This window comes from Ascaphus truei, chromosome 3, assembly GCF_040206685.1.
Source record: "Ascaphus truei isolate aAscTru1 chromosome 3, aAscTru1.hap1, whole genome shotgun sequence".
In the NCBI taxonomy this organism is placed as follows: domain Eukaryota; kingdom Metazoa; phylum Chordata; class Amphibia; order Anura; family Ascaphidae; genus Ascaphus; species Ascaphus truei.
Window position 1 is genome coordinate 389,436,934 of NC_134485.1, and position 144,179 is coordinate 389,581,112.

General features: G+C 43.7%; 1 protein-coding gene across 1 annotated transcript; it reads left to right on the top strand.

Moving 5' to 3' along the window:
• The first annotated feature begins 24,630 nt into the window (after positions 1-24,630).
• Positions 24,631-87,445, top strand: ANGPTL5 (angiopoietin like 5). Its single transcript, XM_075593207.1, has 9 exons — positions 24,631-25,264; positions 29,857-29,987; positions 47,441-47,603; positions 72,282-72,385; positions 77,950-78,043; positions 81,249-81,349; positions 82,372-82,492; positions 84,319-84,504; positions 87,019-87,445. Exons 1-9 carry the CDS (start codon positions 24,631-24,633, stop codon positions 87,336-87,338), a joined length of 1,854 nt encoding a protein of 617 aa, XP_075449322.1. The 3' UTR covers positions 87,339-87,445.
• Positions 87,446-144,179: the final 56,734 nt, after the last annotated feature.

Genomic DNA, 144,179 nt, shown 5'->3' on the forward strand with positions numbered 1-144,179 from the left:
CTGCAAACCCCCCGCCATGCCCCCTCCCATTGCAATTTCTCCCTCTCTCCCAAGACCGCAGATCGCGGTGTAGCGCTGTGCTACATTGCTGACTGAGACCGCAGCCTAAGGAGCAGAGTAGTAAAAGGGAAAAGCTGGAAGAGCACTACTGTAAGTATCAAAAAAGTAGTAGAGAGGAAGGTGCATATCCCATAAAAAATTATTTATTGGTCATGGAAAAAAGGGCAAAGGAGAGCCCCACCAACGTTTCACGCTTCAAAGAGCGCTTTCTCAAGGTAGATTCTGGTGTCCACGATTGTTTGTATCTCGTACTCTTGTTGACCCTGTACGAGTCGAGGGGCCAGTGGTGCAGAAGAAGAATCCGGATAATGACAACTCTGGAAGGCGGGTTTTAACAGGGAGACATAGAAAACGGATGGAATCGTCATGGAGGATGGAAGTTGTAGGCGAAATGCCACTGGGTTAATTCTCCCCAAAATTGGATAAGGACCCAAGTATCTTTGTGCCAGCTTGAGTGTAGGTACTTTTAGTCGTATGTTCTTCAAGGACAACCATACCTTGTCTCCTGGCTTAAATTCCGGAATCTCGCGACGGTGACGGTCGGCTTGAAATTTTTGTCTGGAAGTAGCATTCTTTAGATTCTCCTGGATCATTTTCCAAGAATTCTGTAAGATTAGAATCCGTTAATCTGATGCTGTTACACTGAAAGTGGAGAAGAGATAGGGAGTCATGATGGGTGGAAACCAAAATTGATAAAGAAAGGTGAATCTTGAGTAGATTCATTTCGTAAGGAGTTGAGAGCAAATTCTGCCCAGGGAAGAAGATCTGCCCAATCATCTTGTGTGTCAGAGACAAAACAGTGTAAGTACTGCTCTAAGGTTTGATTGGTTCTCTCCGTCTTGCCATTGGTTTGAGGGTGGTATCCGGAAGAAAAGTGCAGAGAAATGCCTAGCCTTTGGGAGAACGAGCACCGGAACTTGGAAACAAACTGAGACCCCCGATCGGAGACAATGGTTAGTGGAATTCCATGAAGGCGAAAGACCTCCTTGACAAAAATATCTGCTAGAGTAGAGGAATTTTGTAGGCCTTTAATAGGAACAAAATGTGTCTGCTTAGAAAAACGATCAATGGTCACGAGAATGGTATTCATACCTCTGGACACCGGCAATTCAACAATAAAGTCCATAGACAAGTGGTTCCAGGGGCAATCAGGAATAGGAAGAAAGTGTAGGAAGTAAGTAAGGCATGCTTTAACAAATTCCTTAACGTCCGAATCGATCTTGGGCCACCAGAAGGTTCGTTTGATAAGATCGAATGTTCTCTTGGTGCCTGTGTCCGGCGGACTTGGCAGAATGACCCCACTCCAGAATCTTTTTGTGGTAACGTGGTGCAGCGAAGAGACGACCATCAGGAACCTCCACCCCTCCAGAATATTGGTCTGATCCGTGAGAATGTTATCTAAAACGTCAAAGGTGTTAGCTGATAGAATATACTTGGATGGAAGAATGGTCTCCAAATTGGCATTGGGTTTGTCCTCTATTATGAACTGGTGAGAGAGGGTGTCAGCTTTCAGATTTTTTGATCCAGGTATGATGGAAATTATATAATTAAATTGGGGGGGGGAAAGCGACCAGTGGGTCTGGCGAGCCCCTAGACGCTGGGCGGTTTCAATGTATATAGACAGTATAGAAACTATATGTATAGAAGGTTCTTATGATCCGTTAGGATGGTGATTGGACTCTCCGTACCCTCTAACAAGTGTCTCCACTCTTCAAGAGCGAGTTTGATGGCTAATAGCTCTCGGTTACCAACGTCATAATTCTGCTGGGCCGCAGAAAATTTCTTGGAAAAAAACGTGCAGGGATGGAATCTAGCTTGAGGAGACTTTCTCTGAGACAAAATAGCTCCGGCCCCTACGTCAGAAGCGTCCACTTCTAGGGTAAACGGTAGGCTGGTGTTCGGGTGAATCAAAATGGGTGCTGAAACGAAGGCTTCCTTTAAGAGTTTGAAGGCCTGAGTGGCTGCGGATGGCCATGAAGTAGCATCTGCCCCCTTTTTTGTCAGGGCAATGATGGGGGCTACTGTGGAGGAAAAGTTCAGAATAAACCTACGGTAGTAGTTAGCAATGCCCAGAAATCTTTGAATGGCTTTGAGAGAAGTGGGAAGTGGCCAATCCAAGACTGCTTTAAGTTTGGTGGGATCCATAGTGAAACCAAAATCAGAAATGATGTATCCTAAAAATGCTGTGGAGGTTTGGTGAAATTGGCATTTTTCCAACTTGGCGTAGAGATGATTCTTGCTGAGGCGTACTAGTACCTGCTTGATATGGTTGATGTGTTCCGGAAGAGATTTAGAAAAAATCAGGATATCGTTGAGGTATACAATAAAGAAGTAATTTTGAAAATCTCGTTTACAAAATCTTGAAAAACCACTGGGGCATTGCAGAGGCCAAATGGCATGGCCATCTCGTGTGTTGAATACCGTTTTCCACTCGTCACCCTGACGAATCCTTACCAAGTTATAGACGTCCCGCAGGTTCAGTTTAGTGAAGATGGAAGATCCTTGTAAGCGATCAAAAGTTCAGAGATCAAGGGCAGTGGATATCGATTTTTGAGAATAATCTTATTCAGACCTCTGTAGTTGATGCATGGACGAAGGGTACCATCTTTCTTTTTGATGAAGAAAAATCCTGCTCCGGCTGGAGAAGAGGATTAGTGTATAAACCCTTTCTTTAAATTTTCTTGTATGTAATCTGTCATGGCTTTGGTCTCAGGGAGTGAAAGGGGGTAAGATCTTCCTCTGGGAAGGACAGAACCAGGCAATAAGTCTATTGGACAGTCCAAAGATCGATGGGGAGGTAGCACCTCAGATTTAGCTTTGTCAAAGACATCCCGGAGGTCCGCGTAGTCCTCAGGTAATGTGTACTGATCCTCTCCAGGTATCTTTAAACTGCAAATTTGTCGAACTGGAATGGCACAAGTAGTGGTACACTGGGTGTTCCAAGTGATGGGCTTCTTATTGATCCAGTCGATGTGAGGATTATGGCGTTGGAGCTATGGATGACCCAAAATAACCTCTACAGAAGGCGTGTGGATGACATCTAGGGAAATCTCCTCCATATGAGTGTCATCAACCAGGTGAGAAAGTTCGATGGTCTGAAGGACGATGAAAGCTGGTTGAAGTGGTCACCCGTCGATAGCCTCTTATCCCACGGGGTTTCTTTTCTTAATAAGAGGGATGCTGTTTCTCTTGGCGAATTCTTGATCAATGAAATTGCCTCCAGACCCGGAGTCGATGAAGGCTAAAGCTGAGATATTAGACTTCACGGTCTTAAGAGAAATGGGGATTAAGATCCTACTCTACAATGTCTCTTGAGTAATAGGAGAGATAGAAAGTGTTCCCAACAAGACTCCCCTGGATCTCATTGGGAGTTGGCATTTCCCGGCTTGAGAGGACAGCGAAGAGCTTGGTGACCTTGGTTGCCACAGTAGAGACAGAGACGGCGTTGCTTCTCTGCAGGGGATAATTTATTGCCTCCTAACTGCATGGGTCAAGGGGCATCGGAGGGGTGAGGTTCCGGAGAAGAAAAGTGGAAGGCGTGAGGTCTGGTGGGTAGCTGGCGATGGCGTGAATGTTCAGATCTCCTCTCTTGTAGGCACTGATCCACCCGAACGCAAAGTGCAATAAGCTCCTCCAATTCAGTCGGGCGGTCCTGAGCTGCAAGTTCATCCATGAGTGGTTCCGAGAGTCCTTGCCAAAAGACAGACGATAGAGCCTCATTGTTCCAACCTGTCTCCGATGCAATGGTGCGAAATTCGAAAGCGTACCTGGCCACTGGGCGCTTCCCTTGAGTAATGTGAAATAGGCAGTTACTCTAGGTCCAGGGGTGTCAAAGACGCGCCGGAACTCAAATTGTCCGATGTCCCATGTGAGATCCATCCTCTGCTCCAGATGGAGAAGGCCCAGGCCAGGGCGTCGCCTGTGAGTAAAGAAACAATGTACACTACTTTGGATCTTGGGGAAGAGAAACGAGAGGGTGTCATCTCAAATTGAATGAAACACTGATTTAGGAAGCCTCGACATTCAAGGGGATCTCCGCTATAGCGGCTGGGTGCAGGGAGTCGAGGTTTCAAAGACAAGGGGTTTACCAGTGGTGTAGTGGGGTATAGGAAAAAAAATATTATAGTGCCTAAATAGTGCTCTATATATATATTACAATGGTGATAAGTAACCAATATAATTTAAAAGTAGATGCAGCTACAACCCTTTTGTAGATTGTTTCTCTCAATCCAGAAAATGTAACCGATGTCCAGGATATTGGGGAGCGCAGTGGTAAGTGTACATGAGAGAGTTTAACACAGACCAATAGTGCAGATATGTTTGTCAATTTGGTAATCTTCAGTAGGTTCTTTCAATAGACCCAAAGAAATTTGTACTTACAAATTTCTTCTTAAAGATGTATACGTAAAGGTATCTTTGCATTTCCCCAGCAGCATACTGTATATACACAGGGAATGTGTACATGCATAGGAACCTTTTTACAAGGATAAAACAGAAAAACTGGACATAGCGTAGACTGTATAAAATGTTATCTTTAAAATATCAAAAGTAGAAATACACTCACATTTTGTAAGTCATAAACAAGCATTTAGAATCATATGATTCGCACCAACAGCTTCCAGTTTCCACGGTCTGTGTGGTGTAGGTTTGCCGTCTTCACATACCCGGATCAGATTCTCATATGGGGCTGGAAGTCAGGAGGTAGATAGACAGATTCCTCTGTGTGATTTCCCTTCCTGCGTCACAGCCCCCTTGCGTCACGGAGTCCTGATGAAACCTAGTATAGGTGAAATGCGTTGAGTGCAATTAAAGATTAGGTAGCAGAAGGACACATTTGGGGTCACCAGTCTGCCTCCCACTTTAGTGAAACAGAAAAAACAGTACAAGTGCGCAACTATAATGAATAGACAATGTGAAGAATAAATTCAGTGAAATATACACTAAATACCCAAGTGAGTAAAGATAACTGTGTTACCAATAAGGAGCGTCTGCTGCTGAAATAAGGGTGGTCCAACACCCTGAATCTAGACAAAACAAAACACAAAACAGCGCACAGCGCTCATAGTGAAGTAAGAATGAACAATTTATAATTTTAAAAATAATTCAAGGTTCTGCGTACATCAGAAAAGGTATAACAAGCATTTCACTGTGACTATGACAGTTGTTACCACTCAGGCATCAGGACACATGGGGAGGCTGCAGCGGATCACCCGATCTCAGGAATCTGTAGTCAGGTGGCGCCGTGCTCTCATCTGCTGCACTTTGTAAGCAGAGGGACCCTGATGAGTTTATGTCGGTGCAGAAAACAGAGGACACTTCTGGATCTCGCTGGAACAGATTCTCTGCCTTCCTGCTTCAGCAGACCCATCCGCTTGGAGGAAGATAAGTACTTTTTTTTGTTTTTTGAAATCCCAGTTGGGATCCTGAAGATTTTGTTGCTGCAAAAGTTTCTGCAGGGTTTTTTTGTGCCACTTTCTCCCTGAGAAGAATTCCCTTTTACAAAAAAAAAAAAAAACCCTCCCTTCAGTACCTGTTTTTGCCATTTTCAGACTTTCATTACCTGGACAAGAATTGTCTCTGCATTGTGGGTGGGCCACTGCAGATTTTCAGACTCACATTTCTATTTAAGACACATTTCCTCTTTACTGGTTTCTTGGGAAGTGTGATTTCCCCATGTCTGAAATTATGGCTCCAACTCAAAAAACAGTCTTGAGCAGTAAATGTGAACACAGTACCACTGATTCTTCAGAACTTCTCAAAGCAAGGAAGAAGAGGAAAAAGAAGGGAGGTATTACTGTGGAAGTTGAAATGAAGGATGAACCTTTAACCCCAGAGTCTGCATTTGATGAAAGAGATATGCTGCAGTTTAAGGCAACTCACAGACTTATCCCAAGAATAGTGGAAGAAAAGAACGATGTTTTTAATCCAGGAAAAGATGCCCTAACTCAGACGCTTCAATCTGCACGAAAAGAGATTGATTGTCTTCATGGACGTTTAGATAAAGCGCAAGAAGCCAAGGCTGCACTACAGAGCTGTCTATCCTCAGCAATTGCTAAGTGGGTTCTCCAGGAAAAAGAAAAGCACCAGTTGGAGAGTGACCTGGATGCCATGTCAGGTGAGCTGGAGAGGGCATATGCTGATGCTACTGAGGATCAGCGCCTCGCTTCTAAAAGTAACGAATTCCTGGAAATCTCTATGAAGGAAATTGACAGGCTTAATACAGAGCTTAAAGTCTCCCAGGAGGAGATTTGCTACTTCAAAAAAGAGATGGAAGTCGTTCGGGAGGAGAGATGCTACTTGAAAACAGAGATACGTTCTATGAGAGACGCCTCCGAATAGTTAAATAGTAGGTTTGAAACTATAAACCAAATGAGTAAGAACTTCTCTGTCCAAGCCAGTGAAGGAGATAAAAGACTCCATGAATCAGAAGAGGAGAAGAGACTATTGATTGAAGAAAAGTCAAGGATGCAATTAGCACTGGAAAAAGCAGAGGGTGACTGGGAAAAAGAAAAATATCAGTTGGAGAATGACAGGGTGATCTTGTCAAGTAAGCTGGAGAAGGCCTACGCTGATTCTACCCAGTACCAGACTTTCATGGTTCAAGTTGACGCAGCACTGGAAGCATCTCAGAAAGAGGTTCACAGGCTTACTACAGAGCTGGAAGTCTTTAAGGAGAAGAGTTGCCACTTCAATACAGAACTATGTTCATTGAGAGAAATCTTCGAAGGGTTAAATATCAGTTTTGAAACTGTAACCCAAGAGTACAAGAATCTCTATGTCCAAGTCAGTGAAGGAGATAAGAAACTCCATGAATTAGGAGAGGAGAAGAAACAGTTGGCCCGGGAAAAAATAGACGTGCAGACAGCACTGCAGGATGCAGAGAGAGTGCTGCAAGAAGAACGTGTCTCCCTGTAGCAGCGCACACAAGCAGAAAATATGCTGCAGAGTCAGCTGCAAGAACTGCATACACATCTGCAGGACACGAAAGAGAAATGGGTGAATGCTGAGGAAAAGCAGCGAGTTCTGCAGGAAGAAAGTTTCCAGACTGCCTACAAGGTAAAAATGCTGCATGAGTATCTGAGTACCCAGTGTGTCCCCAAAGAGCAGCATGAGGAGCTGAAGGCCACACTGAGCATAACCAGAGCCTCTCTGGAGGAGGAGCTTAGAGCCCAGGTAACCCTGTATGAGAGGGAGCACACGGCGGTCCAGACACTGAAGCAAGACTTAGAGGAGCAGAGACACTGCTCCATCCCTAACAGCCAGTACACCCAAGAGAAAGACCTGGAAAAGACAAGCTGCTGAGATCATAGCAAAGGAATTTGCAGAGCTCCAAGACGTGATGAGGGATGCATGGAAGCGAGTTCAAAATGATCTCAGTGAAGAGATGAAAGTCCTGAGAAGAGAATTGCAGTATGCACTTAACCAGGGATTTCTCACTGTGGAGTGGAAATTGCAACAATACCTAAAAAAGGAAGAGCTAAAGCTGACAGCTGAACACACATCACAGCATCTCACAGCACTGCTGATCACTGAGCTCAAGACACAGGTTGCCAAAAAAGAGAGGGAGGAGGTGTCCGTCCGTCAAGTGGTTGGCCTGACACTGCGCTATCAGGTCAAGATGGCTGAGGCCTGCAAAGTGTTGAATCACACAGCCCATGAGAAGGCCCGGCTGCAGCTGGAGCTGGACAAGGTCTGGGAGGAGTATCGGCAGCTACAGGTCAGAAATAAAGAAAACGAAATACATTTAAGCCTTGTTCTAAATCAGCTGGGAGATATGGAGTCGTGACTCAACTCCAAAGAAGCTGAACTGACAACTGCTTTGAGTGGGAAAAGAAGTGCAGAAGGACAGCTTCAAGAGCCGAAAACTCAAATAGCTGGTCTTTCATTCGGTGATGCCACGAAACAGCAGTCGCAAGAGGAGACCATGGAGAGCGAACTCTGTGTCCCCATTGACTCATGTGGAAAGGCTGCACCCGTCCTTGATGCCCACGTTCCTGATGTCTCTGCCCCTGCTTTTGGGTTGAGCGCACCCATTCGGAGGTTCCCTGCAGCACCCAATGTACCTGTGGAGTACCCTCTGCCCGCTGACAAACCACCAGAGGTGGGTCACCTTGAGTCCACTTTTCATCAAGGCCTCCGGGAAGAGCCTGGAGGATCGTCCGGAGAACGCTCTTGGGAGGGGGGAGTAATGTCATATTCTCTAGCCTGCTGTACCTATGCTTGGCCACCGGGACTGCTGCCACTCTCAATGTCTTGTTCTAGCCTGCAGTACCTATACTTGTCCACCGGGATTGCTGCTGCTAAACTAAGAAACATTCCAGACTCTGATACCTGACACCTCTGCACCTGTGCTCCACCTCCCAGCCTGCCTATATAAACCTCCCATTCCTGTTCCTCCCTTGCCTCTGTTTCAAGTCAGACTCCTATGCACATGCCTCTGATCCTGATCTGTTCCTGTACCTGTATTTGAGTCTGTTCGCAGTAAGGCCCTTGCTGGTAATCTGGCTTGTCCCTGTTTGTTCCTGTTCTCAGTCCCTGCTCCCAGAACTGTCCCTGCTCGCCTGTCCTGTTCCAGTCTCCTCGTTGCTGACCTCTGCTTGTTACCTGACTTCGCTACCTGCCGCCTGCCTCGGACCCCTGCTTGTTACCTGACTTCGCTATCTGCCACCTGCCTCTGATCTCTGCTTGTGACCCCTAATACGCTCCTGCTGTTCGGGCCACCGAGATCCTACCCGCCACAGGAGTCTCCCGTGACACCGGGTCGATACACAGGCAAACAATAGCAGGACAAGATAGGAAGTCTGAAACACAGGAGAGGTAAGCACAGGGAACAAGAATCTATACTCAGCCAAAATGCCAGTGGCACAGCTGAGCACATATAGGCAGGACTGTCCAATCCCATGGAGGGGTGGAGCAGAGGAGTGGCCTCAGTGGAGGCTGTGATAGGATAGGAGCAGGAGGCAGGTGAAGGTGGTGGAGCTGATTCTGTTGCCACGGAGCTCGGGTGCGTCGCACACGCATCACGTGCATACGCCATGCACAGATGATTGATGGGCGGCGCTATCCGGAGCCAAAGGATACCCCTACGGCGTCTGGAGATGTCGGAACTGCGCGCATGCGTGCCATGCGAGTCGCGGGTGCCGTTCTGACAAGAGAAGCCCTGCGTGTGGACCGTGCAGGAGCGCCCATGAGACTGCGCGCCTCTGGGATCCTCACAGCACTATAACGTAAGTAGCTGTAAGGAATCCGGTCCTGGGTTTGGATTGGATCACTCTTACAGGGCTATAGAGTTCCAGGCAAACCCATCCTTGCACTGAGCAGTCAAAACCACCTGCTCCTGCAATTACATGGCAGTTTGACACCGCCTTCTATGCAGCCCTGCCGCTATTGTCGTCCAATGGTACTTGGTGCCTGCCCTTCCCCCAGGAAGTGGCTGAACATAGACTTTCTTTCAAAGTAACTGTGCTTGCCATAAGCACCTCTGTTTTGCTTGATCTAGCCATCTTGTGCTATTGTCACTTTTTCCTGAATGCATCCTAAGGCCTTTCCTGTACTGTAGCCCAGGTGCTACTATTCCTGTTCCTGGCAGACTTCGCCTTCTCCGCGCTGAAGCGACTACACTGAAGTCCTCAGTGTTTCTGTGGCCTGTCTGCAGTCCTTGTTTTCCCATGGCCTTCTCTCATCCTGTTCCTGTTCCCCCTTCCAGTAGCCTTATCGTGCTACAGCATCTATGCTGAAGCATCTTTGCTGAAGTTTTTCCTGTTGCCGAATCCTGCCTGTGACCTCGACCTTCGCTCCTGTGCCGCCTGGCTTGCCAATGGATTACCCTGCCGTCTCCAACCCTGACCCGGCTACGCACGACTATGGTCTACGCAATCAAGAACAGGCTTCGTGGTCTAAGGTCGGTGTACATCTATCCCCACCTCAGCCCCGTGGTCCGGTCCCGGTTTGTGGTGCGCATAAATGTTACAGTAGCATGCAAATCTCCCTTAGGGGAGCGGGGGGAAGGTGTTACCTGTACAATGGAATAATTCTACAGAATTAATTAGTTAAAATTTGGTAAAACTAGGTAAGTCCAAGTGGATAGTGTGTGTGGGGTCTGCAGATTGATAGGATGGTTCTTCACCATAAAAATTCAATGTTTCATCTGTAAAAAAAAAAAAGCGCGAAAACACCTCCACAAGGCACAGTATTATTTTATTTTATCATAAAAAAGTTTTAAACGGTTACACTCACTGGACATTGTTTTTGCCATGTGGAGGTGTTGTTGCACTTTTTTTTTACACACACATATATATATATATATATATATATATATATATATATATACTGAACAAGTGACTGATGACATAAAACGCGTCGGGAGGAGTAGTCAGAGTGTGGCGTAAGGATTCCCCATCGGTTTGTACGGGGAAGCAGGGTATACGCCATACGTGATGTCAGAAGAGCAACCCCTGGAGCCTCGTCTGCCGGTTAGGATGCAGGCAACACTCATGAGCTCTACGCTCCAAAATATAAGTGTTAAGGCGCTTTTTACTTGATCTATTGGAAGTGCAATACTTACAATACCTTACCTGTCTTTTATCTTCTGATTAAAACGTTAACATGCTATGGGTGTTTTGCGCTTTCTTTTCTGCTATCTTTTGTATGTAGAGAGGAGGGGAACCCCTCAATGAGAGCAGCATACACCCATAGCCGGGCTGCATAAGAAGATTTGATACATTGTATAGTAGGTACACCACAAAAAGCTAAGAAAATAATAAGTGCACGAGACATAAAAATAAATATAGAAATACTTTACCCAAAACTAGGATCAATGAAGAGGACTCAGCACTGCATGATCATGATCAAAAAATAACTTTATTGGGACAACAAAAATATGCAATTTTTTGGTCCAATGTGGGACCTTCTTCAGGGTTCTGAGTCTTCTTCATTGATCCTGCTGTTGGGTGAAGTATGTATGTATGTATGTATGTATATATGTATGTATGTATGTATGTATGTATGTATGTATGTATGTATGTATGTATATATATATATATATATATATATATATTATGTGACAAACGGCTTACTCCGGGGCTCCGCCGTCTGTCCGGGACTGTTAGAACACGGTCTTTTAGGGTAGGTTAAATGATGAGACGTCACGTACTGTTCCTTTAAACAGGCTATGCCTGGTTTATTCAGTCCCAGGCACTGAGACTGCCACAGTTTAAACAGAAAACAAAGCCAAACAAAAAGCTGCTCGTCTGAGCGATAACTTAAACTTAGATGTCCCTGACTCAGAGTTGGAAGTGGCTTGTCCACTTCCACCAACAAAATAAGTACCTTTGCAGTCTTTAGACAAACTAACAGAATGAATGAAGCGATTTGGGAAAGAGGCTTTCTCACCCCTCTGCAGTTCAGCAGCCTTCCAGGCTCTTGGGCGGGGCCCAGAGGAAACAGGAAACAGGTCTTATATACCTGAACTCTAATCAGCATGACAGGTGACAGAAAACAGGCAGCAGACAAACTGTGGAATGGAGTGCCTGTACCACGAGGCTGCCCTGTTCAGCTTAGACAGGACAGAAACTGTTCAGTATCCTGGGAGCCCTGTATATGGAGTTTATTACCAACCCCTGGTTTCTGTCACATATCCTCCCCCCCAGCTCAGACCTCGAGGGGTGAGCGACCATGGATATTAGGGAATGCATCCTTGACAACCCGTCGGCATTGCCATGTTTGTGCCCCGACCTGTGTTCCACAGAAAATTTAAAGGGCTGTAGGCTTAGAAACCACCTGGTCACCCTAGCGTTCTTCTCCCTATTTTGACACATCCAGGTAAGGGGTGCATGATCTGTGACCAATCGGAACTTTCTCCCCAACAGATAATACTTGAGTGTCTCTACAGCCCACTTTATTGCGAGACACTCTTTCTCGACTATGGAGTAATTTTTCTCCTGGGGATTTAGTTTCCTACTTAAATAAAGGATGGGGTGCTCCTCCCCTTGAGACTCCTGGGAGAGTACCGCCCCCAGCCCTACCTCAGATGCGTCGGTTTGGACTACGAACTCTTTGGAGAAGTCAGGTGTGACCAACACTGGTTGGGCACAGAGAGCTTCTTTCAGGCTTCTAAAGGCCTGTTCGGCTTCGGGGGACCACTTTACCATTAGCGGTCCTCTTGCTTTTGTGAGGTCGGTTAGTGGGGTTGCCTTAGTTGCAAAATTGGGAATAAACCTCCTATAGTAGCCAATTAACCCCAAAAAGGTCCTTACTTGTTTTTTTGTGACTGGCCTTGGCCAATTTTGTATCGCCTCTACTTTGAGTGTTTGTGGTTTGAGTAACCCTCTACCAATAGAATACCCCAGATACTTGGCCTCCTCCAGACCAATAGTGCATTTAGCGGGGTTAGCAGTTAGTCCAGCAGACCGAACTGCGTCGAGCACAGCTTGGACCTTTGGAAGGTGGGACTGCCAATCTTCACTATGGATTACCACATCATCCAGGTAGGCGGCAGCGTACCGAACATGTGATTTTAAAATTTTATCCATCATTCTTTGGAATGTGGCGGGAGCTCCATGTAAGCCAAAAGGCAGCACCTTATATTGAAAGAGGCCGTCTGGGGTTGAGAAGGCTGTTTTTTCTTTTGCCCTTTCTGTGAGGGGAACCTGCCAGTACCCTTTTGTTAGGTCTAGGGTTGTGAGATATCGGGCTTTGCCCAGTCTCTCTACAAGTTCATCCACCCTGGGCATAGGATAAGTATCAAATTTTGACACCGCGTTTAGTTTCCGGTAGTCATTACAAAACCTTGTTGTACCGTCTGGCTTTGGGACTAAAACTATAGGGCTGTTCCACCCACTTTGGGATTCCTCAATTACGCCTAGTTTTAGCATTTTTTTAACATCTAAACTTATAGCCTCTCTCTTGGCCTCTGGGATTCGGTACGGTTTAAGGTTAACTCGGACCCCCGGTTCAGAGACTATGTCATGTTTAATTACGTTAGTTTTACCTGGCTGTGTAGAGAAGATTTCTTTGTTCCTTCTCACTAAACTCTGGACCTCTCGTTTCTGATGCACGGACAGTGTTTCAGCTATGCTAACCTCTGGGTCAGTTTCTTGATTCTCTGACGGACCTGGGGGTACTAGGGTTAACAAGACCTCTCTATCTTTCCAGGGCTTGAGTAGGTTTATATGGTAAATTTGCTCAGGTTTCCTCCTACCTGGCTGCCTTACCCTATAATTTACTTCTCCCACTCTTTCCAAGACCTCATATGGCCCATGCCATTTAGCAAGGAATTTACTCTCCACGGTGGGAACCAGAACTAGTACCCTATCACCTGGAAAAAAAATTCTGACCCTAGCACCCTTATTATACGTATTCCTTTGTGCTTCTTGAGCTTTCTCCATGTGTTCCCTCACTATGGGTAGGACTGCAGCAATGCGGTCCTGCATTTGGGCAACATGCTCTATTACACTTCTGTAAGGGGTAACCTCGTGTTCCCAAGTTTCTTTGGCTATATCCAGTAAGCCCCTTGGATGTCGGCCATACAATAGTTCAAACGGGGAGAAGCCTGTGGATGACTGGGGAACTTCCCTAATGGCAAATAACAGGTATGGTAACAAACAGTCCCAGTTTTTCCCATCCTTATCGACCGCCCGGCGTAACATGCTCTTTAAGGTTTTATTGAACCTTTCCACTAAACCATCTGTTTGTGGATGATAGACTGAGGTTCTGAGATGCTTGATTTTTAGGAGTTTACATAGCTCTTTTGTTACTTGGGACATAAATGGTGTTCCCTGGTCAGATAAGATCTCTTTAGGAATTCCGACCCGGGAAAACAGAAGTACTAACTCTTTTGCTATGTTTTTAGCAGAGGTGCTACGTAGGGGAACTGCCTCCGGATATCGGGTAGCATAATCTAATATTACCAATATATGCTGATGTCCCCTAGCAGACTTTATTAGGGGTCCTACTAGATCCATAGCAATCCGGTCAAATGGTACCTCTATTATGGGAAGGGGTACCAATGGGCTGCGGTATGCTTTGAACGGGGCGGTGATCTGACATTCTGGGCATGAGGAACAATAGTTTGTAATTTCTGCCAGAACCCCAGGCCAATAAAAGCTTCGGAGAACCTTTTCTTTTGTCTTTTCCACCCCTAGGTGTCCCCCCAATGGATGACTATGTGCGAGGTGTAATACTACGTTACGGAATGTCCGTGGTACCAACAATTGTTTAGTTGTAACTGATTTTCTTTTATCAACCCGATATACTAGGTCATTCTCTACCTCGAAGTAGGGGTAAGCAAGTGACCTATCTGGTTGGCCATGAGTACTATTCTGGTCCCGTATATTTCCCCTTGCTACCGCTAATGTGGGGTCCTCCCACTGGGCCTTCTTAAAACTCCCAGGACTGACCTCTAGGTCAGCGAGGGTCTTATCCTGTACTGGGGTGGTAAGTGCCTGATCAACATCTTGATTTGGGGTATTCCCTACCAAAGTAGTGATGGGGAAGGGAATTTCACAGCACTCCTCCTTTTCCCCTTTCTTATTTGGGCCCTCGTCAACCTCCATTTCTGAAAAAGGGAAAGGATTTGTTTCTTCTAACACTTCGTTATGGTCTGCTATTGAACTCTGGGCGCTATTCTGAGCTGGGGACCACATTTTTAGAAAATGGGGAAAGTCGGTCCCTATTAACACATCATGTGCCAGTTTGGGTACAACACCCACCTTGAAATCTAAAGAACCAAATTCTGTTTAAAAAAAAACATCAACAGTGGAATATTCATGATTATCCCCATGTATACAACAAATTGCCACTCTTTGTGAACTGTTTACCTGTTTCTTCTTAATGGGCAATAGGTATTCGGACACTAGTGTGACCATACTCCCAGAGTCAAGAAGTGCCCGAACCCTCTTACCATTAACCTTTACAAATGCCCACAGATGGTTATTCAAGGGGTCCTCTGGGCTAGGGCCCATACATTGGGACAACAGCGAATAAGGTTCCACGCTGTTGCATTGCATGGGCTCATCATTTAGTGGGCAGATTTTTGCTGTGTGGCCCCTCTCATGACAATTTACACATTTAGGTACATAGTCTGTGTCCCACTTAGAGCCTTTTCCCGGCTCCCCATGTTGGCTATTGCCCTTAGTGTGCGAACCACTGTTGCTGGTGCTGCGTGAAGGTGGTCGCCGCTCTTCAGCTCCCCTTAACCCCGGTACCCTTTTACCGTCTCTGGAAGAGTCCTGGAACCTCGGGTAGTGGGGTTGCTCCACGACTGTGGGTTGCGGGTGCTCTCCTGCTGCATTGTACCTTTCTACGAGGGCCACAAGCTCATCCGCATTGTGGGGGTCACTCCGACTGACCCAATGGCGTAAGGCAGAGGGAAGTTTCCTCAAGAACTGGTCCATGACCAACCGTTCCACGATGTGGCTTGCTGAGTTGATCTCGGGTTGTAGCCACTTCCGGGCGAGGTGGATGAGGTCATACATCTGGCTTCGGGTGGCTTTATCCATCGTGAAGGACCATGCGTGAAACCTTTGGGCGCGAACAGCCGTGGTTACGCCGAGGCGGGCGAGGATCTCGAACTTCAATTTTGCATAGACGTTAGCTTCGGCTGGCTCTAGATCAAAGTAAGCCTTCTGGGGTTCGCCGCTTAGGAAGGGTGCGATTAGACCAGCCCACTCAGCTTCTGGCCATCCCTCTCTCTGTGCCGTGCGTTCAAACGTGAGAAGATAGGCTTCCACATCATCCGAGGGTCCCATCTTCTGAAGGTAGTGGCTTGCCCTGGTCATTTTCGGAACTGGGGCTGCCGCTGCCAGTGGAAGGTTACTGATAGTCTCCCTCAGGATCTCGAGTTCCTGCTGTAAGCCCTGAGCGAACCGCTGTTGCTCCTCTTTCAGCAAGCGGTTTGTCTCTTGCTGGTTTGCATTCGCCTGTTGCAGGGCTTCATTCGCGTCTCTCTGGACAGCGACATTGCGTACCAGCGCACTCACCACGTCTTCCATCTTGTTTGGAGAGAGAGAAAAAAAACCTTTTTTTTTTTTTTTTTTTAAGTTCTTTAACCCCCAGACCTTTTAGTGTTCTGCCCGCATTCTCCACCATATGTGACAAACGGCTTACTCCGGGGCTCCGCCGTCTGTCCGGGACTGTTAGAACACGGTCTTTTAGGGTAGGTTAAATGATGAGACGTCACGTACTATTCCTTTAAACAGGCTATGCCTGGTTTATTCAGTCCCAGGCACTGAGACTGCCACAGTTTAAACAGAAAACAAAGCCAAACAAAAAGCTGCTCGTCTGAGCGATAACTTAAACTTAGATGTCCCTGACTCAGAGTTGGAAGTGGCTTGTCCACTTCCACCAACAAAATAAGTACCTTTGCAGTCTTTAGACAAACTAACAGAATGAATGAAGCGATTTGGGAAAGAGGCTTTCTCACCCCTCTGCAGTTCAGCAGCCTTCCAGGCTCTTGGGCGGGGCCCAGAGGAAACAGGAAACAGGTCTTATATACCTGAACTCTAATCAGCATGACAGGTGACAGAAAACAGGCAGCAGACAAACTGTGGAATGGAGTGCCTGTACCACGAGGCTGCCCTGTTCAGCTTAGACAGGACAGAAACTGTTCAGTATCCTGGGAGCCCTGTATATGGAGTTTATTACCAACCCCTGGTTTCTGTCACAATATATATATATATATATATATATATATATATATATATATATATATATATATATGCACACGTGCACATGCACATGCACCAACAGGCCCACAGACAGCTGACTCAGGACTGAAGTCTAGACTTGGACTATGTGGTTGTATGTGCGAAGGAGAAGGGGAGGTTCTTTAGCCCGTGTAAAGCAGGGATAAGGGTGGTTGGGGTGGGTGTTCTATTAAGTGGTTGTGGGGGAACCCACCACAAGCACACCAGTCCGCTTAAGCCCAGCAGAGTAAGGAGCCCAGGTTGTCACGGAATTGGCACTCACTTGTCACCACTCTCCCCCCGGTTGACAGCCGTGCGCTACAAGTCTACATACACATAGTTTTATTAGTTGTGTCATTATACTACCCAAGTCCAAATTCGTGAATCCACATATTTACACTTTAGTTATAAACTATCTTAGGTATATTTATCGATACTACTGCTGAGTAATGCATTTTAGATCTTAAGCTTATATCTTTCAATGGTATTAATATGATGTGATTTGCATCGGCACCCTTAATTTCAACCATTAAACAATAATATGATATGAACATACTTACGGTATATGATGGTCAATGTTGCTGTTATGCAGGAGTTTTTGAAATACAAACCAGTAAGGTGTGAACAGACATTCTGCATGAAGTGTTAAGTTGGAGGCAGTTTTTAAGCTTAATAAACATTGTGATTGAATGAGTTTTGTGGTTTAATGAGTAATGCAGTATTAGTGGCCATTTAGGAAGTCTTTTTTTATGGAATGAAGATTGGGACTTTCCATATATTTCACTCTTTCCCAACATATCAACAACCAATGTCCCATCAACATTTACTCTGACAAGCACTAAAATCTCTGATTCGGACATATCGTCGTGGCCATCCCGCTGCGACTAAGTCTGTTGGCGTTTGGACACCGACGGATCCTTTCCCACAGCCGCTCCACCGTGGACACTCAGACACTGGCAGCGTCTCTAGGGTAAGTTAATTTAAGGGGGTTTAGTGGCTAGGGTAGGGGGTTACGGATAGGGGTAGGGGTTTTAGGGTAAAGTGTTAAGTGTTTAGGATAGGGGCTTAGGGTAAGGGGTTTTAGGTTAAAGACTTTGGGTAAAGGGTTTTAGGGTAAGGGGTAATGCTTTTAGGGTAGAGGGTAGCATCAGTATTACGGGTTAAGATTAAGGGCTTTTGGGGTCACGGTGGACACAACTTTTCAACATATTTATATTTCTGGGTACTCGATTGAACACAACAAGGAGCAAAATAAATTGTGATTTATTTCCTGGGTTGATAAACACACGACATCTGCAGAATACACTTAAAACAACACTTACTTGGATAAGGGAACGAAATAGATTGTCCTTTGCATGCAAGCGCAAGAAATGCAGTCTTGGTTTAAAGGTCCCGTGGCCAGATTGCAACTTGCCGATCTAATAACTCAGCCACCTCAAATAATTTCGTAGAGATTCGTTAGAATTAGTTCGGGAGTCACCAGGGCTAACGCATTCCGAAGTTTGGGGTAAATCCTTAGTTGCGTTGTTATTAACCCCTTGCCTTCTGGAACGGCTGCCGCTGTGCTTGAACAAAGTCTTGAGTAAAGCGTAGTCACATCATGGATCATAGGAATCACACCGGGGATAGCTCGGTAGGCACAGTTATAGACAATTACTGGGTATCTCTAACATGTGCACCCAATCCAATGTGAGAATATTTAACCCACCAATAGCAGTGTTGACCACAGTTTGCAAAACCGGGCAAAAAGGCTTTCCGGTTCGCAAAGTGCATGTGTTGGCTTGACACCCCGGCCACTTAGCATACGTGGGATACACTCTCTTGCTGGCACCTCTTAGTCTGAGGTTTGACCCAATGGTGTCAATGGTCCGGGATCTGCCACTTCTCAGGAGTCCGACCATGTATATATTATAGTGCTCTGGGGTCTTTCATCCCTGTCACTTCTATAGACTGAGGGTCGACGGTTCAGCGGTATCCCTTTGAAGTGCCAGGGAGGGAATACCCTCAGCTCATTCACCCCTAACACAGTTACATGCCAGAGGATTTTTCCTGGGCTTATAGAAAAAACAGTTCCTGCCTGTACATTTTAAAATCACAATTTATCCCACTTTATTCAAACTTCATGTTCTTGGTCTACCATCACTGTCATTTTTATATGTATCTTCGTGTATCATTTATTTACACTTGCACACCAAAAATCAGGGTGCTGGGTGCCTCCGTTCTCTTGCTAGCCCCTTTAATTGAAATGCCGGCTTATGGGAACCAAGTTCACTGAATTCTCACGTCAATTGACACAGTTCCCACGTCAATTGACGTTCCGGCTTTCAAGTTAAGGCACGGATACATTCTATCAGTAAAAACCTCTTCAGATTTAACCACAAGCCACTTATTCAATTGACTTGTGGTTACAGGTGAAACCGATAGAAAAAATGGATACCCATCCTTTACACAGGCTGCTAACCGCAGCCATGCTTCTTCAATCAGTGCTTACTGTGGTACTCACTACAGTATCTTGTGTCTCCACAGAATATTGCAGGCAATGCATTTATGTTCATTACAGGAGGCCGGGAATAGCCTGCAAATGGGGGTTAAAAAGGCCTGGACAGGGCAAGTACAGTGGTGTTGTGCAGAGACTGTTAACCCCTTCATTCCCAACACAAGGTAGGATTAATCAGCCGGGTCTAACCTTTATTTTAGGCCTGATTAACCCCTTCCTCGTCACAGGATATGGTTAGGCACTTACCTTGGTGGTTAAGCGGACGCAGAGAGATGTTCCTGTGTCAAGGTAAGTGGTGGCACAACGCCAGCAGAAATTTGGTTGTGGCAAAACGATCACGACCAAATGTCCTAGACCGCTAAATATTTCCTTCAGCTGGAAGAGTATTATCAAAAGGTTTCATCTTTCAAGTCGGGTATCTAACATGATCCAATTTGCCATAGGCAATGTTCTCTTTAAACAGCTGCCTATCACTTTGGAGCACAGTAAGTGGTCACAAATGAATACCCTGATATGGCCTGTGTAGAAAAAATAATGTTTGCACAGCTTAGTGAATAAGGATTGCTATGCAAGATTATTGTTTCGGGAACATTTTTTTATTTTTTAAAATTATGAACAAATTAATGTGAGGGAATTCCAGATCCATAGCGAACAATTAATTAACGTTAGTCAGCTTGACATGTTTTATGCACAAATATATACTGTTATGGCCACACATAATAGATCACAGATGCACACATTTACATTTCTTCCGGAAACAGTGAGCAAAAAAAAAAACCACGTTCACTTAAAGCAGAATCAAATCAAAGTAGCTAGATCTGAAGTCAATGGGGCAACACATGTGAAATAAAGTGGGCACATCTGACTTTAATTGGCTTTTTGGAACTTAGAATGATCATAACTACACCCCTGCCTCTAAAATATTAATGAGAATATTAATCATGTAAATAATAGAGCTGATGTGTGCATATATGTGTGTGTGTGTGTGTGTGTGTGTGTGTGTGTGTGTGTGTGTGTGTGTGTGTGTGTGTGTGTGTGTGTGTGTGTGTGTATATATATATATATATATATATATATATATATATATATATATATATATATATATATATATATTATGAATATCAATATTGTGTGTTTTAAAAAAATAAAATTTTAATTGTCCTACTGTATATCTGGGAATAAAATCCAGACCCAAAATCTCATGGAAAAGGAAAAATTCCTGCCACGACCATTGCTTCCCGTGTGTAATATTAAATAGTTTGCCTGTTTTACCTGGCAATTACAAACCAATCAGCAATAGATGCATAATATAAGGCCAGCATAAAAAAATTACAAATGCTTTTTTAATTTTGATACTGTACATTGGATATGACTATTACATAGATAAGGCCAATGTAAAACATAAATATCAGTGGAAGGTACTTCGCACGAAATAAAGAAAAAGATTCCACAATAGAAAAATGATTTATACAACCCAAAGAGAGATGGGGCTAAATTACAAAAATACGTCCCAATACGTCTTTATAATGCTTCCAGATTAAACCAGGGTTGCAATATCTCAGAGGGTATAAATGAGAAAAAACACAACATGGTGCAATACAGTCTTCTATAGAATATAGGTGGGATCTGCAGTTTAGCTAATACTCTCACACGTGTAGTAAGTGTGCAGGCAATGGGTATACTGTATGTCCCAGGACATACGTGAAAACGAGAGGTAACTCTCAATGTATTACTTCCAGGTAAAACATTTTACAAATAAATAAATACTGTATAGGGTATGCTTCTGTGATGTTCAATTGTTCTCAGGAGTTTGTTGCTTTCTGTCTTATCTTCTATTTAAGCCTCACAATAACAAGAGAGGAGACATGGTGCTGCAACAAAGTTAACAATGCTGGGTAAAAAAGAGAAAACTCAGACATCTGTGGATAATACACATTGGAAATAACAGATTGCAGAGGATCCAAATGCAGCTCCGTTGACGGATAGTTGTTCTGCGTCCCTCTTAGCCTCAGCTGTTTCGGCGATACCTCTGTCGGGTTGGTGCAGACCTTGATGAGTTGGGAGTGAAGTCGTCTCTGTTTGTTTCCTCCAGGATACCTGCTCTCCTGCTTTAATACCCTTATGACTTTCACTGCAGCTTCCTCAGGTGCTCAATTCGTCATCAGCTATCAGTTCTAATTTAAATACCAACACATACATTATGTGGTGAGGGTAGTTAAAGGGACACACTGCGCTTATACTTCCCCAGTGTTGCAGATAACAATGCTAGATATATGGCACAGAATACTAAAAAGACAAAAATATTCATACATCTACCATTCAAATATACGCACCCCTCTCCCCCTCAATGTGGTTACCAGGTTACTGTGAGGAGTAAATAGTGGGGTAGTGCGGGCTGGGCCCCACCCTGTGTTACCATGGGGATAATGATGTCAGAAGGGATAAATAAGATAGGGGGAAACGTCTGGTAGGAAGTTTCCCAGTGGACAAGATGAGAGGAGTCTCATGGACAGTAGATAGGGACGTTCATAAAGTACTAGCATAGACCAGACCCCCCTACTTTATTATGTTGTAGATAGAGACCTTGCCCCTTTAAGTTAGGATCCCAAAAAGTAGGCTAATGGTGTTCAACATATCGAACAGATAGGAAAATGGCATGCCACAGAGGGCCTCAGGAAGACAGCTCCCGGATGTTGGCAGATCGTCTCTAACTGTGGATCCGCATTCATGTCCCTTGCAGTTTTTATAGAAGTGGCCATTTCTAGACAGGTCAAAGGTACTGTGGTCCCTTGTAAAGGACCCACAAGGATTCCCGTATGGAGATGTGTAACCGGGGTAATACCGATGATGGTCCCGAAGCAACAAAGGAGGCCGGGTACTACACAAGTAAAGCAACTATTGTAAGAATACACACCTCCATTTGATGTGTTAAGAGTGGGCACTAATTAAACCATCATATTTATCTACGTCTGTTATAAAAACAGTACAACATTGTCATGTGAGTGTGAGCGGTCCCCATACCTGGAGACACAAATAAAATATTTTTGTACTACAAAAGTTCCTGGTGGCCATTATTTTCCTTGCTGCCTCATCGCCCAGCCATCTGAATACAGCACCCTGAGTCAAGGTAACCCATGCTGAGTAGACATACATAGTACACGATGTAATGTCCCTTAAAGCCGGGCAGGGAGGGTTATATTTGGAGCCCAACCTGGGGCAGGGCAAGCAAGAGAAAGAAAGAGGAAGAATGTTTGTGTTTTACTCCTTTTGGACCTTTTAGGACAAAGAGTTTGTTTTGTTATAATGTTGTACGCTTTCAATCGGGTAAGAAGGAAATGCTGCTCGAATATGAATTTTATTTTTTGTGTGGCCTATGTGCGTGCAAAGATTTCCTGATATTCTAAAATATATATAAATTGCATCAATCCCAGATAGAGCAAAGTACATCCAAAATGGCGACGGTCCACGGCCACAGGTGCTAGCCTATGTAAAGCCAAAATGGCGTTCCCGAGAAAGAAATGATTGTACATGGACTGTTGTTCAAAATTAACTGCATTTAGGGCCAAGAGCCCTAGTACAGTACAGCAATATCGTGGTGAACACAACTCCTCGCTAGTAGAATTTTTTTGCTAAAGTTAAAAAGGGACAACGTTTCCCCACTTCTTTGCCTCTTTCGTGACAGAATATAACAAGGTCCACTTAAAAATTAAAGATCAGCATGTTTAATAACAAACAAAAATTGAATAATGTGACAGCAAGATGCTCACAAATTGATAAATCTCATTATGGTAAATGTAAAGAATGTCCTCCCAAATTTCACAGTCCTGGGCTGCCACTCTTTCACTTCCTGCTTTGGTCTCCACCAATGGACAGCTTCCAGCATCCACAACGACGGTCACTTCCTTGAGCTCATCTTTAAAAAAAAACGTTCCATATCTGATTTCTCAATCTCTCCTTTCCTGCTCTCCGACCATAACCTCATCTAATTTTTTCTCTCAAACACTCCTTACTCTCAACCTCCAGCCTCTCCTTGCTATACTCGCAAACTGCGCTCCATTTACCTGATCGGTTACTACCATTCCCCACTGACCCAAACAGCCTTGTCACAACTTACAACACTGCCCTTGCCTCCTCTGTGGAGTAGTATGTTCCTCCTGCATGCCAACACTCAAGCCACAACCCCGGTTAAACCATGGCACGCTTTCTGTGCTCTTGATTTCGTTCTGCTGAACGTATCTGGAGGAAGTCACACTCTCTGGCTGATTTCCTTCACTATGCTCTTTTTCCTGACAAACAGAGTTACTTCACCTCTTTTATAAACAGATATACATTCAACCCACTCCACCTCTTATCTGTCTTTGACACCTTTCTTTGACTTTGTAACAGGGACTTATCCCTGTTGAAGAAACTCTCTCTAAAATCCAGCAGGGGTCTGGTTAAGTGCAGCAGGCAATTAGAAAAAAACAAAAGAACAGGTAGCGCTAACCAATTTACAACAAGTATAATGATATAATATAACACCTTAAGTGTGGAAAATATCCACATATAAGGGGCTGCCTACGATACAACAAACTGACCCCCTGGTCAGGACATACACATGGAATGGGAATATGTATCTAGAGGCGCCTGGGTGAATAATAATTGAATAAAAAGGATATAAGGACCAAGCCTGTTGGACGATCAGGAAATGGCTCCTCTGGGTGTGCTTAAGAGAAAAAAAGCAAAGCACATAGCATAATAATATAATAATGGTATGCACACCTTCAAGGAGACGCCCAGGAGCAGTTAGCAGCTACCATCATAGAGAGGGAATACTCTCAAATATATCCACCGCTTGCCCTTATCATCCATCTTGTGAGTGGGCATTACATCTGATTCCACCGGTGCTGCAGTGTGCTTTTAACATTTTTATTGTCCATATTCATTTTATATGTCTCTATATGTTATATGAATTGTATTATTAATTGTTTTTATCTTAATTTTTCACCTATCTGATCTCTAAGCTGATCCATATCTGTTATATGTTGTTTGTCTTCAGTGTTGTTTGTCCCCTTACTATACAGTATTATGATATGTGCTGTGCTTTTTTTCTTTTAAGCACACCCAGAGGAGCCATTTCCTGATCGTCCAACAGGCTTGGTCCTTATATCCTTTTTATTCAATTATTATTCACCCAGGCGCCTCTAGATACATATTCCCATTCCATGTGTATGTCCTGACCAGGGGGTCAGTTTGTTGTATCGTAGGCAGCCCCATATATGTGGATATTTTCCACACTTAAGGTGTTATATTATATCATTATACTTGTTGTAAATTGGTTAGCGCTACCTGTTCTTTTGTTTTTTTCTATGTGATTTCCCCCTTTCAGGTTAGCAGCTCCCAAGGTTAATTATGTCCCAATTGTTTGCCCAAAGAGTCAGCAGAAACATAGATATTAATAGTATATTCTCAGATGAAGAAATCCCTATTGTGGTTGATAATGTTTCAAATGACATGCAAGAAATGGCTGACAAATTAGAAAAATTACTTGTGAATGAAAACAAGCAATTGTGGGATGCAATTACAATCGAGAAGTATATAGAACAAAAACGAATTCCTCTGGGTCTTAGGCTGTTTAAAAAGCCAACAACCGACTTCCAGAGTGAAACATTTATTCTCGAATGGAATCGCATACTCGACAATTGTTCATTTGAATTAATGCGTTTACTAATATCTAAGCGCAAAATTTGCCTTCAAACATTGGACAAAGAAATTAATGATATGAAGGGATATTTTGATAAATATAAAGACAATAGTGAACTACCTATGTTGGAAACCAGAATTAAAAACAGAATGGATAAATTGCAAAAAGATACTATTATTTCCAAACAAACAAAATTCCAAAGGGATAAAATTGATTATGTAACTGGATGTTACAGGAATTGGAAAAAACCTAAACATGAAATTGAAAAATACAAATCTAATAAAGTGAAGTATTCAAAGGATTATTCTCATAAAATACCATCTAATTACAGAAAAAAATATTGTAAGTACCAAAGAAATATCTTCAGATCCAGTGCAGTTTATATCCCCCAGGATGCCCAAAAGATCATATATACCATCTAATATGAAATTGGGTAGTAATACTACCAAATCCAAGACTTCTGCCCCCTCCCCCCCCCGTTCCTCTTACTCCATTAGTGAACTTACCAGAGAATGATATTGACAATATATTTGATCAATATCATCATCACAATAAGTATCAACCTCTTATTGATTTAGACAGGGAACAACACCTCCCCAGTCACAGCCGTGAAGAAGAGAAAGCCACATTCTCTTTTTTAGACTGGAGACAATCCAAGGATCCCAAACATGCGAGGGAAGCAATAAGGGACCTATTAGGAAAAGAGAACTCCATAAAGGACAACAGAAAAAGAAAAAACACTTTAGAGGAACGAGAGGAGGGAGAAAAATTGGGCAAGGTACAAAAACATTAAATAATAAATCTGTACATAATAACATCTTTAATATTAGTCAATAACCTATTTCTGTCAAAGAAAGCAAATTATTATCTAAAGGATTATCCTTTGCACCAGTCACAGGACCTGACAGTTTCAAATTATACATAGACGTTCAACGCTATGTACGTAAACTATGTCTTAAGAAATATTTTCTTAGAGATGCTTTATCCAAAATTGATTCTAACACTAATTTACCTATCACAACTACCACTCCTACTAATACTATATTTAAGAATCCGTCCACCTTCTTCCCTAAATTTGTAAGTGGCCCTTTCATAGATACATTTGCACAAATGGTAACTGATGATCTAGAGACCCAGAGCCGCAATTTTAAAATCAAAGCAGATAATTTAAGTATTGATGAAAAACTCACATTACGTGCACTTGAAGAAAATGACACCATCATTATAAAACCGGCTGACAAGGGGGGGGGGGGAGGTTGGTAATCATGGATAAATTCTATTATATCCAGGAGTCACTCAGAATCTTGGGAGATAGGTCCACTTACCAACTCCTCCCCTCTGACCCTACTAAACAGTACCAACAACAACTCTTTAATTATTTAACACTAGGTATAGATCAACATATCATTACCAAACAGGAATTTGATTTTCTTTACAATACGTATCCCAAATTGCCTCTTTTTTATATAATACCCAAAATACATAAAAATATACAATTTCCCCCCGGTCGCCCTATCATTTCTGGCATTCAGTCCTTAACATCTCACTTATCCCAGTATATTGACAGACAGTTACAACAGTATGTTATTCAATTACCTTCATATTTAAGGGACACTACCCACATACTGCAGACCCTACAGGACATTCAATGGCAACCTCATTATTATTTTGTAACAGCAGATGTTAAATCTTTATATACAATCATAAATCATGAACAAGGATGCAAAGCTATTTTGAATACATTAAACAATGATCCGTCTATTTCTATGGAACACAAAGATTTTGTCATTTTAGGTATTACATTTATACTTTCTCATAATTTTTTTTATTTTAATAAATCATATTATTTACAGGTGTGTGGCATCGCCATGGGCACCAAATTTGCACCTAGCTATGCTAATTTATTTATGGGCAGCTGGGAACAACAACATATATGGTCCGGCTGTCCATATGGTGCAAGTTTGGTGCTCTGGCGGCGCTACATCGACGACATTATTTTTATTTGGTCTGGCACATTATTACAGTTACAAGAATTTAAAATATATATGAATAATAATAACAATAATCTTAAATTTACATTTGTCACTAGCCCCACTCAAATAGAATACCTAGATTTGGAAATATCATTTATAAATAATTGTATTCATACTAGTACATATTTCAAACCTGTACAATCCAATAATTATCTTCATGCACAAAGTCACCATAACCCTTCATGGGTTAAAAAATATACCTAAGGGCCAATTCATTAGATTAAAAAGAAATAGCTCACATATAGACACATTTAACATTCAAGCAGAGGATCTTAAAAACAAATTCATAGAAAGGAAGTATTCCCCACAAGATTTAGACAATGTAATCACTGAAGTTGCAGCGATGGACAGAACCAATCTTTTGAAATATAAAAAGAAAAACACCAACAGAACAGCCAATTTGGCTTTCATAACCCAGTTTAATCAAATGGCACCTAATATACGTAAGATCTTCAAAAAATACTGGCCGATATTACAAAAAGATAAGGAATTAGAAGGCATATTACCAGAACATCCACAAATTATATTCACCAAAGCCCCTAATATAGGACAAAAATTGGCACCAAGCTGTCCATCGCTGCAACCTATTCATCGGAAGATTACCCCTTGTGGGGGATACTTCATCTGTAATAGATGTACTGCTTGCAAATACAGCACAAAAAAATCAGAATTTACATCAAACAACACCTCAAAAAATTATAAAATAAAACAACATATTACGTGTAATAGTTATTTTGTTATTTATTTGCTTGAGTGTCCATGTGGTCTGCAGTATGTGGGTATGACTACCAGATCAGTTAAAAGACGTCTATACGAACACATATATTTAATATAAAAACTGGTTTGGTCACACATAGTGTGTCGAATCATTTTCTTCAAGTGCACGGTCAGAACCCTAAAGGTTTAAAATGTATTGCAATAGAGAGTATCACTCCACATTGGAGAGGAGGAAATGTTGTGAGCCTACTGGGGAGGAGAGAATCCTATTGGATTTACGAATTGCGCACTCTATCCCCACTAGGCCTAAACGTGGACTTTGATCTGAAGGCTTTCTTGGTTGGCTAAACCTGCACTGTTTCCAAATGTAATACTTACATTGTATCTATCTTTGCAATTTGACCATATGTCTGTTTGGGAGCATACTGTTATTGAATATTTGGTATATTTGGCAATCCTTTGGTATATATATAAACTCATGCATAATACAGTTTATATTTATCTTTTGCAAATATTTTTGTTACGTTATGGTTGTTTGTTGTTTGTTCACAACATTTAATCACATTCACTTTATTAATATAATTAAATTCACATATTTTACTTTATATCATCACATAAAGTTTTTTAGTATTTATTTTACAATAGTGTATACATTATAGTAAGTATATAGTTTATCCATGTAATTTTATGATTGTATGCACAATACACTTGTTTAACATTATTGTATATACACACACCAGTAGTTTATATCACATTCCTTGTGGTCATATATATAAGGCCATATATCAATCACTCTTTCACTTTAAAGGTTTTTGTTTATTAGTTTTTTGTATGTCTTGTTTGTAAATCAGCTGAGCTATCAGACCCCAGCAGCACGACTAACATTGGCATGGACTATTTAATGCGCATGTGCTTTAACTCACAGCATGATCACGATCTGTCCAGTCTGCCTATATGCGCATGTGCATAAGTCTGCAGGTGAAAATTATTTAATTAATTATGGACACTCTATTTAAAGGACCTTCATGGACTTTATTATTATATACCACTGAGGAAGAAAGCGGTTAGCTTTTGAAACGCGTAGGGTGGCGAATTAAGCACTACTGCATCATTCTGGTTGGTGATTTCCCCTCCACGACAACAAGACGAATCAGTGCTTGCTGACAGTCAACTAGCTGGCCGTTCGCGACGGTGTGTTGAATCTGCTGCTGCCGATCTGGAACAGCTGTACGTTTTCTCCAGTGTGCTGAGTGAGACCATCTACCCACACGCCGGCTGGCGTGCACACCTTCACGGAGACGCCCAGGAGCAGTTAGCAGCTACCATCATAGAGAGGGGATACTCTCAAATATATCCACTGCTTGCCCTTATCATCCATCTGGTGAGTGGGCATTACATCTGATTCCACCGGTGCTGCAGTGTGCTTTTAACATTTTTGTTGTCCATATTCATTTTATATGTCTCTATATGTTATATGAATTGTATTATTAAATGTTTTTATCTTAATTTTTCACCTATCTGATCTCTCAGCTGATCCATATCTGTTATATGTTGTTTGTCTTAAGTGTTGTTTGTCCCCTTACTATACAGTATTATGCTATGTACTGTGCTTTTTTTCTTTTAAGCACACCCAGAGGAGCCATTTCCTGATCGTCCAACAGGCTTGGTCCTTATATCCTTTTATTCAATTATTATTCACCCAGGCAGCAGGCAATTAACCAGACTCCACCAGGCCAATTAAGTCTGAAAAGAAAAGCCTCCTGTTTCCAGGAGAGAGAAACAGGAGAGAGATTTCCCTCAGTACACAAGGTTGCTGACAAGAGGAAAGAGGTCATGAGCAGAAAGGCTCTGCTGAGATCAAGACATCCAGAGACCTATATTCCTGGACACAGGGGACCCAGGAACCTACCCGAGACTGACATGAAGGGCCATCTGCTTTAAGGTATCTCTTGAGACTTTGGGGAATAGGTTGGTAATGGGATTATCCCTCCAGCCCTGCTGCAAGGGACTGGGGAGGTAAGTTAGCCCTTACAAGGGATAGGTGTTTGTTGTTTTTGTATATTTGTGTTCGCTATGCTATTTAAAGGAACAGGCAATAATGCCTTATTTTAATTTCACCTTAGAAACGGTCTCTTTTGCATACCTTTGCACACCATGCTCCACTCCTTCCATTACGCTCCCAAGACTTTGCTGATTATTTCAAGTCTAAGGTAGAAGATATCTGCAAAGAAATACCCTTTGTACCTTCCACACCTCTCCTTCCTAATTCTCCTCCATCTGCCTTTGACTCCTTCTCTCCAGTTACAGAGCAAGAAGTATCTTTCTTGCAGTTCTAGTCAACCTCCTCCACATGCAGCCTCAGCCCCTTTCCTTCCCATTTCCTGATACCTCTCGCTTCCACCATGGTCTCCATTTTTACTAACATGTTTAACTAATTTCTTTGTTTTTGTACTTTTCTATCTCTTTTTAAACAAGCTATTGTTCAACCTGTTTTTAAAAACACCTGAGACCCTACCTCTTTTTACAACTATTTCCCTGTCTCCCTCTTGCCTTTTGATTTTCAACTTCTGAAACAAATTTCTGCTTCACATATACTTCACTTTCTCAACTCCTATAATATACTTCACCCTCCCTAATCAGGCTTCCGCACACCATACGCAACAGAACCTGCACTTACCAACTAATGACCTCCATATCGCCAAATCTCAAGGAAACTATTCTATTCTGTTTCTTCTTGATATCTCCTCAGTTTTTGATACTGTTGACCACCGACTTTTCCTATACATTTTTCACTCTGTTGGCATCCGTGGCACTGCTCTCTCTTGGATTTCCTCCTACCTCCCTCACCATTTCTTAAGTGTCTATTATGCAAACTCCTCCTTGACTTCTATGGGACTCTCTGTGGGTGTACCTCACGACTTTTTGGCCCCTTACTCTTCTCTCTGTATACACACTTACTACATTGACGCCTTTGGATTTATCCATCATCTCTATGCTGATGATGGACAACTATATTTATCTACACCTTACCTTACACCTGCAACCCAGTCAAAAATGATGCCTATCAGTTTTGGCCTTGATGGCCCTTTGTCTCCTCAAGCTTAACATTGCCAAGACCCTCCCAAACCAGGTTCCATTGTCGCCTTCACCATTATATTTAATAACACTACTATCCATCCAGTTTGGCAAGCATGCTGCCTAGGAGTTATATTCAACAACTCCCTTTCCTTCTCTCCACATATAAACAGTGTTATTAAATCTTGGAGTATCTTCATTCACAACATTGCTAGGAAGTGCCCCTTCCTATGCTCCCCTACTACTAAAACACCAATGCATGCCCTTGTTTTCTCCCATATTGATTACTGTAGCATTCTTTTGTCTGACCTCCCTTCCTCCTACCATTCTTTTTTACAATCCACTCAAAATGTTGCTGCCCTAATCATCTCCTTCTTTTCTAGGCATGTATCTGCTTTCAACCTCCTGAACATCTCTGGGCTGGCTTCCTATTAATTTCCATCTAAACTACAAAAGTCTCCTCCTTTCTTTTAAGGCTGTACACCCCTTTGCCATTCCTTATATCCCAACTCTGATCCTTTGTTACATCCCTACAGAAGGAGTACTCACTGAGTGAAAACACTGACTCTGTAAGCGACACTGGGTTTGAATCAGGGAGAACCTGATTCAATTCTCGGTGTCAGCTCCTTATGACATTGGCAACTAACTTTATCTCCCTGTGCCTCAGGCATCCAAAACATATATTGTAAGCTCATCTGGGCAGGGACTGTGTCTGTAAAAATGTTCTATGTGCTGCGCACTGTGCTCCACGTGCTCTTTACTGAAATTATTAAGCACGTTGAGTCCCATTGAGAGAAAAGCACTATATAAAATAAAGTTATTATTGTTACTTGTCTCTTATGCTCAACGCAAGGTTGTCTCATCTTTGCACCTTTTACTTCCCTAGCCCTCTCTCATCTTAAACCTTTTGCCACTAATCTCTCCCAACCTCTGGAACGCTCATCCACTTAATATTTGTCAGGCATCTTCACTTTCCACAGTCAAAGCTCAACTGAAAATGCACCTCTTAAAAGAAGAATCTCATTCAACTTTACTAACAAACTCCAGATGCACTTTACCTCCCCTGACTGCACTTGTAATAATGCACTTTTACTCCTACTATGTCTATAGCCCTCCCGACACAAAATTATCGAGAGATTTAAAAATAAACATCCGTTTTCAACTTTCGCTCTACCCATGATGCAGTCGAAACTATAGTGAGGATCAAGTCAAGCTATCAGTTTCCATAGTGCAAAATCCAGTGTATAATATGTAGCCCTTTTTCTGATGCTCCAAAAGAGAATACTGGTCACTGTACACAACCTGTGGCTCCAGGAGATCTGGGCCTCCGCTAGCTGGGAGCCTGGGGTAACACTTATACACTTAATTAGCGCAGCGCCTTCACTTACCCAGGATCCCCGTGATGTGAGATTGCCCTGGGCAAGAAATACAATAACACACATATGAATGCAACCAGTTTTACTGTAATAATGCACGGTAACCTTATCACTCTATAATGCAACGTAGCAATAACACATATCAATACACACACAGCATATCCTAACACATAACCTTAGCAGCAATGCCTAACACCCTAATAACTGGTACCGTCCTTATAACGGTAGTGGCTCAGCCACGCTCCTATTGAGTACCGTCTCTGTCCCGCTACCGCGTGCTCCACACCGTGTCCGTGTACGGTAATGTATTGGTATAGGCTCAGTTCTTTAGCCACTCGCTTAGTGTCCCTAAATCGTTACGCCTAAGGCGGGATCAGCGCCTGTTGACCGGTGTTGGTGCACTTGATGTAATAATACCTTCCAGTCACGGCGGTGACCGGTAACAACTTCACAAAGGGTCTGTCGATCCGACACGTGGCCTCCAGATGTCACGGTGTCCAGCCGTCTGGTCCCAGATGAATGCAACCGCCGCAACTCTGTGCTTTGTCCCTAACTGGTACTCAGTAAGGGTGATGCTCGCTACCACTATAGGGCATCCCTGCAGCACAGCAACTTACGGTGACTTCAGGGATTCTCCTAGGGGCCTGCAGGGAAGACCTGTCCTATGCAGGCTTGTCCCTGACCCCCTGCACCACACTACCTGTCCCTTCACCTCCCGGATCCCCTCTAATAGCTTCTCCCTAATACCTGCAGCAACCCACTGCACTCACACTGTACCTGCAGCAACCGCACTGCACTCACACGGTACCTGCAGCAACCGCACTGCACTCACACGGTACCTGCAGCTACACTGCACACACACTGTGCCTTCTTGTCAGCACTCACAGCACTGACAGCCGTGACACTGACAAGACTGCACACCACACGCACCTAAGGGCAGGGTCCCTACCTTAGGGGCCATCCCTCAGTACCTACCCACTACCCTAATAGGGATTGGGGCCTGCCTGGGACCTGGGGATACCTTACCTGGTGTAGGAGCCACATGCTCCCTACACCCTGCCTTCCCCTTCCTGCTCCCAGCTCCAACTGCCGTTGCCCTAAGTCCGTGAAAAGTATAAATCCCTGCTCTAGGGATTCCTGGCCTCTCATTGGCCACTTGGGGTCACCTGGGGTGCTTGGCCCTAAGCCTCATGGGAGTTGTAGTCCCGCAGAGGCCTCTATAGCATTGGGGCCGGGTGCGCGCTTCTCCTGCGCATGCGCGACTCCCTAATGGCCACCGCAACTCCTGAGTCCTATCTGTGCATGCGCGATCACTGCTCATGCGTGCGCAGCGGTAATGGCGCCCCCCGCTAGCCGGGTGCGCCGCCGTGACTCGGAGCGCTCCCTGCTCCGGCCCCCACCTTCTCGGCGTGCCGGGGGACCGTCGCTGCCTCCGGCGGTACCCGCGACCGCTCGGCACGCTACAAGGGGGGTCTCTGGGGCTGAAAAGAGACCGGGGTTACAAATAGTTCATACTAAAAATGATGCAATACAAATTCATGACTTTACAATAGCTGAAACATATCCCCACACCGTGCTACTATAGATTAAATTACATTCTTAGATGACATTATTATGAAGTTTAATCTTTTGGATTTAAAAACACAGAGCAAAGGATGTGAGACAGTTCTGAGCTTTTAGAAATTGCATTTTTTTTTAATTAGATCCAGGAATAAAGAGCTTATGTGCTGACTCAGGGCATGTTGTACAGCTTCCAACAAGCATTAACTGTAGGATCTGTGGTCCGTTGTACATTCAACAGAAATCTGAAAGTCGTTGAAGTGTTTGCATTTCTCCAAATTAAAGATGATCAACTTTTGTGTAGCTGTACTGATCTTTTGCCACATAATTTTTCATAGAGGGGAGAATATTATGACTGATACCTATAACTTCTACCCTGCAAAGGTAAGGTTCCTTTTTTCTGTACTCTTTCACAGATGGTCATTTAACATACTGTAAATCAATTTACATACACAGGATGCATATATTTTTTTTACATAGAGATTGTTTCAAAAGAAATTATTATTCTGTTTGAATAAAAATGTTGTTGCTTATGTTTGTGAAATTCAAATTTTGACGTCTAACAAATTGCATGTTGCACAATATTTTAGGATTTTTATTGGTTGAAAATAAACTCTATGGACGTTGCATTGGATTTTTAATTTGAGCATCATGAAAGATATATGCATATTATAATTAGCCCATGTAAATTCATTCCTTAGTAGGGACCAAGCTCCATGAATATTGATGTACTGTATATTAGTATGATAAGTGACATACTCTATATCAGCCACAGAGGCTGATCTGGCTGTTTTTGGCTGACATTTCACATTGATTTCACATGAACTACAAAGAGTTCTACAAACTAAGATTAAAGATAGGTGAGTGAAGATATTTGAAGTTTAAGAGTTACTCTATTTTTGTTGTCCCAAAATGGCCTGATAGGCTGCTTTGGCTCAGATAGAATAAGACCCTAAATGGGAACATGCAATGCAAAGAGATCTAGAAGTAAGACTGAACATAGATGAATTAGGACGTTTGCAGTTTAACAGTTACCCTATTTTCACCGACTTGCCATTATTTAGACTGACCAGTAATTCCATTAACTCAGTGACTGGAACATTCGTTGTTAGCCAACAGACAAAACTTGGAAACAGGACACGAGTACCTTTAAATAATAATAATAAAGAATAATATTAGCAACTTTGTTGTACATTTTTCTTCTATTAGCAACTTGCACCAAAAAGGAATAAAAAAAAAAAAAAAACACCTACTGTACAAGGTCAGTAAAAGACTTTGCCATTAGTGAAGCTGGTTAAACACTTGCAAACCCCCCAAAATAAACTTTATAACCATGTTCTTGGGAATTGTTTCATGCTTCATATTTCTATTGTTTTCTGTTCAGCATGTTACTGTATCACTGTAATATTATTTCAACATTTAATTTTTTCCAGTTTTCCTTATTAAATAAAAAAGTAGATCGGCATACCGTAATGGTATATTTCATTATATTCTAAAATCTAAAATAATTTTCCCCTTTATGAAAATATATGAGTTTCTGCACAGTAGTAATACATTGCATGAGCTTCTTTCTTCCTATTTTTCTGGATAGTATAATAGCTACTATAAATACCAAACATTGCTCCCTGCCAGACCCTAGACGAGATGAAAACTGCAAATTAATTCTGTGTGGTCAAATATTTCGAAGAGTTCAGGTATACTGTATGCTATTAAATACAAACACATGATACATTAGGAAGGTAATCATAATATGTTATATTTTGTTAATATATATTCTGATAAATCTCTTATTTTGTTTGCAATAAAATGTACTGTATACCCCAGACTCCATGAGCAGATTAGGTAAACTGACACATCTGGTTTCAGTTCAAGTAAGGCCAATGTTGTAAATTTGTATGCTTTTTTTTCTTGGATCCAAATTCTTGGGTGAGGCGTTAGGTGTTTCCAGGTATTAGAACTGCCAATGTTTAGTTAACTACCAACCGGAAGTTGTAATTTCCTAGACTAGTCATGATTTTTGGTATGCAACAGAATCTTTCCAGAAAAGAGAGACTAGTGTTGTCACTTTGTGTTCACAGCATGTGGATTTTGATGGAAAGCTGGAAAAGTAAGCTGTACTGAATATGCCTTTAGATGGGACAAAATGGCATTATATATGATAGAGCTATATGTGTCCATAATATTCATTGCCAATGTAGTAGCACATCTTTTTCCAGATCTATGGTATACCTACAAGAGTTTAGAGCCATATTTACTCATTAGTTCTATCTCATAAGACAGCTTACAACCCATTCATGTGAGCTATATAGTGAATGAGTGTCCTCCTGCGTACAGTTAGAAAGTGTCTTATCTAATAGAACTGTGTAGTAAATATGTACCCAAAGGGTTAAACTAAATGACCCCTTTTCAAGAGAATATATAAGTATTTTACTGTGTATTTCTGTCATGTTGGATGTAGTATTGGGATTCTCTGTCGTCTGTTGTATAGACATGCCACGCTCAATAGCACTCCTTTTTGACACTTATGTAGATATATATATTTTGTGGGGGCTCAGGGGTTCCCAAAAAGAATTTGCTGGGGTTTTGTGTTTTGTTAACCTATTCTCAGCTGTTTCAGCTGTTGGAGGTTAGTGGCTCCTCCTTCCCAGGTTTTAAGCCCACCCCTCCCCACTTCCCAAGTTAGTGGGTCCTTTCATTCTACTGGATATAGAACCAATGTGGTCTTTCTCCCTCCTAATAGAGGTAAATGAGAATTTTAATCGTAATAGAGGTATATTAGTATTTTATCTGGTAGCGTTAGGACTTGCGAACGGGTGTCTGCCTTGTCGTGGCGCGCAAGGTTACAACGCTTTGACCAAAGGGTTAAACTAAATTACCCTTTTTCAAGAGAATATATAAGTATTTTACTATGTATTTCTGTCATGTTGGATGTAGCATTGGGCTTCTCTCGTCTGTTGTATACATATGCCACGCTCAATAGCACTCCTTTTTGACACTTATAAACATATATATATATTGTGAGGGCTCAGGGGTTCCCAAAAAGAGCTTGCTGGGGTTTTGTGTTTTGTTAACATATCCTTAGCCCATATTAGCATAACGTAGGTCAAAGGATTTGTTGATGTCTGTAGACGGAGGTTCACAGAGGTACACAATTTGGAGACGTTTATAATGTGAAATTATAATAAGGCTTTATTGTGCCTTTTCCTTTTCATCAGGAAATCCATCCAAACACAGGTGGGGGGGAACAAAGCTTCTATTCACTTGGGAGTATTCCTAGTGAAACACTATGCAATAATTCACATCTCCCTTAGTCAAGCATTTCTCGCAGCCCAAAACATATAGCATGAAATAAGCAGATATAAGCAGTCTCTTAAGATTAAAAGACTTATCTGTTTCTTGGAGGGAAAATCTTCTCACTTCCTGGTTCAGCTTCAGGTGTAGTAGTTTTCCCTGTGTCTTGAAATCAGCTCTGCTGTGCAGAGCTCAAGACCGGTCAGCTCCAGAGATCTGGGTTTCTTTTGGTCAGTCTCTCCTGGGACTCAAGAACCTCTGCTCTGTCTCTCCAAAGGTCAACTCTCAGTCAGAGCTAAGGAGGAGTCACTTCCTGTCTGACCAGACAGGTTTTTGTAAACAATCTAATCAGGCAGGTGGTGTTTAGTAATTAACTACCACACTGCTAGATTAAAGGCACATTACTGAACAGGGATAAGTCCCCTGTTACATACCTCCCCTGTTTGTGGGAAGCTCGGGCTTACCACGGCCAAAGCCCATCCTTCCACTCTCATTCTAGATATCTCTGTGACTTGAATGAGAGTGGATGGAGGAAGAGAACCCTCTGTCCCGCTGGGATTGGAGCCCTTTCTCCAGTTTATTTTTGTCTCCTCCCGAAGATGCTTGAGATCAGCACTCCTCAGTCGCTCGAGGAGGACTTTTTCCACGTAAAGTCTTTTTATCGTGTGCGCGGTCTTGAGATTTCTGTTGCATCGGGCACTCCTCTTTTTGTAGACAAAGTGTATGGCAACAGTTGTAGAGCAGTTAGGACTAGCCCTTAGAGTTTTCTGCTCTTGAAGTGGTCTTTCTGCAGCTTCTCCACACCATGGAGTCACCAGTTCAGCTTCTTCAGCTAAGGATTCTTCTGGCTTTGATTCTGCACTCCTACCTCTGTTTGTTGCCTGTTGGGCAGCTGTAGGTTTGGCTAGTGCTTTCTTTGGTGGCTCAAACTTTGTACTTTTGTTATGAAGTTGCGTGGAGTCCCCAACTCTCACTGTACCCTTGTTCTTACGGGCATTAGTTACTGTGGGATACTGGTGCTTGGGCAGAGCCAATACCTTTTTCCGTATTGGAGGAATCTGTATCAGAGTCTCCTTCATATTCTGGAGCTCTGTAATTTTTGTCGTCAAGGTTGCCGCTGCGTCTGTTTTCTCCTTGGTGTACTGACTCAAGGGAATGGAACAGTCTCTCTGCTTCAGTTTCTGAGCCTTCTCACGCTCCCTCTCATACAGAGTCACCTGGTATCGAAGCTCCGCTTCCAACGATGCTCTGAAGACATGCAGCTTGGCCTTTAGCTCCTCATACTGCTCTGTGGGGACGTACTGGGTATTCAGACGTTCCTGCAGTGCTTGTACCTCTTTAGCAGCCTGCAGTTTTTCTTCCTGTAGCGTTTGCTGCTTCTCCTCAGCATACTGGAGGAGTGTACGCAGACCTTGCAGTTGGTTCTGCAGTCGGTGCTCTGCGTCAAATTTTTCCTTGACTTCTTCTGTTAACTTAAAATTTTCTTCTTTCAGTTTTAAGTTTTCTCTTTTTAATCTTGAATTTTCTCCTTTTTCAGTCTCTGTACTCTTCAGGGCCTCTTTGCAGTCCTCCTTCCATTTACGCACATCTGCTTTGAGAATGACAATCTCCTGGCGTGAGACTTCCTTCTCTAGGTTGAGGGTCTGAAGCTCCTTCTGAGAGACTTTGAGATCTGTATTAAGATTGACAATAGTTTCTTTAGAAATGTCCAGCTCCTCAGTGAGACTGTGTAGTTCCTTTCTGGAGACTTCCAGTTCTGTGCAGCAGCTGTTGGTCTCATGATGTGAGGCATCCAGTGCTCTGCGGAGTGTCTGAACCTCTTTCTGAGATACGTCCACCTCTATCCGGACACTGTTGACCTCCTTTTGTGAGGCATTCAGCTCTATGCGTAGAGTGTGAACTTCTTGCTGGAAGACTATCATCTGCTTCAGTGCCTCCTCATACTTCCGCTTTAGCGTAGCCACCATTTTATCAGATTGGCTCTGCTTTACATCCATGGCGGAAATAGTAGCGTTTGCAGTATCTAGCTCAGTCTTGAGATCGTCCAATTCTGTCCTGGCTAAAGAGTAAATTGTGAGCACATCTTTTTGTAGCCTCACGTTATTTTTCTGTAGCTCAGCATTATTTTTTCTCTCTCTTCCTAATTCTTCACAGAGCAGATCACAGTCATGCCTGGCAATTTTCAAGGCGTTTTCAGGGCTGGTCAAGGGATCGTCACTCACTGGTTCCGGCTCCGCTTCCCTGGGATGACTGGTTGAGGGTTCCTCACTGTTGGCACCGGACAGACACTTCTTTGGGGTACACGACTTCTGCCTTGGGCCCTCTGGATATTCGGTTAACCGTGGGACGAATTCTCCATTTTCTCTAGGCTGCAGGGCAACTCGGTCCCCCTTTTCCTCCACAGGATCTGCGGATGTGTCTGTTCCTTCCACGGTAAGTGAAGAACTGCTTTTCTTTTTCTTTTTCCGCCTTTTTGATTTGGATGACACCGTCCCTTCAGGGATATTGGGGTCTCCATCTTCATTTGAAATTTTAACAGCTTCATAATATATACGCCAGGCTTTTCTTGCAGTTGCTTTAGCTGACAGAAATATTGGGTGATCTGCTGCTCCCGCTCTGTCTCCTGTTGATCATATTCGTCATCAAAGGGAGCGGTCTTTTCTGTTCGTGCTGAGTTCAGGCACCCCCACCATTCTTGGGGTGTTTTGTGGGTGTGACTCGGTTCGGGTTCCCCGTAAGAGATATCTTCCTCTTTATTGGACTGGAAGGGCCATTCTTCCGTGGGGTAGGGTTCATTACAGGAACACTGCATCTTGTCCTCCATTTTTAGGCTATCAGGTGTAATTTTCTTCCTGACCTCAGGAGGCGCTATTGCAGCTGTTGCCACTGTATTTGCTAGAACCCCCAATTGTGGTAGTCCTACAGATGGGCATATTTTGCTTGTAGAGGTCGTAGCTCTCACAGGCATCTCTGTAGACTTTTCTTTCTTGGGTACATTTTACAATATCAGCAGTACTGTGCATGCATTTTCTCTCATCAGGTATACAAGTTGTGCAGTTGCTAGGTAAAAAAAGTCTATTTGCTTTACACCATTTTCTTGCAGGGTGCAATCTCCCCGCTTCAGCAACAGAATTTGGTTTTCTGCCTGAGTTCAGTAATTTTCAGTCTCATCTTTGGGTATTATGGCATTCACACTTCACACTTTGGGTGTCTGTTTTTGGCAGACTTTTCTACTTGTGTGAAAAAACATTCTTTGCATTGGACTACTTCTTTCATTCCCGGCGGGGTGACTCAACATTCAGCAATTAGTTTTGAAAAACCTTTTACACAGTTCAGAAATCACTTTTTCCCCTATAGGGCAATTTTACACTCAGCATTTCTTTGCTAAAAATTCCCCTGCTTCAGCACAGTCTTGTATCAATTTTCACACTTTTCTGCATATACTCCATTCACAGCTGGTAGCCCTATGCGGTGTGGCAACCTTTATTTGCAAAATCAGTACCACTCGTGGGTCACCATCTGTATTCACTGCTTCAGCGAAACTTTTGAAAACAACAAACACCTACAGTATCCCTTTTTAAGGGCTGACTCACTTCTTGAACCCTGACTATGGCTGGAAGGCAAAACCCCTATTTCAATGACCATATTACACTTTGTAATAGGCAAATTAAGGTTTAGCTACTTCAGCAATCTCTTCCGGGTTTTTGTAAGTTTCAGTGCAGTGTGGTTTCAGTGGTGTGTATCCCTTTAATTCCGATCTCTGCTGCATGAGGTTTTTTTTTTTTTCTCAGACTGTTTGTAGGCAAAAAGCATTAAAAAAAATTTCACATAAAAATCTCCGGTCCTTTTTAACTACAAAGACACCTCTTGTCCCACCTTGGACACCATATGTAGACGGACGTTTACAGAGGTACACAATTTGGAGACGTTTATAATGTGAAATTATAATAAGGCTTTATTGTGCCTTTTCCTTTTCATCAGGAAATCCATCCAAACACAGGGGGGGAACAAAGCTTCTATTGACTTGGGAGTATTTCTAGTGAAACACTATGCAATAATTCACATCTCCCTTAGTCAAGCATTTCTCGCAGCCCAAAACATATAGCATGAAATAAGCAGATATAAACAGTCTCTTAAGAATAAAAGTCTTATCTGTTTCTTGGAGGGAAAATCTTCTCACTTCCTGGTTCAGCTTCAGGTGTAGTAGTTTTCCCTGTGTCTTGAAATCAGCTCTGCTGTGCAGAGCTCAAGACCGGTCAGCTCAAGAGATCTGGGTTTCTTTTGGTCAGTCTCTCCTGGGACTCAAGAACCTCTGCTCTGTCTCTCCAAAGGTCAGCTCTCAGTCAGAGCTAAGGAGGAGTCACTTCCTGTCTGAACAGATAGGTTTTTGTAAACAATCTAATCAGGCAGGTGGTGTTCAGTAAGTAACTACCACACTGCTAGATTAAAGGCACATTACTGAACAGGGATAAGTCCCCTGTTACAATGTCCTTTGTCAAAACTGAAGAAATGTTCTTCAAATTTAAGCTTCATGTAGTTTGGGTCGGTCATAAGAATTGATAAATACAGTGCCCAAGTTACTCAAAAACAGTTGTTTCCCATGCGCCAATTAAAGGATTCATGTCTAAAGGGAGGTGAGGGCTTTCCAGTGAGATGGACATTTATTCATTCTTTCTCCATCCCATTAAGTGCCAGGATGCACAAGGTACGCCCCAGAAGTTCAGCTCAAAACTGCATAAGTTAGACTTGTGGTTTACAAAAGTGAGCTCATATACCAGCCTGTAGGAAGACATGCACAGAGGTATGCAATAGAGTCTTTTGTAAGGTGAAATTAAATAAGGCTTTTATTGCGCCTGTTTCTTTAACATAAGAAAATCATCCAAACATATGCAAAAAAGGGGAAAACAAAGTTTCTGTTCCACTTGGGAGTATTTCTAGTGAAACCTATGCAGTCCACAACTCCCTTTAGATAAGCATGTCTCCCAGCCCCAAACATATATCTTGATGTGTGCATATATACCATATAAAGGAAAGTCTTATCTGTTTCTTGTAGTTGGAGGGAAAGTCTTCTCTGTTCCTGGGTTGCTGCCTTTTTCCTCAGGCTATGTCAGCATTCAGGTTTAGAGGTTCTTTCCCCTGTGTCTTGCAGACAGCGTGCTATTTCTTCTGGCAGGCTCAAGACATCTGTCCCTATGGTCAGTCCCACAACTTGTGAGACTCAGGAACAATCTACCTTCCTGTCTCAAAGGGAGTTTTTTCTAAAGAACCTAATCAGCCAGGTGGTGTTTGTTAATTGACTACCAGCAGTTAACCACCCTGCTGGTTTAGAGGCACATTTCCTGAACAGGGATAACTCCTCTGTTACATACCTCCCCTGTTTGTGGGAAGCTTGGCTTGCCACGGCCAAGCCCATACTTCCACTCTCATTCTAGATATCTCTGTGACTTGAATGAGAGTGGATGGAGGAAGAGAACCCTCAGTCCCACTGGGATTGGAGCCCTTTCTCCAGTTTATTTGTGTCTCCTCCCGAAGGTGCTTGAGATCAGCACTCCTCAGTCGCTCTAGGAGGACTTTTTCCAAGTATAGTCTTTTTGCTGCGTGCGCGGTCATGAGATTTCCCTTGCATCGGGTGTTCGTCTTATTGTAGGCAGACTGTATGGCAACAGTTGAAGAGCGTTTAAAAACAGCCTTTTGAGTTTTCTGCTCTTGAAGCCGTCTCTATGCACTTTTTCCACTCAATGGAGTTGCTAGTTCAGCTTCTTTGGGATTAAGTTGCAATTCCACATCATCAGCTAAGGATTCTTCTGGTTTTGATTCAGCACGTGTACCTTTTTTTGTTGCCTGTTGGGTGGCTGAAGGTTTTGCTAGTGCTTGTTTAGGTGGTTCAAATTTTGCAACCTTGTTTTTCAGACGAGCGGTATTCCCAGCTCTCACTGTACCCTTGTCTTCATGGGTTTTTGTGGCTGTGGGATACTGACGCTTGGTCAGGGTCAATACTTGTCCTTGTAGAACTGTAATCTCATCCGCGAGAGATCCCTGTTTTTTGAGTGCGTCTTGCAAGTCTCTTCTCAGGGAATTTATCTGTACACTTTGCTTTCTCTGAGCTTGCTTCCATGTTTTCATTGTATTGTGAAGCACTGTGAATTTCTTTGCTCGGGCCACAGTTACTTGTCTCAGTTTCTGGACCTTCTTGTGCTCCCTTTTGTGCCGAGTCACCTGGCTTCTAAGCTTGGCCTTTAGTGATGCTTTGGTGATGCTCAGGGTAGCCTTCAGTTTCTCATGCTGCTTTGCTGGGACATACTGGGTAATCAGACGTTCCTGCAGCACTTGTACTTCTTTAGCAGCCTGCAGATTGTCTTCCTGCAGAGTTTGCTGCTTTTCCTCGGCCTTCTGGAGGTGCGTAGGCAAACCTTGCAGTTGGTTCTGCAGTCAGTGCTCTGCTTCAAACTTCTCACCTTCCAAAAGTCTATTTATTTCTTTAAGCTTGTGCAGCTTTTCATTCTTTTCCTTGACGTAGTCTGTCAAATGAGAATTTTCTTCTTTCAGTTTTAAGTTTTCTCTTTTTAATCTTACATTTTCTCCTTTCTCAGTCTCTGTACTATTCAGGGCCTCCTTGCAGTCCTCCTTCCATTTACGCACATCTGCTTTGAGAATGACAGTCTCCTGGCGTGAGACTTCCTTCTCTAGGTTGAGGGTCTGAAGCTCCTTCTGAGAGACTTTGAGATCTTTATTAAGATTGACAATAGTTTCTTTAAAAATGTCCAGCTCCTCAGTGAGACTGTGTAGTTCCTTTCTGGAGACTTCCAGTTCTGTGCGGCAGCTGTTGGTCTCATGATGTGAGGCATCCAGTGCTCTGCGGAGTGTATGAACCTCTTTCTGAGATACGTCCACCTCTGTCCGGACACTGTTTACTTCCTGTTGTGAGGCATTCAGCTCTACGCGAAGAGTGTGAACCTCTTGCTGAAAGACTGTCATCTGCTTCAGTGCCTCCTCATATTTCCGCTTCAGCTTAGCCATCATTTTATCAGATTGGCTCTGCTTTTCATCCATGGCGGAAATAGTAGCGTTTGCAGTATCTAGCACAGTCTTGAGATCGTCCAATTCTGTCCTGGCCAAAGAGTAAATTGTGAGCACATCTTTCTGTAGCTTCACATTATTTTTCTGCAGCTCTGTGTAACCATCTTTCTTTTGTTTCAATTGTTCATGGAGCATATCACAGTCATGCCTGGCATTTTTCAGGGCATCTTCAGGGCTGGTCAAGGGATCGACACTCACTGGTTCCGGCTCCGCTTCCCTGGGATGGTTGGTTGAGGGTTCCTCACTGTTGGCACCAGACAGACACTTCTTTGGGGTACACGACTTCTGCCTTGGGCCCTCTGGATATTCGATTATCCGCGGGACGAATTCTCCATTTTCTTTAGGCTGCAGGGCAACTCGGTCCCCCTTTTTCTCCACAGGATCTGCGGATGTGTCTGTTCCTTCCACGGTAAGTGAAGAACCGCTTTTCTTTTTCCTTTTCCGCCTTTTGTTTTGGATGACACCGTCCCATCAGGAATACTGGCTTCTCTTTCTTTATTTGATACTTCAGCGGCTTCATTGTATATGCCAGGCTTTTCTTGCAGTTGCGTTAGCTGACAGAAATATTTGGTGATCCGCTGCTCCCGCTCTTTCTCCTGCCGATCATATTCGTCATCATGGTGAGCGGTCTTTTCGGTTCGTGCTGAGTTCAGGCACCCCCACCATTGTTGGGGTGTTTTGTGGGTGTGACTCAGTTCGGGTTCCCCGTAAGAGATGTCTTCCTCTTTATTGGACTGGAAGGGCCACTCTTCTGTGGGGTAGGGTTCATTAGGGCTGTAATAGCTGATGGAAATATTCGGTGATCCACTGCTCCCGCTCTGTCTCCTGCTGATCATATTCGTCATCAAAGGGAGCGGTCTTTTCTGTTCGTGCCGAGTTCAGGCACCCCCACCATTCTTGGGGTGTTTTGTGGGTGTAACTCGGTTCGGGTTCCCCGTAAGAGATATCTTCCTCTTTATTGGACTGGAAGGGCCACTCTTCCGTGGGGTAGGGTTCATTACAGGAACACTGCATCTTGTCCTCCATTTTTAGGCTATCAGGTGTAATTTTCTTCCTGACCTCAGGAGGCGCTATTGCAGCTGTTGCCACTGTATTTGCTAGAACCCCCAATTGTGGTAGTCCTACAGGTGGGCATATTTTGCTTGTAGAAGTCGTAGCTCTCACAGGCATCTCTGTAGACTTTTTCTTTTTCTTGGGTAAGTTTTACAATATCAGCAGTACTGTGCACGCATTCTCTCTCGTTAGGTATACTGGATGTGCAGTTGCTAGGTAAAAACGTCTATTTGCTTTACACCATTTACTTGCTAGGTGTAATCCCTCCACTTCAGCAAAAATGTGGTTTTCTGCTTGAGTTCAGTAATTTTCAGTCTCAACTTTGGGTATTATGGCATTCCCTCTTCACACTTTGGGTGCCTGTTTTACTCCCAAGATACATAGACAGACTTTTACTTGCAGAAAAAAAATATATTCTTTGCAGTGGAATATTTCTTTCATTCCCGGCAGGGCGACTCAACACTCAGCAATTGGCTTTGGGATACCTTTTACACAGCTCAGCAATTCCTTTTTTCCCGGTTGGGCAATTTTACCCTCAGCACTTGTTTACTGAAAATTCCCCTGCTTCAGCACAGTCTTGCATCAATTTTCACACTTTTCTGCATATACTCCATTCACAGCTGGTAGTCCTATGCGGTGTGGCAGCCTTTACTTGCAGATCAGTACCACTCGTGGGTCACCATCTGTATTCACTGCTTCAGCGAAACATTTGAAAACAACAAATGCCTATCCCTTTTAAGGGCTAACTTACTTCTTGAACCCTGACTACGGCTGGAAGGCAAAACCCCTATTTCAATGACCATATTACACTTTATTGTGATAGGCAAGTAAGGTTTACCTGCTTCAGCACAGTCTCTCTCTCTCCTCTTGGAATTGGGGAAAATAGTCCATCTCTGGTTTTGTGGGTTTCAGTGCAGTGTAGATTTCCTGCCTGGGGTGTGTATCCCTTTAACTCTGGTCTCTGCTGCATGAGATCTTTGTTGCTCAGGCTGTTTGTAGGCAAAAAGCACAAAAAAAAATTCACAGGCAATCTCTGGGGCACCTTTTAACTTCAAGGGCCACCTCAGTCCCAATTCTGACACCATATGTACGAGGATGTGCACAGAGGTATGCAATAGAGACTTTTGTAAGGTGAAATTAAATAAGGCTTTTATTGCGCTTGTTTCTTTAACATAAGAAAATCATCCAAACATATGCAAAAAAGGGGTAAAACAAAGCTTCTGTTCCACAACAGCCCCAAACATATATCTTGATATATGCATATACACTGGCGACACACTTTATTCGAGCTCGGCTAGTCCCACGAATTCGGGTATACCCGGGTGTATTGAGGTTTGTGACTGTTTTCTGCCCGAGTGCATTGAGGTATTTTCCAGGCAGGGATTGAAGCATTTTATTCCTGCTGGCTGCAATACTGCACAGTATATATATATATATACTGCATTACAATTCATGAATTTATGCCATCTGGTAGACACGCGAAGCATTGCAGCCTATTAAATCCTAATCATTATCATTTAACAGATCAGCCGCCCGTCAGCCAGGCATGAACCCAGGCTGGGAAGGCAAACGCAACGGGGCTTGTCAGAGGTGAGGAGCGGCGCATTCCAGGTATCTGCCAGGTACATACTGGGTATTTGCTCGAATAAAGTGTGTCGCAGCAGTATACCAAAAGTCTTATAAAGGAAAGTCTTATCTGTTTCTTGTAGTTGGAGGGAAAGTCTTCTCTGTTCCTGGGTTGCTGCCTTTTTCCTCAGGCTATGTCAGCATTCAGGTTTAGAGGTTCTTTCCCCTGTGTCTTGCAGACAGCGTGCTATTTCTTCTGGCAGGCTCAAGACATCTGTCCCTATGGTCAGTCCCACAACTTGTGAGACTCAGGAACAATCTCCCTTCCTGTCTCAAAGGGAGTTTTTTCTAAAGAACCTAATCAGCCAGGTGGTGTTGGTTAATTGACTACCAGCAGTTAACCACCACATTGCTGGATTAGAGGCCCATTTCCTGAACAGGGATAACTCCCCTGTTACACAGCCCAACAGTTCATCCTGCATGAGTGTCATTATATTCTAGAGTCTCTTCTCCTAGACCTCATTAGGTCAGAACCAAGACAAACATGACAGAAATTAAGCAAACACAATTACTCTATTTTTGGAGGGCTTTCATTATAAACCTGAACCAGCGACAGGGCTATGTGCATGCAATTGCAGTGTTTATACATCTATCATATTTGTCATATCTGTAGAAGCAACCTTTGTTACATTTAAAGAAAGTACATGCTATGCCAGTCACTGTAACAACTCTATAATCATCTAATCAATGGGTTTATTATTATTTTTTAGGGCAATTCAACTCTCAGGGCAATTTCTGTCAATACTGTTAAAGAATCATTCATAAATGTTTCTTCTTCAACAAAAAAGAAAAAGAAATCTACCAATGATAAATGTTCTCAGTCGTGCACGGAAACGAACCCCAGTTTGCAAGAAAAAAAATATTACATGTGCAGTAAGTACAATTTTCTACAAAGAAACATTTATAACTCGTGCTAAGTGCTATGATGGGCAAAACCGTTTGTTTGGGGAACAATTTACCAACTCAGATTCCATGGTGGCGACTACTAAGATGGATGGGCCCTGAACTTTCATATGAAAGAGTAGATACGGATTACTATATTTAATTGTTTCCAAACCAATCTCTAAATCTATTGCAAGCTTTAAAGCAGCAGTCCAAGCTGACGTTTTTTTAATTTGATTTATTTTTTCCTTTAATATGTGCATCAATACAATCTGCACAATGATAAGTAATTAGCTAAGTTGCCGATCGGCGATGATTCGGCTCCGGGGTTCACTAAATGGCTGTCAGTGCAGCAGAAGAGGAACAAAGATGCAAAGTTCTGTTGGGAAGATCATGTGACCAGACACAAGATACAATTGGTGCACTGCTAAACAGAGGGCAGGGATCAAAAATGGGTGTGCTAGAGCACACTTTTACCCGTGCGCACCCCTGCCTGCTCTCCTCTGCGGCTCTCTCCCCCCCTCCCCACGGCCCCGGTGTCAAATGACGCGTGGAGTAATGTGACGCCACTTTGCCGCGTCGCTGTAAGGTATGTGTGTTATAGAGGCCTTGTGCGGTCCCCCGGCCTTTAATTTAAATGCCTTGGGGGAGAGCGGGGGACCTCTATAACTGCCATGTCCCCCATCCCAGAAAATCTTGCGCCCACCAGTTGGCTCACCCCTGTGCTAGAGCCTGCTTCAGAAGAGGAAGGGGATGTGACTTTGTAAATGGTTGAGATAGAAAAAAAATGCTTGCTTCATTATAATACATTACAAATGTAATTGAGAGTTGTCTCATAAAAAAGAATTGATTTATTAAAAAAAAAACACATGTAGGATATTGCTTGGTCTGCAGCTTTAAGGATTGTGCTGACTCTTCCTCTCCCAGGACGCTTGCTTGTTTCATATTCACTGTTTAATGTATTTCCCTCCCAGCAGCGGCATAAGTTCGCTGTAAGAGGCCTCCGGGCAACGAAGCTGTGTCATGACATTGCGGCATCACGTATCGGTTTGTCACGGCAACACGTCACCATGTGATGTCGTGTCGCCACGACGATGCAGCATCACATGACACAGCAATGTTGGTGGAGGGCTGCTCTGTTACAGAACCCCGCTTTCTTCCCCGGCAATCAGTTTCATTGCTGTGGAGGAGAGAACGGGGCCTCTGTGACCGTTTGGGGGTTTCACCACAGGATAAGGAAATGTGTTTTGTCTTTTTTTGCCCCTTGAACAGTATCACAAATAAATGACAATTCATCGCACCTGAGCCAGACAGGGAATATAAATAACTGTGTCTTCCTATTATACATGGGATATGTCATTTGTCCTATTTTGTTTCCACTAGTCATAAAAAATAGAAAACAAGATTCTAGCAACATATTTCCTAATGTCCGATTGTGGACATTATTATTATTATTATTATTATTGTAACGGGTATTCCCCCCCCAATCGCAGATCTGATGTGGGTGCAAGGAACATACGGTGTTACCATAGGTGTGGTGCATTACCTGTTGGCTCGCAGGAGGGCTGAGCTTCCGCCACGGGGAACCTGGGGCAATTATACTAGGGGTAACCACTTACTCAAGTCAGCGCCTCCACCTGCGATGGCTCCCACCAGAGGGGGAGTGGTTCCTCGCAGGACAATACAATAATCACATACACGGGAATATATATATTAACGAGTGACTTTACTAACAAGCAATATAACATATCACGCAATACCTTTATATAACCTGTGTCCCTCTCTAGAGGAGACACCTACGGCGTCGCGCAGGACGCTTCCCCAACACCAGGTGATCCCACCCAGTGTCCCGAGAATCCCACCCAATGTCCCGCACTCTTGGAGAGAACGTGGGTGACTGCGCAGTCACAGTTACACTAAGGGGCCCGTTGGTGCACTTATGACTGTATGGTACCTGCCGAGCACTCCGGTACTCGGATCAGCAACTGGCTTCGCAAAGGGTCAGACGTGTGATGAATCCGTCTGATCCTCCAACCGAACTCCTTTGTACGCAGACCGCCAGGGCGGTCTCCCTCTGGAATAGTCTCTGCGGACCCCAACGTGGGTCCGAACCGCTTTACAGGAACCGCAGCGTCCGCTGAGTCCCTAACTAACACTTGGTACTAACGTGACAGGAACCCTAACCTAGGGCCTGTCCCTGTGGTACCGCAACCTAAAGTGGCTTTGGGGAAAACTCCTAGAGGCCTACCGGGGTTAATAACCTGCCCCACTCCCCTAACTCTTCCCAGCCTTGACTGTACTTACTAAGACCTAACGAGTCCCAGCGCCGACAGCATCAAGCTGTAGCTCACTGGATGCTGCAGCCAACATGCTGCGCAACAAGGTGCCTGCCTGTCAGACCTCACAGCACTAACAGCCGTGACTCTGACAAGGCAGCACTCTACATTAAGGGCAGCGTCCCTATCTTGGGCCTCCCTAAGCACTTACCCACTAAACTAGTGGGGAGTTGGGGCCTACCTGGGGTGTAGGTACCTATATGGGGCAGGAGCTGCACTCGCTCCCCGCACCCTTCCTTCCCTCACAGCTCCCTGACTCCAACTCTCTGTAACCTTTCTTTCCCAGCTCCCACTAATGTAAGTGGCAGGGTCCCTAACCTGAGGGCTGTCCCTGGCAACACTCACCTTACTGGGGAGCTGAGCTATCTCGGGCCCTGGGGGCGCTGGCCTAGTACAGGGAGTCCCTGACTCCTGTACCCTACCTCCTTCCCTGGGCTGTTCCGGTCTCTGTCTATCCCTAACTAACCCTAACGTGACAGGAACCCTAACCTAGGGCCTGTCCCTGATGAACCGCAACCTGGGGTGGCTTGGGGAAATCTCCTAGGGCCTGCGGAGTAATAACCTGCCCCACTCCCCTAGCTACCCAAGTCCCTAATCCTCCCTAACATCTAGCTACTCGCTACTCCTAACAGCCTGCAGCAGACACACAGCTCTCACCGTCAGCCTGCAGACATTCACACACGCTGCACACACTGCGCCCAGCACATGCAGCAACAACACACAGCAACCAATCCTACATACACCATACACTGGAGAGGGAGAGTCTATCTGGGGCCTAAGGGGTTAAGCGCCTGCCTACTCCCCTAACGAGGCCCAGTCCTGACTCCCACTAACAACTGACTAACCTGAGTGACAGGGTCCCTTACTCTAGGGCATCCCTGGCAACACTCACTATATGGGATAACTAGAGCTATCTTGGGCCAAGGGGGTGCTGGCTAGTACAGGGGATCCCTCTCTCCCGTACCCTACCTACTTCCCTTGTCTGCCTCCTTGCTCTGCTTCTTCCTGACTGCCTAACGTGCTGCAACTGACAAAAACCCTGTCTGCACACAACATTGTTGCAACTTTGCAGCATGAGAATCTGTCAGCTCTATTGGCTTCAATGCTGCCTGTGACAAGGGTGAAAGTGCAGTCCCCAGAGGCTGCTGGGAATTGTAGTCCTTGGCAAAGCTCTTTTCTATGGGGACCGCGTGCGCGATCTTTACTGCGCATGGGCGAAGCTCGCGCCAAAACCAAGAAGGCGGTGCCCGCCGGGAGAAGTCGCCGTCCCCTTCCCCCACTGCCACAGGGGTAAGGCAGGGGGCAAAGGAAAATCAGGGGAACCGGGGGTGACCCCCTTACACTCTCCCCCTGGTGAAAATCCAACGCCCTCGCTTGGGGAACGACATACCTTGACATAAGTTTACACACTGAAAAATGGCATGGCATAATTGGTACACTTTCACACAATGAAAAATTACAGGGCATATCACACCAATTAATACCCGAGACTGGCTGAGACCATGTGTGGGGTGCCCCGAACTGAACATGTGGGGGTACCTCACTTTTGCACCCGTGAGCCTCCCCCAGCAAAATCTCCTGTTGAGCACGCTCTGGGGAAACAGTCACTGGCTCTTCGCTACTTCCTCCCCCTGGTGGAAGGGGTAGCACAACGTCTTTTAAGCAGGCCTTTACCCGGTCATCCGCGGCTTGGATGCGGTAGACCAGGAGGCCAGGACCTTTCCCGTGGTCCACTACCTGAGGAATGGGGCGCTCCTTTTTGGGCTTAAAGGAGGCCAGTCTCCCTGGATCTCTCTCCACACAGTCTTTGACCCCATATTTTTGTGAGGCTTCCACTGAGAAGCTAGCACGGGACAATGTCTCGGTTTCACCTGGCAGGGGGGAAAGAGTAGACACCTTACCCCTGCGGTGATTCACGGTGGCCAACAGGTCCTCGGGGACGCTGTCAGTTCCCACCTTGGCGGTATTGGGACCTGTCCCCAATTCTTCTGGGACAGTCCACTCACTGACTCGAACATCGGGAGCGTTGGATCCCAGTCCTGGGACCACTTGCGTCGGAGCACACGGGCTCACACTCCGCTCAGGAACCGTAGCTTTGGAGTTCTTCACGGCCACCTCCATCGGAGTCGGTGGGGAACAAGGGGTTTCCTTACCACTCTGCTGGCTGACGATGGGCTTCCCTTCTTCCGGAAGGATCGACGGTAGACACTGGTCCACTCTCTTCTCTGGACAGCTACCTTCCAATGAGGACACCTCCACCAGGACACGATGCAGAGGGGAGCCTTTCGCCCGGGCGACCAGACTTAAGGAGCCATCGTGCTCCGCGGTCACCTGGAGGCTCACCCCCAACACCCCTGGGGCAGTCGACTCACCCTTGTCGTCTGTAGGTACTGGTCCCAAGCCTAGGACCGATGGTACCTCTGTAGTAGGTCGGACTGACCATTGTAGGGCACACGGGCCCACAGCAGGGTCCGCAACATCGGGACACACTTCCTCTAGGACACACGGGCCCACAGCAGGCTCTGCATTCGCCGAGATAGTGTGTTCATTGGTGTCACTAAAGTGGTCCGCCGGCAGGCGCATCACCACAAGTGACGGGTCGCTGGATTCACTAGAAGAAGGTGGGGGTATATACACCTTACCCTGTGATTCCTCTGTCTCACTGCTGGGGTGGTTTGCCGGTTGGCGCATCGCCACCGATGGGAATTCAACCTTGTCCGCTGGCAACATCACGATCGGATCCTCCACCAACGTGTTGCTCGGCTCCAGGATGGGCTGATCCGGGTTCTGTGGTTCCTGCTCAGGAACCAGGTCTAGAAGGTTCACTTGGGCACACTGGCCCTCCGAAATGTCTATGAGAAGGGTAGATGGGTTAGTTATACTGACCGGCTCTTCAGGCTGGGGCACAATAGGTTTTAAGAACCAGGCACCGCAATCTTCACATTGAGGCTCCCACGCCAATGCCGCTCTAGAACAGTCACATGTGGGGCTAAAATACTGTATGCTCAGTTCTCCATCCACGGTGCCGGTCTTGAAATCCAGCGGTAGCTGAAATAGGTCGGCTCCTTGGACATAAGCTTTTTGCAGGCATGTGCACATTAATGTAAGGGCTTTCACTCCTGGCGCGTGCCAGGCCACATACACATTGGGGTGTACTCCCTTACAGTCTGTTTCATCACCCTTATCAGGAAACCAAGAGTCTATTTCATTTATGTCGGCCACAGTGCCCTCTTCCTCGGACTGTCCTGTAACCGCCAACGGCACGGGTTGCAGAGTCGGTATCCTGCAGCAGCCACATATGCGTCCCCAGGCCAATTTACAAAAGGAGCAGTCACCGTTGTTACAGAAACATTCCCGGCACCCATCCTCGTTTGCGTTTTCCAGCCGCCCTCTTATTAGGCACGTCAAAACAGCAAAGTTCATACTACCCGACGGACTCAACGATTCTATCATACACGGACACAACAAAAAGGATACGGCCCCGGCCTTCGTCGGCCAGAGTCCATATGACGGCGAGCAATTTTCTTTGCCCCCAGTACTTTCTTTGATGGAGACAGCAGTTACGGGTGAAGGCTCACAGTGCTTGCTCCCCCTGGTGGAATCTGAAGGAGGGGCAGCACACTCTTTCATTGAGTGACTCTGGCTCGGCACAGAGTTATTCAGTTGGCGGGGGCGGGGCTTAGGATTTCCCGCCAAGCTCGGACAGTCTGCAACATTTTCCCGCGCGAGCGGGAAATCAGCACGTGACTTCTTCATGGCGAACAAAAATAGCACAATTTAGAAAAAATGAAAACAGGGCACCCCAGGTCTATCTCAGCAGCGCCTCCAAATGTAACGGGTATTGCCCCCCCAATCGCAGATCTGATGTGGGTGCAAGGAACATACGGTGTTACCATAGGTGTGGTGCATTACCTGTTGGCTCGCAGGAGGGCTGAGCTTCCGCCACGGGGAACCTGGGGCAATTATACTAGGGGTAACCACTTACTCAATTCAGCGCCTCCACCTGCAATGGCTCCCACCAGAGGGGGAGTGGTTCCTCGCAGGACAATACAATAATCACATACACGGGAATATATATATTAACGAGTGACTTTACTAACAAGCAATATAACATATCACGCAATACCTTTATATAACCTGTGTCCCTCTCTAGAGGAGACACCTACGGCGTCGCGCAGGACGCTTCCCCAACACCAGGTGATCCCACCCAGTGTCCCGAGAATCCCACCCAATGTCCCGCACTCTTGGAGAGAACGTGGGTGACTGCGCAGTCACAGTTACACTAAGGGGCCCGTTGGTGCACTTATGACTGTATGGTACCTGCCGAGCACTCCGGTACTCGGATCAGCAACTGGCTTCGCAAAGGGTCAGACGTGTGATGAATCCGTCTGATCCTCCAACCGAACTCCTTTGTACGCAGACCGCCAGGGCGGTCTCCCTCTGGAATAGTCTCTGCGGACCCCAACGTGGGTCCGAACCGCTTTACAGGAACCGCAGCGTCCGCTGAGTCCCTAACTAACACTTGGTACTAACGTGACAGGAACCCTAACCTAGGGCCTGTCCCTGTGGTACCGCAACCTAAAGTGGCTTTGGGGAAAACTCCTAGAGGCCTACCGGGGTTAATAACCTGCCCCACTCCCCTAACTCTTCCCAGCCTTGACTGTACTTACTAAGACCTAACGAGTCCCAGCGCCGACAGCAGCAAGCTGTAGCTCACTGGATGCTGCAGCCAACATGCTGCGCAACAAGGTGCCTGCCTGTCAGACCTCACAGCACTAACAGCCGTGACTCTGACAAGGCAGCACTCTACATTAAGGGCAGCGTCCCTATCTTGGGCCTCCCTAAGCACTTACCCACTAAACTAGTGGGGAGTTGGGGCCTACCTGGGGTGTAGGTACCTATATGGGGCAGGAGCTGCACTCGCTCCCCGCACCCTTCCTTCCCTCACAGCTCCCTGACTCCAACTCTCTGTAACCTTTCTTTCCCAGCTCCCACTAATGTAAGTGGCAGGGTCCCTAACCTGAGGGCTGTCCCTGGCAACACTCACCTTACTGGGGAGCTGAGCTATCTCGGGCCCTGGGGGTGCTGGCCTAGTACAGGGAGTCCCTGACTCCTGTACCCTACCTCCTTCCCTGGGCTGCTCCGGTCCCTGTCTATCCCTAACTAACCCTAACGTGACAGGAACCCTAACCTAGGGCCTGTCCCTGATGAACCGCAACCTGGGGTGGCTTGGGGAAATCTCCTAGGGCCTGCGGAGTAATAACCTGCCCCACTCCCCTAGCTACCCAAGTCCCTAATCCTCCCCAACATCTAGCTACTCGCTACTCCTAACAGCCTGCAGCAGACACATAGCTCTCACCGTCAGCCTGCAGACATTCACACACGCTGCACACACTGCGCCCAGCACATGCAGCAACAACACACAGCAACCAATCCTACATACACCATACACTGGAGAGGGAGAGTCTATCTGGGGCCTAAGGGGTTAAGCGCCTGCCTACTCCCCTAACGAGGCCCAGTCCTGACTCCCACTAACAACTGACTAACCTGAGTGACAGGGTCCCTTACTCTAGGGCATCCCTGGCAACACTCACTATATGGGATAACTAGAGCTATCTTGGGCCAAGGGGGTGCTGGCTAGTACAGGGGATCCCTCTCTCCCGTACCCTACCTCCTTCCCTTGTCTGCCTCCTTGCTCTGCTTCTTCCTGACTGCCTAACGTGCTGCAACTGACAAAAACCCTGTCTGCACACAACATTGTTGCAACTTTGCAGCATGAGAATCTGCCAGCTCTATTGGCTTCAATGCTGCCTGTGACAAGGGTGAAAGTGCAGTCCCCAGAGGCTGCTGGGAATTGTAGTCCTTGGCAAAGCTCTTTTCTATGGGGACCACGTGCGCGATCTTTACTGCGCATGGGCGAAGCTCGCGCCAAAACCAAGAGGGCGGTGCCCGCCGGGAGAAGTCGCCGTCCCCTTCCCCCACTGCCACAGGGGTAAGGCAGGGGGCAAAGGAAAATCAGGGGAACCGGGGGTGACCCCCTTACATTATTATTATTATTATTATTATTATTATCTAAAGTCAGAAGCACAACTAAGTATTTCTTTTTTGTTTGGTTGCCAGTGACTTGGCCAAATAATTAGAGCCAGCTCTTACATTAATCTTGCCTCAGTTACTAGCTTTAAATATTTGGATAAGCAGTTTTACTTCCTTCTAACATTTGATTTTGATATTGTCAAACCGACATTCAAAATCTATTCCACACTGGATATACTTTATAGAAATAAATCCTGCCTAAGCCATTTGATCAGAAAGTGCATTGCACAGCAGATGCTAATACCAATTATTGACTATGAGCACATAGTTTATGGTGCAGAAGCCCAAACTGACCTCAGCAAACGACATTCTTTACAACTCAGTATTTCACTTTTTGAAGTGAAACTTCCTTAGTGGCACCTCATTCGAACTGGGGCAAAAATGGATTGTGGAGACAGAAATGAAACGGATGTGACGTCAGTGCTGGCAGTTGAGGCCGGGCTGTGTTCTGGCTCAGCCCGGCCCGAACACTGACATCACACCCGCTCAACAAATCAGATGCGGCGGCGGCGGCGGCGATAGCCGCCGGCGCCGCTCCTAACGGCCGCTGCTCCCCCCACATGGCTGACGCTCCTAACGGCCGCCATTCCCCCCGCACATCCGCTGCCAAGCCGCATATGCTCAGTAATCATGGGGACTGGAGGAAAGCCACGCATGCACAGAAGCGGTTGGCAGCGGCGCCGTTCCCCGCCCGCTGCCACGGCTGTTGACATGTGTTGCCGTTCCCCGTCTGCTGCCCGGGACAGCAGAGACCGCCCGACCGGGACAGCCCCCCCCACCCTTTCCTAACCCGAATGGGACCTCCCTCCCAGCCCACACATGGGCCCGCCTAACTTCCACTACCGCTGCCATGCCGCGCATGCGCAGAAGCGGCTGGCAGCGGCGCCATTCATCCCTCCAGTGACGCGGGCGTTTGCGGGCCCCCCCAGGAAGCGGTGGTACAAAAACCCGGGCGCAACCCGCGCGGACCCCCCCCCCCCCCCCCGGACCCCCCACACACTGACGGACCCCCCCGGACCCCCCACACACTGACGGACCCCCCCACACACTGACTGACCCCCCCACACACTGACTGACCCCCCCCGGACCCCCCCACACACTGACAGACCCCCCCAGACCCCCACACACACTGACTGACCCCCCCAGACCCCCACACACACTGACTGACCCCCCCAGACCCCCACACACACTGACTGACCCCCCCAGACCCCCACACATACTGACTGACCACCCCAGACCCCCACACACACTGACTGACCCCCCAGAGACCCACACACACTGACTGACCCCCCCCAGACCCCCACACACACTGACTGACCCCCCCCAGACACCCACACACACTGACTGACCCCCCCAGACCCCCAAACACACTGACTGACCACCCCAGACCCCCACACACACTGACTGACCCCCCAGAGACCCACACACACTGACTGAACCCCCCAGACCCCCACACACACTGACTGACCCCCCCAGACCCCTACACACACTGACTGACCCCCCCAGGCCCCCACACACACTGACTGACCCCCCCAGACCCCCACACACACTGACTGACCACCCCAGACCCCCACACACACTGACTGACCCCCCAGAGACCCACACACACTGACTGAACCCCCCAGACCCCCACACACACTGACTGAACCCCTCAGACCCCCACACACACTGACTGAACCCCCCAGACCCCCACACACACTGACAGACCCCCACACACACTGCCTGACTCCCCCAGACCTCCACACACACTGCCTGACCCCCCAGACCCCCACACACACTGCCTGACCCCCCCAGACCCCCACACACACTGCCTGACCCCCCCAGACCCCCACACACACTGACTGACCCCCCCAGACCCCCACACACTGACCCCCCCAGACCCCCACACACACTCACAGTCACACGAACACTCAGTCACACACACTCAGTCACACGCACACTCAGTCACACTCACAGTCAGACGCACACTCAGTCACACTCACAGTCAGACGCACACGCACAGTCACACGCACACGCATAGTCACACGCACAGTCAAACGCACACGCTCAGTCACACGCACACGCTCAGTCACACGCACACTCTCAGTCACACGCACACTCAGTCACATGCACACTCTCAGTCACACGCACACTCTCAGTCACACGCACACTCTCAGTCACACGCACACTCTCAATCACACGCACACTCTCAGTCACACGCACACTCTCAGTCACACGCACACTCTCAGTCACACGCACACTCTCAGTCACAAGCACACTATCAGTCACACGCACACTATCAGTCACACGCACACTATCAGTCACCCGCACACTCTCAGTCACACGCACACTCTCAGTCACACGCACACTCTCAGTCACACGCACACTCTCAGTCACACGCACACTCTCAGTCACACACACACTCTCAGTCACACGCACACTGTCACACGCGGAATTCACACTTAGTGCAAATAGCTAATACAGGGGATGTGTGCCGAGCACGCGCATTCTAAGTCAAATTTATTTGCGTTTTGTCATTGAGATTGTATTTTGATTTTTAATTAAAACATCACCAACACCAACACAAATACAATTTCTGTGACAAAAGTCAAAGAAGTTTCACTTACTATGCGCGTGCACAGCACACACAGCTTTTTTTCTTATTATATAACATCAACACCCACCATTGTCATTGTGACAGTAGGGGGTAGCCGTCTGCATAATAAAGGTTAAGCCCGACTAGTTACCCATGAAAACCGTTGGTCCCTGGCAGCTAAGTAGTAACATATGCCAGAGGTCATGTAATGTAACCTGTAAAAGTCAAAGTATGCCCTGCTTTTCCACTTTACCTGTTCCCCTTGCCCCAGAAACATAAAACTTCAGGAGAATAGATGTCCCAAAAGGTCCAAAAAATGGAGCACAGCAGTAACAAAGAGTGGGGCCACAAATCAGAAAAATAGGTTAAAAAATAATATTTAGTGACAAATGAGGGGTGCAGGGTAACTCTGATGCGTTTCCGAACTCGTTCCCGAAATGCGTCAGAGTTACCCTGCACCCCTCATTTGTCACTAAATAAATTATTTTATAACCTATTTTTCTGGTTTGTGGCCGCACTCTTTGTTACTGCTGTGCTCTGTTTTTTGGACCTTTTGGGACATCTATTCTACTAACTTTGCTGGCGTGAGGCACGCATCACCCAGGGACAAGCTGCTGTATTGTGAGTACTCACCTGTTCACTCCATACTGTCATGTTATTTGTGCAGGTTTTTATTGGGAGGGTAGGCATGACCATTATGGTATATATATAGGTCTGTCACCACCCCATAGACATCAATGCATAGCTTTACTGACTGGAGTTCAGATACACAGGTTTCAAGTGAGTCTCACATAGCTTTTATTATAGCTGATCCCTAATGGGTGATCTACAAGTGAACATTTATACACTGATGTTATGGTCTAATTGAGCCCTGATTCTGGGACTGGTTCCCTCAAACCCCACGTAAAACTTCAGGAGTGTAAGTTTTAGGTGGGATATTTGGGTGAAAATGCAGTTAGTGTGTTTGCAGGAGTTCAGGGGACAAAGTTACCGGTAGTCCCCTAATTCTACCCGGCGTGCAGGCATGATTTGCAGGTACGGGGGTGAGTTACACCGGGGCTACCCAGTGTCTCCTAGACTGCTGGTTTTAGAGCCCGCATATCCCAGACCCATTTCCCTCGCAGGTATAGGGTTCTCCAAAGTCTATACTTGTCACGGTTGTGCTCGCCACAAACCAGGACCGGACCGCGGAGCTGAGGTGGGGTTGTATAATCACCGACCTGAGACCACGTAGTCGGATCCAGATTGCGCAGTTCGTTGTCGTTCATAGTAGGGTCGGGACTGGACAGAGCAGCGTAGTCAGTGGATGAGCCAGGGTCAGGATAGGAGACATTAGGGTAAACGTTATCCAAGTGGAATTTCGGTAACAGGAAGTCAACTAGGTCCCGCTTCAGCGTAATAGCTGCAGGGCGGGAGCGGGTTCTGCGTGAGCGGCGACCATGGCCCATGGAACCGGTTTCAGGAAGGTGTAGGCAGACCGGAGTGGGCACACCACCAGGCAGCACTGGTAAACCAATACTTCAGCGCAGGAGTCCAGAACGAGTCTGTGCAAGGAGAGAGAGTTACAGACCTCAACACTAGTAGACCGGCCTCTGCTAAGGGAAGGGCAGCAGGCCTCAGGAAACAGGAAGCTGAAGTAAATGCTGGAGATCCTCCGCTTCAGCACAGGAACCAGAACACGGCCTCTGCAATGGAGAGAGAGCAGCAGGCCCCAGGAACCAGGAACTAGGAACACGAACTAGAAACAAGGAACATGAACATGGACATGGAAACAGCAACAAGGTGGCCAAACAGGTGGCTGTGGCAAACACAGTGAACCTCCAAGAAGGATTATGCTCGGCAGAGAAGGATTGTGGAAATGCAGTACTTAAAGGCCAGCGGGCCAATCCCCGGAGGAGGGTGTGAGGGCACTGCTCCAATGAGTGAGTACAAGGCTAGGTTGCAGTGATAGCCCACACAGCTGCTGTTGATTGCAGGGGGAGTGTTCCAGGACTACACAGGTCTGTAAGGCAAGGTAAGCAGTAAACTGAGGTGTGGATTCCTTACAATACTTTATTAAAGTATCTTTAATACTGAAGGTATAGGTATCTATGCAGCCAGCCCGGGCACATACATAGGTGCCGGGATGTCTACATAGAGTCCGTAGTTCAAAGGAGAGGATGTCCAGAGGTGAGAAGACCGTTTGGTGGGCAAGGAAGGATGATTTGCCAGGTCCGGAGACCAAAGGGCACCCAGTGAGGACACCTTTTGAGTCTGCCAGACCTGGTGGAGCCTACCTAGCGGGTGGTAATGACTTAGCTGGGGGAAGTTACAGCTCGTAGGCGCATTTCCCATTGGCTAATTAATATTTTCCGCCCACCCGGCTTTTAGAGCAGGCTTAGCATGCCTCCTCCTCTGACTTCAGCCAAGAGACGAACCCCTTTTTCTATTGGCTGGTGGGAAGGAATTCCCACGCTCTGATTGGTCACTCCTCCTACTTCAATGCTGAAGATACAAAAGCGGAGGGTATGTAAGGAGTTGGCAGAGTCAGAGAATCAGACAATCTTGTGGCTTGAGTCGATGAAGCGCGGGCAGGCTTTTCAAAGTTACTCTGTTATGAATAACAGAGCAACCGGCTTAGTTTCTGAAGCTAAGAAAGTCTGCCCTGCAGAGACAGTCAGATGCGAGGTCCAAGTTCTCATTTTAGAACGTAGCGGTCGCAGCTAGGGTTTTTAGCCGAAAAGAGGACCAGGAAGCCGGAAGGGAATTCCCGATCAGGGTAAGCCTTCCGAAGCAGGCACCCTGCACCTATTTGTGCCTAACTTTCAACCCCAGATCCACAGTAAGTATTTGGTATATTGTCTGTGTTTTTTGTATATTCATTGTCTGTACATGAGTTTACCAGAATAAACCTCATTTTATTCCACTACCTTGTTTTGCCTAGTGAATTATCCTGGTTAAAAGGTGTTAAAAGTCATGGGGGCCGATTCACTAAGCTACGTTAAGTAGCGCTAAAATGGGTTCTATCGCTCGGCCGCAAAAGGCTGAAGCCATATGTGCTATTCAATAAGGCTGTTTGGCACGTTTACGGCCAGCCTTGGCCAAAAGGGCCATAGCGCACGATCACCTTTCCCCCCCCCCTGTTATCGTGCTAAAAGTTATTTAGCACGATAACTATTATAAACATAGCAGCCTGTAAGAACTGCATAGAGACGCTGCGTCTCAATGCACGGTTCTTACAGGCGATCGTGCTGGCCAGATACGATTTTTAATAGTAGTATACATGAGCAGGGGGTCTTCTAAGCTGAAACGCATTGGTTTCAGGTCCGAGAACCCCCTACTTCAGGAGATATAGGCCCCATTATGGGGTGCCGGTATCCCTTGCAGAATTAACATGTCCCGGTCACGTGACCCGGGAGCTTTAAAGTGCTTCAAAAACCATTTTTAACATGGTTCCCTATAGGCTTTTTGAAGCAAAAAGTGGCACTGTGTGCTCATTTGCATGTCATTTCCCAGAATCCCTTCCTGCAGTGGAAGTGCTGTGTGCTGGGTGATAATGGTGAAAGGCTAGGTTGCAGACCTGCCTAAGACATGCAAATGAGCATACAGTTGTATTTACATTTATATATATATATATATATATATATATATATATATATATATATATATTAGAATATATATATTCTAATATATATATATATATATTAGAATATATATACTGTATATGCCTGATTAACCAATATACAAATAAATACAGAACATGGCCAAATACAAATCTCTCCAAAAATCAAACAACACCAAGCTCAATCAATATCTAATAAATCAAAATACAAACACTCAATTTGACAATGTGTACATGATACAAATAATCTTTGCATCATATATACTATGTCAAACAATGCTCCAAATCAAAGACACTAATCCAAACAAAATACCAATACAATCATTAAAGAAAAACAAAGCATCAACACAATTAATTTACCATCAATTAATCCAATCACCAATCAATTACAATACAAATCAATTACACACTTCCAATCCAACAAACAAACCATTGTGAACAATAATCTATGTCAAAGTAACCATCAAATAAAATCCATCTTCCAAAAATAAGCCACTAAAATAATCTATAGCAACCAGCCTTTAACTAAACATTTGCAAAAATTAAATGTACATTAGCAACACATTTTTACACAATGTAGCAAATTAAAATAAAAAAAAAACATCCAAACAAGGCAAGCCAACATGTTTTTATTATACCTGTATGTATATTGACTGTTGTCAAGGTCCCTTGGCCAAGGTTCTTTGGCAAAGGATGCAGGGTGGATGCACAGCTCCAGGTTAGCTGGTTGCACCACAATGTCTTTGCGTAAAAGTTTCTTGCACTGTTTTCTTTTAGCCTTGTGAGAGAACAGTCTTTTTGTCTCTGTAGTTTTCTCTACAGAGTGCATCACCTCGTGGGTGTGCCAGTCGTGGTAGTTTGTCAACCTATCAGCTGGAGTTTGGCAGAAGGAGATGGCCTTTGGCTCCTTGCAGAAGCGGATCAACTGCAGAAGCGGATCAACGCCCCTGGAAGACTGGTTGTCAAGTCTGATCCAGTGAGTAGTGCCCTGTTGGGAGAGGCTTCTTGGTGCTGCGCATTAGAGCTGAACGTTACCCAGATCTGGCTGGGTTTCTGACGCTGGTGAACACCAGATGATGGGAGGTGCCAGCATTTTTTACCTTCGTTCAGTGAAGGCGCTGGCTCTGCGTGTCCGCTAAGGAATCTCTTCCGCGTGAAGACCACAATTTGATTCTTGGTCTCCGGCTCCCTTTGTGGGTGGCGGCGGAGCGAAGTGAGCCTAGAGATGGCAAGTTCTCTATTGTACGGGAGGCGTCTTCTTGGTGAACGGAATGGTAGCGGGTTCACTCAACTGCCCGGTCCGTCTTTGACGAGCTCCTTGACTGTTAACCTCGGGAATCCTCTATCTTCCCTCGATGGTGTTGGCTTGTCGTCGTCCCTTGTTGTCTGGAAGGCTGTGCACCGTAGGTCATCGGTGCATTCCTCTTGCACGAGAACATCTCCACGTAATTTGGTGAAACGCTTTTGTGTCTCTTTGTTGCATGCCCTCAGGAGGTTGTTCTCTCCCTGGACATGACGAAGAACAGTCTCTTTTGTCCTTGTAAATCCTTTTGGGAAATGTCTCTGCAACTGTCTCCTCTTACGTGTGTGAAAGAACAGTCTTTTTGACACTGTGGCTTCACCTGTAGGGCGCAATCTTTTGTGGCTACAGTATGCCAGCTGTGACAACTGGTTGCTTTGTCACTTGATACTCTGTGGAGAGGAACAATTGTACGTCTTAGTCGTGCCATTGATCGCGAGAGGATCGTCCGATTGTTTATTGTCTTTTGGACGATCCCTTTGTCGGTCACCTTTTGGAGGTTACTTTCTTCCTTCAGTGGAGTCGACTCATCATCCTTGGTTGTCTGAACCACTAAGCATCCTAGGCCATTGTCACATCCCCCTGATGTGAGGATGTTTTTGTTGATCTCAGGGGTATGACCTTGTCTCTTCTCTTCACTTGGCCCTCCTGTCACCTGGAGATGGCCAAGACACGGTTCACACGGTTATCACAGTTCTGCGGGCGTCAACATAGTCTTGTCCGTGCCCTTTGTCAGTGCACGCTGCCCACTATCACCCATCCTAGGTCAAGTCTTTGGGCGTATGATGCGTTGTGGGGTCCGTTATGCTGTTTACGGACTTTATGTACCCTCATGATGTCCCTACCGAGCAGCAGCAAGATCTCGGCGCCTTGTTCTACCGGCAGGATGTAGTTGGCTATTCCTCTGAAGTGCGGGTAATGGCGTGCCACGTCTGGTGTGGGAATCTCGTCCCTGTTTGTGGCCATGTGGTTGCACTCGATGAGTGTGGGGAGAGCTATCTTCACTCTGTTATCCACCAAACGTATGACGTAACTGCTTGCTCTTCTCCCTGTTGACTCAGTTGACCCTGCACAGGTTCTGAGGGTGTAGGGTGCGGCATTGTCTTGTAAGTTGAACAAGTTGAAGAACTCCGTCTTCGCCAATGATCTGTTGCTTTGGTCGTCGAGGATTGCATACATCCGAATAGCCTTCTCAGGTTGTCCCTGGGGGTGCACTGCGACAAGGCATATTTGGAGCAGGACATTTTGTCGCTTTCTTTTCCGCAAACCTCAGTGCGCTGAGATGTGAAGGATGTTGGCTCTTCTTCCTCCCCGCCATGCTCTGCTATGGAGGATGGGTTGTTGAGTTGGTGGAGTGTCAGCGCCTCTGGGTGTAACGATGTCACGTGCTTGTCACTTTCGCACACTGTACATTTGATATCTTCTTTACAGTCTCTGGCTAGGTGAGTCGTGGAACCGCAGCACCTGAAGCAAACTCTGAATTCTCCAAGTAACCTCTTGCGTTCCTCTAGGGACTTCATCCTGAACCCAAAGCACTTGTTAAGTGGGTGTGGCTTCTTGTGTATGGGACATTCCCTGTTTGGATCCCTGGGTTCCTCGTCTCCGGCGACCGACTGATCGGGAGTAGTTTGGGTCGTGGGAGGCACGTCCGTCCTGTGGGACGAGATGGGTGTTTGAGTGTTACCGTATCTCGCCACTGGTCTCTCATTCCTCAGGCTGCTTGCACTGAGTGTGGTTTGCGCACCTAAGATGAAACTGGGATCGTTCTTTGTCCTTGCCGCTTCGCGGATGAAGCTCAAGAAGAATGAGAATGGGGGGAATGCGACTTGCTTCTCCCTTTTGTATTTGGAGCCTTGTGAAATCCATTTTTCTTGGAGGTTGTAGGGTAGCTTCTCCAAGATGGGTCTCACTCCACGAGCTGAGTCCAAGACGTTGAGACCTGTTAAGGAATGGTCTTTCCTTGCAAACTCCAGCTCTTGCAGCAGGTCCCCGAGCTCTTGTAACTTCGAGTAGTCTTTAGTTGTGATCTTGGGAAAGCTGTCAACTCTTTTGAAAAGCGAATCCTCGACTGCTTCGGGGCTACCGTAGCACTCTTCTAGCCTTTCCCACACTAGGTCAAGACCTACTTGGGGTTGGTTCGCGTTTGCTGCCCGAAGTCTCTTCGCGTGCTCCCTGGATTCGTTCCCCAGGAACTTGAATAGCAGGTTGAGCTCTTCCCTTGCTGAGAAGTCCAAGCTGTTGATTGCGTCTTTGAACGTGAACTTCCACGTCCGGTAGTTCTCAGGGCGGTCGTCGAAGCTGATGAGTCCTGTTTGCACCAGGTCACGCCGGATCATGTACTTGGCTATGTCTGTCAGGCCTGAGGCATCGGCGTGTTGGTCGTGTTCTGAGGTAGTTGCTGGGAGGGTCCGTGCGGTCGCCTCTTCCTTGGCGTGGACGCGTGATGGCTGCTGGTCGGTGTGAGGGGCTGTGTTCTCCCGTGTGGGTGTACCTGGATTGCGAGCCTGATGTAGTGCATCCGTGTGCGCGCTGGCATGTGGATCACTGTTGCGGCTGTGGCTGTCCCAGGCAGCATATACCATTGAAGGAACAGCGTTTTCTCCTCGTGGCCCTAGCAAGTCTTCGGTGTCTGTGGAGTCACTCCCTCCGTGTTGAAATGGCACGCTGGTGTTTACACTGAAGAGGCTCCGTACGTAGTCTTCAGTGCGTTGGATTGGAGGCTATCCGTCTGTACGGTAGCTCCCCGCCGTCCTGTCTCGCGGCTGCTTCTAGGACTTCAGCTTGGGCTATGGCGGCGGCGGCTTCCTTCTCTTGATTAAGTGCCTCTAATTCCGCATCAAATTCGGCTTTCCTACACGTAGTGGCTGCAGCAGTAGCAGCCGTGGTGGCGGTAGCACTGGCGGCATTAGCGGCAGCAGTGGCGGCGTTAGCGGCAGCAGTGGCGGCAGCGGCGGCGGCATTAGCGGCGGCTGTCTGTTCCTCCTCTTCTATGCGCACTCTTCCTGCTCTTATGGCTGCATCTCTGCGACTATATTCGGCCCTGGTACGTGCGGCCTCTGCGGTGGCTCGCGCCTTGGTAGCGTTTGTGCTTGCGCTGGACGCGTTAGATTGCGCTGATCTTGCTGACCTTGATGAGTGCCTGGATGTGTTTCAGCGCTGCGATGCGGTCTCCAGGAGGAGCTCTTTTCTCTCGCTTTGGGCGTCTGTGATGGCGGTTCGCACGCGGCTGTCACATGTCAAGTCAATATTGTGTTGTAAGTCCCTTTCTTGCAGGCTTTCACCGGTGTTAGCCCTGGCCAAGTAAGTGGCGTATGCCTCTGACAGCCCTTGGTAGCATGAGTGGTCTATCTTTAATTGAGTTATTGCCTGCTCGAGCTGTTGTACAGAATTGCCAGCGCCGGCGACATTGCGTATCCCAAGTGTGGTAGTGTTCCAGGCCAACTCTAATTTAGCGCGGTGCGCTTCAATGTCAGTCTCGGTTTTTTCACGGGCCTTTTGTGTCAGTGTGACTGTCTGTTTGGGCCTTGCACCTGCCTGCGCCTGTTGCAGTTGCGCAGCGGTCTCTGTGTCTGAGTGATCGCTCTCCTGCGTGATGTTTGGTGAGACTCTGAGTTCTGCCATGCTGTAGGTGTGTGTAGGCCTTTAGCCAGTGCGTGTGGCGTGCGGTCTTTTACCTGTGTCAGCGATGGGCGACTGTCTCAGATGATGCCGGTCAGGCAGTAAAAAAAACAGTGCAGCAATTCAACATGTTCTTTTATTGGTGGAGTCAGTACAAAAACATTTATTTACAAATACTGTACAATGTTGAAACATTTAAAGTGCACAGCAATTCTAACCATCAACACACAATAGTTGACCGCAAAGCCGCAAGATCGGCAACATTGTAAAAAAAGAGCAATGAGCGCGCAATTGGCGTGGGAACTAGGTCAATTGGCGTGGAAACTTCTGTTCTAGGGCACCTAGAGATAAAATTCATTTTGCCCCTAGATGTTAGGAACCCTCTCACTTCACCCCAACAGGGTCCGAGGAGTAATGGCGGCGAGAAAGGGTCACGCCGGCGAGGAGGGTCCTACCATTGAGTGTAATGGCGGAGAAAGCTTTGAACTGCTAAGTCAGAATGAGCAGAAACCTGGAACCCATAACTCCGGTTCTGTTCAACCTAGTTGCGGCAGGATTGCATGACAAATTGCGACCCTCTCGTGGCAACAGAACGGAGTCAGGGTAATGTTAAAGTTCAGGTTTCTGCCATTGACTTGCATGGCAGAAAAAATGCCACTTTGGTAATGTGCTTTTAAACTGTCTTATGGTACCTCCGGTTCCGGGGGTCGTGCAAGGCTGATATTTTGCCACTATGGCAAGGGTCCTTCCGCATGAGGACCAGGCAAATTTCATCCCGCTCAGACCCACAGAACGGATTATTTTAAATAATATTTATATATGTTTATTTTAAAGAATGTACTGTATTGTATTTAAAACATGTGACTGTAAACCATACTGACTGACAAATGTTTTCACACCCTGATGCAATATCAGTGTACTCTCAATTCTCACTGTGCTGTGCACATCAGATTTACATTTCCAATTCGAGAGGGGATTTTCCAAAGCGTTACCGTTAACAAAACAGGCCTCTAAGGGTTGGGGGAGGGGGGTGGTGTGATTAGACGCAGGCTTACTGAGTCTTTGTACTGTAGCTCGGCTATGGGCGGATTAAGAACACAATGGCAATATGCAGAAGATTAACGACCCAGTGGAGAGAGGGGGTTGGTAGGCTAGGGTGACTCAGCCGATTGACGCTTGGCTAGGGAGGGATTAAAAACTCTGGAGGTGTGCGGCTGAAATAGTTAACAGCACTGTAATTTCAAAAGGCAGTTCATCATAATAATTTGATGAATAAACCCCCAAATACAACCCCCAAATACAGTACATAAAAAGCAAGTCACTTTAACTCCCTGTGCCCCATGCACCATAAACAAACAGTAGATTTTCTATAGACAAATTAATATTCATACAGTATAAACGTCCATTTTTCATGTATCTCCATGTTTTACAAATGTTTTGTACATGTTTCTCTGATTTCAATCTGCCAGAAGAATTTAATAAAGGCTGCAGTATGTATTATTGTGTGTTGATGGTTAGAATTGATGTGCACTTTAAATGTTTCAACATTGTACAGTATTTGTTTACTGATTGACCGCAAAGCCGCAAGCTCGGCAACATTGTAAAAAAAGAGCAATGAGCGCGCAATTGGCGTGGGCACTAGGACAATTGGCGTGGGAACTTCTGTTCTAGAGCACCTAGAGATAAAATTCATTTTGCCCCTAGATGTTAGGAACCCTCTCATTTGACCCCAACAGGGTCCGAGCTGTAATGGCGACGAGAAAGGGTCACGCCGGTAAGGAGGGTCCTACCATTGAGCGTAACGGCGGAGAAAGCTTTGAACCGGCTAAGTCAGAATGAGCAGAAACCTGGGACCCATAACTCCGGTTCTGTTCAACCTAGAGGGCTCAGATTCGGTCACCATGTAGTCCTAGTTGCGGCAAGATTGCATGGCAAATTGCGATCCTCTGCCATTGACTTGCATGGCAGAAAAAAAGCCACTTTGGTAATGTGCTTTTAAACTGTGTTTTGGTATCTCCGGTTCCGGGGGTCGTGCAAGGCTGATATTTTGCAACTATGGCAAGGGTCCTTCCGCATGAGGACCAGGCAAATTTCAACCTGCTCAGACCCACAGAACGGATGATTTTAAATTATATTCGCGCAATTGGCGTGGGAACTACTTAGGGCCTCAGTCAAGTTCACGGCCAATTGGCGTGGGAACTTCTGTTCTAGGGCACCTAGAAATAAAATTTATTGTGCCCCCAGATGTTAGGAACCCCCTCACTTCACCCCAACAGGGTCCAAGCATGTACAGTACTGTACTTTAAAATAAATTAAATATGCAATTTTACTATTACTGCGCGCGCACGCACAGACTGTGTTGAACCGCGAAGGTATTAGACTTCAAAGACAACAGCTTGAAAACGCCCCCATGAGTTTTTACACGGCATTGCAGTATTGCAGACAGCGGGAATAAAATGCTTAAATCACGGGCGCGAAAATTACGCAATACACTCCGGGCGAAAACGATACAAAACCGCACATCACCGGGATATTCTGAAATTCGCGGAGCTAGCCAAGTTAGAATAAAGTTGGTCACCACTGTATATAGCACTTGTTTCCTTAGATCCGTCTCCATAAACCCGCTTATAGTCCCACGGTTCAATAAAGAATCTGATCGCTCTTCCTTCTCGTACCGAACCCCCCCCCCTCCCATTACTGGAATAATTTACCTGAGTTCCTCAAATCTGCTTCCTGTCAAAATTCCTTCAATTTCTTCAGTTGTTTAATTTTAAAATATTGTAACTTATAATTTTGTCAATTTACTCTGTGTCCAGGACATACTGTACTTTAAATACGAGAAGTGATTCTCAATGTATTTTATCCTGGTAAATAAGGTTGTTATTAATATTAAACTCAATAATAAGGAACAGATCCCATGTCTGTGCATTGAAAAAACCTTTATATTTTATAAATACCACAAATAGTATAAATGTTCTTGTATTGTTTCCAAGGGTTCTCCTCTAGTTAGAAATCAACGATTTAGATTGATGAAATCAGTCAATACAGCATCACTCTGATATACACGGTGACTGAAAGGGTTAAATGACTGCACACTAATTAGGGGAGTTAGTGAGTAAGTATGAAAATGAAAATCAGTTGTACTGTGGCAGCCAGCCCCCAATATTCAAGTACTCACGAAATCCTTGAAAATAAGAGTCCATTAAGTCAGGGGTGCGCAAACTAGGGGGCACGTCCCCCAGGGGTGCAAGATTTTCTTGGGGGGGGGGCGTGGTGGTTACAGAGGCCCCACGCTCTTCCCCAAAGCATTTAAATCAAATGCCGGGGGAGCACGTGATGCCTCTGTAAGTTCTCTTACCTTATCAATGGCGGCTTTGGGTGACACGTCACCATTGCAACACAGCGTCAAATGACACAGCGGGGTCACATGACGTTGCACTGACATGGCAATGCGGCGTCATGATGTCAGAAGCACGGAGACAAGGTAAGAAGGGAGCGATAGCAGGGGGGGGGGGGGGGAAGAGCCGACAGGGGCCGCAGAGGGAAAACTTTGCATACCCCTGCATTAAGTGATGAAGACTAAAAACAATGTGTCACCACATAGGACAAAGGCGAACACGCTCGCCCATTTTTACCAACCTGTCTTACAAAACATGTTGCAATTCCCAGTCCATATTTGTATCCAATGGGGTTAACCTTCCCAGGGTAAAGATTCCAAACATCTTGAGTCTGTTAAATTAATTGCCGGTCGCCTCCACGAATGAACTCGGGGGACAAATTCAATACCTGAGTCTTTTAATTTATTGAGTCATTATGAGAGATTTTTCCTCACCTGAGTGCTGTGCAGTGGCCATTCCGGTGGGACCGGAGCGGGGCTCCACCTCTTGGGTGGCTACTTAGCAGACAGCTGAGCTTCAGATTATTCATTCTTTGATAAAGCGCCAAGAGAGGCGTGGAACATGTTAAGAGTACTAATTTTTCCCTATTTAAGGTTCATTATGTGCCAATAAAATTGTTTTTATCTTCAGTCTAGCCCTTTTTCAAGTAGTGTACTGCCGTGGTTCTATTTTCACTATTATTAATCTCAGCAATATATTGATTGCTTTGATATTCCTATTGCTTGGGCTCCTTATACATTGTGGCAATGTTACACTGTTTAAGAGTGGTTAAATTTTATCAAAGATAAAGTGTTTTCATCATAACGATTCCCAGTTGAAGTTCAGTTAGAAACACAAACGACAGTGAACAATATGATCAGGGCAGCTATCTGAAGTATATAAATATACTTTATATTTTAGTCTGTGCTCAGTAATTACCCAGAGCTGAGAACCACGCGCCGAAAAAAGGTATTCCGTAAAAATATGATTATAACCTGTCAAAGAGCATCCTTATAAATAGCAAAGTACTCAATATATCAGTGAGGTAATATATTCTCAATAAACATTGTTCCCTTTCCCATGGCAGGTAGACAATTAGTTTAGAGCTGTATTTTTTTCTCTCTATTAATAATGCATTTTAAAGAACAAAGTAGCAGAAAGGAAATATATCATGTTGTTAATAATTCCCGGTGCTCTTTGCTAGTGATGGTAGCTGTAGTATTTTGAAGGATAAAACCTTGCAGGGCACTCAATCAAAGACTTCCTTTAACAGCTGATTTGTTAGGCTCACCGACACAAACTTGGCGAGCCTTACCAAAAAAGTGTAGAAAAAGAAATATCTCATTTTTTAAAAAACATTACTTTCGTATTCTAAAAGAGTGCAAAATCTAAGAATAGGACTGTTTTATTTTTTTAACACTGCTACAATTTTGAATTGTGAAGTCTCAAGAATCTGCTGATAAAGGAGATCTTCAATTAAATGCCCTGCAAGGGTTAAAAAAATGACGTGTTTATCAGTAAAAGGAGAAATTTGAGGGTTGGAAAAAAAAAACAGCTCTATTTTCTTCTTATTTCTCTTTTTTTAAAATCACCTCTGAGTAATTATTTGAAGACCGTTTATGTACTGGAGAATTGAGTAAATTCGACAGTAATTTGACAATAATCTAAACATGGAAAGGGGAACATATGTGTTGTTATATGGAACTCTCCATGCCCTACCTGTGCCATATACAGTACAATAAACGACTCTTCTAAATACTGTTTTGTAGGAAATTTACAAAACTCCCTTATTGCTTATGCTCGAAGTTCCAAGAAAATGCTGAAGAATATGTTAGAAGAGCAACAGAAATCCCTGGATTTTCTCTCCAATCAGGTATATATTTTTCAACAACAGCATTTCTTACAAAAACCGTCTTTAATGAAAACTGCAGCAGGAGGACATCTCTCAGTGGGGTTTTTCTGTAGTTTGGAGCACTGTTTTCCAACCATTAAAATTTAAACAGCTGTAAAAATATAGGAAAATAAAAAATCATGAACATTAGAAATCTAGTGATGGAACAGAAGAAACTTACGTACTGTGTCAGACTCAGGGCCTATTCTAGTAGCTTCGGTGACTCTGCTACCATCGTGAACGGTGTCACATGTTCCCATCGAACGGTTTGTCATTTGTGTTATCACGGTATTCAGAAAGAATCTGAAACCATGTCAAACCGTGAGATAGGAAAAAGCCAATAACACTTGACATGGCAGCAATGTGATGTCAGCTTTTTTTCTAAGTTCTCCCCCGTGCGATCTTCTCGCATTCGGAGCTGCACAGAGAGCGCCGCCTCTCCCCTCACAGCTCTCACAGGTGATCACACACTTTTTATTTAAATTTGAATACTAGTGTGCGGGAGCAGGGGGTCTCTGGAGCTGAACCGCATTAATTTCAGGTCCAGGGACCCCCTGTATGGGGTGCCATTATCTCCTATGTGTTTAAATGTCCTTGTCATGTGATGCGGGAGATTTAACATTGCATGGGGATACTGGCACCCCATACCTGTAACTCGGGAAGCAGGGGGTACCTTGACTTGAAATCAATGTGGTTCAGCTCAGGAGACCCCCTGCTCCTGTACACTAGTTTAAATTGAAATAAAAACAGCTTCATTACCTTAGCGGCAAGCCACTAAGACAATGAAGGGGTTAAACCAGAGTACCTGGTTTATTGGGGGCAGAGGGGTGGATGAAGGGTGTAGTTGCACCTGGGTGGGTGGTTAGGCCTGGTGGGAAGGTTGCGGGGGGAGTTAACCCCTTTACTACCATAGCAGTGATAACCACTCACGGTACCCACCCAAGAGGCCTAACCACCCACCCTTGGGGCAACTACCCCCTTCACCCAGTCCCACTACCCTCAATAAATGTTAAAAAACACTACAACCCTAGTACCCACCTCCTTTACCCACAACAACCCCCCTAAACACATACAGTACAATAATGGGCAAAAATGACTATTATCCGGATATGGATAATAACTCATTTGCCCATTGAAAATAAAACATTATCCAGCCAGCATATAGTAAATTAAACATCTACTTACCCCGGCCAGGATGAAGGCCATACTCATCACCTTCCTCCATGTCCATGTCATCCATGGGCAGCAACAGTAAAAAAAAAATACAAACTAATGGCCCCTAACCCCTTAATCACTTTAGCAGTTAGCAACCGCTATAGTATTTAAGCGGTTAACTCCCCCTCTCCCGCTACCTACCCAGGCAGCATAACAACCCTCCCCAGGGCAACTACCCTCACCCTCTACTCATTGATTGTCAAAGTGGTTCATCATGCCCATTTGGGCATGATTAGACCATATTGCAGTCAATGGGCAACCTAAAAAAAAAAAAGTATACAGCACCAACAAGACACAACAATTAAACAAAAACACCACCTAAACAAGCCCTACAAATACATAACAACTAAAAGCAAGAAACAAAAATACAAAACATAACAAGTAAAAACAAGCATTTGCCTAAAAATGCATTGCCTGTCACTGTATTTATCTATAGGGCATACATAAACACATTGACAGTCAATGGGCAACATAAAAAAAAACCAGCATAAAAAAACACAATTTAAAAAAATCAGCATAAAAACACAATTGGTAAAAACAAGAATCCAAAAAATAGAATAAATTAAAAAAAATCCAAAAAACGCAGTTTATAAAAATACATCAATGTTTTTCTTACTTTTCACGTCAAAAATATGAATTTCAGTGTTTTTCTTTTAAAATAGTAGCCAGATAAATAAAAGATAGGAATAGACATTTATTGATTTACCATAATATTCAAAGTATTGATCATCACAAACAGTATATATAAAAATTCAACCATGTCAAACAATATCAGATATACAATAATGTAATTAAAGATGGCTAAGAACAGCATTATATTAATTGTAATAGGTTTTAATAACGGATATCTTCTGTAGCGATAGTATGGAATCAAGGAGTTCAATTACTTAATGGTTCCTATGACAATTAGATACGTGAATGAGACCGCAATCACCATATATTATTATATGCACAAGATGAATGACAGGTGCTAGAAAGGGTATTTAATACAGTAGTACCAGTATTGATCAAAAGATTGATCAAAAAGAATCCCCTTATATATAGCACTCAGATGTCATACATATTATATTAATGGACACAAATGGTCGTGCAGTGATATACTGCAAGTCTGACAAGTTCCCAGAATCACCGAGGATATCAAAAATAATAACATTTTATTAATTCTACATCGATAATTAAAAACACAGATACATTGTTAAAAATCCCCATACTATTGTGGCTGATATGTGTAAATCAAATTGGGTAAGTATAATTGACAATTGAGTATATTAACATATCATGACTTCCAAAATGTTCACAACTGGTAATGATATCTCTAACAGTCAGGTTACATACATATATTGTATAATTCAATCAAAGAACAGACCTGATATGGTAATGGTATATCTAGGTATAATCATGGTCTCTGTAGTCATACTGCAATTACGTTTCTAGGAGCATAGTAGCGATGAGTATGGTATAAATCAATCTTATTTGGAATCGGTAGTTGATAGGTTAAAAAGTTTTTTATGTCTCTCTCTGTATGTCATATGAAACACAACAGTAGAATATCCTTGTTCCTATATCCGCTGTTTGTGCCAAGTTAGCCTTCACTCGAGTGACGTCACTGCTGTCGGGACGTAGGGCGTCACAGCAGCGACGTCACTCGAGTGGCGACATCCAACTACTGGAATCACGAGCAGGCTTGTATTGATCAAGCAGCATACATGGCGGTTTTATGCCTCTCTTATACCTAGAAGACTTGGTTATAACATGGGTTATTTGTGCACCAACTGTTACAACTGTTATAGGTTCTGTTACTTTGCAGTGTTAACCATAGTCAATCGGTATAAGCGGTGGCTGTTATATTCTGTCTAGGAGTTTTGGCTACAATAGAGGTAGTATGTACTATATTGTTACAACTGCGATACATAGTGTTATACTGCAGGGCTGTTGGTAATAACTCAGGATACAATATAGTGCATTTAATTACTATATGTGGTAGATGTGATAAACTGCAACACACTGCACTATCAACCGCTGTGAAGGCTAACTTGGCACAAACAGCGGATATAGGAACAAGGATATTCTACTGTTGTGTTTCATATGACATACAGAGAGACATAAAAACTTTTTAACTATCAACTACCGTTACACATAAGAGTGATTTATACCATACTCATCGCTACTATGCTACTAGAAACGTAATTGCAGTATGACTACAGAGACCATGATTATACCTAGATATACCATTACCATATCAGGTCTGCTCTTTGATTGAATTATACAATATATGTATGTAACCTGACGGTTAGAGACATCATTACCAGTTGTGAACATTTTGGAAGTCATGATATGTTAATATACTCAATTGTCAATTATACTTACCCAATTTGACTTACACATATCAGCCACAATAGTATGGGGATTTTTAACAATATATCTGTGTTTTTAATTATCGATGTAGAATTAATAAAATGTTATTATTTTTGATATCCTCTGTGATTCTGGGAACTTGTCAGACTTGCAGTATATCACTGCAGGACCATTTGTGTCCATTAATATAATATGTATGACATCTGAGTGCTATATATAAGGGGATTCTTTTTGATCAATCTTTTGATCAATACTGGTACTATGGTTCCTATGACAACCAAACTCTACAAAAGGAACTCAGCAACTAAACTTCTAAAGCAACATAGGTGTGAAAAGTGCGGCAAGTTAAATTATATCAACCTCTATGACATCATCATTTAGTGACCACAGTGAATGTAGATAGCTAAGCAGACGAGCGCACACATGGTTCTAATAGAACACTAACTGAGCTTTAGAGTTATATGAGCGCCTACTGACCTTAAATAACAAATAGAGAAAAATGGAGAGTAACTAAACGGGAGCCAGGATAGCAGTTACATAAAGGAAGTTACTCGTAAAATATTCAATAGATTAAAACAAAAAACAGAATCAACACAACATTAATTTTATTTTATTAAGGCACAATGAAATAAAAACAATTGTATCTACAATGGGGTTATTTAGAGGAGCACTATTCAAATGTTTCACTGCATTTAGGATACTTTATTTCACACAAATCACAGTAAACTCCTTTCTATTACTCAATTTAACTACTTTGTTTGACTTTTATATCTTGATAGCAAACCAAGCAACAATTCACATAATCAACCTAAATTAGACACAGTATAACTATGTCAACCAGTTATTCACCTGATAGTTTCTAACTATGATACAATATAAGTACATGTTCAGACTACAGTGCCTCTAGATACGTTTTCAGTCAATTAACAACTTTCTATTTACCTTTAACATGTTAAAGCAATAGTCCAGCAATAGAGGTTTAATTTTTTTTAAATGTTAATACAGGATTGAAAGAGGATGTCTCTGGAGTTGAACTATTTTTATTTCAGCTCTGGGGACCCCCTGCTTCCAGAGATACTTACCTCTGTAGGGGGTGCCGGTATCTCTTTTCAGTTTAAATGTCCCAGTCACCCAGTCCAGTAGGAAGCCGTACTAGATGACATCACAGCTTTCTATTGACCCGCCTGACGTGGGACATTTAAATGCTGCCATTATGTTAGACACACAGTTTCTCTGACTGCAAGGATACCGGGACCCTCTACTGAGGTAACTCTGGAAGCAGAGGTTCTGCACCTGGAATTAACACAGTTCAGCTCCGTAGACCCCCTGCTTCAATCCTGTAATCAAAAATAAATAAAAATTTGCAAAAAACAGTCCAGCCTGTATTGCTGCTTTAAGACTGGAGATACTAATATAAACCCAACATGTTGTTATGTAAGCAGGTTTTGTTATGTACAGTAAGCAGGTTGCCTACGAGGCTCTCTTTGTCAAGTGAAACTGGATCACAATAGAGACAATCTAATATAGACATCCCTGTTGCCAATGGGGCTCTTTTATTATTACTTTAATTAAGTAACTGACATGAATTGAGTCAGTAATGTGTTTTATTTTAGTTTGTTCGCCATTCTAAAAATGAAGTGTTTTATTTACAGTATTATTAAATGTTATGTATTAAAACTGCTATAAGAATTGTGAGTGCAGAGCGTATGATGGATGCTTTCTTTCTTTCTCAAAAATCAACATATAATCTCTGTGCCTACTGTTTTCCATAACTAAAGTTACATTCATTTTAGCAGGTGTGTCATGCTGTGTAAAATGTGTAACATATTATCCAGTTTTCAACAACTTTAAGGAAGAGCATACAGTATGTGTTTGACATCAACAGTATTTGTCAACGTATTTGTTATGTTATTGTAACTTGCTTGTATGCATACATAATAAGGATGTGATTAATCAATTTATTATTTAATCTGTAGGTGAGTGAACTAACCAATAAGGTTCTTCTTTTGAAAGCAGAAGTCTTGAAAAAACACACGGATCCTTTTCCTCATAGACCACTTCAAACTCACGGTGAGAATATTGCTTTTCAATTTTCCACTAATAGAAACCGTCCGCTCAATCCCAAAGCCGCTTTGAATTTTTTAGTATGTAGATAAATTACGAGGACAAAGGGATAGCGGTTAATTAGTCAACAACTTGGTATGCAAGGTAAAGCTCTCACATAAAGATCCCTATGGATTGCTCTAAATGTACATAGATATTATATACCATGTATATATATTATGTACATAGCAAGTTGTTGATTTTTCAATTTTCCTCCAGTTTCTGGAGATTTTTTTTTATTTTTAATGTTTTGATACATAAATTATTTTTTTCACAAGTTAATATTTCAGGGCTTTAGTCACTGATGACCTGTTTTAAATTGATATATTATTTGATACTAAGATTAGATACAAATCACAGATTGATTCACATCCTGTTTATCATTAAACCATCAGAGACGAGCAGGTAACAAGTCTGTGCTTTGTTTTTTTTTAAAAGCAATAACACAATTATTTGTAATTCTCAATGATTATATTCATCATGCTCAATTAAATCCTTCTGAGATTTTGGGGGGATTAACAGTCCATGCCATAAAGACTTTTAAACTTGCTCCAATTCAGTTCATGGCTGAATCTGCTATTTCTCAGCAAGTAACTAAATCTGACACCTAGACCAGGTGTGCGCAAACTGGGGGGCGCAACATTTTCTGGGGAAGGGGGACGCGGTGCTTACAGAGGCCCCGCACTCTTCCCCACAACAATTAAATTAAATGCCGGGGGAGCGCGTGCGCCATGGAAACGCGGCATCAAAGGACATTATGATGTCAGAAACAGCTGGAGAAAAGGGGAGGGGGAGAACAGGCAGGGGGGCGCAGGCAAAAAATTTTTTCGCACCCCTGGTCGAGACTATAAGTATTTTAAAAATACATTTTAAAGTTAACTTCTAGACATGGTAAACTAAGGCTTTTAATAGCTTATTACAAAGAAATCCAATGATAAAATCATCTTACTTGTGACACTTTCTTTTAGCAGTTAGGTGATCATGGAATAATTGTTTATAAGAATGGTAGTTAGTGTTAGAGATGGGATTACATTATTTATTGACTTTTGTCCTGGTAACATTTAAACACGGTCCAATAACGGGTCTATTAAATGAACAAATTCACAATTGATACCCATAAAATATTGCTGATTTTGCTTGCTTCTTGTTCACTCACTAGCAAAATAATTTTAATAACACTACTCTTCAAGTATTGATGAAAAAATATGCGCGGCCAATAAGTATACACTATATAGCTTTTGTTTTGACTGTACTGTATTTATGACTCAAGGGTGTCAAGTCTAGAAGCCTACCCTTCTCTATAGTAGGCTAAAGTCTCTGGCTCCTCACTGTTACTTCCACTTTTATCTGAGAACCACCCTACCTGCTGAAAAGATCATACAGCCAAAAGCTACTGCAGGAAAAAACATAAGATGGCACAGTTCACACTGTAAGGCCTCGTCCAGGGTGGAGCTGGGTGGGCACGCTCGCCATGATGAGACACATTGCTACAATGTGTGTGGCCAGCGTGAGCGGGCGGGAGTGACTGATTGGCGCTTAGCTGCATGCCGAGCAGGCAAATTTGAATTTGCTTCTCGTAAGCACGTCACGTGAGCGGTTCGCCCAATGAGGACATCCAGCTCCGTGACGTCATGGCCGCGCCCCCAGACGCGCGCGCACCTAGCCGGCCACAAATCGCCTGGCCGAGCAGGGCTCAGCACATGAGCACCAGCGCGCCCGTTCCCTACCTGGCCGAGGCCTAAGGAGGCGGCCCCAGTCACTTCTACAGCGCACGGCTCGGCGTGCGCTGTGCTATCAAGCCCCGCCTCCCCAGTCCGGCCGGTCCCAGTCCCTACCTTGTCGCGCACCTTTCCCCAGCGGTGCACGACAGGTTTTCAGGGAGGCAGGGGAATTTTAAATTAGCATCCGCGACAGAGGCATGGCCACGCCCCCGCCGGCGGTTCAGCCAATAAGGGCGAACCAGCCGCGGGACGTCATGGCCACGCCCCTGCAAACCCACAGCCACGCCCCCTCCCGTCTTAAACCTTCCCTCTCCCCTCAGACCGCCTATCGCGGTGCAGCGCTGTTCACGCGCCGCCCCCCCCGCCGGGTGTGCGTGCCACAGTGAAGACTGGAGACTCAGCCTAAGTCATAATGGTATGTTATTACTGTTCATTAGCAATGCTAGCACTTCACTTTTGCCCCAAATATTACTCACTTGTTGTTGAAAAAGCCCTGTAGAAAAATGATTTGCCATTAGTGAAAAGGGTTTCCAATTCAATTATTATAGCTTCAGGCTTCAGCATAGCACCTTTAATTGCTGCTATATGTGATTGAATTTAAACCATTGCTATGTGGTGGGATGTGTGTATTCAGTGATCTGAATTGTTTCAGGAAAACAATCTTTACATTACTAACGGTGGCAAACAGACATTTTTTAGGTTTGAAAATAGTTCTCTGGCTATGGTGAGATCACATAATGTACCAGGTACACAGGATAAATCATGGAATATTTCAAAGCCAGTGTAAAGATCATTTGTTCAGCTCTTTCTCCAAAGAAAACATTTTCTCATCCAATGTCCTGCATCATCCAGATGTTAAACATGTCAGTATTCATAGATATATTTGTAGCTATGGCAGGAAAGAAGCAGGTATGTTAGCTAAATAAGGCTTAGATTTGTGAATTGTGTTAACCCTTTGTGTACATGAAGGTGCTGCAGACCTTAGGTCATTTAATTCCTAATGTAGTGGCCCCTATCTCCCACTGTCAGGAATTGAAGAAGGCGTCTTCCTTCATTCTGATTGCAATCTCAACTTCATGGCCCAGATACACAGTGGTCTGTTATTGACCTAACCATTTGAGTGCCGGAGAGGGTCTTGGTACCTAGGTGCCATGACCCCTTCGACACAGTGTGGTCATGTGACTGCTTTCGATAGCGACCACGTGACTGCAGGGGCCATGTTGCAGGAAACGGACGAGATATCCTCCTGTGTTTTCTCACTGGGCAGATTGCATCCTACGCTGGACAATTTCCAGTAAACCGCATTCTTCAAGTATACCAGATTTCTCAAGGTGGGTAGCAATGAGCAACGATATAATCTTTACTAATCATTTGTATTCCTCTAATTGTTTTATACATCATTTATTTGTGGCATTTTCACTGCACTGATTGCTTAATCATTATTTATTTAGGTTTTGATTGCACTGATATTAAATATACCTTTGGCACTGTTTCAAAAGCTCCAAGTGGAATCTACATAATTCAGCCAGAAGGAACTAATTTCCCATTTGAGGTAATTAACAGAGAAAGGAACACTTTTTATAAGGGATTTTTAGAAATCTTTTTTATTCTATTCTGGAAATATGCAATAAAATGTTTGCTAAAAATATGGAAAAATACCAATTTAACACCGTTTTCAGATTTTTCTCTTTTTTGCAATTTGTTTGAAGATATTTCTTCTACCTCTTAATATTATGTCCGCTGAAAATCATTATCAGGAACATTGCAATGACCATCGTATACTGTACTTTTAAACATGACAATAACAAAACTGCTGAACATTTAGTCAGTTTAAGATTCAAAGCAGTGTAACTAAATAGTTGTTCTTAACGATCAGGATGAAATTCTGTAGCATAAGGAACCAAGCTTCTAAAATATTACAATATAGATATATAATATACTTTTTTAATTGAAGGACTAGCTGTCGACTATAAACTCTTCCTAAGCAGGGGATTCCGGTTTATATCTGGGAGGAGATTGAGGCTAGGGTATGTCAGAAAGTTTTCATGCTGGCAGATACATATGTAGCATCTAGTAAGTATCATCTGCCATAGAGCATGTGCTGGTGCACAGTGTGCAAAACATTGACTATCCGTGGCGCAGTGCCTGGGGTAATGGCCCACCGGGATTAATACTGCTAAGGTAATAAAGGGGATAACCCATCCCGCTAGCCACCTGATAGGTCTAAACACCCACCCTGGGGCAACTACCAACTTCACCCACCCTCTCTACCACCAATAAACCAGGTACTCTGATTTAACCCTGCTTTTATTTTATTTTAATAACACAGTATTGAAGCAGGGAGTCTCCCGAGCTGAAGCGCATTCATTTCAGCCTCAGGAACCCCCAGCTTCCTGAGTTACATGCCCCGGCATAGGGTGTTGGTATCTCCCTTCATTGTTTAAATGTCCGGTTACATGGGATGTGACACAGGAAGCAGGGGGTCCCCAGACCTGAAATTAATACGGTTCAGCTCTGGAGACCCCCTTGAATCTTATGTTGATGTTTATTTATAATTAATTTATCATTTTTTAGGCATTTTGTGACATGGATTACAGAGGAGGTGGGTGGACGGTCATTCAAAAAAGAATTGATGGGACAATTGATTTCCAAAGGACCTGGCTCCAATATTTGAATGGATTTGGGGACCTTTCAGGTAGTAAAATCCCACGATTTCGCATTATTTTCAGATAGAGGGGCATTTATTACACACAAATAAAATCAGTCGTTTGGTCAGGATAAATCCACATTGGTTGCATTATAAGCACTTGAACACAACATCTTCTGAGAATTCTGGGGAGTGAAATGTTACACCTTATTAAACACTAAAAACAGACAGATATACTGTAGGAGAATTAATGAGATCAACCAGTTGCCTACTTTGAAATAGGCATAAACCACTGATGTACAATCTGAAAACCACATGAGGGTACACTTTTTGGCCTTGAACTTGTGTACAATGTAAAATCAAATTTATGACATCTTGAAAATAATGCATGTTGTAGCTAAATAAATAATCAAAACCAAGACTGATGTAGTTTCTACCAGAAGCACAATGGTTTAGTTCAGCAATGAAGATGTTAACACAGATTACAAAAACTCATATACTGTACATACAATATTTACTAAACACCAAAATTAGGATTAATAGAAATCCAGAGCAAAGATATGTTTAAGATGTCCATATGTGCGCAACCATTTTATTCAGCGTTAATGTCTTCCCTTAAAAAATTACATACATATGCAGACTAGCAATTTATGTGATTGGTGCATTATAAAAACATACAAATAGGGATTTGTGCATGTTGAAAGCTTAGTAAATCTGGGAGAACTTTAAAAAAAACCATGTTTTACAAATTTGTATTCAATTACTGTTTAGTAAATCTGGTCCAAAGTATTTGTGACAGTGCATCCTATTTTAGAAACATCTTAACATCATCACAGGATCAGGATTTCTCTGGCTACTGTATTTTGTCCAAACAACAAAGCTCATTCTCTTTCTTGTCCATCTCCTCTGGCTGACTTTTTGAGATCAAGTCAAGTTTGCCTTTGAAACTCTCAAGAATAAACATTTCCCCTCCTTAAAAATTGTCTTGTTAGTACTAATCATATGTTAGCTGAGAAAAAGAAACTTGTCACACTTATATACTGTATATTTTAGCACCGTTCAATAATAGGTAAGCACTTAAATAGTAGATTACAGCTTTCATGTGTACCAAGGTAATATATGTATAATCATGTAGATGCATTTGGTAGTTTCACTGACTTCCTCAAATTATGCAGCAATGGGCAACAAACTATACTGAAGTAGTTTCTTTCCCTCCCAAACACAAGACAGTTCTTCTAGTACAGTCTTCTGGCCAGACTTCTGTATATTCAGCAGCAATGAGTCACAGTTGTTCCATAGAGAGGATACAGTGGGCAATAGCCCCATGGAAAATATATTTGTCTCAGAATAAGGACGGTGTCTGGGCTCCCACTGGGATGGAAATATTTCACTTCAGGATTTGTTTACATAAAATAATGTTTGCATAGTTTTCACTATTTTAATTTGATAACAAAAACTGAATCAAGTAGTTACAGTGGGTGTTACTCCAGTGCAGAGGAAGTGAGTACGTCAGTATTAGGGGATACCTTTTTTTATTTGGACCAACAATTGATATATTGATATTATAAGACAAGCTTTTGGGGGTTCTCTCTTCTTCAAGCTGGACAAGTACTGTAACCCATTTGGGATTCACTCATAGCTTTTACTTTCAGATTTTTTGTAAATTTACCACAGCTAATTGTATATTGGCAGACAAGTAATTTACTCATTAGTTTGTACCTTACAGATGACTCCTTAGATTTCAAGCATTTAATGTGTTTAAAGCAGTAGGTTTTGCCTAACCAAAGTAAAAAGTGCAAACTATTGTTTGCTCAAGGATGTTTTATTTAGTGAATGTTCTTTACATTTCCATGTAAAATATTTTGTATCCTTAGGAGAATTTTGGCTGGGTCTGAGGAAGACATTTTGCATCCTGAATCAGAAAAACACTAGCTTTATGCTAATTATTGCCCTAGAAGCTGAAGATGGCACCATGGCTTATGCATCATATGATAACTTCTGGCTTGAAGGTGAAGCCACTTCTTTTATAATGCATATTGGGCGCTATTCTGGAACTGCAGGTAACAATATTTTATTAAAAGAATAAAAGGAGATACTGTATAGATCAAATTTGTGTTTGTATTTAATTTACCAGGTAAAGATAATTGGGTAAAGATAACTGGGGTATTAAATACAAGTGGTCCTCTGGAGCTTCACCTATGGCTGTCCAAGCAGCTGGCTCTCCCTCTCTTCCCAGTGCAGAGGGAGCAGAGATGTTGCTGACGTGGATCGTAGCTTCTCCCCAACTCTCAAATGCTCAATGACAGTGCACTGATAAATACTGGACTGATCCTTACCTGTGTAATCACTAGTTCCCAGTGTAGGAAGAGGGCTGGAACAGTATTCCCCAACACACCGGCATTAAGCAGCTGACGGGAGCGGGAGAAGCTCCTACCCACTAGAAATGGACGAGCTTTACTAAAGCAGTAATAAATGGCCTTTTATCTCATCGATACAGTATGTCTACATTTTTTAACACGGCGTATGCAAATGAGCATTTAACACTTCATGTTATATGTAATAACTCACATGCTATTTACTACAATACCTGACCATATCTGGCTACGGCTAAAAAGTATCATCAATTTTTACTGCCTACCACAGGTTGGCATTAGGCAAAAGTTTTCATGAAATCACACTTAAATATTCCAAAACAAAGTGTCCATTTAAATATACTGTGATGCTCACACCACGTTGCAGTCTCTTTTATTCCCAATTTAAGGCAGGAAAGACTGTATTTCTCTATATGGGATTATTTACAGGCATTAAATCATACATCAACAGGCTCACCGTCCCTTTAAGTCAAAACAAAACATAAAAAGAACACTTATTCCCTTTAGGGAAAACTAACTCCTAAGTAGCTTTAACCCTTACTTACTGGATGGCCATCTAAGCTGGTTCCCACCCCAAAAACATGCCCTGGCATATGCAACAATCTACACAGTCTCTGCACACGGCAATAAAGGGTTTTTCTTATCTGATAGTCCAGTGTTTGGAGCAGGCATCCCCGCTTCAGCATGGCCTCGCGTCCTTCCTTACCTAGGGGAACTCAGCCCCACGTGAGCTCAGAGAATCTCTCCACTAATTATACAGCAGCTGCTGCTGGCTACTCTAGGGGATTAACTCTCTGAGACTGGAAAGCACATTTACTGCACTGTTCCAGCACCTAGAGGACAGTGATGGTATCATAATACATACAGTTCATAGAAGAAAAAGTCTTGAAGTCCAAATATACTGGGGATTAGAATGGGATATGTATATATGTCTTTATTTCTATAGCGCCATTAATGTACAAAGTGCTTCACAGCAGTAATACATGTGACAATCATATAAATAACAACTAATACAAAAAATACACATAATGGTAAGACGTGCTTCAGACATAAAAGTGACATTTAGAAAAAGGAGTCCTGCTCCAAAGAGATTACAATCTAATTGTCACCAGATCTTGCAACCAGAATCCAAAGGGATTCCACCCCCTTTAAATGGAATTGATGTAAAGAAGAGTCTCTAGGTGCATGGATCCATGGATATGTATAAGGGAAGAAAAAGAGAGAAACATTGTATAATCCTATATAACAATTGTATCTGTAACAGACAGAGGTGAGAATTATACTCAGACTTAATACACCATCTTCTATATGATTTAGTGACTTTGTCTTCAACTTCCCCCACGTGTCTTGTTCACCTCAAATGAGGCTTTTAAGAGAGTTGATATTCCATATACGTGGTAATGCATAAAATGCTAGTTTAATTAAACAATTAGAACAATAAATAAAACCAATGTATATTGGCAAAATGGATTGCACTAGTACTCCTACATTCTAATGTACAGATGCAGCCACCAGTATTAGAACACTTACCTGGGAAATTCTGGGAGATTCTGGGGCAGTCTCACAGTAAATGCCTCAACATTGCCTCAACATTTCAAATGGAATGGGACTGCAGGGACCCCCCGCTGTGTTAATCTGATGGGCCATTAAGAATCTCACAGAAATGTTGAGGCAATGTTGAGGCATTTACTGTGAGACTGCTCCAAAATTTCCCAGGCAAGTGTTGGTGGCTGCATCTGTATTTGTGAAGGAGAGTCTAAAGCTACTGTCCCACTTTTTCAAGTGTAATAAGAGTTTGGCCTCTAAAAGGGATAGAGCACTGAAAGCCTCTGTCCACCATGGCAAGCTGGCTGTTATAAACACGTTCCCAAGGAGTGTGTCAGAGAGGTACGCAAACCTTACTTTCCCCAAAATACCATCCTCTGCCTTCAGGATACTGAAGGTCCTGGAAAGCTTCACCCTACCCCTATCCGGGGTCTGGTCGCTGCACTTCTCGTGGTCCGTTCCCTGCAGAGTGCCGAGAGTTAGAAAAGCCTTTTACTTTCTTCTCAGTTCGATCTAGTCAGATAATTCGCATCACTCTATCACTTTTAGAGCACATTACTTATCACGACAAGTCCAGTAGCTTTTACAAGTTAATGAACTCCTTCATAGATTATAACAAAAAGCAGTAACTATAATTGCTCTTTTTTTTTAACATAGGAGATGCTATACGAGGCTACAAAAAAGAAGACAACCAAAATGCAATGCCTTTCAGCACTTTCGATGTTGATAATGATGGATGCCATCCTTCATGCTCGATCAGTGGCAATTCTGTGAACAGTTGCAGTCTGCTCAACAACAGAAGTGGCTGGTGGTTCAAGCAGTGTGGCGTAGCCAACCTGAATGGTGTTCACAAAGTTACAAGAAGTGTGGATGTATCAGGAATTCACTGGAATACATGGAAAGAAAATGATAGAATTGTTCAAATTAAATCCGTTTCTATGAAGATCAGGAGAATTGACAATCCATATTTTAAATGATTGCTTCCATATTTTGATAAATAAAGCTTGTTGCAGTTAAGGTTGTTAGCGGGTTATGAAAATGTTATGGAAGATGCTTTCTTGGCATATTTAGGTTCTGAGAATAAAATGACAGATTATAGATTACTGTTTGAAAAAAGGAAACAATTATTCTTTGTCTTTGTGTATAGTGGAAAGTATGCACCAGACTCCTCTTTTCTTATGTAAAACCTTAGTGATAATAGAGATAATGCTGTTTACTGGAGTTGACTCTGCTATTCAGAAGAAGCAAAGCGTTTGTTTTTACAGGGATTACGTAGGAGAAATCAGTTACATAAACTATTTTTCCTATATTCTATGTCATAATAAACAACCTACTGTAGTCCACAAGCTCACCATGCACCCTTTGAAATCCTTTTGTTGTTCAGTAATACCTCAAATATACACCTTTCACCCCCTGATTTGCTACAATATATATCTCAGACCATTTTCCCTCACAGCATGGCTACTTCAATGTGTCTACGCACCCCTATTATGCTTGCTTGTACCTGTTATGTCTTTAAATGGCCGTTATCTACAAAATGTTCCTCCGATTGTGGTTATTCAATAGTATAGCAAAATACTATGGGGCAGATCCACACAGCTCAGTTAGCCTATTTAATCCACCGTTAACCCAAATGAACAGGTTCATTATTACGCCAATGAACTAAAGCAAATAACGTAATGTTAACCCAGTCCTACGCCTTAAATAATGTATGATCATTTTTGTTCTGGCCGTTAGTGCTAGTGACTTTCAAAAGGTGTTCCCCCTAACATCTCATATGCATTAAGGGCCATTCAAGAAAATGCAGGGTTTGTACCTAACATTATAAAGGTGGCCTTGGCTCTCTGCAGACCCTGCATATAATGTTTTAAGTATGTGAATAGTAAACAATAGTGTTATAACATTTTCACATGTTTCATATTTATTTACCTGCTGAAGACAGGTTGATTGGCGGGTTGGCCGTTGCGTTGTACGCGAGGATGGAGCTATAAGAAGAAAATATTAAAATATATATGAATTAAAGGATCACACTTTTATGGTATCTGTCATATGGTAACATATTGGCATGTACTGTCATAAAAAAACATTCATAGACATGTCAGCTGTTATTATTTAGTCTGAGAATTCAATTAATATTATGTGATGTTTATTTAAAGTAACGTACTTCATAGTTACAAAACATGTAGTGAAAAGTTATATGTAGCATAGTACCACAGTATTCTAAATATGTGTATATTGATGACTTGGGTATTGAATACTGTCACAAGAGACCAGAACTTCACCCAGGGATCAAGGTTCCAGACAGGACTATGCAGTTCAATAAATAATTTGTATTCCAGCCAGTCAGCAAGCACAGCACAGCACAAAAAAACCCCAATCATAATTATAATAAAATTAAAAAAACCTGGGCATACGGGGATTATCCTAGCTGACTAGGTGCTGAGCTCACATCAAAGGCTAACTCAGGGTTTCCACTCTCCAATGAGATACAGTAAGGACCGTCCAGACCTCTCTGGTACAATTCGTGGCAGAGCACTTTCAAAAGTCCCACTGAAAAGTCCTGCTCTCTGCTTCTCTAGCACAGCTACAGCCCCATAGCACAAAGCACTTTTGAATTTCCCGCTGGTAAGGATCTCAGCCTTGTTTTCGAGTGTCTCCGGCAAAGCGTTGGAGCACACCGCTTAGATCCTTACACGGTAGGAGCTGAATGATCTGTGGAGTGCTGATTGGGTTGCCCTTTTCTAGCTTCCCCGCTGTCATAGAAAAGCATGTAAGAGGGGCTGGCGACCAATCACCATGTGGATGCTGCTCACAGACTAATCAGGAAGTGAAGACTCACCTGCATTGGTCAATCAGGCCTGGGGGTGGGCTTATGGAGTTAAAGGGCTTGTGGAGGGAAATACAAACTGGCCAATGGGAGCAGCGCCTACCAGAGGGACTCGGCAACGGCTTCCCAGGCCGACAGGATATCTCCCACTGAGCTGGCACCGCTCTGGCTGGGGAGGCAGCAATTTGTTCTGTTAATTGGGTGGATGGCCCCCGGCCCGATCTCCGTCCCTAGACACTTTATGCTTTGTCTCCTGCACCTCCCCTCCAGTCCCAGCAGCATCCACTTTCTCTGGACATGCAGGCTGCACAAAGGGTTCCTCAGCCCTGCATGTCCAGAGATCTTGGCTCTGCTTTACTGTTACACCAAACCCATTTTTATACTTGTAGTTACATTACACACAGGGATAAAGAGTACAGTTTTACATAGGATGCAGGTGCTACCGGCATGTAATACCCGAGCAGCTCACGGGTCTGGTTGCCAAATGAGCCCCAGGGAAGGACAGACAGGGTCCAGGGACAGGGTTTAACACTTATTTTATTGGACCCTGATCCCCTTTTCCATCAAAGATACTATTTACAGCTGTCAATCACATAGCGCATGTTATAGTACATGTATATAATGTTTCAAGTATGTGATTATAGTTCAGGGAGCAACACACTAAGCAGTATACACTTACGGTCATGACATCAGGAAATAAACGCTTGAGGCATATTCAAGGTGACAAATCAGTTGCCTTTTAATTGAAATGGAGCTGGCAAACATCCAAAGACGTTTCAGGCCCAGATGGCCTGATGAAAGGACCTGAAATATCTTTGGAAGTTTGCCTGCTCCTTTTCAATTAAAAGGCAACTGATTTTAACATGATCATGCCTCAAGTGTTTATTACCTGATGTCAATACTGAGTGTGTAGTGCTTAGTGTGCTGTTCTCTCTTCTGTTTGTTGTGCTTCTTTTTGAGGTGTGGCCACACATTTTAGGGATGTAATCACCTTATTAACTTGACCAAGTACAGTATGTGACTATTGAACAAGTTACATATTATTTGCTTACCTGGTGGAGACAAGATCAAAGTTCGAGTTGTGGGGGACTTGGTATGCCTGGATAGACATATAAGAAGGTAACATACTGTAACACCCCTATCTCCCCCTCCCCAAGGGAGATTTTCAGGTACATACTGTAGGTGTTATTGGTGCTGTGGTGCTCATCTGTTGGTTCCGAGGAGGCTGAGTGTCCGCAGATGTATTAGGGGCCTTGGGGAATGGTGGATGGTGCAGCGCCTGCCCCTACAAGGGCACTTCCAGAGGCAGAGATTCACCGCATCCAGGAACAATAGTAGAATAACAGTCCACAATGCCAGGAAGGTTGCAACTGGAGTTTATTGGAGCCTTTGTATAATCAGCACATCAGCATAGTATATACAGATGGTGTCCCTTAGTCTAACCTCACCCACACACTTACTTGGGCAGATGCACAGTTCCTCAGAGCCAGGCCGGGGTAATCAATCCTCACCCTCTTCCTAAAGCAAAGGAACCAAATGCGTGAACCAAAGGAACCAAATGCGCCAAATTTGGCAGGACCCAAATGCGTGAGGTGACTATATCCCCACCCTCTTCTGAGAATCAGCTAGAAAGGACTCACTATTGTTATGCCGTCACTGCCCTCTAAGGGCTAGAATGGGGCAGTTGTGGGACTTACAGCTCTCAGAGTTAATCCTCCTGGAAAGGTCTGTTCAGCTGCGAGTTAATGAGCCTAACCTGTATAGTCAGGAAGTGATACAGAGATTCCCCCCCCCTCATGCTGCCAGAGACACACTGTTGAGAGTAACACAGAGAGGGTGAGAGACGCTGCTGCTATACTGATCTGAAGGCACACACAGACAGCCCTGTGAGAGACTGAAAGGGGAGCTGCTGCAGGAACATTGGGTAAAGTGGGGAAAGAGTTTAGTTCTCCCACGATTAGTTAGGGACTAAGCAGTATTAGTCAGTACTCCTGGAAGGAGTTAGGTCTTTTGTTTCAGTTTTGTGTTATGAGTTAACCCTGTACCTGCTTTGTACCCTGTAAATTAACCCCTGCTTAGAAAGTACAGTGTTTCCTGCCTTTGATCTGGACAAAAGATCCGACGCTGGGACTGAGACATCACACTATGCAGTCTACAATATCCCAGCCCAGGGACATCATCCCTTCCCTGGGCAGGATAGAACTCACCAGGAGTCAGGGCCCCTGGACTCAGGAGATCATTAGAACCTAATGATAAAGGGGAGGGTCCCCAACATATAACCACAGGGTGTGAACCTTTCCACCCCCAGTCTCTGGGCAAAACTGGATGTTGCTAAGCAGTCACCCCACTGGTCACATGCCTTAGTACAACTTTCCTAACAGTGACTCATGCCTCACCAGACTAGCATGCTCCAGAAGCTGCAACATTGTAACTGGTGCATGAGACTACTCACATGCAGGGACATGTGCAAGCTGGTTAACCCGAACACTGCCAGCATCTAACATAGCTGACGGGCAGAACAGGGGTCTAACTTCTAGCACTGCCTGCTATTACCAGGGCTTATGTGCCAGGCTATGGAAAATAGCAGTGTCCTGGAATAGGATTGTATATTTTCTCTGCTCTAACACTGCCAGCAATCCCCAGGGAAGTTGCATGTTTTTCCCTGCTCTGAAGCAGCCAAAGCTGTGTATATAGCAACATTATTGTTACAAATATCCTCTTTACACAAGCCACTAGTCAGTTGCCCAATGCAACCTCCCAATGCTCATAGTTGAAGTTGGTTTAGTCCTTTCCCCCTGCCCTTTTCTGTATTTTGGTATGCCCCTTGGCTTGTTCCTGTCTGGGAAGGAAAGTTTGCTTTCTCTTTTCATCTTTTCATCCCTTAGCCCGCGCTTATAGTGCGCGCGACAGTGACGCGACGGGTGACATCACCCGTCGCCACTAGCGAAAGTTGTAAATCGCTTTGCGGCGACGTCGCAGGCGACCAGGTCATTCATTGGTTCAGAGGCTGTCAATTGCTGACAGTCTCTGAAAAATCAAATTTGACCAGCTTCAAAATTTTGCCGCGCTGACGTTGCTCTGTTGTGTCGCGCTTACTATAAGCACACGCGACGGCGGCAATACATTTGTTTTCGGGCGACATTGCGTTGCCGTCGCCGGCACTATAAGCGCAGCCTTAGAAAGACATTCTTTTTCACCTTCCCCTCAGAGAAGCACTTCCCCCCATAGCAGAGCACCTTCATCTCACAAGGTTAATTCTCCTGACAAGAGACATTTGCTATCACAATCCACATGCAAGAACGCTTATATTTCAGTTAACTACACTCAAAGTTGAAGAAAATAGAAGGACTTTGTGTGCTTTAAAAAGGGGTCGAGTTAAGCTACATAGATCTTCTCACATGCTACAGGTGAGCCTGGATCCAGAATAAGAAGGGTGCTACAATACCATTTATTACTTAAAGGTTCAGAATTGTACAGTATGTGTCATGCTTTCATATATGTACATGGACTGTCCCTAAAAGACATTCATTGACGTGTAAAGTGTCAATATTTTGGGAAACTTTATAGAAAAGTCAAGTGTATGTTATTTATAATAATATGAACTTATGTTACATAACATGTTGAGAAAAGAAATATAGCATAATTAAATTTTAAGAGCAATATAGTTAATGTTTAATTACTTGGTTTTTACACTATTCATGAAGTTTGTTAAATATATCTGATTATTGAACAATATTCTCTAAAATGTTATATTACAGTTTAGAATTGTGACTTGGACACTATTGACACCTGTCAACATATGGTATGTTACATGCATGTTTATATAAACGTTTTTTGAATAGTGTATGAACATTGACATCACATGTTTCATCACATTAACATGTAATTATCCGCTTCTTCATCAGGCGTTGGAGACCCAGTGTCTCTAAACCAAGGTATTCCAACATTTAATTCAGGATGTGCGACTGTCATAAGAGCATTTCCAGTGCCATTTTTTTCTTTTCATTTGCGTTTAATGCCTGCATAATGTTTCTTACAGTTCTGCACGGCACATGGAACACTTGTTAGTGTTAACAGCATTAGTAATGGCTTTCCACTTTGTATTTTTTATGGTCATTCAGGTTTACAATGCCATCTTACCCATAATGACATCATAGCAGGTAACAATTTTATTTAGTAATAGAATATCTTCAGAAAAGGTAAGCCTCTGCAGCCACTGCCTCTCAGCTGAATCAGTGCTATGTGGAGTTTCGGGAGACTGTAAGATTACTTTCCCTGGGCCTTGTTGCTGTGCCGGTCTACCTTACAGCTCTTCCCACCCCCCCTCTGCCCTGTCCCTCTCTCATCTCCCCTCTGGCCTCCTACCCTGGCGTGTTCCTGCCCTGACCTGTGTACTCAGTACCGGACTTGTGCATTAAGCTAACTAGGCTTCACAATAGGAGGGGCCTCAAAAATAGAAAAAAAAATTCAGTTAATGGTTTAAAATAGGATGATAAATAAAGAAGATTCTCTATGAAAATGGACATTTTCATTCAAATATGACCCTAAGCATCATGTGGATCGAAAGTGACAAACGTCGTAGCTTATCATTTGAAGGCAATTCATTTGCTCTCCAAAAATCACAAAAGAAAAATGTTTTAATATTAAAATGAATGTGATGTGCAAACTGTTCATTTTAGCTTTACACCGTCATCTTTGTATATAACAACACTAGTATAATGCTTTCATTCATTTCAGTTTCATGTTTATATTTTCAATGGTCCCTTCAGTCAGCATGATAAATCTATTTCTAATTTTTGTGGCCTCTTAAACTTGACATAGGTTAGGACCTCAGAAGGTCAAAGTCTGGCCTTGTGTGTACCCACCCTTCTGCTCTCCTCCCCACCACTGTCGCACTCACCACTTCTCACACTCCCTCCACTCCTCACCCGCCCACAACCACTCCTCACTACTTTGCTCAGCACTCCTCCTGTCCACCACCACTCCACACACTCCATCCACTTCACTGCTCCTTACTCCACTAACACTAGTCACTCTCTTCCATCTTTCACTCTCACTATTACATAGTCACACAACAAATATGAAGACACAGGCAAAAAAGTACTTCCAAAGTACAGAACAAATCACACTGTCAAGCACCAAAGCACCCACACAGAGAACAAATAGCATAAGACAGCAGAATCAAAACAGCAAACAAACCTCCAACTCCCTGTACCTCCGAACAGCACTGCCAATGTATGTCAGGAAATCATGGCGTTATATAGTCTGCTACATAGGATAGTCTCGCAATATTTTTCTGCCATTTTAGGACCATTCCAAGAATTGGCCGCCATTTTAATGAAAACGCGTTATTTATCGCAAAAAATAACACAACTTTCCATGGCAAAATCGCACTTTTTTTCCAATGGTACAACTGTTGCTCGATGCCTACATATTTTTACGGTATTAACGTGCATATTTCATTTTTTACAGCATGCGATATTAATGCAATTTTAACGGCGCTTGATGTATCCGAGCCCTAGTGATGCAACTGTGTGTTAATAAAACGCTTTGTTCTCTATTTCAGTCTTTGTCATTATTTTTATGTAGCACATGAGACCCCCTCCCCCCCCCTCCACCACCCTCTCTCTCCCTCTGGGAGACTATGGCTATACGACTGCTTGGTGTAGTGCTGGTTACCTGCGAGGTACAGGAGAGATGAGTTTCAAGCAATGGAGTTTGGGTCATGGCAGACTTTTAGGGATCCTTCTGGTTCTTTTTCTTCTTGGTGTCAGCGCCTCCAGACATACAGTAGGGGGCTTCAGCAAGGCTGAAGGCGGTCCCCGCTATGACAGTCCTTTATCTCTCTACCTCTCTCCACACAGACTGCAGCGGAGCCAGAAGTACAAATGAGGATGTTCTTTATTACAGCAGCCACTGCTGGTGTTGTTGCATCGGATGCTCAAATTGATAGGGTAGATCCCTGGCTTCTGGATGGTACTGGCCTGCGGATAATGATGAGGCTTAGCTGGATTAGGCTATGTGTTCAGCCGATGAGGGGATGAGCACATGTCTCACTCCCGGCCGGGAGGAGACGTTTCCAACACATTTTACCTCATGCAGGGGCAGGCTGGGATAAACTGAAGTTCTCACCCCAAGGGGCTGAACTTCAATCTCTAATTTAGGCACTTCCTTCCTGCAGCTCAAAGAGGGAGGGCCCAGTATCTGTACCACCATTGGCTATCACAGATCCCTGTGTCAACTCCACTCCTATCATTCAGGAATTCAGCATGAGGAGTAGGAAAACCCCATAGGATAGCCTGTCATTGTCTACATCTTATTAGAACTTACATGACAGGGGAAGGTAGAGAGCTAGCTGGACCGGCCACCTCTATAGTTACATAATGTTGAAATCACCTGATTTGTTTCTGACATATTTTCTTGACATTGTTTTTAAAGACATTTGTTGAAGTGGGTAAATATGCATTTTCATAATACAGCAAGGCCGAACATGAGCTCTTTTTGTCCCTCGTGTCTACAGATCCATTACCTCATGGCTAGATGTTAAACATTCTGGTATTACGGGCGGTTAAGGCTCAGATTTTTGACCAATCAGAAAGGAGGGATTTCCATATTGTCTGAAATGTCTGAAATCTTTTTAGCCTATAATATTGTATAAAGGATTGTTTAAGGGGCTCATCCCACCAAAGCAAAGATTCAATCTTATTTTACTGAGATAAATAGACCTATGAGAAATATTTGCTAACATTTTTTTGACTGCTGGAACTTTAAACATTATATGTGTTACCTGCGTAAAGTGAATATATACAGATGCAGCGGCCGTTATTCGAATATATCACGCGTTGTATACCTCTGAATACCCATGTCATGGTGCGTCATTATCGCGTGGTGACTCGTGTTTTATCGAGTGCAGAAAATTGCATTTTAGTGTTCTGGTTTTTAAACACCTGCAAATTGACACAGTACTGTACTGTACACATTACAATTCATTCATTTCTGCCACGGAAAGGTGAAGAATTGCACCCGAGAAATCGGGATCCATGAAATTCAAACAAAGCAACCGTGTGATTGGCCGTGTGGAGTACAGCAGCGCACACGAAAACGCCTCCGTGATATGTTCGAATAACGGCCGCTGCATCTGTAATTATCAATAATCCATTCTCATCTTTAGCAAGCACGTACATAAGCTGTATTTTTCTTTTGAAGCCTTCAAAAGATTGGCGAGAAAAAAAAATGGATGTGTGTTTCTAAAGAAATATCCAGCATCCATTTCCAACAAAACAGTTAGTACTGGAACATATGGATTTGATCGCCATATAATAATAAAACATTTGATCAGCCTTATTCAGTATCTGTTCCAGAAAATATGGTTTTAATAAGAACAAATCTTTATAGGAAATTGGGATTCCGCTTTCTTTTTGTCTGAATTACACAATCAAAGACAGACCGGCAGCATTTGTATTAACATTGAAATAAATATACCTACATGCAGCTTAGCTCGGTATTTTCTGGGAATTAATAAAAAGCACGGAATACCAAGGCTCATTTGTATGGAAGCTGTCATTCCAGACGTGGCTTGCTGCAACGTGTTAAACATCTGGAAAACTGTGCTACATTTTTCAATGATTTCTAATTGAAGAAGTCTGCAAATAGATATATCATGTAGCCGAGTCCCCCTCCTTACCTCCGGTGGCTGATCAGCCGGAGCTCCGCGTTAGTGGGGAAGGTGGCGGCGGCTGCTGCAGACTTGTTGCGCATGCACAGTTGCAGCCCAAGCGGCGAACATCTTTAAATGTCTGAAAAGGGCATTAGGAGCTACAAGCCCCATAAGACATTGTGGGAAAAGAGAGCGACGGCCATGTTGGATTGGCTCCACATGAACTTTAATGGGACTACGAGTCCCAGAATCCCTAGAGGGAGGGACTGTACCACATGGGACTGCCAAGCCAATAGGATTGTAGCAAGGGGGAAAACAGGATATCCACCGCATGCAGGGAGCACGCAAGCCAGGCCTGACAGAGGAGGCAAAAAGAAGCAAGTGTCCAGGGTGCAGTGCTTCCTGGCCTAGGCCTAGATCTTGCCCCGCTAGGCCCCACCTAGGCCCTGAGCCATAATAGAGGAGTGTTGTAGGGATGGCCTCAGATAGGGACTCTTCCCCTACTGATACTTCTGCACCGGTGACCGGAAGGCCATGCGGTGCTCTGCGACCTGGGATCAGGCCGCAGTACTCCAGAACATTCAGGCAGATCAGGACACTTAGGAGAGAGGGGATTTGTGTTGGATTCCCGCTGTGTGGGACCCGCTCCAACTCACTACGCGAAGCAGCACCTGGGTACTGGAGTACTCAGGCAGGTACCCAATGTGCACCTACATCCACAGGGGGTAGTGCTACCTCACACTTGGGTGGGAATTGCTGGGACAGGATGCCAGGGGTATTGGTGTCACGGCACCCTCAGCACTTTGGGGAACCACCACGTGTTGGGTCATTTGGTGTACACTGTGGGTACAGTTATTACCATTATTGTATGTGTGTAACTGTTAGTAGGTGTATGCAGTAAACCTTAGTTATATACATTGTGTGGTGTATCATTCTTTACTGTATATCGGTTCCTCTGAGGGGTTATCCCGCCAACGCTGGGATCCCTCATGGGTGGAGGGGCTGCGCTGCAAGTAGAAAGAGCTCACTCCAGGCTACAAGAGGCGGAAGCTTAGGCCTCCTGTTAGCAAACAGGTATAGCAGCCCGCATAGTTGCCGCATAGTTCCCTTAGGCATAGGGAAAGGGGGCTACAATTATATTACCTATTTTTTTTGCCAATGATTTGTAACAGGCAATTGAATTTTGTTTAATGAAAACATATATGTAAATCTATTTTGAGCAGCCAATATCCTACGTTCCTTAAACCTGAGCCTCCTGAATACATGTGTATGCAATGATTGACCTGCATTGCGTAATATACAGAAAAAATATTCTTTGTAGTTGAAACATTTCTGGTTTAACCAGATGATGATGTGTATCACATGCCTAGGACATGATTTCCCTGTGTCTCTCCTGCAGGTCTTGGCTCACTCCCCTCTGAACCTTTGCACTCATTGGCTGTAATGTCATGTGTCCCTATTCCAGACTACAATGCCCAGATGCCCCTGCTGCTGCTTTCAGTCATTGGTTCATTACCAGCAGCACACACCAGAGAGGAACGCAGCTAGATGGCAACATGCATACATAGCAGTAGCCTATCAAGGGGCTACGCAAACTATTGTCCAAAATACAAAAAGGATGATGGCAACAATAGCTTAAGACAGATATCTCCAACATCCTATTATTACACAATTTTCAGTGGGTGATGTAAAGGGTTTATATCATTTAAAGCACTTTAACACAGACGGACCGAAACTCAATTACAGTATGCATTCAGGATTATCTTGCATAAACAATATTTATAGTGCATTTAGGATTATTTTTTCCTCTTTTAGAAGGTCTGTCTTTTAACATATGTTTATAATATGTAATTTAATATGTTTATATGTATATATAAGATATGTTTTATTTATAGTATCTATATTTATGGGTTTTTAATATATTATGCCTTCTATACATTTGCAATGATTCTCTTCTTGTTTCCATCTAGATCCATTATGAGGTTCATAATGTTATATTTCTGCGTCGTGTGTTTCTCATTGTATTTTTAATTATACAAATTTATGAGTAATGCCCTTTTATTATATATTTTTATTATGTATTCCCCCTTTTAGAATGATTGAATGTTCCGTTTTTTGTCTTATTTATTTAGTGTGTAAGTAGGGCTGTTAGTGGAGATGCATTGAGCCTATCAGATGTAGGTTTGGGCTGTGACGGTTTTGATTGCCTCCCCTTTTGGGACTATTTAAGGATGAGCCACTGCCATGTATCCCTACACCCCTGAAGAAGTCCATACCTTGGATGAAACGCGTAGGGTTCTATATGCGCTAGGACCTTGTGTTAGCAGTCAGTGCCTCTGACAGGCTCTTTGCTGTGTTACCAGCTACCTTACCTCAGCGCTCTCCTGTTTGGATATCTTCCGCTGTGCTGATCTTCACGGAGCCAGATGGTCCTCCCCTTGATGTTGAGGATTGAGGGAACCAGTTTGTGACGTCAGACACCGATCGAATACGGAAGTGGAGAGCGAGGAACAGCTGTTTGGAGTCCTGTACACAGCGTCTGAACCCAGAGTGGTTGAATTGCTTTTATTTACCTTGGAGCATGTGAGTGTGTTGGAGCCTCCTTGCTCGCTTATATGTTATAATTAAATTGTGTTGCACTATTTCTTTTTCTTTTTTCTTTACATATGCTGCCCATTTGAGATTCCTTGTGTTATTTCCACCTTGGAGAGGAAGTTTTTTGCGCTTTGTGTCCTCCCCCATAAAGCCAAATATGCTGTATGTATTGTAAAAGGGAATAACTGGATGTCACATAAAAATAACTACCACCAATTGAACCACCAACGCCTATGAAGTGCCATGTGCATATTATACACTTGGAAAAACTGAATTTTCCTCATATGCTTGGTTTGTCATAGACAATATACTGCTTTTTACATTAGAAAGGGTAAGAGGATCATGGGAGCTTAACACATATGCCACAAAAAGATGGCAAAATCAAAAATACTTTATCATATACCGTAGTTGTGATATGTGTCATATTCTCAATCTGCAATCCACAGAAATCTCAGGATGGGCAATACGCAAATCAGACATAGGGGTCTATTCACTAAACTTCGATAACTAGCTCATGGAGCATTTTGGGCACTTCTCGAATGAGTTGGCTAGTGTAGATATTCACAAAGCTTCGATAACTTGCCAAACGCGCTCGAGTAGTGCTTCTTTCCGACTGGTAGCTTTCCCACTCAGACAAACCGAGCAAGAGCTAAAAAAATGCTCAAACTCAAATTTTTGGAGATATCACGCAATTCAAGACGTTTCGATGATCACATTGCGGCTGCAACTCGCAAGCAACTAGAAGGTTCTCATCTCGCTTGCTGAAGGGTGGTGAGATGGGATCCGCGATGTGACTTAGCAGAAAAAAAATATTTTTACTGCATCGGATTAAAGCCGGGTGTGTCCGGAGCTGATAAGCATTAATATAAGCTCCGGAGACCTCCTATATCCAACCTATGTAATAAAAATACATTTACAGGCAGCTTCATTACCTTAGCGGGTAACCGCAAAGGTAATAAAGGGGTTAAATACAAGTGCCCGGTTTACTGGGGGTAGAGAGTGTGGGTGAAGGTGGTAGTTGGCCCATGGTGGATGTTTATTTGTACCGGGAGAGCTGCGGGAGGAGTTAACCCCTCGAGCACAATACAATACAAACACCAATACTAGTCAGTACACCCATTGATTGTCAGTGTGGTTACCTATGCCCTCAATCGGAGCAAAGATTACCCCAATGGCAATGAATGGGCACCCTACTACCCACCCCCTTTACCCCCAACAACACCTCTCCCCCCTAACACATACAGAACAGTAATGGGCAAAATCCCTATACTTACCCCTGCCAGGATGAAGGCCATCCTCGTCCTCCTCATTGTCCTCCTCGTCTTCCTCGGGCAGCAACATTACTTAATTATCTTAGTGGTTAGTAACCGCTATAGTAATTAAGGGGTTACCCCCCCCCGGGAGGCCTAACCACTATCCCCAGGGCAACTACCCTCATCAACACACATATAAATGGGTAAATTCACTTGTAGCCCAAAATGGCTAATAGCATATTTGCCCATTTGTTTGTAAAACAAAAGAAATACACTATAAAATAACATTGGCATAATAGTACAATACAGTACCCTTGCAAATAAACCCATTGATTGTTACTGTGGTAAACCATGCCCAGAATATAGGCATGGATTGCCACAATAACAATGAATGGGCAAGTTAAAAAAAAATCACAAAAAATATTCCAGAAATGCATTGATTGTCACTGTGCTTATCTATACCCAGAGAAGGGCATACATAAGCACAAATAAGCACAGGACACGGATGGCCTTCACCCTGGCATGGGTAAATAGAACTGTAATTTACTTTATGCTGGCTGGGTACTGTTTTATTTTTAATTTGCAAAGGTGCTATTATCCAGATCTGGATAATAATAATTTTGCCCATTATTGTACTGTATGCATGGAGGGGTCAGGGGGGAGGGGAAGGTTGGGGGTAGAACTGATGGAGGGGGTGGGAAGTAGGGTTGTTGTATTTTAATGTTTCTTGGGGGTAGAGGGGATGGGTTGAGGTGTTAACTCCTCCTGCAACCTTCCAGGTAGGTCTAACCACACACCTTGGGGCAACTACCCCCTTCACCCACCCCCTCTACCCCCAAGAAACCAGGTACTCTGGCTTAACCCTTCATTGCCTTAGTGCCTAGCTGCTAAGGTAACACAACTGTTTTAATGTTCATTTTAATAACAGAGTATTGAAAAAGGGGGTCTCCAGAGCTGAACTGCATTAATTTCAGAATCGGGACCCCCTGCTTCCTGAGTTACAGGCCCCAGTATGGGGTTCCGGTATCTCACTGCATTGTTTAAATATCCCATGTCACATGACCAGGGCCCCATAATGGGGCATGTAACTCGGGAAGCAGGGGTCTCCGGACCTGAAATCAATACTCCGGAGACCACCTGCTACAATACTGTGTGATTAAAATAAAATAAAAGCAGCTTCATTACCTTAGCGGCTAACCGCTAAGGCAATGAAGGGGTTAAAGCAAGACTACCTGGTTTATTGGGGGTAAAGGGATTGAGTGAAGGGGATAGTTGCCCCAGGGTGTGTGATTAGGCCTCTCAGGTGGCCAGTGGGAGGGGTTAACATTTTAATTACCATAGCATTTACTACCGCTAAGGTAATGAAGGGGTTAACCCGTCCTGCAACCTTCCCAGTAGGCCTAACTACGCACGCTGGGGCAACTACCCCCTTCACTCAATCCCTCTACCCCCAATAAACATTACAATAGAAACATCAATAAAATACATTGAACACCCGCCCCCAAAAAAACATACAGTACAGTAATGGATAAAATCCATATTATCCATGTCTGGATAATAGCTCATTTGCCAATGAAAAAAATAAAACATAACCAAAACATTAACCAGCCAGCATATAATAAGTTAAAGTTATACTTACCTCTTCCAGGCCATCTTCGTCCTCTTTGTCTTCCTCTTCTTCAGTGGGCACCAACAAAAAAATAAAAAATATAACTACTGGCCACTAACCCCTTAATCACCTCAGTGGTTATTAACTGCTATGGTAATTAAGGGGTTAACCACCCTCCCGCTACCCACCCGGGAGACCTAACCACCCTCCCCTTTTTTTATTTGCAGGTTTGTTTTAATTGAAATGCAATGTCTTTAATTTGCTGGTTTTTTTTTAAAGTTTAAATTGAATGTCTTTTATTTTTGGTTCCTTGATTTTTGGATTTGCAGGTTGCATATTGACTGCCATACTGGCAACCCATGACCATATAAATAAAAACAGAGATCCTCTTAACAAATAAATAAATTGATAATGCAATAAGAAAAATAAACCCCAAAAAATCATTATTCATATGAATTTTTGGTAATTTTTCGTATTGCATTATTATTTTATTTATTTGTTAAAAATATTTCTATTTTTATTTATATTCAGTTGTGGTATTCACTTATTCTTTCCACTATCATTACATTGTTATTAGTGATTTAGCTTCATTGTATGTACATATATATATATATATATATATATATATATATATATATATATATATATATATATATATATATACAGTATATACAGCTCAACCCCATTATAGCGCGATCCGCAATAACGCGGATCAGCTTATAACGCGGTTTGAGCGTGGACCCCGAATTTTAAAAAAATTAAAAAGAAAAAAATGTTAAAGTTTTTTTTTTTTGCACACACTGCACACTCACTGCACACTCACTGCACACTGCATACATTCACAGCACACTGCATACAAACACAGCACACTGCACACACTCACAGCACACTGCACACACTCATAGCACACCACACACATTCACAGCACACTGCACATACTCACAGCAAACTGCACACACTCACAGCACACTGCATACACTCAAAGCACACTGCATACACTCACAGCACACTGCACACACACAGCACACTGCACACACACAGCACACTGCACACACACACACTGTCACACACACACACACACACAGTTTCACACAGTCAAATACACACACACATACACACACAGAGACACACTGCTTTCGCAAGACGGAAGCAGAAGCAGGAAGCAGAGAAAGGGAGAAGAGCTGCCAGATGCCAGGTAAGTGCTGTATGCTGTTGCCGCTGCCCCACCGGGTCTGGGAACGCTGGGAGAGTTCTCAGCTTTCCCCCTCTGGCGGACACGGTACCACCACAAAAAAAAAAAAACTTTAAAAAAAAATAATAATAATTTTTGGCCGGCCATTTTTTTCCCGCGACCCCGTTTATAACAGGGTTAAGCTGTATGTATATATATGCTACATATACTATATATATATATATATATATATATATATATATATATATATATATATATATATATATATATATTTTTATATATATATATATATATTATAATTTAATATTGTTGGCTTTCATTTTTCATCAATCATTCTTTCAGTTATATGATTTTTTTAGTCATATGATTCATTATTTTTTCAGGATTTTTTATTATTCTATATTGTAATTCATTATTATAACCATTATGACATATTGTTTGGTTTACCATGAGGTATAGGTCATATAGTCCAATGCTGCACATTTATCATTATATTTGCAGTAATAAGACTGTTAACTGAGCTTGTCCTGTTTTGTATTGTTAACATCGATATGTGCTTCTGTATATATACGCATACAGATTGTTTATTTTCATGTCCTTTGTAGATCATATTTTACACTAATCACATCCCCATTATATGGTGTAGTTTATTTGTTACATTATCTACTTACATTGTATCGATTAGGGAGCTATTATACATTAGGGGCAGTTTTTTCTATTTAAAATAGCTTTCTATTTTGATGTAGATTATAGATACAATGTTTTTTAATTGTGTGTTATATGAGTTTCTGTTTAAGGTTGCGCTTATTGTGCCTGGAGAGGGCGACGCAACATCGCTCCAAAACAAATCCATTAAATCCGTCATAAGAGCTTAAAGTAAGCGCGACGGAGACGGAGCGTCCAAAAACTTTGAAGCCGGGTAAATTTGATATTTTTAGAGACAGTCGCCACATGTGACTGTCTCTAAACCAATCAGAGAGCGCTGCCCGCCCCCTTCGTGACATCACTGGCTTTGTCGCCAGCGACGACGCTTAAAACTGAAGTATAACTTTTTCGCTGGTGGCGACGCGAAAAGTGACATTATCGGTTGCGTCGCCGGCACTATAAGTGCGGCCTTAGGTTTGCCGCAAGCTAGCTGCTTATTATGCAAGTTTAGCCAATTATTCATCTACTCGGGTGTATAATACACATGGTGCTATTTGAATTTAATTGAGGTTTCTTCCAGCAGCAGCTACTTAAGGCACCCCCCTTGATCTACTCCCAGTCACTCTTTGACAAATTACCGACGGGTACGAAATGCTTCAGAGCGACTGCGGGGATGTGGTTCTCTTAATAGATCTTTTTTCTAACTGCCTCTATTGTTCTGCCTCTTCCTTGGTGCCTGCTGCAGAGCTCTGCTTTATTTCTCTCTTACCTCTAAAAATGTTAGGTAGTCATCTCTGTAATTTTTTCCCTTCCACCCGAGAGATATGTTAAAACATTTTGTATCCAAATCTTTGGAATTCTAAAGGCAACGTTTCAATATATGTCTCCCAGTTCTCCCTGCATTCTCTTTATTGTGGAGTGAGTTCGACCAGTCCATTCTTAATATAAAATACATCTTATCCTGTCAGTGTTCAAAAGGAGGGCTTAAGTCCTATATCCAGTAATATTAAATAGTTTTCAGGGCAGCTAAAACCCCCCCACCTTTTTCCACTATTTTCGAGGATCCACGTTTTCGTCCACCACATTTCTGTAGATTCCCAGAATAGCTGCCGTGGGATTTGTCGATAAATCCAGACCACTCATTCCCTACCAGCGCTGCACAATCTTTCCTGCTCGCGCCCCCCCTCCTGCTTCCCTCCCTGCTTGCGCCCCCCCTCCATTACCTCCCTGGCTCGCGGCATCAAATGACGGCGCGGGGTCACGTGATGTCACGTTGCCATGTCGACGCGTCGCTGAAGAGAAGGTAAGGCTGCGGTCCCAGTGTACGCGCACCCGGCGGGGGGGAGGGGGGCGGCACGTGCCCAGCGCTGCACCCGCACATGCGGTCCTGGGAGGGAGAGGTTGCGACGGGAGAGGGCGTGGAGGGGGGTTTGCGGGGCGTGGCCATAACCTCACGCGGCTGGTTCGCCCTCATTGGCTGAACCGCAGGCGGGGGCGTTTTTTTGTGTGTGTGTAATCTTGCAGTACAGCGCGGCTGCTGAATGTGCGCCGATGCATGTACTCGGCCCTGAGTGACTGGGGGGCCGGTGCTTGTGCTTGTCACTGGGACCACAGCCTAAGTTATTTGCAGAGGCCTCACGCGATCACCCGTCAGTAATTTAAATGCCTTGGGGGAAGAGCGCGGGACCCCTGCAACCGCCTGCGCCCCCCCCCCCTGAATAATTTTGCACCCCCCCAGTTTGCACACCGCTGCCCTAGACAATATCTATAATTTTATACCAGAAGGTTTGTATTTTTGCACAATTACATAAATGATGCATAATATCGTCCTGTAATTGATTATATTTTAGACATATACTCAAGTTACTAAGCCCCATTTTGAACCTGATGGAAGGAGAGATTTAAGTATTGTGTTTAAGTTTGTATAATATTTGTGAACGGAAGATGAGGAAGAGACTTTAAATCTTCTCTGGAAGCATGATAATAACAAGTCTTCTTTTATGTCTGGAGATTGTCTAAGTCAAGTGTTTATCCCGCTCTCTGAGAGTTTGAGTTTTGTTGAGCATATATATATTTTGATCTGTATACCTTTGGAGAGCTGCAGTGTTATATCATTTTTTCCTGTATATAATTTTTTCAACTTATTATTCTTGGTATTAGTTATGTTTAGATTATAAAGAAGATTAGTACCTAATTACGGAGTAATTCAATATAGTCCAAACCTTACGAAAACCCAGTAGAACTTTAAAGGGAACTTTCGGATGAAAACGTAATGAACAGCTGCTTTGGCATATGTAGAATAAGGCCCTTAATTTTATAAATAGCTTCCAGCTACATTATCCTGAAAGGGTAAAATAACAGCATTTTGCCCATTAAAATCTCCTCTGAGAATTGACTTGTGAATAAAAACTATTAATACAGTAGTAATATAATGGTAGCTCTGTATAAAGGTATGTTCCTGTTACTAAATTGTGTAAATTGTGTAGGTAAGCTGTTATTTATGAGCAGGCTTTGACATTTTTGGTTGTTATTTGATGTATTTATCAAGATCTGTTCAACATCTTGGATCACCGCTGAGACCTCTTGATTACTGTATTTTTAAACAGGTTTTCTTAATGTGGGGGTCTCGGGAGATGCGGATGTTAAGGCTGAGTCCATAGAAGGACAGTCAGCGCTGAGCCGTGCGGACGCTCCACGATGAGCCCTGTCATCCTCAATGAGGATGTCTTGAGAGGGGGCTCCCGCGAGCGTCTGCAGGCGTGCTGAGGCGCAGGGATTTTCAGCTGACAGCAGAACCTGTTTCTGAGTGCGCTGTCATCTGAAAACCTCCAATCAGAGCGAAGCAGCGTCGGCGCTTCGCGGGCTATTGGCCCAGTGATGTCAGTGCCCCGCCTCCCCTGCCTCCCGATCGCGCACGCTGGCTCGTCTGCTAGTTCATGCAATCGCTCCTGATTGCGCAGACGAGCCTCAGCGTCAGCACGGAGGAGCGCGGCTCCCCCCTCTATGGACGCAGCCTTAGATGACATCGGTGAGGAAGAAAGACATTTTTGAATTGTGATTTCAGCACAGCATCAGCATCTTTGGGTCATTAGTAAAGGCAAAAGAGGTTTCTGGGCAAAGCCAATATAAAAATATTTTTGGTTGAACACAGCTCCTTTTCCTTTTTCCTTTTCCATTGCTATTTGAGAAGTTTATCGGTGATATAATGATAATGCCTGTCTGAAATTGGCTTTGACAAAAGAATTGCTGCTATGTACAGGCATACCCCGCTTTAAGTACACTCACTTTAATTACACTCGCGAGTAAGTACATATCGCCCAATAGGCAAACGACCGCTCACGCATGCGCCTGTCATCACGTCCTGAACAGCAATACCGGCTCCCTACCTGTTCCGAGGCTGTGCGCAAGCAGGGAGACTATGGAGTCTGTTACAAATGCGTTATTTACATCAGTTATGCACGTATATAACGATTGCAGTACAGTACATGCATCGATAAGTGGGAAAAGGTAGTGCTTCACTTTAAGTACATTTTCGCTTTACATACATGCTCCGGTCCCATTGCGTACGTTAATGCGGGGTATGCCTGTACTGTACCATAAGATTGTAGTAATCTTTATAAATGTGCCATGCATTCCCACTGTGGTGGTCATTGGGACACTATAGTGTTATGCTTCAGCTGCTAGCGTAGTAGATGACAGTTTTGTTGAAACTCAGTTTAATGTGAATAATAATATGAAATATGTTAATATGATCATCATCTTCTGCACAGACCTGTCATTTGTGAGGAAGACAATGAGCTTGATGGTGCTTATAAAATGAAGTAAGTGCACAAATTATAGCAGATTGAGTTTATTCACGCTTACCCACGGTGGCTCAGCCATTTGTATGATTTTTTTTCTGCAGTTTTTCAAAACATTGACAATGGTATGCTTTTGGTACACAATCAAAATACAACGCAGCTGCTATGAATAATCTATTTCACTCCAGTGGACGACTGAAATGATATTCACTGAAAATAGCTAAGAGAAGCTGGGATAGTGGAAGCCTCTGTGGTCTTGATATCTGTCACATACTGTAGTTCCCTGGACAGATCTACTGTACCATAACCTTTACATGAGAAATACTTTCTGGTAGGAATCTGTAATAGGTGAATAATGCTTTTTTTTTTTTAAATGTGACCAATAGAAATATCTTTAAAACTGTTTTCAAAGATATATCCTGAGAATATGTGATTATTATTGTCCCCTGGGCCCTTGACTAATTGTCCCACAGGCATGGAGAAGATGTCCACTAATCTGATTATGTATAAAATAACCTTTTTAGTGGAGTATACCATTTACAGTTTCCATTGGCCCTGTCCAGGGCCCCTTTTGCAATTGAAAATGTTGAACAAATGTCAGACGTTATTTATACACTGCATAGCCTATTTTTACTATTAGAAATAAAATAGGTATTAACCACTTTGATTTAATTTTATAGAGCTGTCAATGTTATTGTCAAAGGAATTAGTTCATTTTGGGTCTCAGTAAATTAACCAAAATCTTGTGAGTTACTACACATGGAAAAAAGCAAAACACACCTTTACCAGATATACCATGCTGCTACAAATTTGGCCACCAGATGGCAGGAGATCAATAATAATGACCAGGGAAAGATGGGAAAGCAGATTTCATGTTGGGAACGAAAAGATGAAATAAAAAAGAAATGCAAAGTACCAATGCCATAAACAGGAAAGATAACAATGTAAACATTTCAAGACTATCGACCTAGGATCAGAAGTAATGAATGGCAGGCATGGCAGTGCCATCATTATTTATATATTGATGGTCCTTATGATGCTGTTTTCAAATGAAACAGTTTCTATAAATTGAAAATGGAGCACATAATGTATTACATTTGATGGCCAGCATCCCTCTTGTGTATCTCATGAATTTTCACACACAGCCTTTTCCATTACCTCACTCGTCTTCTTTGCTTATTACCCTTCCCACTCCCTGTCCTCGCTGCAATTATAGTTATGGACATTGTTTCATGTCTCTGGATTCCACATTTAGATGTGTCTGTTTTGTCAGTGATAACTGATAACGTCTGCAGAGTTGCAATGCTATTGTATAGACGTTACAGTTATACCGTAGGTATTAAGGAATTGTAACTTAGTCCATTATTCAAACAGTGTTTTACTTACAGTAAGTCTAATAGCAGCTTCATACTGTATAGTCTCCAACATTCTTCAAAACAGACATTTTAAGGTCTCAGTTTTCTTCCAGAAGTAAAAGAATGTGACAGTTTTTAAACAAAAGTCTGAGATACTGTACTACTTAGCAAATAATATATTTCGACATTCTGTTCATAACACTGAGAATTGTTTCATAATTCAACTTGCGTGGGCTGACCAAATGGACATGATATTAATATGTTATCATTATTAGTAGGATCTCGCTCTATAACATGCTGTGACTGATATTTTATCCCTTCACCCCTAACCCTTATGTCATAGAATCCCAAATACTGTGCTCTGTGATATTTATTCTGATATGACATAATATGTTCTTTGTCATAGGCATTATTAAATTCCAATTTTGAATACAAGTTTTACTTTTATTTGATATGTATAGTGTCAGGCCCAGGTGGACTTGAACCGGAGGGAAGCAGCTCTGACAGCGAGCTAGATCTGCACCTGAATCATTATACTGCCTCAGTTTACTTGATTAAGGAGAATCTAGTAATTTCGTGGACATTGAATTTGCTCGAAGCAAGGGACTGTCGAGTCGCCATAAGGATTGTCCCACCTTAGTGGAAATGATTTATGGAATTCAGGGCTGATTTCAGACGAGAATGTCTCACTAACAGTAACAATGTGAGGATCAGCGCACGGACCCGCCCCGTCACGCATCTCCCGATGTTAGAAAAAACATTGTTTTTAACGTCCCTCACATGTGCTAATTAAGTTTGTTAGGCCAGCCAGGGGACGTTGTAAAGGTATATAAGTAAACTCATAGCAGCCTTAGCTGCCTGCAGCCATGCTCTGAAGCAGATATGCTTTTAAGTAGATATGTTTGAAGTAGTTAGAAAGTTTAAAAAGGAAGTTCAAAAAGAAGTGGAAAAGTGGACAACATCTACTGCTTCCGATTCCTGCATTTGATCTACGTTGGAAAGGAGGATATCATCTATCACAGACTGCACATCTCAACACTTAACTATTGCTGTGATGCCGCCATTATTTTTTATATTTGCTGTAACCTCACTTATTTTCAAATTATGCACTTCCTTCCACCAGTCTCCTCATGTCTCTAACTCTATTCATATATCTCCATCTCTCCTTTCTTCCCCACTTCTCAGTTCACATGAACTCCTTTCTTGCCTGCACCCTCTGTCACCACACAGCTATACACCCTGCACTAAAACACACCCCTACAAATCATCCTCACACATTCTCTTTCTATCCATGCTTCTCCTCCTTGCTTCTGGGGATATCTCTCCCTATCCTGGTCCCTGTCTTATTTCTACTTGCTCTCGTCCTTGCCTCCCACATGCAACTTCTACTCCTTCTGGTGTTAGCCCCTCCAACCTCATACCCATCCCATGCCACCCTCCCTCCTCTCTCCCTTTCTCCTGTGCCCTTTGGAATGCTTGCTCCCTCTCTAACAAGTTCCTCTCTGTGCATGACTTCTTTCTCTCTCACTCCCTGCTTCTCTTTGCTATAACTGAGACCTTGCTCTCTTAGTCTGACTCTGCTCTGGAAGCTGCCCTCTCCTACGGTGGCCTTTCCTTCTCCCACACTCCGTGCCCTAATGACAGGGGTGGGGGCGTGGGGCTCCTGCTCTCCTCTCTCTGACGTTACCGAACCCTTCCTATTCCCCCCTCTCTTGCTTTTCCCTCTTTTGAGGTTCACACTGTCCAGATTTTCTCTCCTCTCCCTGTCCATGTGGCGGTCATCTATCGCCCACCTACTTCTACTCATCTCCCTTCTGCCTTTCTCTCTCACTTTGAATCCTGGCTCTCTTTCTTTCTCTCCTCAGACTCCCCTGTTCTTCTCCTTGGGGACTTCAATTGCCACATTGATTACCCCTCTCTCCCTTGGGCTTCCCGCTTTCTTTCTCTAACCTCTTCTTTTGGCCTTCAACAGTGGACTGCAGCCAGCACCCACAAGGATGGCCACTACTTAGACCTGGTTTTCACTAAAAACTTCTCTCTCTCTGATTTCTCCATTTCCCCTTTTCCTCTCTCTGACCATCACGTCATCTCATTCTCTCTATCTCGCTTCTCCCCTTCTCCACCTCCATCTACCCCCCGGTTCTGCAGAAACCTGCGCTCTATTCACTTACCTGACCTCGAGTCCACTTTATGCTCCTCCCTCTCCTCTCTTATCTCTGCTACAGACCCTGACAACCTGGTCAGGAACTACAACTCTGCCGTGTCCTCCTCTCTTGATCTACATGCCCCGCTTTCTCTCTGCCGCACTCGCCCTTCTAATCCTAGACCCTGGCTAAATTCCCACACTCGCATGCTGCGTTCCTCCACTCGTTCCTCCAAACGCCTCTGGAGGAAATCTCATACTCTTGCAGACTTCCTTCACTACAAATTTATGCTATCCTGTTTCAACTCTGCCCTCTCGCAAGCTAAACAAGCCTACTTCTCTTCACTAATCAACATGCACAAGTCTAACCCACGCCGACTGTTCCCTGTCTTTGATACTCTACTCAAACCACCCTCAGCTGCCTCTTCTTCCTCCATCTCCGCTCAGGACTTTGCTGACTATTTTAAGGAAAAGGTGGAATCCATACGGCAGAACATCCCCTCTGTTTCTTCCTCCCATCCTACACCTCTTCCTAACTCTCCTCCTGCCTTCCTTGACTCTTTTTCCACTGTCTCAGAGGAGGATGTGTCGCTGTTGATCGCCTCTTCTCCCTCTACACTTGCCCTCTTGACCCCATTCCTCCCATCTCCTAAAACCTCTTTCTCCTACTATAATCCCTACGCTCACACACATTTTTAACTCCTCCCTCTGCTCTGGAAACTTTCCATCCTCCTTCAAACATGCAACAGTCATACCATTACTCAAAAACACCAAGCTTGACCCCACCTGTCTTTCTAACTATCGACCTGTCTCCCTTCTGCCTTTTGCCTCTAAACTCATTGAACGTCGTGTATTCTCTCGCTTGCTCCATTTTCTCAACACCTATTCTCTCCTAGACCCTCAACAAACTGGCTTCTGCACTGCTCACTCCATGGAAACAGCCCTCACTAAAATAACTGACGACCTCCATGCTGCCAAAGACAGAGGTCATTACACTCTGCTCATATTACTCGACCTCTCTGTAGCATTTGACACCGTGGACCACCCTCTTCTCCTTCACATTCTCCAAACCCTTGGTATTCGGAACAAAGCTCTATCCTGGATCTCATCCTACCTCTCCCATCATACTTTCAGTGTCTCTTCTGCTAACACCTCCTCCTCCTCTATTGATCTCTCTGTGGGGGTACCCCAGGGCTCTGTCCTAGGATCTCTTCTCTTTTCTCTGTACACACTCTCTCTAGGTGACCCAATAACAACTTTTGGGTTTAATTATCACCTCTATGCTGACGACACACAAATATACTTTTCAACACCCGACCTTACACCTGCTGTACAAACCAAAGTTTCTGAATGTCTCTCTGCTATATCATCCTGGATGGCCCTCCGCCACCTTAAACTCAACATGGCTAAAACAGAGCTCCTCATACTTCCTCCCAAACCTGGCCCTACTACCTCCTTCCACATTACTGTTGGAACTACGATCATTCACCCAGTAGCCCAAGCACGCTGCCTAGGGGTCACACTCGACTCCTCTTTCACATTCATCCCTCACATTCAAAACATTTCTAAAACCTGACGCTTTCTCCTCCACAATATAACAAAGATACGCCCTTTCCACTGTTGCTCGACTGCTAAAACTCTGACTCAGGCCCTCATTCTCACATGTCTCTCCTACAATCTATCCTAAACGCTGCTGCCAGAATCACTCTACTCTTTCCTAGATTTGTCTCAGCATCTCCCCTTATAAAATCCCTCTCCTGACTCACACTCCATTCTTCTCCTCACTTTTAAAGCTTTACACTCGTCTGCCCCTCCGTACATCTCAGCCCTAATTTCTCGTTATGCACCATCCAGACTCTTGCATTCTTCTCAAGGATGTCTTCTTTCTACCCCCTTTGTATCTAAAGCCCTCTCCCGCCTTAAACCTTTTTCACTGACTGCCCCACACCTTTGGAATGCCCTTCCCCTCAGTACCCGGCTTGCACCCTCTCTATCCACCTTTAAGACCCACCTTAAGACACGCTTGCTTAAAGAAGCATATGAATAGCACTGTGGATAGTCTGAACACATGATACATAAATCTTGGCCCCCTGCAGATGCACTTACCAGAACTCCCTCTTACTGTCTCTGTACGTTCTCCCTACCTACCAATTAGACTGTAAGCTCCTCGGGGCAGGGGCTCTCTTCCTTAATGTTACTTTTATGTCTAAAGCACTTATTCCCATGATCTGTTATTTATATTATCTGTTATTTATTTGATTACCACATGTATTACTACTGTGAAGCGCTATGTACATTAATGGCGCTATATAAATAAAGACATACAATACAATACAATTCATCAACAATGACGCGCGCCTTCCACAACCTGCGCCCAGGCACCGTGCTGCTGGAAGGGCAGACACCGCAGGGACCGTCCCCTGGCTCCGCCCCCGTGATGCATCCTGCGACGTCACAGGTGACGCACGTCAGTCACAGCCTGCGTGCAGGCGCTGCCCCGCTAGGAGGGCTGACACCACGGGGATCTCCTTCAGGTCCTTCCTCCGTGACGACGGGGGCAGAGCACAGCGCACACGAAATACGTGCAGACACCACGCGGACACAGGCACTTCAGGGGTTAACGGGATCACTTATTCCACAGCTGCTACAAGCTCTGCCCCTGCCTATCACTATACAGCTTACTGATGATGCTCACTCCCTGCTGCCTTCCCTTGGCAAATTGGCTGAGCATAAACTTTTCTCTTGTGTGCTTACTTGCGTGCTTCCTGTTGCCTTCCCTTGTTGTTCCTTTATTTTTGACCACAGCTTGCACCCGGACTCCCGACTTCTCTGACCCCTACGGACACTACTATTCTTCTCTCTCTACCCCTGGACTCTGGCACCACATCAACGACTATCCGATCTCCGCTCTCCTGAACCACGGCAAATATCTAGACCACTGCGATCTCTCCTACCATGACAACCACTCTGCACTCTGGACGGGCCTGGTCGGTTGTAGGTCGGTGGCTATAAATACCCCCACCTCGGCCTCGCGGCCCTGCCTTGTTTGTAGTGAGCACTCGTGACAAACAACAATTCAGGGCCACAAAGATGCTTTTAATTTTGATCTCATTCGTACACCGCATTTTCAAGTAATTCTGTGAGAAAAGAAAGGGAGAATTCAACCTGAAACAGTTGGTTAACTGAGGAAGAAGTTCATAAGTGACTTGAAAAAATTAAAGTAAATAAGGCACCTGGCCCCGATGGCATACATCCAAGAGTTCTCAAGGAGTTAAGCTCAGAAATAGCCAAACCATTATATTTAATATTCAAGGACTCAATTTCCACAGGCTCAGTACCACAAGATTGGTGTAAAGCAGATGTGGTGCCTATATTTAAAAAGGAAGCTAGATCACAACCGGAAAATTTCAGACCTGTAAGCCTGACTTGAATAGTCGGGAAACTACTTGAAGGTTTAATACGGGATAATATTCAGAAATACCTACAGTAATGGAAAACAAAATTATTAGTAATAGTCAGCATGGATTTATGAAGGATAGATAATGCCAAACTAACCTTATTTGCTTCTTTGAGGAGGTAAGTAGGAATCTAGACCAGGGTAATGCAGTTGATGTGGTCTACTTAGATTTTGCAATGGCTTTTGATACAGTTTCACACAAGAGTTGGTATACAAAATAAAGAAAATTGGACTCAGTAATAATTTATGCACCTGTATTGAAAACTGGTTAAAGGACAGACAACAGAGGGTTGTCATAAATGGAACTTTTTCAGGTTGGGCAAAAGTCGTGAGTGGAGTACATCAAGGATCGGTACTGGGACCCCTGCTTTTTAACTTGTTTATTAATGACCTTGAGGTTGGCATCGAGAGCAAAGTCTCCATCTTTGCTGATGATACTAAATTGTGTAAGGCAATACAATCAGAGCAGGATGTAATTTCTCTTCAGAAGGACTTGGAGAGACTGGAAACGTGGGCAGGTAAGTGGCAGATGAGGTTTAATACAGATAAATGTAATGTTATGCATTTGGGATGCAAGAATAAAAAGGCGACTTACAAATTAAATGGAGATATATTGGGGCAATCCTTGATGGAGAAGGATTTAGGAGTGCTTGTAGACAGCAGGCTTAGCAATAGTGCCCAAAGTCATGCAGTAGCTGCAAAGGCAAACAAGATCTTATCTTGCATCAAACGGGCAATGGATGGAAGGGAAGTAAACATAATTATGCCCCGTTACAAAGCATTAATAAGACCACACCTTGAATATGGAGTACAATTTTGGGCACCAATCCTAAGAAAAGACATTATGGAACTAGAGAGAGTGCAGTGAACAGCCACCAAATTAATTAAGGGGATGGACAATCTAACTTATGAGGAGAGGCTAGCTAAATTAGATTTATTTACATTAGAAAAGAGGCATCTAAGAGGGGATATGATAACTAGTGTGACAAACGGCTTACTCCGAGGCTCCTCCGTCTGTCCGGGACTGTTAGAATACGGTCTTTTAGGGTCGGTTAAATGACAAGGCGTCACGTGCTGTTCCTTTAAACAGGCTATGCCTGGTTTATTCAGTCCCAGGCATGAGACTGCCACAGTGCATACAACAGAAACACCAGCAAAACTAAACCTGCTCACCTGAGCAATAACTTAACTTAGGTTTTCCCTGACTCAGGGTTGAAGTCGCTTTTCCACTTCCAACAACAAAATAAGGAACTTTGCAGTTTTAGACAAAAAAGAACAGAATGATTTAACCTGTTTGGGGAGAGGCTTTACCCCTCTCTGCTTCCAGCAGACTTCCTGTCTCCAGGCTCTTGGGGAGAGGGGAGAGGAACCAGGAAATCAGTCTTAAATACCTGATCTCTAACTAGCAGGACAGGTGACAGAAATCAAGCAGCAGACAAACTCTGGTCTGATCCCTCATCCCTCAGTTCCAGCACTTGCCAAACTGTGGGATGGAGTGCATGTATTATGAGGCTGCACTCCCAGGCCAAACAGGATAGAAACTGTTCAGTATCCTGGGAGCCCTATATATGGAATTTATTACCATCCCCTGGTTTCTGTCACATATCCTCCCCCCCAGCTCAGACCTCGAGGGATGAGCGACCATGGATATTAGGGAGTGCATCCTTGACAACCCGTCAGCATTGCCATGTTTGTGCCCTGACCTGTGTTCCACAGAAAATTTAAAGGGTTGTAGGCTAAGGAACCACCTGGTCACTCTAGCATTTTTCTCTCTGTTTTGACACATCCAGGTGAGGGTTGCATGATCTGTGACCAAACGGAATTTTCTCCCCAACAGATAGTATTTGAGTGTCTCTACAGCCAACTTTATTGCGAGACACTCTTTCTCGACTATGGAGTAACTTTCTCCTGGGGATTTAGTTTCCTATTTAAATAAAGGATGGGGTGCTCCTCACCTTGAGACTCCTGGGAGAGTACAGCCCCCAGCCCTACCTCAGATGCGTCGGTTTGGACTAAAAACTCTTTAGAGAAGTCAGGTGTGACCAACACTGGTTGGGCACAGAGAGCTTCTTTCAGGCTTCCAAAGGCCTGTTCGGTGTCGGGGGACCACTTTACCATTAGCGGCCCTCTTGCTTTTGTGAGGTCGGTTAGTGGGGTTGCCTTAGTTGCAAAATTGGGAATAAACCTTCTATAGTAACCAATGAATCCCAAAAAGGTCCTTACTTGTTTTTTTGTAACTGGCCTTGGCCAATTTTGTATCGCCTCTACTTTGAGTGTTTGGGGTTTGAGTAAACCTCTGCCAATAGAATACCCCAGATACTTGGCCTCCTCCAGACCAATAGTGCATTTAGCGGGGTTAGCAGTTAGTCCAGCAGACCGAACTGCGTCAAGCACAGCTTGGACCTTTGGAAGGTGGGATTGCCAATCTTCACTATGGATTACCACATCATCCAGGTAGGCGGCAGCATACCGAGCATGTGGTTTTAAAATTTTATCCATCATTCTTTGGAATGTGGCGGGCCCTCCATGTAAGCCAAAAGGCAGCACCCTATGCTGAAAGAGGCCGTCTGGGTTGAGAAGGCTGTCTTTTCTTTTGCCCTTTCTGTGAGGGGAACTTGCCAGTACCCTTTTGTTAGGTCTAGGGTCGTGAGATATCGGGCTTTGCCCAGTCTCTCTACCAGTTCATCAACCCTGGGCATAGGATAAGTATCAAATTTTGACACAGCGTTTAGTTTACGGTAGTCATTGCAAAACCTTGTTGTACCGTCTGGCTTTGGGACTAAAACTATAGGGCTATTCCACCCACTTTGGGATTCCTCATTTACGCCTAGTTTTAGCATTTTTTTAACCTCTAAACTTAAAGCCTCTCTTTTGGCCTCTGGGATTCGGTACGGTTTAAGGTTAACTCGGATCCCCGGTTCAGAGACTAGGTCATGTTCTTTAAGGTTTTATTGAACCGTTCCACTAAACCATCTGTTTGTGGATGATAGACTGAGGTTCTGAGATGCTTGATTTTTAGGAGTTTACTTAACTCTTTTGTTACTTGGGACATAAATGGTGTTCCCTGGTCAGTTAAGATCTCTTTAGGAATTCCGACTCGGGTAAACAGAACTATTAACTCTTTTGCTATGTTTTTAGCAGAGGTGCTACGTAGGGGAACTGCCTCCAGATATCGGGTGGCATAATCTAATATTACCAATATACCGTCCCGGCACAGTTTATTCTAACAAAAGACGGGAGCTGGCCGGGATTGCAGCGGGCTAGCAGCAGGTCCATTCTCCGGTTTAAAACCGGAGTTTACCGCGCTTTCCCACGCTTCAATAGATAAGCGCTATGGCGCTTACTATTGAAAGCGCCCGAGGGGCAGGAAAAAACAGCCGAAACCCGGCCAGGTTTCGGCCGGAGACTGCCGCGCGGCACACGCGTTTTTAAAACTGTGGTGTTGGCCGTATAAGAATAAACTCTGCCGCCACTGTATGCTGATGTCCCCTAGAAGACTTTATTAGGGGTCCTACTAGATCCATAGCAATCCGGTCAAATGGTACATCTATTATTGGAAGGGGTACCAATGGGCTACGATACGCTTTGAACGGGGTGGTGATCTGACATTCTTGGCATGAGGAGCAATAATTTGTCATTTCTGCCAGAACCCCAGGCCAATAGAAGCTTCGGAGAACCTTTTCTTTTGTCTTTTCCACCCCTAGGTGTCCCCCCAATGGGTGACTATGTGCAAGGTGTAATACTACATTACAGAATTTCCGTGGTACCAACAATTGTTTAGTTATAATTGATTTCCTTTTATCAACCCGAGATACTAGGTCATTTTCTACCTCGAAGTAGGGGTAGGCAAGTGACCTATCTGGCTGGCTAGGAGTACTATTCTGGTCCCGTATCTTCCCCCTTGCTTCCGCTAATGTGGGGTCTTCCCACTGGGCCTTCTTAAAACTCCCAGGACTGACCTCTAGGTCAGCGAAGGTCTTATCCTGTTCTGGGGTCGTAAGTGCCTGTTCAACATCTTGATTTGGGGTATTCCCTACCAAGGTAGCCATGGGGAAGGGGATTTTACAGCACTCATCCTCTTTCCCCTTCTTATTTGGGCCCTCGTCAACCTCTATTTCTGAAAAAGGGAAAGGGTTTGTTTCTTCTGTTACTTCATTATGGTCCGCTATTGGACTCTGGGCGCTATTCTGAGAGGAGGACCACATTTTTAGAAAATGGGGAAAGTCGGTCCCTATTAACACATCATGTGCCAGTTTGGGTACTATACCCACTTTGAAATCTAAAGAACCAAACTCTGTTTCAATAAGAACATCAACAGTGGAATATTTGTGATTATCCCCATGTATACAACAAATTGCCACTTTTTGTGAACTGTTTACCTGTTTTTTCTCAATGGGCAACAGGTATTCGGACACTAGTGTGACCATACTCCCAGAATCAAGAAGTGCCCGAACACTCTTACCATTTACCTTTACAAATGCCCACAGATGGTTATTCAAGGGGTCCTCTGGGCTAGGGCCCATACATTAGGACCACAGTGAATAAGGTTCAACGCTGTTGCATTGCATTGGTTCAGCATTTAGTGGGCAGACTTTCGCGGTGTGGCCCCTCTCATAACAATTTACACATTTAGGTACATAGTCTGTGTCCCACTTAGAGCCTTTTTTCGGCTCGCCATGTTGGCTGTTGCCCTTAGTGTGCGAGCCATTGTTACTGGTGCTGTGTGAAGGCGGTCGTCGCTCTTCAGCCCCCCTTAACCCTGGTACGCTTTTACCATCTCTGGAAGAGTCCTGGAACCTTGGGTAGTGGGGTTGCTCCACGACTATGGGTTGCGGGTGCTCTTCTGCTGCATTGTACCTTTCTACGAGGGCCACCAGCTCATCTGCATTGTGGGGGTCACTCTGACTGACCCAACGGCGTAGGGCAGAGGGAAGTTTCCTCAAGAACTGGTCCATGACCAACCGTTCCACGATGTGGCTTGCTGAGTTGATCTCGGGTTGTAGCCACTTCCGAGCGAAGTGGATGAGGTCATACATCTGGCTTCGGGTGGCTTTATCCGACGTGAAGGACCATGCGTGGAATCTTTGGGCACGAACAGCCGTGGTTACGCCGAGGCAGGCGAGGATCTCGAACTTCAATTTTGCATAGACGTTAGCTTCGGCTGGCTCTAGATCAAAGTAAGCCTTCTGGGATTCGCCGCTTAGGAAGGGTGCGATTAGACTGGCCCACTCAGCTTCTGGCCATCCCTCTCTCTGTGCCGTGCGTTAAAACGTGAGAAGATAATTTTCAACATCATCCCAGGGCCCCATCTTCTGAAGGTAGTAGCATGCCCTGATCATTTTCGGGACTGGGGCTGCCTCTGCCAGTGGAGTCTTAAGGATAGTCCCTCTCAGGATCTCGAGTTCCTGCTGTAAGCCCTGGGTGAACCGTTGTTGCTCCTCTCTCAACAAGCGGTTTGTCTCTTGCTGGTTTGCATTCGCCTGTTGCTGGTTTGCATTAATTTCTTGTTGGGCTATTAGCAGCTGTTGGTGGGCTGCATTTGCGTTTTGCAGAGTGGCATTCGCCTCTTGCAGGGCTGCATTCGTCTGTTGCTGGTTTGCATTAGCCTCTTGCAGGGCTGCATTCGTCTGTTGCTGGTTTATTAACAGCTGTTGCTGGGTTTCATTCGCGTCTTTCTGGGCAGCGACATTGCGTACCAGTGCACACACCACCATCTTGTTTGGAGAGAAAAAAACTTTTTTTCCCCCTTCTTTTTAAAGTTCTTTAACCAGCAGACCTTTTCGTGTTCTGCCCGCATTCTCCACCATATGTGACAAACGGCTTACTCCGGGGCTCCGCCGTCTGTCCGGGACTGTTAGAACACGATCTTTTAGGGTAGGTTAAATGACGAGGCGTCACGTGCTGTTCCTTTAAACAGGCTATGCCTGGTTTATTCAGTCCCAGGCACTGAGACTGCCACAGTGCATACAACAGAAACACCAGCAAAACAAAACCTGCTCACCTGAGCAATAACTTAACTTAGGGTTTCCCTGACTCAGGGTTGAAGTGGCTTTTCCACTTCCAACAACAAAATAAGGAACTTTGCAGTTTTAGACAAAAAAGAACAGAATGATTTAACTTGTTTGGGGAGAGGCTTTACCCCTCTCTGCTTTCAGCAGACTTCCTGTCTCCAGGCTCTTGGGGAGAGGGGAGAGGAACCAGGAAATCAGTCTTAAACACCTGATCTCTAACTAGCAGGACAGGTGACAGAAATCAGACAGCAGACAAACTCTGGTCTGGATCCCTCATCCCTCAGTTCCAGCGCTTGCCAAACTGTGGGATGGAGTGCATGTATTATGAGGCTGCACTCCCAGGCCAAACATGATAGAAACTGTTCAGTATTCTGGGAGCCCTATATATGGAATTTATTACCATCCCCTGGTTTCTGTCACACTATATACAAATATATTTGGGAAATACAAGGAGCTTTCAAAAGAACTATTCATCCCAAGGGCAGTTCAAAGGACTCAGGGCCATCCCTTAAGGTTGGAGGAAAGGAGATTTGAGCAGCAAGAAAGGAAAGGGTTCTTTACAGTAAGGGCAGTTAAAATGTGGAATTCATTACCCATGGAGACTGTGATGGCAGATACAATAGATTTGTTCAAAAAAGGTTGGACATCTTTTTAGATGGGAAAGGTATACAGGTACAGCAGGGCCCCGGGTATACGACGGGTTCTGTACCAGGGACCCGCCGTATAGTGAAAATCGCTGGAAAGCGGATCCGGCGATTTTCAGTTCTGTGCATGCACAGAACAACGTTTTTGCCGTTCTGTGCATGCGCGGCCTATGGTCTGCGTCCGCAAACTACGGTATGCATGCGCAAACAACGGTCTGCGCATGCGCGACTGAGGATCAAAGATGGCGACCCCCTTCTCGGTGTCGCCGTATCGGCGGATCGCTGAAAAGCGAAGCGCCGAGAAGCGGGGCCCTGCTGTATATACCAAATTATTATACATGGGAAGGATGTTGATCCAGGGATTAATCCGATTGCCAATTCTTGGAGTCAGGAAGGAATTTATTTTTCCCCTTATGAGATATCATTAGATGATATGACACTGGGGTTTTTTGTTTGCCTTCCTCTGGATCAATAAGTAAGTATAGATATAGGATAAAATATCTGTTGTCTAAATTTAGCATAGTTTGAACTTGATGGACCTTCGTCTTTTTCCAACCTCATCTACAATGTAACCATGTAACTATGTAACTATGTAAATAAAATATCCAGAGTGTGAGACAGAGAGAGTGTGGGTGAGAGACAGGCGGTGAGAAGGTATGGGTGTGGGACATACGGTGAGAGAGTGTTGGTGAGAGACAGACAGTGAGAGAGTGTGGCTGAGAGACAGATGGTGAGAGAGTGTGGGTGAGAGAGTGTGGGTGAGAGAGTGTGAGTGAGAGAGTTTGGGACGGGGTGAGGGGGTGACTGGGTGTGGGGGTAAGGGGCTGACTGGGTGAGGGGGTGACTGGGTGAGGGGGTGACTGGGTGAGGGGGTGACTGGGTGAGGGGGTGACGGGGTGACTGGTTGAGGGGGTGACTGGGTGAGGGGGTGACTGGGTGAGGGGGTGACTGGGTGAGGGGGTGACTGGGTGACTGGGTGAGGGGGTGACTGAGTGAGGGGGTGACTGGGTGAGGGGGTGACTGGGTGAGGGGGTGACTGGGTGACTGGGTGAGGGGGTGACGGGGTGACTGGGTGAGGTGACTGGGTTTGGGGGTGACTGGGTGAGGGGGTGACTGGGTGAGGGGGTGACTGGGTGACCGGGTGAGGGGGTGACTGGGTGAGGGGGTGACTGGGTGACTGGGCGAGGGGTGACTGGGCAAGGGGATGACTGGGCATGGGGGTGACTTCGCGAGGGGGTGACTGGGCCTGACTGGGTGATTGGGTGGGGGGGTACTTCTGGTGTCCTGCACACACACACACACACACACACACACACACACACACACACACACACACACACACACACACACACACACACACACACACACACACACACACACACACACACACTCCCATACACACACTCTCCCATACACACACACACACACATACACTTCCACATATACACACACACACTCACTCACACAGTGGACTGGAGGGAGAGTGGAATGGCCGGCGATCAGAACAGGCGGCTCCCCACCTCTCGCCAGCCGCAACTTCGCGCCCATCTCCCTCGACCCACGCGGTTGCTGTGGGCAAAGGGATTGGTGGGAAGGGAGCGCCGTGGAGGGAAGGGAGCGCCGGGGAGGGAAGGGAGTGCTGGGGAGGGAAGGGAGTGTCGAGGGGAAGGGGGGATGGGAATGAACACCAACCCTGCTGGGTTATCGTGAAGCCGCAACAAAAGAGGGAACTTACTTACGGGCAGCCAGCCACATGGAACGAGGGCATAGGAGAGGCACCGCACCACGCACGAGCAGCACGCACGCGCGTACACGTCCTGGCAGCTTCAAGATGCGTCACACCCGATCAGCCAATCAGGGAGAGGGATTTTTTTTTTCGAACAGGGGAATTTTTTTTGCAGAGCAGGGGAAATCTAACTGGCCACCTGCTAATTTCCACTCGCCCCCGGCGACCGGGCGACCGGGTTTGTCGAACACTATATATATATATTCCATTCAATATGTGCATCAATACAATCTGCACACTGATAAGTGATTAGCTAAATTACAGATCAATCCATTCTCCTGCAATCGATCACTTTGCTCAGGGTTATTTAATTCAGTTCTTGCACAGCATTGTGGGCAACGTAGTCCATCAATATCATGTGACTGGGCAATTACTAGATACAATTGGTGCACTGCTAGAGAGGCCAGGGCTCAATATCCAGAGCCTATCAGAAGGGGAAGGGGCTGTGACTTTGGAAATAGTTTCTATAGAAACAAAAAAGCTTCCTACATAATGTAGCCATGCCATGTGTGGCTACTAGTTTGCTTCCCTCTGGCAGTAAGTCCTGGTACAAGCAGGCCTTGCCAGTAGTTGTTATGGGGTTTTCCCCTCCTTGGTACTGCACTTGAGTGACACAAGGCCTGGGCATGAACAATCATGAGATGGACCTGGCGCTCTACTCCTTGCAGTACTTAAGGGCAGGTACTGCTCAAATTTAGCAGTGTATATGGAAAAACTTATCAGTAATGGCGCTCTGTGTATTAGGTTATAATAGTGATTAATATAAACCCACAGTGTAGTGCAAAATCAACTAAATAAAAAACAGTAGTGATACTTATACAAACACATGTAGTAAATGCCGCTGTTATCTGGTGCAGGACTACTCTCTCAATCCTCGTGAACAAGTGAAGAGTAAGGAGCATCAGGAAGCGCACACATGTGAAAAACAAAAACGGTCTTCGGTGAGAAGCATCCGTGACACGCACGCCAGCACAGAGGAACAGCTGAGACACCACTCATCCGGTCCGCAGAGATCCATTGATTGAGATCTATATGCTTGTTTATATCTTACACCATGTGAGTTTATTGGATTTTATCTTCTTTTATAAAATTTCTTGTACAGTCTGCACTATGTCCGGTTTTATTCTATATTAAGGGCCCACTGGAAAGATTTACCAGATCGAGAGTGCTGTGCCCATTTGATCACATCGCTGTCACTATATCATTTAAAGATACCAGTACGTGTCCAGTTACATCTCACGTTTGTGAGTATTCTGACCATAGACTTTGCCATCATTTATTCACGTTATTGTTACAATACTGCACCATCAGTTTTTGTTTTTCACATGTGTGCACTTCCTGATGATCCTTACTCTTCAAATTTAGCAGTGCCTTTCCCCACTTGAGGAAGGCAGGTCACACAGTGGAGAGGCTGATATTGGGCCTTCTTCAGTCCTCTTCCCTCCGGGGGCGAGTGAGTGTGGACTATACCTCTGCCTCTGCTAGGGAGGTAGGGAAGAGCTAGGATGGCTGTGGGTGCCCTTGGCCTGTAGATTTTAGTGATAGTCCAGAGACCATCCATCAGTGGAAGCTGAGAAGTACTGCGCAAGGCAGAAGCCTGCCTTGTGACTGTGTTTCACAGAAGACAATAAACCGCTCCTGTTAGCATATACCTCCTGCCTGGTGCGTGACCTTACTGGGGAAGAGTTATTAGTTCTACTGTGGAAGATCACCATCAGTTCCTGGAGCATACGGCAGATGGAGGCGCTGCACTGCTAAAGAGATATGTAGGGTATGAACCCCAGAAGCCTAGTCCTGTGTCCCCACTACCACCGGCGGATGACTCAACACTCTTGTTACCAGCAGGTATCGTGCACCACACGACAAGTAATGGCCCAATCTCCCACCGGGTGGGGGAAACCCTGTTACAATTAGAAACATTAAAAATGTCTTAATTTTTTTAAAATGCTACAAGTATTTTCTCATAATACAGAACTGATTTATATAAAAAAAAACACATGTAGGATATTGCTTGAACTGCAGCTTTAATTGCTTTTTGTTGTATAGTGCTGACAGTGTACATAGTGCTGTACATCACATTTTTGGAGGCCTGAGTTTCTGCCCCATAGAGCATACAATCTATGTTTTTGGTCCCTGAGGAACATAAAGTGACTTGCCCAAGGTCACAAGGAGCTGACACTAGGATTTTAACCAGGTTCCCCCGAGCCTCACTGAGCTACTCCTTCAGGCCAATCTTTGAAATTGAACATTTTTTATCCACATAGGATGATGATTACTGGAAGATGCAAAATAAATGTTGCAATCTACTTTTTTATAATATATTTTTACTTATATCTTGCAATCATCATTAATAAAAACTGAAACATCTATATAGCAATTTGAATGGGGTGACAATTGGTAAATACATTTTACACTTATAACATTATTATTATTATTTCAAAAAATTAAAATAAAATAAACTCTCCTAGAAACATGGGGTGACCCTCCCAAATAGATATCATCAATAAAATGTATCTTAAAATTAGTCCACATATCCAAATCTCCCCCAGTGAGGTTTGCGGAACTTACTGCACACTTTGTGCTCATAGCTTAACCCATTATTTAAATATAAAACTCTTTTTGAAATTTAAAATGACATTTCATATGTTTTTCCAGCATACAGTATATGGATCTTTTCTTAAAAAATATTTATCTGCTTCACACATTTATGTGCAACACTATTACACAAAAATGTTACATCACAGTTAACCCAAATATAATCCTTTCTCCTGATAAAAGAGGTTTTATAAATGTGGAGTACTCGTTAAATGAGATTGTAAAGTGTTACATATTTGTTTTTAGACAAAGCAACATACAGTACTGTGAGAGATTCGCTGTGGGGAGTCCACTTTGAGAAATAATATGCCTACCTAGTGGATTGACACTCTTTTTTTTTTGCTTTGTGTAGATGATAAAAGACGGACATTTTTTAATGTCCAATATCTAAACACGCTTACTTTGGTTTAATTTAAAATGCCTAATTGTATTGCTTCTATTAGAATAGTTTTTTTTAATTCTGTAGTTGGATCTCAAGATAGTTTTTGATAATACATTTTATCTTCTAAGATAAAGCTTCCCCTTCATATGCTTCCTTATCTTGAAAGAAACACATCTCTCCTTTATCAACAGATATTATAATCATATGGGGGTTGTCCATTAAATCCTTATGGCCATACTTTTTAGGCATGATATTGTCTTTACTAATCCCATTTTAACTACAGAATTCTTTTAAATCTATGTAAAAAAGCTGATTAAATGTTGATTTTTTTCACCTCTCACATAAAAAGTACTGTAGATACTTTAAAATCGATATGTAGAACTGTATGGTCACTGGGATTGAAAAAAGGCTAATTCAATAGCACAATTTATATAATTTGACTGATTATCTATATATTTTTTTCTGAATCCTCAAGGAGACATATCAGATAATTTACAGCTTGATTATTAAAATAGGCTAAAACCTTACAACCCGCCTCTTCAATCTTCCCTCCCCCATCCTTCCCTAATATCATTGCAGCGGCCTTAAGCATTGATAATTTTGGTATGTCCCTTGATGTGCAAGTCCTGTTTAAAAGATTTACTCAGCGGCCTTAAGCATTGATATAAGTTAATATGTTTGAATATCAAAAGGGTTTTTTTTTTTCCCCTCTTAACTCTGTAATGTTAATTGACCAACTGGAACAGAGAACGGAAGAGGGAACACACAGTGATTGTGGCCCTCAAAGAATTCACTTAGCTGCACACCACTGCGTGTATATAAAATTTAACTTTTAATAAGTGATTACTTAAAACATATATTACCGTAGACTGGTGTAACGTGAATTAAAAAATAGATTAAACCAAGAATATCGAGTATCTATGCCAACACATATATATAGCTTCCTATCCCAATAAACCTACTAATGAGGTGGGATATAGGTGGCCTTTGATGCTATAAGTCAGTGTATGATCCCCTCTGGGTCAGCAAACAGGCCAGATGGTGAATATAACTTGGCCAGCGAGACTATATGAAATAGCTGAATATGTACACAGCCCTCCTAGTCCTATAATATAGTGTCATACACCTCTATAAATCATGGAATAAGTTTAATAGGTGCATAGACTATAGGTGAGGAGCTAACAATCACAGCAACCAAAGATAGTGATTCTCAGGTATATGTACTACAAGGGTGCATAATGCACTGAGTAGGAGGTGAAAACAGAGACTCACTGACATGTAACACTGGTCTCCAAATTAGCCAAATGTCAAGAACTGTGCACACTGACCCAGGAACTTATAATCACTACATTAAAACAGCTCCAAGTAGGAGACTGACAACATTGCGCGTCCAACGCGCGTTTCCCTCCAGCAAAGGAGCTTCTTCAGGGACACGTTTTTGACACTACAAGGTGTATGACACTACATTATAGGACTAGGAGGGCTGTGTACATATTCAGCTATTTCATATAGTCTCGCTGGCCAAGTTATATTCACCATCTGGCCTGTTTGCTGACCCAGAGGGGATCATACCCTGACTTATAGCATCAAAAGCCACCTATATCCCACCTCATTAGTAGGTTTATTGGGATAGCAAGCTATATTTATGTGTTGGCATAGATGCTCAATATTCTTGGTTTAATCTATTTTTTAATTCACGTTACACCAGTCTACGGTAATATATGTTTTAAGTAATCACTTATTAAAAGTTACATTTTATATACACAGTGGTGTGCAGCTAAGTGAATTCTTTGAGGGCCACAATCACTGTGTGTTCCCTCTTCCGTTCTCTGATTCACTTTATCAGTTCACAGTTTGCACCCACTATATAATTACCCAATTTATTCATTTATTTATCTCACTCAATTAGTATGGTTTTGTGATCACTCCCTACCCCTCCCCCTGTTGATTTCGACCAACTGGAACAAGCTGATTTATTGGGGAGGGGGAGGGTCATGTGACTGCTTTAGCTGTATGAAACCAATACCTCTCCTGCATTTTGCAGCCACTGCATTGGCATTAGTGAGGCATCTTAAAGTGAGCTTTTAAGTGATAAATACAGTTAGACTATAGTTTGACTAGAGGTGACTGGGGACTGAATCTACTGCATACTCTTCTGCACATGGCAACAAACGGTGAGCTATTCTGACCACACTATGATCCCTGCTGTTTAGTCTGCGCACACACACTTGGCTCACAACAGCTCCATGCAGCATTACCTACTTCTGGCATAATGAACCTGCTTTTTACCTCCACTTTGTTCTTTCTCATGGCCTCATTGAAATGTTATTCTCTCTATCCACTACACACTCCCCCCTCTTGGCCCACACCCAACATCACCATACACTCTGGACTACTCAAAAGCCTTGCACTATCTACTGAATGTTGGTGAAGAACCCTGAAAACCAGCACTCCAACCACCGCCCACTCAATTGGCAAAAATCATAAAGTTACAACTTGCAAACAACTACTCAAATTTCTACTCATACTATTACTCTCTTTAGCAGGTGATATTGAACCTTACCCAGGCCCTCCCATTTCAACTCTGTCTCAAAGCCCTGAGAATACCCACTTCAAAATCCAAAAAGGGCTATCTCTCGCCCATATAAATATCCAGAGTCTGCTGCCCAAACTGGATGAACTAAGGGCATGGTGCCTTATGCATAAACCAAAAGCCATCGTTCTTACAGAAACATGGCTAACCCCTAAAACTCCTGATGCACATATTGCCATTCAGGGATACTCCATTTTTAGGAGAGATAGGTCAAAGAGAGGAGGAGGGGTGTTATTTTATATTGCAGACACCTTACAATTTACACTGGTAAACTGCCCCCCAAGACCAACCTCTTTTGAAATCCTAGTTGGCAGAATCTGCCTCCCCTTCTCTAAGCCCATCCTGATTGCTGGCATCTATCGCCCCCCTAAAGCCCCTCTACAATCTCTGACTAATATCACCCAGTTTCTTGGCTCCATTTCCTCTCAGAATGAGAAGAGTGAGCTGCTAGTTCTTGGGGATTTCAACTTCAGTTGGCTTGACCCTAAAAACCACAAAATCACACACAAATCAAGTCGCTTAACCTATCGCAACTCATTTCCCACCCCACACGAACAAACCTGAAATCGCACAATCATTCCCTGCTTGACTGGAGTCTCTCCTCAAATCCCTGCAGAATCCAATCCTCTGGCATCCTTCCTGACATTTTCAGTGGCCATGCAATAGTGTACTGTGTAAGGAAAATTAAACCGCCCAATCAAGCCCTAAAGTTCTCCTCACTAGAACATTTAGAAACTTTAACCCACAAATGTTTCTGGCTGACCTTACCAACTGCCCTTGGCACAGAATCGATTTAATTCCTGACCCTGATTCTGCGCTCGACTATTCCCAATACGAGTTCTTAAAACTCTGTGACACCCATGCTCCACTACGCAGAATAAGGGTATGGGGTGCCCACCTTCCATGGGTTAAACCTGACCTTATAGCACTCTACCAGTTCAGGGATGCCTTGTGGAAAAGCCACAAAATAACTGGCACTACCAAGGATCTCAATCACTACAGATGGCTGCAGAACGTGTGCACAAGGCAAACAAGGCATGCAAAAGCACAATATTACTCTGACAATCTCCACCAAAATACATCAAACCCAACTAACTTCTGGAAGGTTATCAACAATATATTCCAGCCTCCTAACCACCAACAGCCAAGTAATATCACTAAGGGTGATATTACTCTGACAAACCCCACCGACATTGCAAATGCATTCAATGATTACTTTGTTGGGTGTGCTACTAACTTATTAGCAAAACGCAACCCAAACCACAAACCTGAATCTCATCCTGGGAGTACCCCTATAGCCCCACCCGCTCCCAACATTGCCCACAATTTTCAATTTGGCCCAGTATCCGAAGAGGAGATTACACAAGCGCTTCTCAAATTAAAACTAAGCAGCCAATGTGGACCTGACTTACTACAATCTAGGTTCCTAAGACTTGGTGCCCTAGCAATTGCCAAACCAATTGCTTCCATAGTCAACTCTATCCTGTCTGCTGGCCATATCCCTAAGACCTGAAAAGCTGCAAGAGTTCTCCCAATTTTCAAAAGTGGGGACAAAAACACTGTCTCAAACTACAGACCAATCTCCCGTCTCCCAATCCTATCCAAAGTCATAGAAAAATGTGTCCACTCCCAATTAAGCGATTACTATAACAAGACAAATTTCCCTGGCCAATTCCAATCTGGATTTCGCCCCAAACACTCTACCGTAACTACCCTGCTAAAAGTTTGCAATGAAATCCAGTGTGGAATGGAACGGGGTCAACTCACTGGTGCAGTATTCCTAGATTTTGCAAAGGTTTTTGATTCTGTTGATCATGCTATCCTGCTCAACAAACTCCAGAGCTCTGGAATAGGGAAGCATGCTTTAAACTGGTTTCAGTTCTACCTATCAGGTAGATCCCAACATGTGTCCATCACTGGCTCTAACTCTAACCCCCTAGCTATCACCTGTGGCGTCCCGCAAGGCTCTGTTCTGGGGCCCCTATTCTTCTAAGTGTTCGTCAATGATCTTCCCACAGCTTGTCAGGAAGCCTCAATACACATGTATGCAGATGACACAATCATAGATGCACACAGCCATAGCTTCTCTGACCTTCAATACATACTTCAGTCTGACTTTTTCAGACTCGAAAACTGGATTTCCCAAAACAAACTGTTTTTAAACACTGACAAGACTGAAACAATGATGTTTGGGACCAAGACTAAATTTTTAAAGCTACTAGCGACTGAGCTCCAGATTACAACCAACACTAACACAACCCTAACTCCTGTTACTAGTTTTAAATACCTGGGCATATGGTTTGACTCCCACTTAACATTCGGGATGCACATTAATACCCTGACAACCAAGACCTATGCCAAACTAGGGGTACTTTACAGAAACAAATCCTCCCTAAGTCTCCTGGTCAGAAAACGTATTGCACAGCAGATGCTAATGCCAATTATTGACTATGGAGACATAGTATATGGCTCGGCACCTCAAACCCACCTTAGCAAACTTAAAACCCTCTACAACTCAATTTGTCGTTTTGTTCTCCAATGCAACTATAACACACATCACTGCGAAATGCTCAAAGAACTAGATTGGTCATCACTCGAGTCTAGGTGCAAAGTTCACTTTCCTGTCTTGCCTTCCAATTCTTTATGGGCAAGCTACCCAGCTACCTGAACAAGCTCCTCACCCCTACCACATGCAGCACCTATCACCTGAGATCAGACTCCAAAAGACTGTTCATGGTCCCAAGGCTCAACAAAGTATCCGGCCGCTCCTCCTTCTCTTACCGTGCACCCCAAAACTGGAAGAACCTACCGGAGACTCTTACATCCACCACCAGTCTAAGTTCCTTCAAGTCTAAGGCTGTCACACATTTTAATGTGGTCTGTAATTGTTTCATACGCCCATAATACAAATTATCTTTAACTGTGCATGCAATGTCTTGTATATAATGTATACCCTGCTCATTATGTGATGTACAGAAAAGCCCGGGCGCTACCTCAAATGGATGACTTGTGGGGTGATACAATTCTAGTGATAGAACAATACAACCTTAAAGAGTACTTTAAGGTCCCCTCTACTTCCGAATCTCTTCCCGCTGCTCAAACCCCAAAGAGGACCTATCCAGGATCCGTGGTAATATGGGAAAACAGACAAAAAATGGGGGAGCACAGGTTGAGCTCCAGAGAGGGGAGAAGAGATACCAATTTGAGTTCATACTCACACATGGCCGTGTGAGTCTATTGTTAACCTAACGCGGTTATATTTTAAACCCACCTCCGCCCCTTCACCCCTTCTTTCCCTATTTGTTTGGTGCAAAGTGCAGGTGGGGTACGTGACAGCCCTGCAGTGAGGTGCCATCAAAGACACCTCCCTCCAGAGATCACTCACGCTTGTCCGTGTGAGTGGATGCAGTATTCCTCTGCTTTTCTGATTTTAATACAGTTGTCTACCCCAGATATATTTTATATTTTCTGTATTGTCCCTTACGCAATTTGTTCTCGTTTCATTTAATCCTGAGGACGACATCGCAAACCATTCCTGTGGAGAAGACCAGAAACGCTCAACTTCACAACAGAGGAGAAGAAAATTATAAGCGGAAAGAACACAGAAGAGAAGACACCTAAAGTAAAGATACCTTGATGTGAAAGCATTTACACAAGGCCATGTAAGTGTTTACGTTATTGTACACCTTATTTCACCTCACAGCTCTATACCGTGCAGTTTTCCAAACGTCTGTATAGTCCCTCAACCTGTGCTCCCCCATTTTTTGTCTGTTTTCCCTGCTCATTACTGTATGTAACTGTATTTGTAAACATGTATTATTTGTCTTAACTCTGTGCCCAGGACATACTTGAAAACGACAGGTAACTCTCAATGTATTACTTCCTGGTAAAATATTTTATAAATAAATAATAAATAAATTTAACCCTCAATCTTTGTTCTGTAAAACATGACATAAGTTGACTATGTTGTAAAACTGTCTTAAAAATGCTAAATAAAAAGTAATTAAAAAATATAGGCTAAGACTGTGTTAGAGGGCAAGTAATTGTATTCCTCTCTTTTCTCATTTTTAAATGTCTTTTCAGAGTTTCTAATGAATTTAATTCTATTTGATAATTCAAGTACGTTAGACTCACTAAATGAAACAAAAGATAAACCTTTTTGAAGTTATACCTATTTATTGACATTTATTGAGATTGACTGAAGACAGACTAAATATACCAGCTTTCTTTCCCTCCATAGTTTTCGAAGTAGACTTCATTTTAATAATGGGCACAGTAGACAATAGAAGGTCAATAGTAATGGTATAGCCCCATGTGAGGAGATGTGCACCAAGAACAAGTCAAATAATCTCTCTCAGATCAGCAAATTTATATACTTTACTATCCTTACATTCCTACACAACACACACTATTACCACCATCTTTCCTTTGTCCTGCTGACCTTTGTCTGCAGTATCATAGCCTTTGGCGAGGGTGAGGTATTATCAGTAGGTGCAGCTTCTTCTGTTTGCCCATTGCATGATAGAACAGTGGACCGGTCTTGCCTGCAGTTTTAAATAGGTGCAGTTTCTTCTGTTTACACATTGCATGACTGTCAGACCTGTGCGATGGCAACTAGCCAGAATATGTAGTGTTAAGAAAACCCGCCCTCATAAGAGTTTGTTCTTGCTGCAGTATTGCAAGTGTCCACCAGGTTTAAGAAAAAGGAGAAAACTACAACTCCCAGGCATTGCAATGCAGGAAAACAAGAAAGGAACGCAACAAAGGATTGGTTAGGTTAAAAAAGTAGTTTATAGACAAAAATAGCAAAATATTAAAAACTCACATATAGTGTATATATATCGGCACACCTGCTGTATTCATCACACTAAAGGAATTTTCTGGCCTCCTGGCAGTGGGGGTCCCACACGGCAGTAACACCGAAGGAAACAGTCTCTGATAGGATGGATAGTCGAGAGCCAAGTGATGACACTGTTAGACTGACGTGACAGCGTGCTAGAGAGAAAGCCACTACGCATTTTGCATCATACACTTTGTACGGTAGCCATAAAACCAGTTAGAAAAACGGGGAAGATCCCCACGTGGAAGCTGCAAATATAGCAAATGCTGTATGTTCATGAAATCACATAGACCGGCATCACTAATAGTGAATGAAGTATGGAGTGTCCCGTGATGAACCCGATGTATCGTGTGGGTCTAAGTAACACCCGCCTCACCTGCGAAGCATAGCCGATGGTGCCAGCCCCCTGGCTGGAGTGGAAACAACCTCCTCACTTCGGACTGCGGTAATGGCTCTAAAACCAGTTAGGTAGCCATATATAATATATATAAAAATTTTTAGACTTGTGACTCAGTATTGAGGACAACCAATTCATTAGTAAAACGTTCTTTAAATCAGTGGACGCAAATTCCAACCAAGATCTCAACCCGAAGAGCAATCATTCCCGGAAATGGCTTGATAATATTCCCAGGCTCTTCCTTCCTATTTGATATTGGAATACCACCCAGAGATTCCTGAACCAGGAGCACCGGTATTTATTATCATTTTCTTTGTTGGGGAGTGCAGCATTCACCTACTAATTTGTTGTTAATATTCCTAACAGCCAATTTTTAAGAATGAGGAGGAATTGCTCCAAGGTGAACGATTTCGAAAACCAGCCCAATATTCTAACACAGATTTTTATAAAAAGGTTAGAATTCCACTGTTGTCCAATCAGCTTTTAAACGAAGCAAAATGTGTCACGACATTCACCTAAAATGAAGACGAAGGAATCGAATAGGTTGGAAACACCAATGTTCATTACTAATTTCTGTAAACAGGACTTCCACATTAGGAGGATTATACAGTAAATAAACATTTGGGTTCTTGCAAATGTACCCCATTTTTAGGGGAAAATTGCTGGACAAACCTAAAATCATTTTTAGAAAAAAGCGTAATGTTAAAAATATCTTGGCCCCAGTGCCATAAAAGGGTCTAAAACCAATCAGCAGCCGGGGGGTTTCTTCAAAGACCTGTGGGAAATGTTTAATGTGGGCATTGTGTCATATGTAAATACATGGCATGTGATAAAAGGGTTAAAGCAAGAGCTACAGGACACCTCAAAGTGTCTAGCTTTATCATTTGTTGATCAAGCTTTTTTGTATATATCATTAATTGCCCATGCAGGTTACAATATATTGGCAAAACCATCAGGGCCCTTAAAACTCACATACTGTAAGTGAACATGTACAGTAAATAACATTAAAAATGCAAGCCGCCACATAAGTGAGGGGGAAAAGGAATAAAAGTTACACAGGGTTGCACAACATTTTGCTGACCAACATGCAGAATCCTGATGGATTGCGCTTTAGGGGGTCTGAAGTGGTCCCCAAAGATCCTAGAGGTGACCATCGTGACCCTAGATTGCAACAAAGGGAACTATTTTGGATGTTTACTTTTTGAAGCAAAGCCCCTTTCGGTTTAAATGAAATTGTCGAACTAGGTTCCTTTCTCAAATAATATGATGCATTATTGTGATTCATTGTGTTTATGCAATTAGTCTATGTACTGTATGTATGTATGTATATCTCTATTTATATAGCGCCGGCAGTGTGCTCAGCGATTTACAAAGACAATACAGTACAGGGAATTATAATAATACAATAAGCCCAGAAAAGTCTGACAATAGGAAAGGAAGTCCCTGCCCCGGAGAGCTTACAATCTAAGTTGTATGCCTGGTCACATTTACTCCCAAATATTTGATGTGAGAGGAACTCCATCTGTAGTTGAAATTCAATTTTAGTAATTTAATCTCCGGGGCTGGGAGATTCAAATTTAAGGCCTCTCATTTGTCAATTTTGTATTCTGAGATTTTCCCGAATTCTGATAGTGCCTTTTGGAGGTTGGGTAAAGATGTCTGGGGACTCACTAATGTTAAAATGATATCATCTGCAAATAAAGAGATTTTATCATTTATTTTCCCAATTACGATGCCCTGAATGTTTGTATTTGCTCGAATATTCGTGGCTTGGGGTACAATCGATAGGGCGAAGAGGAGAGGGGACAATGGGCAGACCTGTTTTGTTCCATTCCTAATTCTAATCGGGTCCAGTTCATTCCCTGGGAGCTTAACTACAGCGGTTGGATTTTGGCATAATGCTCGGATTCCTTCTAAAATGGAGCCTTTAAATCCAAATTTCTTCAATGTTTTATCCAAGAATCCCAATCTATTCTGTTGAATGCCTTCTCTGCATCTAGGCTCAGAAGAATGGCTCTGGTTCCAGTGAGATGAACATGATCCACTATATTTATTATTTTCTGAGTGTTATCTGAAGCTTGTCTTCCCGAGACGAATCCCACCCGATCTATGTGAATCAATCTTGGCAAGCTAGGGTTCAACCTATTCACCAGGATTATGCTATATAGTTTGAGGTCATTGTTCAGTAGGGAAATCGGAAGGTAACAACAGCATTGCATAGGGTCTCGACCCTCTTTTTGTGTATAATGGCCAGGTTTGCAGTTGACATGGTTGGTGGGATTGGTTTTCCTTCCAAAAATGAATTTTACATCTCCAATAGGTATGGGGGACAGAATAGCCAGGAACCTTTTGTAGTAGACATTGGCGAATCCATCAGGGCCAGGGCCTTAACTATTTTCAATGCTTTCGCTAGCTCAATCCGAGTGATCTTACCATTTAGAGCATTTGCTTCAGCTTTACAAATACACAATACAGACCGGCGTCAGCTTTGGTTAACTGGGGTAGGTTACAGTTTTCTAGGTATCTGTAATTCGTGACTAACTCTGAGTTTGAGAGCTGAAATTTTTCCTTTAAGGAATTTAAGTTAGACCGTTTTGTATAGAATTTGGTAAATTCTTGAGCGATTCCGTTATTGTCATAGATAATGGTGCCTTTTTGCCTTTGACCGTTATTTGTGACCTAACCCGCACCCCCCTAAGTTTATTAGCTAGAAGTCAGTCAGCTTTATTTCCTTTGTCGTAGTATCGTTGTTTGGTCCATTTCAGGGCCTTCTCCATGTCTTTAGTTGGATTTGTCTCAATGCTCTGCTATTTTGTCTGTAACCAGGGATTTGTACATTTTCTTTGATGGGTTGGCTTTATGTTGTTCCAGATTTGTAATTTTAGCGTTAGTTCTTTATATAATTTTAGTTTTTTTTCCCCCTGTGGGATGCGATCGAGATAAAATCTCCTCTGGTCGTTGTCTTATGGGCTTCCCAGAGCATCGCAGGAGATAAGACTGAACCTTTGTTGATACTGAAATATTCTTTTAGGGAAAGCTTACTTTTGTTCTCTATTTCAAGTTGATTTAGAAGTGAGTCAGTTACTTCCAGTGAAAAGTGAGGGGGGAAGAAAACAAAAAGGTGGGGAGAGGCATGGAGTGACATTTAAAGCTTGATCCCGTTCCGCTACTGTACAAAACACTTAATAGCCAACCTAAACAGAGGCAAATAGGAAACCATATCATTTAAAACATAGAGCAATTATCTTATATCTAGGTTAAATATATTAACATATGTACAATATGAGGTTTGTCTTATGGGGGGGGGGAGGCTAACACCATAGGAGGGAAGAGAGTGAAGAAAAGGAGAGGGGGGAGGGGAACATATTATAACTTTTTGATCATTTCTAGCAACTTTTTAAATGTTAACTTATTCTCTTAGAGAGTTTCAAGAGACTAAACAACCAGTTCTAAGGAGTCAAGTTGTTGGCCTTGGCAGGGCTTTGGAGAGTTCTAACAAACAGTTATGAAACAGACGTTATTATGTCGATGTATTAAGTAGGCTGTTGCTTCAGAATCTACTTGGGTCTCGAAACTCCACCAGGTCTCAGCCTCCTTAGATAAAATAATAAAGTTCCAACCTGCGAGCCTGGATCAGCTATCTTGGTCTCTGTGTCTTCAGCAGGGTGCTCCTTTGTGCGGCCTCTATCCCAGATCAGACCTATCAGGGGCCACAGCCATTCGAGTCTCCTCGCCAACCTCGCCCAGGCCCGACGGCGGTCCAGCAAATTGTCCCCACCCTCCCATCTGACCCCCACCCCACCAATCAACCCCCTCCCCCGGTTCCCAAACCCAGGAATCAGAACAAATGGGGAAGGGGGGGGAAGGCCCTGGCAAACATGCATCTTCGGAATCTCCATTCTGGGGGTCAGAATCCCGTCATCGACCGTGGACTCCAGGGGAACTCCCGGTATACTGGAATGCAGAAAGCCAGCTGTGTCAATGTCTCTTCAGAGACATTCTGGTTTCAGTGGGGCACCAAGGTACCAAGCCGCCTCCACGGAGCTCTCAGAGTTGGATCTTCATCTCCTCAGCTATCTGCTTCGCATCCGGCCAAGACTGATGGTGTCAGGATTGGAGATAGGTTGTTGCAGACCTCGAATATGACAGGCTCGCGGGTCTTGTGGCTCCAGCTGTGGTCCAGGTAATCTCGGCCCCAGCTACTTCTCATGGTCGTAGAGTCAACAAACCATGTGACATTAAAGGTGGTACCTGTAGTTGCTCCTCTTCTGGTTCCACCATAAACATGGGACTGAGCGAGGGAAATAACAAAGGAAGCGGAGGTAAGATTCAACACTCTTTACTCCCGGCTCTCTGAGGGTTTTGGCTTACCAACCGCTCGGAGACTCGGGGGGGGGGGGGTTCCTGTGAACTCTGAACTCTTTTGTGGTTCCTTGAACTGATCGATTGGAGGGAGGCCCAGAATCTGCAGAAATTGCCCAGTTTCTTCCGGGGATTTGATGGAAAAATGTTTGCCATTCCTCGCCACAATTAGTTTAAATGGAAACCCCCATCCATAGCAGATATTATTGTCCTTAAGAATGAGGGTCAGGGGTTTGAACTCACGGCATCTTGTGATGGAAACTTTAGAGAGATCGTTGAAGTCTTGTAACGATTAATTTTCAAAGAAAATGTTACTTCTTTCTCTGCTTTCAGTCATAATTTTTTTCTTTTGTGCTGTAGCTATGTAACCTCACAATTACATCTCTCCTCCATTTAGGGTCTTCAGACCTGGGTCCAAAGGCCCGGTGGGCATGATCGATTTCCAAGTCACCTTTCTGAAGGTCAGGGCTGATTGTAGTGAGGAGGTTATTTAAGTAGTGTCGGAGGTTCTCAGGGGTGATAGACTCTGGAATATTCTGAATCCTGACATTTTGACTCCAGTCTCTATTTTCTTGGTCCTCGAGGCCTTCCCTGAGGGAGATGATCTCTGTCTCAAAATGTTATTATCTGCCATCGTTTGTAGTTGAAGGGCTTCCTCCCTTTTGTTTTCCAGGTCTGATGTTCTTTGTGAGAGGGTGTTTATCTCTGCCTTCAACTCCTTAACTGCCCCCTTTAAGTCCTTTTGAAATGACTGTTGCATTTTCTCCTTCATTTTAGTGAAGAGGTCTTCTAGGTATAAACGGGTTATCTCCCCACTCTACGTGGTTGTAGCATCCGGACGTCCTTGTCTGTTTTGGGAGGCGCATGTGGCACGGCACCATCTTGGCCTCCGCTGATAGGGCCCGAGGCACGCTGCAACACGCCAAACAATGGCTTACATCCTAGGCCGGTGTTTTTTTAAGTTTGCTTGTCATGGTGGGGTATTTCATACAGCTTGTTAGGCTTCTTGGTTTGAGTATTATGTCCTATTATAGTATTTTTATATGAGGATTGCGGGAGCTTCCTCGCTATCCTTCCATCCCCGGTGACATCACCGGAATTCTCCCCTTTTATGTTTTTTTATTACATTTTTATACTCTATTATGCTATGTTAATTTTCCTCATCTTTTGCATAATGGATGAACTTACCTTATGATTCGTAAATTCTTCTTATTCCGAAAAGTGATACCATATATGACAACATCCAAGCATTCATTTTTATTTATTTATAAAAATGTTTTACCAGAATGTAACACATTGAGTTACAGTACCTCTCGTTTTCAAGTATGTCCTGGCCACAACGTTATAACAATACATGGTTACATTAAAAGAACAGAGGTTATACAGTCAATTCAAAGATATTTAATCGACAGATAGAGTTGGAAAATTGGGTACATGGAATAAAAGGGCTGGTGAATTTCAGATTGACATAGAGAAGCTTTAACATCACCAAACAGCTCACACCCTTTAGCTGGCCTTCGGCTGCGCCAAAGGCTGTCCGTCTTTGGGGCGATGCAGATATACACTGAAGGGGTTCAGATTGAATGCAGCTGCGAATTCAAAGTTCTTTTTCCTCTTGGCTCACTAACATTCCAGTGGGTGGGATTGATGTTCCACATAGTACAGCAAATGTTAACCCTTAGCATGCTGGTCCAGTGCAGAGGGGAGCAGCTCTTGGGGAACCCCATCAAGAGTTCACGTTTGGGGCAATGTAGAAGTACACTGAATGGGTTCAGTGTAGCATGTGAGGGCTTAAGTGTCTCATCCATCTTTTTTTCCCACTGCACGTTCTTAAGGGGAGACGGATGAATCACACCTTGTGTTTGATCATTTGGGGGCACTTTAGTCTATTGTTTGTTATTTTACATCATCTTTATACAAGGTGGTTCAGTTAAGGTCAAAGCTTGTAGTTCTAAACATTGCTTTGCAATGAATGAATGTTGAAGTTTTATTTTCAACATTATTACTGTTCGATACTATTCACTGTTTTTTTTAATCATTTTTCTTCACATATTGCACTGTGCACTTAAAATTGAGGACCAGCGCCAAGGAGGACTATTGCTTGCAACATATTTAACAATATGCCTTGTGCTCTCTGTACATTCACTATCATTATATATCATTATATACAGTATCACAAAATATAATTAAGACTGCATTTACTAGTCTATTTGTAAATTCATACAAGCGCTTTGCATTTTTCTAATTACTACAAAACATGCCTTGGCATCTACCTTGGTGCTAACGGTAAACACTCTCTAAGTAAATAGTCCCCATTGTTTTTTCTTTTCACCTATGTGGCTAATCATTCTGCACGTTGCTAGTCTTGATTGTCATTGTGGACCGTGATAAAAATGCAAAGCTTCTGCAACAGAGCATTTTGGTAGATAACGTCAGTGGCAGATTTCCCATTAGGCCCGGGCCTAGGACGTCAAAATTTTGGGCGGCAATAATGTCCGCCCCCATATACATTTGCCGCACTCTGGGGCCTATCGGGTCTGATGGGAAGTCATTTACATATGCTGGGATCCTCCTTGCTGTCTGCTTGCTTCTGCCCTCTTCCTCCTTCCGATTCACAGCATCAAATGACGCCGCGGACGTCACCAACATGGCGTCACATGGTGTCTCGTTGCCATGGCAACGTGACATTGCAGCATCAAATGACGTCATGGCGTTGCATTACCATGTCAACAAGATGCAGTGTCACGTCACTTTGGTGACGTCCGTGGCGTCATTTGGCACTGCAATCGGAAGAAGGGCGGCAGAAATGAGGCGGCCGGCATATGTAAGTGCCTAGGGGCGGCGGATTTCGAAATCTGTCGCTGGATAACATACTGTAGTCTATTTTTTACATAAAATCAGTCACTTCCAGTCAGGATAATATGTTTGTACTGCCTGACCTTTTTAAATCTCCACAGAAGATTAGAAGCATCAGATGGTGTGGGAAAGCTTCCTTTACCACAGCTATAAATGCTGTATTGCTTCCTTCAATAGTATATATTTGATGACTTTTCCAGTTTGGCTACATCGACCTTGGTCATTGTAAAAAATTATTCTGCTAGGAACCTACGACATCAGTAATATAATTGGTGTACATTGTGCCCCATAGAAAATCTATCAATTTATGGACTACCAATCGCTAATATAATTGGTTGAAGTATATAGAATACAGAGTTCTACTTAAATGCAGAGATAGTTCAAATTGGTTGTGCTATAATTAAAGAAAAAGGGGGGTTATTTCAAATGTAATTCCTTTTTCCTCTGTATAAAGGGAACTGGAAAATATGGAACGAAGGAAACTAATGATTCTCCTTTCCACTCTGTACTATTACAGTTGTACCATTGAATAGTACCTTACGTTCAGTTCGAGGAGGACCTATTAAACTCAAAATATAAAGTTAAAAAATTATTGCCTTCTTAGCAGCAGAGGAATACACTAGCATATAACTGGTCAAGGAGCTGATGTATTAAGGCAAGGTTGGAGCTGAGGAAGTGTGGTTTGAAGCATTGCACCATTTTGTTGGTGTGGGAAATGTCGGAAACAATTTCTAGCATCTTGTCCAGAGTGTTAGAAGAGAAATTGAGAGAGTGACACGTGCAAGCACACAACATGATATATCTCATTACAATATCTTTGTCATGTACAATACTGTACCTGCTCCCTCTTTTCTCCTTTTGGCATTCCCCACATTTCAAGCTGACGCACATATAGTAAAGTGAAAATTGGACACAATTGATGCATACAGGGAAAAAATGAAAATAACACTACTGTATTTGCGTACATTTTTGCTCCAGAATTACTTTAGTACATAGCCCCCCTTGTTACCACTCTTGTTATGTACTGTGCAGGTGCTCTGTGTTGTATTATGATAGAAAGCTAATCCCAAAGTTGAGAAATGGATGTACCATTATCATATACGAGCATCTCGCCTGTCTCAATTTCCTACTTGTATACAAGTCAATTAGTTCCCACTGGGTTAACACTTTTAGGTTACCTCTGTATACCAGTCTATCAGTTCCAGTTGGGTTAACAGAACACAGTAACCCCTTTTATAGTTTATTTGTTGTTTAATAAAATTCTACAAGCCCAATAGCCAAAAAACAAATAATAAAAAAAGCATACAAATGAAAAAAACTATCCACAGGCCCGATGGCAAACACAAACAAAACAAAAAATAATAAATCAATCCAGGCCGATGGCCTACTTGTAATCAGAGGCCACTTATGGCTTGGCGACAAGGGATCCTAGTCTTACTGACACACTTGATCCTAAGTTGATTGAAGAGTCTTTATCTGTAAGTATTTCTTCTTTTCTTTTTTCTTCATCTGTTCTTCTACACATCTGCTGTCTACTTTCTTCAGCCCTCACATGTCGGAATCGGACATTTGGCTGAAGAGGGAGCTTCACAGCAGCCGCTCCGCCGCTGGGCACTCAGCTGACGGCCATTTCACCAATGCGGTAAAATAACTTAAGGGGTTTAATCGATTAAGGATAGGGGTTTTAGGGTAATGGTTTAGGTTTTGGGTTAGAGAAATAGGGTAAGGGGTTTAGGATATGGGCTTTAGAGCAAGGGCTTTAGTTAAGTGCTTAGGGTAAGGGGTTAACGTTTTTAAAGTAGGGGTAGCGTTAGGTGTTAAGATTAGGACTATTTAGGGTAAGGGATAAGGGCTTCCCTTTGGGGCTAAATGGCCAGCGGTGAGATTTCCCTGCGGCGAGGTGAGTGGCGGCTAAATGCCAGCGGTGACCTTCATTCATTTTCAATTACCCACCTATTTTATATCACGGAATCTTGATATATGACGTTCTGAGATCGTAGATGTTCAGCACATAAACAATTTAAGATCAAACTCCCCAAATCTATCAATTAATTGCAAAGTGTTATTTTCCATTTGCAAAGCACTTCTAATAATTTTTCTGAAAGAGACATTTATGCCAGAGTAAATGAGCCATTATGTCCAATATGTCCATTATAATCCACAAAAGGTAAGCAATATAAAAAATAAACAACACATTTATCACAACTGACAACATATTTAAATAACGTACAGGTGCAATAGTTTAAAACTTGTACTACAGTACCTCTGTCGTATTGTCTACACCAAATGGACGTGAAATGCCTTTGATTAAAGCCCTGACTTTTCCATTAACCGTCTATAGGATTTTTTATTAGTGGAACATTTGAGTTAACAAATACAATGCAGCTTTTAAGCTGTACAAATCCAGTCTCTTCATCATAGTAGTTTTTTCTTGGGCTTCTGCTTGTAAGTACTAAAGAACACAACACGCCAGAGACTTTAGACTGAAACATCTGCACTGTATTTAATGATTAATTAAGTATGCATATAATGAAAGTAAACCATTCTCAGACAGCAATCAATTATATGCTAGTAACGCATACTCAACATGTTTGTAGTGTCAATTAGCTGCTAAACTGCCATTTTCCATTTGATAGATACACTTCAAAGATTTACCAATAATATGTGATAGTTCTTTTACTGTCCAGTCTAGTTTGTTTTCAAAACTTTAGGGTTAGCAAGTACGGCACATATTCGTAGGAGGACTTAAATCATTTTTAATCTCTGTAACATTCCATTCCTTTTTTAAGTATACACATAGTGCCAGCATCTGAGTACTA

What these genes read in the sequence shown, in the direction of transcription:
- ANGPTL5 (XM_075593207.1), top strand. Translation starts at nt 24,631, where the DNA reads ATGTCCCAATTGTTTGCCCAAAGAGTCAGCAGAAACATAGATATTAAT. An exon ending in TAATTACAGAAAAAAATATT is followed by an intron (nt 25,265 to 29,856) that starts GTAAGTACCAAA and finishes TACGCTCCCAAG; the next exon opens with ACTTTGCTGATTATTTCAAG. An exon ending in GAACTAATTTCCCATTTGAG is followed by an intron (nt 81,350 to 82,371) that starts GTAATTAACAGA and finishes ATCATTTTTTAG; the next exon opens with GCATTTTGTGACATGGATTA.